The sequence below is a fragment of the Oryza glaberrima genome, chromosome 4 (assembly GCF_000147395.1).
Source record: "Oryza glaberrima chromosome 4, OglaRS2, whole genome shotgun sequence".
Taxonomy (NCBI): Eukaryota; Viridiplantae; Streptophyta; class Magnoliopsida; order Poales; family Poaceae; genus Oryza; species Oryza glaberrima.
Genome location: NC_068329.1, coordinates 26,108,989 through 26,230,884, shown reverse-complemented (window position 1 = coordinate 26,230,884; position 121,896 = coordinate 26,108,989). Strand labels below are relative to the sequence as shown.

Here is a 121,896-nt window from a genome sequence, read left to right as displayed (position 1 = left end):
GTATATGTTGACCTGTTTTTTCCAAGACACAAGATGTGTTTTTTTTTTGAGAAACTTGGGGTGATAGGGGTGTGCCGCAGTGGGAGAAGGAATTGCTAGATCACAACTTTCTTTTATGTTAGTAAAGATATTTTCCAGCTGTACTCCAATATTTTTCTGCTAATATTTTTATTCCTATATTTTGTTTCAATGGACCATGGTATATATTTACACGTTTTTTTTAAAAAAAGGTGCATGATGTGTTGCGTGTTTGGGATTTTTTTGGAAGCCGTCATTTTTTCCGGAGAAACTTGGGTGGTTTCGCGATCTTTGTTTCCTTGTGCCGCGCGCGCGGCGTGCCCAGGTGGCCCGCGTTCTTTGAACCTGATCAAGGAGTTCGTGATGGGCGACCACGCGCGGCTCATGTCCTTCTTGTGGTTCGCCATGGAGCTTGCCATGTCATCGCCGCTTTTCGCGAAGCTCTCCGCGCTCTTCTCCTCCGATGCCGCGTGCCTCGAGGGCCTGGAGCGCGTCCGTGGGCGTGGCCACGAGCGGCTCCGTGTCGTGGCGTATAGGCTCGGCGGCTTGCGGTACAGCTGGGCGCCACGGTTCCGCCTCGCCGTGCTGCTCCTCCTACGGGACAAGTTTCCCGAGCTGGTTGGCGCCATCGAGGTGGTTGATCCCACCGTGGCCCCAGTGGAGCGCCGGGCCATGGAGGAGCTGGGCTGCATTGTCACCACATCTCCTGCGCTATGCCTGGTGGTAGAAGAACCAACTCTGATCTTTATGCCATACGCGGACCGTGTCTTCTTTGAGAATTTGCTCATCTTGAACTGGAGCCCGGACAAGCTCGGGAAGATCGTTGTGCTCGGGCACAGTTTCAGCACCATGGTGAAGATGCTTGAGCTCAGCATTTCAAAGCAAGAGAAGTGTGGTGTCAATGAGCAGAGGGAGAAGGTGAAGAGGGTACTGGCAAAAAGCTATGTTCAGGAATTAGAGCTTTGTGCAGAGATATCTGGCTTATTCGATAACCCTCTCTTGGGAGATGAGTATCCTTATGAATTGAACCAGTACGACTACAATAATTCACCAGAGCAGTGTACATGCATGCACTGCGTTGCGCGTATGGAAAGCGGTGCTTTGATTTGTGCTCTTCCCAGCACCTTTTCAATTCATTTCTTTCACCTCGATGCTGAAATCGATATGGAATATTTGATACCAGGTTCTTTTGCAGCTCATTTCCTTTTTTTTCAAAGCTTAAGAGAGAGAGAGTGTGTGTGTGTGTGTGGGTGGGTGGGTGGGTGTGTGTGCGCGCGCGCGCGCGCGCGCCAATATGGATTGTGGCATTATGGTCTTCTGATTTGTTGCCTCTTTCTTCGATGCAGGTAATTGCGCTACAAGGGTCGGGAGCAATGTCAATGTCCAAATGGGCTATGATGCTCAGTTAGAAGGGTAAGACTACATACTGCCAAACGAATCATTTGGATTAGTTTTCCATGCTTATTTGTTTGCCTAGTTCTATGAATTTTAAGCTAAATGAAAGTATAATTTGGTTTCAAAAATAAAAGAAAGGATGATGCAAACAAGATATGTTTGCTAAAAGAAAGGGTTTCTTGTGCAAAAGGGGTTCTCTGTTTGAGTGAGATTTGCTTTGTACTATTGCTGCAGTGCAGGTTATTGTTTTGCTTCGGCGATTAACTCAAATTTGTCCTGAACAGAGAAATAAAAACAACATATTTTTGTAAAACATGTTTGTTGTTTTACTGCAGTCATTAACTTTAACAATTGGTTTGTTGCGATATGTCACATGTGAAGCATATGCCTTAATTTTTGTGGTATATTTTTGTTGTTCACTATTGATGACTTCAAAACTAACTAGCTGGGTGGCCCGCGTAATTGCGCGGCTAGCACCCAAACAAAATCATATATTTTTTATGATGTTACTTAAAATTTATAAAATAGATATCTCATTGTCTTAAGACTTTGAAAGACTAAACCTTATCATCCTCGTGTTTCTAATTATATAGTTTTTAAAAGTCACACCAGTTGCTACCCCTTATGTCATCTTCTTCTTTATTTACTTGCTCGATCTACCACTATTTCTATTCATTCTTCTTGGAACCTTTAAAAATTGGATTTTATAGTTTTTAGAGTTTATTGTCACGTTGTGTTTCATTTTTATAATTTCTAGATGTCCCGTCAAACGTTGCCATTATACTCCTCTACGGCCCGTCCACTGTCTCTTTTCTTTATTGTCATTGAGATTTTAAAAATCGAACATAATTATCGTTTGGGTTCATTTTTACTTTCTAGAAGTCCCGCCAAACCGTCAGCGGCTTTGTCATTGTACTCCTCGGCGGCTCACCCACTGGCTCCCTTCTTTATTGTCATTGAGATTTTAAAATTTAACATGATTATCATTGTTTTTTTTACTTTCTAGAAGTTCCGAACCTTTAAAAATTAGACTTGTAGTTTCATTTTTTATAATTTTTAGAAGTCCCATCAAACGATGCCACTATGCCCCTCTACAGCCCGTCCGCCGCCGACTCTTTATTGTCATTGTGATTCTAAAAATCGAACATAACTATGGTTGGAATTCATTTTTTTATTTTCTAGAAGTCCCGTCAACCGTTGGTGGCTCTGCAACTATACTGTTATACACCCCGCCTACTGCTTTTATTGTCATTGAGATTTTAAAAATCGAATATGATTATCAATGAGGTTTGTTTTTTTATTTTATAGAAGTCCTGGCAACCGCCTTACTCATTTGCTTCACAGCTTGCCTGACGTCCCTCCTTTTAATCGTCATTTAGGATTCTATTTGGTGTTTTATTAACAATTTTTGTATGGCGTATTAATACCGTTTTGTGTTCTTTTAATGCTTTTATTTTTTATTTTCAATTTCAGTTGTTTTAAAATTGTATTCCTACTTTAACTCTCTTTTTATTTTTCTATTTTTAGATATTATTTTATTTTTTATTCTAAATTTTAATTAATCTCGTATTGGGTTCTTATATGGATTTTTCTTTCAATATTGCTTATTTTTAATTCCGAATTTCAGCTAATTTTAAATTGTATTCCTACTTGAACTCTTCTTTTATTTTCTTTTGCTAATTTCGGATTTATTTATTTTTTTCTGATGTTTAATTAATCTCGTATTGGGTTCTTATATGGACTCTTCTTTTAATATTCCTTATTTTTAATTCCGAATTTTAGCTATTCTTAAATTGTATTCCTACTTGGACTCTCATTTCCTTTTCTAATTTTGGATTTTATTTTATTTTTATTTCGAATTTTGATTAATCTCGTATTGGGTCCTTATATGGAAACTTCTTTCAATATTGCTTATTTTTAATTCCGAATTTCAGCTATTTTTAAATTGTATTTCTACCTGGACTCTCTTTTCCTTTTCTAATTTTGGATTTTATTTTATTTTTATTTTTATTTTTGATTAATATCGTATTGGGTTCTTATATGGAAACTTATTTCAATATTGCTTATTTTTAATTCCGAATTTCAGCATTTTTTAAATTGTACTCCTACTTGAACTCTTCTTTTCTTTTTTTTTTCTTTTTCTCTGATTAATGTGGGAATTTTTAGCCCCCACAGCGAACGTGGTGCCTTCTTTTCGAGCTGTCTTAATAATATAATAGATTCCTTTCCAAATGAATCAATTCACCAGGTGGCATTTAAATCCTAGTGATGCATACATTGAGGACAGACACTTATATGAAGCTGAAAGCATAGTTAAAGAAATGCGTGAAACTATTTCTGATGTTAGGAATTCTACGCTATCACAAAGTTTGTTGATCACATGAAGAAAGATCAGAGCATTTGTTCTCACATCTCAAGCATGTTGGGAGCTCATGAATGCATTCAATTGGTTGTTTATGGCATTGGGAGCTTTGAATTTGATGTGAAGTCCCAATATCAGATTGCTTTTGCTCTACTACTAAAGGAAGACAATATATTCCCAATTAGTGATATCGAAATCTATGATCCATCACTATCTCCTGCTGATGTGAAAGCATGCTTCGACTTGGATCTACGGGTGCTCTTGGTTAATGAACAATGCCAAAGAAGTGTTGACAAGCCGACAATTTTCTTTGTTCCAGGACTGGCATTTGTTGGAAACCTCATTGAGTCAAATTTCTCTCCTGAGCAATTAAACAATATTATTCTAATTTCCTATGGGGTCAAGAATATCGGGGATAGAATTTCTGCCGAACTTGAAAATGGGAACATGGATTTACCAGTTTGAAGGGTTCCCCAGAATTGGAAAGAGAGAGGTTTATTTGGGCAAGCATAAATTATATTAATGAAGTCATTGTGATGGAAAATTTTAATGCCCACTTCTGGGGAGTCTCTGATATGAGATTTGAATTCCTTGATGTTGTTGCTGATGTGGACATGAACTCAAATTTGCCAAGTATGTGTTTTGCTTCCGAACATCTTCGATTTATACCAATTTACCTCTTTTTTTTTTGTTTTCATTACTCTTGTTTGATGGTGGAGCTGACTTTGCAAGGCTGACTCTTAAGGAAAAGTTTTTCCTTAACTTCAAATTGGAGCTGGAATATAATTCTTTCTTTGCTTTTGAGTACGCCTTCTTGAGACTTATGGGCAATATCTTGTTACTTAGTAGCATTCATTGTCTAGTGTTGTTACATGCTGAATCATGTACTGTTATTGTCTCTGTATTTTCAGCCATGTGTCTTATTTTCGTATGTGCTTGGAAGAAAGAATGTCGCGTCCATTTCAAGACGATCAAGACGATTGCAAGGATGGTAAACCTCAAGACTGGGCACATGAATTCCTGCACCGAATCCCAGCAATGCATCGGAAGATTTGGTCCCCTCCTCCCAAAGGTTGGATCAAGTTCAATTTCCATGGCATTGGTGGTTCCAAAGATCGTTCTGCTGGCATGGGTGGTGTATTTCACAATGAGGATGGTGTGCTCTCCTTCTTTATTGGTTCATTAGGTAACGTGGATCAAACCGTGGCTAGTATTGGAGCAATTGAACTTGGGCTAAAGGTCATGCTTGAGTACCATGAACCAGTTAAAAAGCTGATCGTTGAGGGGGACGATCTCACGGTGATACGTTGGTTCAACAGAGTCTCTCACCCGCCTGCAAGAGCGCATGATTCATTCCTACGTAGTTACTTGCACTTGACTTCGATGTCATTGCCATGTGAGGGGGCTGCCGTGCCTGCTGAGATATCCAAAGACCCTGACCATGAGAATGGTAGTTCTTCACATGATGCATCACCTACTAAGCCACCGAATGACGGTAACATCGAGAATGGTAAAGATAGAGAATCATAGTTCTTTACAATATTCTTTATCTGCTATTAAGCTCTCTGAAGTCTGTAACAGTAGGAATGGTTCTTTGCAGATGCTTCACCTGCTAAGCAATTTGAAAGGGAGTACATAGCTTGGCGGGTCGATGAAGAGGCTAATCAGGTCGCAATTGGATTGGCACGTCTAGGCAGTATGCTACCTGACCATCAGAATCGGGTAAAGGTACACAGCTCAACCCAGTGTGACTGTGAAATCCAAAGAGAAATGAGGAATGGCAGGCTACCAGACATCACAGTTGGTGAGAACCTCTCCATTTTGCCGATCCATTATGTAGCCACAAGTCCACAAGTGCTATTTTTGTGCATTATTAACGATCACCATATGCTACAGGTTTGCCTGTTGAGGAGCCAAGCTAATAAGGAGTGGAGGGCCTTGTCGTGTGGAACCAGCACTCTGATGCTAAAACAGTTTTGCCTGTGTCTGGCATTCCATATATTCTCAAATCTGAATGTATGTTTGAATGGTCCGATGAAAAATTTAAATTATGTGTTCTTTGGGGAAATTTTTATGTGCCTTTTGATAGTTCATTTGCAGATTCAATTGTAGTTTTTGGTATATCTTTTTTAAAAAAAAAAATCTTTCTACCAGGCCAGCTGAAGAATTGGCTGACCAAATTGTATTAAGAGTTGAAGAATTTACAGTATGGGAACATTACAATATCGAAATGAAAATGTGAAGACCCAGCGTTCAGGCGAAAAACCTGAACTCCGGAGGAGAAAATCAGCCTGTACGGTTATCTCAAAACAACTCGGCCTCCTTCCAAACAACAATCTCAAAATAGCTTCGAAAAGTTGCACTACCGTTCGTGATCATTGATCGAAAATCGAGCATTGTGTTCCTTTCACACCAACCAGCCTTTATACAAAGATAATTTGTTCTACGTATGCCTCTAGCTCGTCCGAAAACACAGTCTTGTGCTCAGTCACCAACCTGCTAGCTTTTAGGCTCCAGTTCGCTCTCGCCTGGCAGCAGAAAGCACACAATTGTCCATCCTTCGAGCATCCTCCACACTCGATTGGACGGACACGCTACAAACAGGTGATGGCACTCTTCCTGCATTGCTCGGCATTCCTGAAATTAGTGTGAAAAATGTAAACATATATAGCGGTCGGAAACACATCGTTTATACAAAAATGATTATCGGTCGATCTGGAATTTCCATATTTTATTAGTTTAACTATTTAGTGGCAAATGCAGTATGGTGCTAGAAGAAATTAAAAATAGCTAAATATAATATGTGGTTAAAAGTGAAAATGATTAGAAACTATACTATTTTTACATAAACGATACTCGGTGAGTCAAGAATTTCGCTAGCGTTTTTATCCCCAAGTAGGCGAAATGCTGCAGCTGAAGTTGTACCATGTGCCAGCAGTCAGCATCATATTATATCCAAGTTAATGAGGGGGTGTTTGGGAACTAGGGACTAAATTTAGTCCCTCTTATAAAAGTATAAGTCCCTATGATAAGTCCCTATGATAGGGACTTAATGTGAGAGGGACTAAAGTTTAGCCCCACTTTAGTCCCTCCAACCAAACACCACCTGAATATCTCCAAAAATAAAACTCCCATAAGAAAATCATTACTCTCGCTCCGACCAAAAATATTTAAATATTTGGTGCTTGGAACAAAGTTCGATCCAACTTTTAAAATTTTGATTATCAATTTTTTTATAGATATTTAGTTTAAAAACAAAATAAATAATATATTTGGATTTGCCTAAAAAAATACTACCATAATACCATAAACTTAATATTAAAATGTACTTTTTACGGTAAAGAGACAGCTTTATTGATAACTGAACGAAGGGATTAGATTCCTGATTCAACCAATTCAAAATCCGTGCAAGCACACATAGGGTCTGTTTGGTTGGTGCCCTGAGTAACCTGCCTGAGATTTTTATGTGCCTGAGAGCTACCTGAGAAACCAATGAATTTAGCCTGGTCAGGCAGCCTGAAGCATAGTCTGTTTGGTTGCTGAAATGTGCCTGACGAATACTCATCGGTTAAACTTATTGTAATTATTGTAGCATATACTGTTAATTAGGTACTAATTAAATGGACAGATAATAACCATCAAATTAATTGCATCTCTTGTTAAAGAAAATGTTAACATAAATTAGTGAGATAATCCCAGGTCCTAAGATGGACAAATGCAAGCACATTTGCCATGCTGATTTGATTAGTGGTTAAACACGTTGACTAGATACTCGCCTGGAGCTCAGGCCACCAAAATCGATGGCCTGACTCAGGCTAATGAAGCAGCCGGAGAGGTCAGGTCAGGCAAGCATTTGATTTCTCAGGTCTTCAACCAAACAATGCTCAGGCTAGGCTCAGGCTAGCTGTCAGGTCAGGCATATGAGTTCAAGGTAGCAACCAAACAGGCCCATAATCTCCCCTCCTAGCAAGATCTTGAATTCGTCGTCGTTTGATTAAGAGTATGTACTACCCTCTTAGCTTCTTTTCCTATTTTGTGCACTTGCACTCTTTGAAAGCATTGCATCGCACCTTTCGTTTCATGGACCGTCGTTGCCCCAGCCGATCTCGAGGGATTCTTGTTCTCGAGGGATTCTTGTTCGATTAGGACGCAACAACTTCAGCATTGTCAGTTTTCAAGATTAGCGGCGTATCATATGAATCCATCCCATTGCCACCCGAAGTCAAAATTTACAAACACATTCTAATATAAAATTGATTTTTGGAACTATAAAAGCATGAGCAAATCTTTATCTAAACATCAAATATTTAAAAGGGAGCACTACATTTAAGTATTTAACGGCACCCTATCTGTAACTTGGTGATGGACTAATAAGCACAACCATAATAATAAGGGTATCAATCAGATCATAATTTTCTTTTTCGTTTTATCTTCAACTACCGCTCATCTCATTTAATGATAAACACCAAAGTTATTTCCCCCCAACTTTATTCTCTGCTACACAAATAAAAATGAGATGAGCGTGGATCAAAGGCAGTACTCGCTTGCCATAATCGCGTGATTCGAGACATGCTTTCAGCGTTCAGCCTCCAAGCAAATCAAATCTGTGTGATTCATACACAAATCCTTTTTCCCTTTTCCTTTTTGCCGCAAGGAAGCAACAAAATATCTCTGACACACTCTGAAATTGTGACAGACTTGACAGTCGATGGAACTGAAAACGCAACCCCCGTGCCAAGACCATTTTCTTCCCACAGTCCACTGCGCGAGACGGGAGAGACGGCCGCGACACAAAGGAAGCCCAGGAGAGACGCAGACGCCCGCCCACAAAGCCCACTTTGCCCATGGCAACTTCCGCTTCACCGCCTCCTCCTCCTCCTCCTCGCAGTAGTAGTAACCGCCTCATCGCCTCCTCCTCCTCTTCGCTGCATACTGCATACTACTGATCAGCTCTTCCGTTCTCGCGGCTCCAGATCTCTGCAGGGTGACGGGGGAGATGGCGGAGACGGAAGAACCTGGCCAAGATCGACGAGTACTCCCTCCTGCTCCACATGGTGAGGGTTTTACCTTCTCCTCTCCAACTTTTTTGATTTGCTGCGGCTTCTTTCTCTTCACGCGGCGGTCCCGTGGCCAGGCCTGATCATGGAGGAGTTCGTGATGGGCGACCACGCGCGGCTCTTGTCCTTCCTGCGGCTCGCCACGGAGCTCGCCGTGACGTCGCCGCTCTTCGCGAAGCTCTCCGCGTGCCTCTCCTCCGACGCCGCGTGCCTCGACGGCCTGGCGCGCGTCCGCGGCCGCGGCCGCGGATGCGAGCGGCTCCGCGTCGTGGCGTACAGGCTCGGCGGCATGCGGTACAGCTGGGCGCCGCGGTTCCGCCTCGCCGTGCTGCTCCTCCTGCGGGACAAGTTCCCCGAGCTGGTCGGCGCCGTCGAGGTGGTGGATCCCACCGTGGCCCCGGTGGAGCGCCGGGCCATGGAGGAGCTGGGCTGCGTTGTCACCGCGTCGCCTGCGCTCTGCCTTGTGGTCGAACAGCCAACTCTGATCTTCATGCCCTACGCGGATCGCGTCTTCTTTGAGAATTTGCTCACCTTGAACTGGACCCCAGATCAGCTCGGCAAGATCGTCGTTCTCGGGCACAGTTTCAGTGCCATGGTGAAGATGCTTGAGCTCAGCATTTCGAAGCAAGAGAAGTGTGGTGTCACTGAGCAGAGGGAGAAGGTGAGGAGGGTACTGGCAATTCAGAGCTATGTTCAGGAATTAGAGCTTTGTGCTGAGATATCTGGTTTGTTCGATAACCCTCTCTTGGGAGATGAGTATCCTGATGAATTGAACCGGTCTGTCTACAATCATTCATCAGAGAAGTGTATATGCATGCACTGCATTGCGCATATTGAGAGGGCTGCCATGATTTATGCTCTTCCCAGCATCTTTTCAGTTCATTTCTTTCAGTTTGATCCTGAAGTTGATATTGAACACTTGATACCAGGTTCTTTTGCAGCCCATTTCCCTTTTTGTAAAAGCTTAACGTGGTGCCTACATGGACTATGTTGTCTGATGACTTGTTGCTGCTTTGTTTGATGCAGATAATTGTGCTACAAAGGTCTGGAGTTATGTCAATGTCCAAATGAATTGTGATGCTCAGTTAGAAGGGTAAGACTGCATACTGACAAAACAATTAATTTGGACCAGTTTCCCATGATTATTTGCTTGCTGAATTCTGTGAATTTTAAGTAAACAAAATGATGCTTTGGTTTAAAGAAATATTTAATGAAGGATAACTCAAGCAAAGATGATTACACCATTTTAGGCAGCTTTCTTGCGTGTACCCTAAAAAAAGGGTTTCTTATGTAAAATGGGCTATTTTACCGTTAAGTGAGATTTGCATTAATTATAGTATTGCTACAATGCATGTTCTTCTTTTACTTCAGTGATTAACTCAAGTTTGTCCTGAACAGAGAAATAAAAATGACTTGGCAGATTGCTGCAGCCTGCAGCACCTGTTTGTTGTTTTATCAATCATCGACTATGTTTCTAGGCCATCTGTTTTATGATTTTTCACGTGCGCTAATAATTTTGTGGGATGTATTTTGTCGTTCGCTATGTTGACTTCACAAATTAATTCCTTTTCTAAATGAATTAATCGACCAGGTGGCATTTAAATCCTAGTGATGCATACATTGAGGACAAGCACTTACAGGAAGCTAAAAGCATAGTTAAAGAAATGCATGAAACTATTTCTGATGTTAGGAGTTCTGCACTGTACACAAAGTTTATTGATCATGTGAAGAAAGATGAGAGCGTTTCTTCTCACATTTCAAGCATGTTGGGAGCTCATGAATGCATCCAATTGGTTATTTATGGCCTTGGGAGCTTTGAATTTGATGTGAAGTCTCAATATCAGCTTGCCTTCGCTCTTCTTCTAAAGGCAGATAATATATTCCCAATTGGTGACATTGAAATATATGATCCAGCACTCTCTCCTGCTGATGTCAAAGCATGCTTCGACTTGGGTCTATGAGTGCTTTTGGTGAATGAGCAATGCCAAAGAAGTGTTGACAAGCCTACACTTTTCTTTGTTCCAGGATTGAAATTCGTTGGAAATCTCATTGAGTCAAATTTCACTGCTAAGCAATTAAATAAGATCATTCTAGTTTCCTATGGGTTCAAGAATAGTGGGAAAAGTATTTCTGCTGCACTTGAAAACAGGAGCTGTGGATTTACTGGTATCAAGGGTTCCTTAGCTTTGGAAAGAGACAGGTTTCTTTGGGCAAGTATTAATTATATTGATGAAGTAATTGTTTTGGAAAACTTTGATGAGGAATTCTGGGGAGTCTCTGAACTGAGGGTTGAGTTTCTTGATGTTGCCGCTGATGTGGACATGAACTCAAATGTGCCAAGTATGTGTGTTTTTCTTCTGAACTCATTTTTTTTTTCGGTACTCTTGTTTGATGGTGGAGCTAACTTTGCAGGGTTGTCTCTTAAGGAAAAGTTTTTCCTTAACTTTGAATTGGAACTGGAATATAATTCCTTCTTTGCTTTTGAGTAAGACCTCTTGAGACTTAAGGGCAATATCTTGCTACTTAACATTCGTCATTTGATTAGTGTTTGTACATGCTGAATCAAAATTTAGGTCAATAAGACTAATTATGTAATGTTCTTGTGTTTGTGTTTTCAGTCATGTGTCTTATTTCCATATGCACCTGAAAGAAAGAATGTTGCGTCCATTTAAACAAGATCAAGGCGACTGCAAGGATGATGAACCTCAATTCTGGGGACAGGAGTTCCGGCACCGAATCCCAGCAATCCATCGGAATACTTGGTCCCCTCCACCCAAGGGTTGGATCAAGCTCAACTTCCATGGCACTGGCTGCTCCAAAAATCGTTCTGCTGGCATGGGTGGTGTATTCCACAATGATGAAGGTGCACTCTCCTACTTCATCGGTTCCTTAGGTAACGTGGATCAGACTGTGGCTAGTATTCAAGCACTTGAACATGGGCTAGAAATCATGCTTGAGCATCATGAACCAGTTAAAAAGCTGATCGTTGAGGGGGACGATCTCACGGTGATATGTTGGTGCAACAAAATCTCTTGCCCACCTGCAAGAGCTCATGATTCATTCTTACATAGCTACTGGTACATGGATTTGATGCCGTGTGAGGGGGCTGGTGTGCTTGCTGGGTCATCCAAAGAGACTAACAATGAGACTGATAGTTCTTCACAAGACGCATCACCTGTTAAGCCACTCAATGACTGTAGCAGTGAGAATGATAAAGATGAGTATGACGGTTCTTTGCAGGATGCATCACCTAGTGAACCACCGAATGACAGTAACTGCGAGAGTGGTAAATATGAGAACAGTGACTCTCTACAAGATGCTTCACCCGCTGAGCTATCTGAAGTCTGTTACAATGGAAATGGTTCTTTACAGGATGCTTCGCCTGCTGAGCTATCTGAAGTCAGTAACAATGGAAATGGTTCTTTACAAGATGCTTCGTCTTCTGAGCTATCTGAAGTCTGTAACAATGGAAATGGTCAGGATGAGGACGGATGTTCTTCATCTTCTGAGTTTGTGATCCCTCCTGGATGGGCTCAAAGGGAGTACATAGCTTGGCGGGTCGAAGAGGAGGCAAATCAGACCGCAATTGGTTTGGCGCGTCTAGGCGCTGCGCTACCTGACCATGGGATAATGGTACACCTCTCAACCAAGTGTGACTGTGAACATGGAAGAGAAATGAAGAAAGGCAGACCAGACATCACATGGTGAGAAGCTCTTCATATAGTTGATTCATTCTGTAGCCACAATTGCTTTTCTTTTCTACAGTATTAACGATCACCATATGTTACAGGTTTGATCATTAGAGAGGGCCGTTGTTTGAGGAGCAAAGCTTGGGCTAACAGAGAGTGGAGAGCCTTTCTCATGTGGAACCAGTCGCTGATGCAAGAAGTGGTGGCGCAATCCTTTTGTAATATTTTGCAGATTATAGTATGTCTATGTTAGCATGTTACCTGCCATGGATTCATAACGATGAGAAAGAACCAATGATGCTAATACAACAGATCCAGGATTGACATCTGTTTTTTTTTTTTAGTCACCTATGCGTGAGTATCTCCTTGTGTATTTGCAGCTTGTGTGACTTGTTAATATAAACATGCTACAACATCTTGGTTTTTTATTTCAGAAGAACAGTGGGTTTAAACTTTTTACTCCTTTGCTAGTAGAAAGTGGCTTTGATTCTGCGCGGACTAGCTGCAGCCTGCAGGTTATAACCCTGACGTCACGCTATGTTGAGCTCCCAATGGGCCTAACATAACGGCATAGTGGGCCGTTAACGGGCCTCGTACCTGTACGGCCGAAACGGATCGGAGTAGGAAACCAAAGGAAACAGTACACCCAAGGTCCCTCAACTTGTCATCGAGTTACAAAATAATCCTTGAACTGCAGAACCATATATATGATGTCTTTAATTTACAGAACCCTTCCCTTCTCTTTAGGTCCCTAGGCAGTCCCGGTTTCGTCGGACGTAGCGGCTGAGTCAACGTGAGACCCACGCGGACCCATATGTCAGTATGCCACGTCATCACCCTCTATCCTTCCCCTCCTCTCCCTTTCTCTCTCTCTTCTCTGTCTTCTCGCAGGCCGGCCGGCGGGTACGGAGGAAGCCGGTGGGGCGAAGCGGGAGAGGAAGAGAGCGACGGCGGCCGGCGACGACGCGGGAGAGTCCACAGTCGCCGTACAGCGAGGGGGCGGGGCGGCGGGAGAAGGCGAGGTGGGGGTGACCGCGACGCAGAGAACGAGGCGAGCTCGGAGGTGCGGAAGGAACGCCAGTAGACGGCTCGGGCACCGGCGATGCTCGCGACCAGATGAATGGGATGGTGCCGCGGCCAGCTGTGGGCGCTGCGGCCGACGGCGGTGCGCACCGCTCTCCGTCGGGGCCGACGGCGCAGCGCGGCATTGGGGCGCCGTGGCCAACGGCGGTAGCGCGCGGCTCTCCGTTGGGGCCGACGGCGCGGAGCGGCATGGGGGCCGCCCTCAGGCATGACGCCGCCCCGGATCCAGCCGTCGGCGGCGGCAAATGTGGCGAGGGACAGCAGCAAGAAGATGGATGAGATGGGAAAGAGAAAGAGGGACGACGCCGCCCTGGATCCAGCCTTCTCCGCTCGCCGCCGCCTCGCTGGCTACGTGCGCCGCCGCTCCGCCTCATCGTCGCCCCACTTCGCCCGCCGCCGCCGCCGCCGCCCCGCTCCATCCCACCAGCTCCGTGCGCCGGCGCTCCACTGCTCGGCTGCTCCCATGGGAAGATGAAGAGGGACGGCGCCGCCCTGGATCCAGCCTTCTTCGCCCGCCGCCACCTCGCCGGCTGCGCGCGCCGCCGCTCCGCCTCGCCGTCGCCCCGCTCCATCTCGCCAGCTCAGTGCGTCGCCGCTCCACTTGCTCGGCTGCTCCCATGGGAGAGAGCCGATAGATACAGAGAAGAGAGGGAAGGGGAAGAAGAGGCTAACACGTGGGGCCCACGTGGGTCCCAAGTTAAGTCAGTTGTCACGTCGGATAAAACCAGAGCGAAAACCACCGATGGACCTAGTTTGTACTGATTTTGTAAGATGGGGGACCTAGTTTGTACTGATTTTGTAAGATGGGGATGTGTTGTATCTGGTTTCGTGGTTCAAGGACGATTTTGTAACTGGATGCCAAGTTGAGGGACCTTCGGTGTACTTTTTCCGAAACCAAAACCAAACCTCCAAATTTTCTCAAAAAAAAAAAGAAAAGGAAAAAGACAAACAACCTCCGGGCTTATGCCCTCGCCCCTAGCCATGCCAAACACGGCGGCCCTCGCCGGCGTGCGCGGAACACGAACCTGAGGCCCTGAGCTCTAGCGCGGCGCCACGCGCGTCTGCGTGGTGTTTCGCACTCCCATCTCCGAAATCCGCAGCTGCGCACGGCCTTGCGCGCGGTTGCAGGCCGCCGCCCGCCGCTACCACCCTGCTTGACCAGATGCAAGCTCCATCTTCCCAGTGTTCAAATCCGTAAGCACTGCTCACCAAATCTCAGTATCAAGTCTCAAGCATTCGTTAAAATCAGTGTGCATTCGTAGACCCAGAAGTCTGGGATTACCAGTCTGTGCTGGTCAGGGGACGCGAAACAGCTGTTCGACGGAATGCCTCAACCAGCAGGATGTTTTCTTATCTGGGAATCACAAGCTAAGGTAGTGCCATTTTTCTGTAAATTAATCATTTACGCTGTTTTGCTATTCATAGGTTTTACATGCAACATTTAGAAAATTTTACTTGGACTACGAAGCAATTCCCTGCCCCTTGCTGAGTTGCTGTGGCGCGGATACTTCAGGTGTGTCGTGGGGAATATAGCCATGTAGAATGTAGTATGTCTTCAGGAAAATTAGTAGCTACCCATCCTGTGCATTGCCGTTGAAGACTTGAAGTGCTGCGATTGTTGTGAGTACTCTTTGGTTAGCTTAGAGAATGTAGAGTCCTCTCTCTGGAGCAGTTTGGTGGGGGCGTCGTATTCTAAAATACTACCTGCATAGAGATATCAGATTTAAAGAGTGACGTAGCTGTGCAACATGATATTCTGAGGTTGTTTTAGTATTGTAGTGGTATACCTACCTTCACCAAGAACAAGAATAAGGTCACTATCAATAACAGTGTTCATCCTATGGGCAATTGCAAGCACTGTGCAATCTTTGAATTCTTGACGAATTATCTCTTGAATAATCCGGTCTGTAGCAGAGTCAACTGAAGCAGTTGCCTCATCAAGGACTAGTATCTTGCTCTTCCTCAGGAGAATTCTGCCTAAACAAAATAGTTGTCGCTGTCCCATGCTCCAGTTGTCCCCATTTTCAATTACTGCGAATGGAATATCAATTCATAGTAGCATAAGTATTTCAGAAAAACTACATATTAACATGTTCTTTTCCTAAAGGACTCATTGCAGTTTTTTTGTCTTCCTTCAAAAGTTTAATGCTGAGCAGTACCTATTTCATCCAGCTTTTTCTCAGTCGAGCGCACCACATTGCCAAGCTGACACTTGTCTACTACCTGACATGGGTAGTTCATTACTTCAGAATGAAAACTACTGTTGATCTACCCTAAAATTACTTCTAGTTTGTATGCTTGCTTTTGAGGTCTTATTCATTTACTGGTGGATAGGGGTTGCAATCTGTACCATCTTCACTTCATATTGTTGTCGTCTATTCACGCTTACCCATTTTTTTTGCTTTATATGATTTTTGCTGTTTATGGAACCATTGTCTATGCAAATAGAAAAGCTTTGTCATATATTCTAGTTAGGATGTAACATGTAAGTTTTCTGCACTTACCTCCCATATCCTACTATCTGGGTACTCGTTCATGGGATCAAGATTTCCTCTGATTGTACCATCGAACATCACCGGATCCTGTGGGAGAATACATATTCTCGATCTCAGATCATGAAGTCCAATTTTGCAGATGTCGATGCTGTCAATCTTGATGGTCCCTTCTCTTGGCTCAACAATCCGAAAAAGTACTTGTACTAAGGTTGACTTCCCACTACCTGTGCGTCCAACAATACCTACTGTTTTCTCAGCTGGAATCACACAAGTTATGTTTTTTAATACTGAAGGGAGATGTTCTGCATATCTGACCTGTATGATTAAATGGGCAATATCATTACTGGGCCAACTAAAGGGTGTACACCTCTGATACTTAGTATGAAATAAAATTATTATGATCTTCTTTCTAATCATTTAGAACCATACCTCTAAGTTGCTTATGCTTATCATGCCAAACTCTGGCCATGCCATTGGTGGCTTGCTACCCTCGGTTATGGTTGGGGCTTCACTTGGAAGCTTTGTGTACTGTAATATTCTTTCAACTGATATCATGTTTGCTTCTGCACGACTTATATTCCGGGTGGCTTCTGATAATTGTGTATTCAAATTCCATGCATACATCACTACCAGCCCACCAATGCCTGTTTTGCAGCAAGAGAACATCAACCCTTATACCAGAAAAAAGATATTTATCCTTCAAGTTTGAATGACGGTAGAACAGCATGAGTTTACGTTCAATTAAATTCATGGGTCCGAACAAGTCAAAACTTACTTGGATTAACAAAACCTTGTGGAAGACGCACAAGCAAAACCAACGAGAACCCAAAGACAAAGTTGCATAACAAATTCATTCTGAAAGAGAGCCATTCTACTGCAGCCATCAAGTGAAACCATGGTCTTGAATGATTGTCAAGTAGACTCAGATTTGATCTGTAGAACCGGTCTTCTTGGCGAAATGCTCGAATTATTGCAGCTCCATAGAAAGTTTCCCCAAAATGATGAAGAATTGGAGCCTTTTGAATTCCTGATAGGCGAGCTAATTCTGTTGCTGTTAGACTGTAATATCTCTGCAGGATATTATGGGAGATATGATTCATTCTCAATAGGCATATTGTGTGTACTGATACTTTTTTGAATCGGACTAAGTTACAGTTAACTCTTACCTGATACCTGATGCAAATCAATATTGATGGAATAAAAATAATGAGAACTGGCCAGGAAACATATGATATGATTAGTATTGTTCCTAGAAACTGCATCACTGAAAATGTGCTCTCACTTAATGTTGACGCTGTCTCCAAATCTAGCACACTTTGATCAATAGAAGCCTACATGAACAATGCAAAAATCATGTATTAGCAACTCAGGTAAAACGACATGCACATTACACTTTCCTGTGTAATGCAGTATATGTTTACTTATTTTACATAGAATTTCTTTAGGATTTATTTTACATAGTTTACACTTCTGAGACAGGAGAATGGACTGACCCTGTTTAAGATTCGCCCTGTAGGTGTCGAGTCAAAGAAAGACATAGGAGCATGAAAGATGCAATGCATCATGCTCTTGAGCAATTTTTCTGATGTGAGGAGGCCGGTTACAGCTACAAGAACTGCTCGAATCAAGATACACAAGGCGCTGCCAACTGATATAAATACATATACCATGAACTGGGTGGATTCCATTTTTGATTTGCTTCCAGTTCGTGGATGGCAAGCTGATGCCATCCAATAGTTGCTTCCCACTTCAAATATCTGAAAGAAACATTGTGCTGCAATTATCATAGGAATGAAAAGACCACCTCGAGCAGCTGTGAGGTATGACCAATACACTTGCTTGCTAATGTATCCATTCTCTCTTTCTTCACCCTGCAGCAATTTCCCTTCTTCAGTGTTATCTCTAAATACTTCTTGTCTGCAATTTATCATATTTGTGTTTTGCCATTTGCTGCTGATTTCCTTTTCTGCATCGGACTCATTGATGCTTGGTACCTTTTCTGATTCTGCATGATGCTTTGACAAATATATGCTTGTGCCTTTTGCGTTACAAACTTGTTTGACGGCACAAAAGTGAGCCCCAAAGATAACTCCAAAAGCCATGTTCTGTTGGAGTTCTTGAAATTTCCCTGCTTGTGCTATCCTTCCATTTTGCATCACCTGCAATATTGCTTCAACCAGTCAAGTTAAACATACTAGTTTCTTTTCTGGAATCCTTATGAGTTATTGAGAGGTAGTAGTATCTCCTAGTGTGGATCATGAGAACTGATAGGTGTAGCTACTGAAAGTTATACAAAACTAACACTAGGAGATACCTCTACACCTCAAGCCTGCAAAGGGCTGTAAATTCTCTAAAAGGATTCCCATATGCACAGCATGTTTTTAGCAGGCATCATTATTTATCCTAATGTTCAGTACAATCATGTCTTTAGTTTTTTTTTCGGGGGCTTACCATAATAAGGTCTGCATCAACTAGAAATTCAACTTGGTGCGTGACGTATAACACAGTTTTATCCCTTAGGACCCCCATCAGGCATTTCTGCAAAAAATGTATAGAGCCAATGTTAATGGTTATGTAACAGGGCTTCTCCTTGCCAGTAAAAATATAGATATGAGCAATTTATTTTAGCGAGAGAAATAAATATCAATAATAATATGGACAAGATTATTGAATAATCACAAGATCTCAAATATACGATGCCCATTGTTTGTCCTAGAGAACATGATGACTTCTTTTAACTATGGAAAATTTGAAACCATCAAAGCATTATATTTTTGTGACCCTGGTGTTATTTTCTTTTGTTGGCTCTTAAGGGGAAAAGGACCTTGTATAGATGCCTCCCAGTTTGAGGGTCTACAGCACTGAAAGGATCATCAAGCAGGTAGACATCAGCATCCTTGTAAACTGCTCTTGCTATTTGAATCCGTTGCTTTTGTCCCCCACTCATAGTCGTTCCCCGTTCTCCTATATCTGTCATATCACCATCCGAGAAAACTCCGATGTCTTTAACCAAGGCACATGCTTCAATTGTCCGCTCATACCTATCAGTTTCAAATGGGCTCCCAAAGAGAATGTTTTCTCTAATAGTCCCAGAAAGTATCCATGACGACTGTGGAACATATGCTTTGGTTCCAAAGACCTTAACCGTTCCTTGCACTTTTGGCATCTCTCCAAGTACACATGACAACAGGCTAGATTTTCCACTCCCAACAGCTCCACATACTGCCACTTTCATCCCTTTGTGTATCTTTACATGTATATCTTGAAGTGTTGGGATTTTTGCATCAGTTTTCCAACTGAATGCTCCCTGATCAATCTCTGCAGAAAATTCATTTTCGTCTATTGCTACTTCCTCAATTGCATCAGATCTTATTTCTTCTTCTTGGAGATATGACACTATTCTGTCAGCTGAGACCTTCCCCTGTGCAAAGGCAGTAAGCAATTCTGGTAGACTAAAGATAGGCTCCTTCAGTATATTCACAGTTGCTAGTGTGGACAACACTCTTCCAGCTGTTAGAGGGATTCCCATCAGAATGCATGAAGCAAATGTCATGATTGATATGACAGCAGGTGCTCCCCAGAACATAAATGCTAGTAGTGCTTTTAGTCTTAGAAATTCCCACAACCACAAATGTTCTCCTTTCCTCAAATATTCCAATTTCCTAAGGTATTGGATATCCCAAGCTTGAAGTTTTAAGATCTTCATGCTTCTTATAACTTCAGATGTCATGTCCATTCTGTCATCTTTTGCTTTCATAATTCTTGCGTGCAATCTTTTCTGGATTCTTGTAAAAGGAATATTGCAAAGCATTATTATGGCTGTTGTTGCTATTCCAGCTAAAGAACCCAGACCAAGATTTTTCCAAAGAATATAAGTTGCTAGTGTAATCTGTATAGGCATCATGAAGACCATGTTCACATACCATGCAACATTAACAATCCTCTCGATGTCAACACTCACATAGTTAATTATCTCCCCTGAGGTATGTTTCTGCCTTGACTGGCTTGATAAATAAAGGACCTTTTGGTATACCTGAGACATCAGAGATGTTCTTAGGCGCAAATAAACCTGTAGACTTCCAAAGAACCATTGTCTGTAAGCAAGAGTTTCTATAGCCTTCGCACCTACAAATACAAGAACAAGAGAGTAGCCTCTTTCAAATCCATTATCTCCACTTAGATAGCCCACGAAGTCCTTGATTAAGTATGCCCCCACAAAGGAGGCAACTACACTTAGGACTCCAAAGGTTGCATTGAGTGCCGCCTTCTTCCAAATGAGAAGGAAGGCTGCTTTACAAATCGATGAAACTGTCAGAGGAAAATTCCCTTTCACAATGATATTACTGAATATTCTGGAGATGTGTTGGGCACTTTCCTCCTTACCAACATCTGGTATGTCATCCTCATTCAAAGGCTTATTGGCACCTTTAGCAAGAAGACCATTCATCCAAGAGAAAGTGAAATGTTGTGAAATAGTTGCCTCTCCATAAGAAGATTTCCTCCTGTTTTTCACATTTTCTTCTTTTGAAGCATCTGGAAATGGTTCTTGTGTGCCGCAGGTGAATTGGATCCCTGTTTTGCAATGAACAAACGTGTATTTGTACAAAAGGAGAATTAAAAAAATCTGATATTTCTTCTGGTTCAAATGATAATTGACACAAGTGTGCCATTTTGCAAAAACCATACCTTTAATTTCATTTTATGGTACGTATGCCAAGTAAAACTTGTGAACCACACTATTTAGTTGCTTAGTCATAAAGAACTCAAGTATTCTTTTTTTGAGGAAAAGCCTTAGAAGAGGACAGGGAGAGCCTGTTTTCATTAAAGAAGAAGAGACTTGGCCCAGTTTTTGAGGGGAAACCAGGCCCAAAAACCTCAGAACTCAAGTATTCTATTATATGAAACTTAATAAACTGCGTCAAAGCTGTGGTCTTCTTTTCTGTTGTTGCACATCGCAAGTTTAAGCCTGAAATATGTTATTTTTCCATGTTGCCCATTTCTCAATAATGGAAGCTTTATTAAAACTCAATCAAATACAACAAGATGATACATTCTAATTGAGCCCACTCCCGACCTCTGCAAGAAATGCACACAGCCACAAAACATGACCTATCTAGACCCCCATTGCCTTCTTCATGCTCTTAATTTCTGTAACATACTGTTCACCTGTCTGGCTATCTGGGATTTTTCAAGGTGTACACCTACGGTCATTTTGATGGAAGGTGAAGGGGAATTACCTCAACTGAACAGAGGATGCTGGTTATACAGAACTACTAACATCGTAAGAACATTCTGTGATTCTGATGCAGACATACAGTACAGTTTTAATCTAATCAAGGAGGACGCCATATGTGGGACACCGCAGCGAAGTGTAAGGAGTCCTAGAACATCTACCTTAGGAGTTAAGAGAATCTATGAGATTGTATGTATAAACATCAGGTTTCTGCAAATACTCTTATCTAAATTCCTAATGCCTGTATTGCAAGTACATACTTTCAGTTCGCATTAAAGTGTGATAGTATGTATGCACCTTTGTTCTCAGGTAGCTTGGCAAAATGGCAGGTCAGACGGATCAAGCTGCTCCCAGGTATTGTGTTCTATATATCATTTTCTTCTTGTGATAATGTTGTATTGAAATGCTCCATCAAGGAGCGCCTTTATAATTCCTACGTGTAGGTTAATCTTATGCAGTATTATTGATTCTATTGTGTCCCAACAAATACTATCTATTCAACTTGCTGGTTCTACCGTATCTTTGTGGGGACATAGTGAAATGGTTGTGATCTGCTCCGGAAGGTAGGAATTCCTTCCAAAGTATTTATAAATGACTAGGAATAATTATTTGAAAAACTTCTACTTCAGTAGAAAGCACACGATAAAGCAAGATTCCATTCACATGAGCATGACAAAAATTAGCATGAATCTTACCTGATTGATTTGCAGTTTCTTTGTACACCATGTTGAAGCCGTTGGCTTCAGCTACTGTTTCGACTAGAGATTGTCCTTAGCTGCTGAACAGTAACATTTGTGTAAATCAGCTTACAACTTAGCACGGGGGACTGCCTTGCTAGTAGTTTCCATTAGGTTATATACTTAGATGTCGTACTTGGATTAGTACAGTCATTAAGTGCTTAAGTGCGTGTAAAGTATGTGCCCTCTAATGCTCGATTACTTGGCTAACTTTTCTGGCTCGACGCGTGTAAAGACAGTATCGTATGATTCGGATCCAACCTTGAGGCTCAGATCAATGACAGATCGGCACCGGTGTACCAATCTGAATCTGTGTTGTGGTGGATGATCAAACGATCAAGTATAAATATTCCGTTATCTAATGTGATAGCTCTGCTTTCATTCGCTACATGCAACCTTTTCTTCATAACAAGTTTTTGTAAACTTATAAAGCTATAACATATGTCTACATAAACTAGTTCATGGTTAAAAAAATCTACGCTACAGTGGTATTTACAACTCTGTTTACATGGTCACTCACTTCAGGTCGACATGAAAAAGATCGATTTATCAAGCCGGTTAAAATAATTGCCTACCATAGTACTTAAATAACTCAAACTATCGAAGTTCAAAGATAATGGTGTCTTAGTTCGCTCGCACGATAGGTAGGCCCCAAGTTGATTTGTGAGAATTGATAGGCATGTGTGCGCACCTAGAGTAGTGGAATGGCATGGAAGAATCCGGACACATACTTGTTTGGTGCCGGAACAAGTTTTAGTTTAGGCAATTTGTAAAAGGTTAGTAAAAAAAAGTTCATCAATCCAGTCTACGAACGTGGTTGCATACAAGTGTGATAAACACTGGTGGAGAAAGGGGCTTTACTCCCGGTTCGTAACCCCCTTAATCCCGGTTTTCAAACCGGGACTACCACTATCTTTAGTCCCGGGTGAAAAAACCGGGAGTAAAAATACATCTTTAGTCCCGGTTGGTGTTACCAACTGGGATTAAAGATAGAACCTTTTTAGTCTCGGTTGATAGAGCTAGCCTAGCTAGCTAGATCCGGTTGCCCTATTATTATTTTCTTTTCTTCATTGTGTTTTTAATATATTGATTTTACTCTATCCCCATCCCAAAATCCCAAATAAATTATCCCCAATCCTCAAATCCCCAAATCGGCCATATTCAAATAGATCACAAAATCTTAAAATAAAATTACATCACAACTTCTACAAAATTCATCACAAATACATCACATATTCACGGACATCACACACAAATCAAATACACAGATCCGAATCACAAATTCTTAAAAAAAAAAAGAAAAGCCGCGCCGCCCGCTGCGAGGCCCTGCGGTCCGCCGCCGCGCCGCAGCGCCGCCCACCGCCGCGAGGCCGCCCAGGCCTCCGCCCGCCGCCGCGCCGCCGCGAGGCCGCCGGCCGCCCGATGGGTTGATGGGGAGGGAAGGAGAGGAGTTAGAGGAGAAGTTAGAGAGGAGGAAGAGGAAGGGATGATAGGGGAGGGAAGAAGAGGAGTTAGAGGAGAGGAGGAAGAGGAGGAAAAGGAAGAGATGGGATGAAGAGATAAGGTCAGTGGAGGAAGAGGTGAAGAGATAAGGCTGCCCGTCTCCTCCCCCTCGATCTCGCAGATGGCAGATGCCTTGTACTCTCCGCCACGATCTTTTGTTCCGGTTGGTATTACCAACTGGGACTAAAAATAGATCTTTAGTCCCGGTTGGTAACCGGGACTAAAGATATTAGGCATCTTTTTTCCCGGTTGGTGTTACCAACCGAGACTAAAAATAGATCTTTAGTCCCGGTTGTTAATACCAACCGGAACTAAAGATTAAAAAGCAACTCTAAACTTTTGAACCGGGACTAAAGATAATCTTTAATTCCGGTTTTTATTGCAACCAGGACTATTGTGTATTTTGGCTAACCGAGCAAAGATGGTTTCTCCATAAGTGAAAGTTACTCTCAAAACTAATTCAATAACATGTGGTGAGCAATGTTTGTTATCATAAAGTGATAAACCATTGCCGTGACAATGACCACACTCGTGACAGTAAGCAGGGAAATTCTGTAGGGTGGCTTCCCAAAATAAATCAAACAATTATTCCCTCTATACTAAAACATAAGGATTTCTAGAACAGTGTTTGTATTGTTTGTGATATTTAAACACACATTGTATTGTTTGCACTCACAAATACACTGTAAAGTATAAATTTACTAGCTTAAAAGGTAATAGGATTAGTTTCGTATGGAACGCACCGTTTGAAAAAAGTGCTAAAGAAACCGAGGTAAACTCTATACCTTAATGAGAAAAGAACAGGGCGGGCCTACCATTTGTAATTTTTGTCCATAGTTCTTCGTATATTTTATATTATGAGACGTTTTGAATTATTTTTAAAATTAATATTCTCTGAGTTTTACTAAATTTGTAAAAAAAAAAAGCAACATCTATAATACAAGGCTTCATTAAATTCAATGTTGGATACTTTGTCGGTTTCATAACGTAAGTCATTCTAACATTTCCCACATTCATATATATGTATATATGTCTAGATTTATTAACATCTATATAAATGTGAGAAATGCTAAAAAGTCTTACATTATAAAATGGAGGGAGTATATTTTAATAATATATTTGTTTTATCTTTAAAATGTTACTTTTTTATATAAATTTAGTTAAAACGTCTTAAAAAAGAGAGGGTAGCAAACTATACCTGGTTACCATGCGGGAGTCGTACGGCCTCATCTTTTCGTTTATGCTTATACTTATTAGTTAAAATTTAAATTTTCAACCTTAAATTTGGAGTTGAATTTAGGGTTTTTTAAGCCTTTGCTTTCAGATCACTAAGAACACGTATATAAAGATTTTATTCACATATTATTTTCTGTTTGTAAATATACAGTTTCGTTTATTTCGCGAATAAGCGAAACGATGGGGCCAGTATACTCGTATCATTCGTTGTTAAGGGAACTAGCTGTTGTTGCACCGTAGCGCCGTAGCGGCCGGCTGCTGCAGAAAACCAAGCCCCAACTTTTTCTGAATGGCAACCACATCTAGCATTACTACCGAGCGAAGCTGAATCAACAACAACAAAAAAACACACACACACACACAGACACCACTACCACATATACGCGCGTATCGTCCTCGTTGACGCTTTTGTAGAAATCAGAATCGGCCGACATGATCGCGACTTTTTCCTGCGCTGTATGGTGTGTGAGTGTGAGCCACATTGGCTAATAAAAAAACGAGATTTGAATTGAGAAATGTCCCTCCAACATTTTTTAAAAAGAAATTACGATTTGAAGGAAGATGTTTCCCTCCAAGTATTTTTTAAGAGAAAGTTGTTAATGTGTTAAGAATTGAACATGAAATCTTGAAGTTAAAACTACACCCATTGCAACTGCATTATTAACAATGTGAGCTACATTGCTAATAAGAAACTGTTATACTCCTAAAACACTGTTTTGGCAATAAGCTAAGCCAACCACACACAATGAACCATACCACAGTTACCACAGTTAAGTTAACGTGACAAAGGCCATGTTCGGAACTATAAATTCTCACTTTTACTCGCATGTTTCGCTATGCACATGTTTTTCGAACCGTAAACGATATGTTTTATAATAAAATAAAAGTTATTTTAAAGAATCATATTAATATTTTCTTTAAAAGAAAAACTAAAACTTTATTAATTACATTATGAGTTAATGGGCTACCTCGTTTTTCGTGCGAGCATAAGCTTCTTTCGCAAACACAGCCACGAAGTTATACAAATTTTGACAATTTGATCCTTTGTAAAAACTAATTATACAAATGAACCGTAGCCAAAACTTATTTTAAAAATGACCCTTTTGTTCAGCGTCAAATCCCATGGCGCTGAAGTTAGACATCTCAGCGCCAAATAGCACGGCGCTGAATGCACATTGGCGCGCCGACTCAGACTCCCATCCACGGTGGCACGACATTCAACTCCAGTTGACGTGGCGCTGAGGTGTCTAAGTTCAGCGCCATACAAAAGGGTCTTTTTTTTAAATAAGTTTTGGCCATGGTTCATTTGTATAATTAGTTTTTGTAAGAGCAAGTTTAATAGTATAGCCAACTACTAATTCCAAATCATTTATAGCAATGTAATAGATAATTCATACAATACTTGCTTACTATATATACTATTAATATCTGATCCCACCTGTCATACACACGTTACGTCTTGGAGTCCGTGCTACAGCTGGTTACAGATCTGTAGCCTGTTGCTCTTCTCTCTCTTCCTTTATCTCTTTAAAATATGTTTATAGTTGGCTTATAGCCTGCTATTGTACCTACTCTAAAGGGTCAAATTGCCAAAATTTGTGCACAAAGTTAAGCACTGAACCAACCACTGGCTCACTTGGCACGCCAGTTTTTTTTAAGAGAGAAAATTGTCAGATAGGCAATGTGGTGCAAGCGGTTAGATCAACGATGGACGATCCCGATTAGCCCGCCTCGCGGTTCATCCGGAGAATCCCAATATTCTGACCGCCACCGTGTCCCTCTACCCGCCGTCACCCCTGCTTCGCCGCCGGCGAGCGAACCCCGCCGCTCCCCTTCCGAATCCCGGGCCGACATTGCAAGCCGGTGGGCACCGCCAGTTCGCCACCGCCATCTGGCTTCTGCCCTGACCCTCCCGCTCGGATCAGCGCGTGTTACCGCGGCGCCGGATGAACCGCGAACGCCGCCTGCCTGCTCGACGGAATGCCTGAGTGGAGTGAGGCACGCTGGCGCGTAAGTCCCCTCGCTGAAAATCTCGCTCCGTTGTATTACCTTTATTTGTTTTTCAAGCAATTACATTTGGACTATGAGTAGCTTCGCTGCATTGCATGAGTTGGGGGAAAGTTTTCCCCCACTTCAGCTTGAGCTCATACTTACAGTACTCTACATAAATTGTGTTTCTTTTCTTTACTTGGGGATCATCCTGAACCTAAGAGCTAGCCAACATCAACGGTAGGCCCCTTAGTTGGTGTATATTTCTGTGGGTTTTGTGCGTTCTTTGTCATTTGGGATCGTGTGGAGTGCGGCCCCTTTCTACCCAAGTGTGTTGTTGTAGTGCGCTTGGTTGGCTTCATGCTGTTCTCCTCGCTTTTCAAATTGTAGTGTGCCGCACTGCTAAAAGCCCTTTGATCTCCGTGAATACTCCTTTATGAGCCTAGAGAATTCAGAGTTCTCGTTCTCCAGTAATTTCAATGGTGTGTCGTACTCTATGATTCTTCCTGCTCATCAGATAAGAGCGCACAATTTAGTGGCATGTAAAAAACTGGCATGTGTTTGTCAAGGGTGTGGCTTACCTTCACTGAAGACAAGAATGAGATCACTGTCAATAACTGTGTGAATTCTATGTGCTATTGTCAGCACGGTGCAATCCCTGAATTCATCGCGGATTGTTTCTTGGATAATTGCATCTGTAGAGGAGTCCACTGAAGCAGTTGCCTCATCAAGGATGAGAACATTACTTCGTTTTAGCAGAACCCTCCCAAGGCAAAACAACTGTCTCTGCCCAACGCTCCAATTTTCCCCATTTTCGACAACTGCAGACCAAATCTTATTTGATCATTTCATAACTTGTGGTAGGATTTCTAATCTGATCCCTACTTTTCTCAAATTTTACCACTGAACCCAAAAAGGATACATTACCTGTTGAATCCAGCTTCTTCGGGCTCTGTCGAACTATATCACCAAGCTGGCATTTATCCAATATCTGGCCAGCAGGAGATTAAACAAGATAGCTAATCAAATAATAGAATAATTGTATTCTGATAAAAAAATTAATAGAAGAATTAAGTTTCGTTTTCTATTTGACACAGTTACTACTCACTATACATCACATTCTTACAGTCTACTATATCCATATTGATTTCATAGCAGATACCCATTATCCATACATAGCAAGGTGTTATTTAACATGGATTATGATTTATAAGCAATAATAGCTATGATATGGCTAATGATATGTAGAGCAAAGCTCTCTACTTCATATGATGAAAAACATTTTATTTATCATGAAAGTGTGCATAGTTGGTTAATTACCTCCCATATACGTTGATCAGAGTACTCATTCACTGGATCCAGATTCCCTCTCACTGTGCCTTCAAACATTGTAGGATCCTGTGGAATGATGCTAAGTCTGCCTCGTAAATCATGTAACCCTATTCTGCAAATGTCAATATTGTCTATCTCAATTGTTCCCTCCCTTGGTTCAACAATCCGAAAAAGTGCTTGAATCAAAGTTGACTTTCCGCTTCCAGTCCGTCCTACAATCCCCACCTTTTTCCTTCCTGGAATTGTACATGATATGTTTCTCAGAACAGATGGGAGATGCTCTGCATATCGAACCTGTAAAATAGTAAAAGTGAAGACGGCATTTGGATGGCTTCATTTGAGCAAAGACTACTAATTTAAGAAAATTTATAAATAAACTTTCCTTTTATTGTAATATTGATTTCTTTCATTATACAGAAATAGAAGTAAATTGTCACTTTTATCATTTCTGTTTCCGATTCAAGACACTCTTTTTCTCTTATGCAAACATTTAAAAGTGAAACCATGACAAGCCTACTTCAGAGATTTTTGTATGCGTTCTTGTTCTCCTCTTCAATAGAATATTATCAGGAAATAAAGCACCTTCCTAAGATATGTTTTCCTTTTGAAAATTTTTCCCGAGTAGTAATTTTCATTTAGGCATTTATTGTTCTTTTTCAAACTTATATTGTTTTCTGGTGAACTCATCCTGATGATAAAATTTATTTTATTTCTGCTAAATAAAATTATATTTGCATTATAAACTTTCTTGTCTAGATTCACAGCTCATAGCACCATTGCACTTACCTCCAAGCATCTTATATTGATATTTCCATCAAGTGGCCAGTTGTTTGGGGGGCGGCGATAATCAACTACTAGAGGAGCCTCACTAGGGATCCTTGAGTACTGCAAAATTCTTTCAACTGATATCATTTTGTTCTCTGTGTTGCAGATGTTCCAAATAATAGATGCCAACTGTGAGTTGAGGTTCAATGCATAGGTCACCGCAAGTCCAGCAATGCCTGCATGTACAATATATAAGTTTGAAAACAGCCAACATAGAGTGACTTAATGCTTCCATAATCACCAAGAGCCTAAGTGCTTCTTAGAGCTTACTTGGATTTATAAAACCTTCAGGAAGGCTCACTAGCAGGGTCAAAGAGAAAGCAAAGACAAAGTTGGATAACATGTTTAGCCTGAAAGAAAGCCATTCCATTGAAGAAATGTTATGGAACCATGGCCGGGAGTGATTGTCGACAAGTCCAAGGTTTGATTTTCTGAAACGATCTTTTTGTCCATATGCTCTTATACTTGATGCTCCTGTAAGCGATTCTGCAAAATGGTGTAGGATGGGAGCCCTTTGGATTTGTGATAAACGAGCCAATTCTCTTGCTGTTGGTATGTAGTATCGCTGCACATTACATAGAGTATGTGGTTTCAGTATTTTGTGAATGAACGCTATAATTTATGGAGAAAAGGTGTACCTATAGCTTCTTGGAACTCATCGTGGTGCACAGAGTGACTTTTGCACATGGTGCTATGGTAGTACAAAAGGCTAGTAATAAAGTTTTTTTTTCTTGTTGGGAGTTCATACCTGACACATGAAACAGACCACCGTTACTGGAACGAAGATGGCAAAAACTGGCCAGGCAACCTGGGACATAACACCAATGGTCCCCAGAATTTGTATGACTGAAAATACGCACCAACCAAGCTTGTTTGCTATTTCCAGATCTAGAACACTTTGGTCATTGGAGGCCTGTTAAAGCATAAATACACACCTATTAGTTTAGGGGTGGAGAGAGTACGTGATGCAGTATAAAATGGTTTACAAACTAAGTCAGTCTTAACCCTGTTCAGAATTCTTCCAGTAGGCGTGGAGTCAAAGAAGGACATTGGGGCTCGCATGATGCAGTGGAGCATGTTCTTGAAGAACTTTTCTGATGTTAGTAGCCCAATTAGTGAAACAAGCATGGACCGAGCGAAGACACACAAGGCACTTCCAATTGACAATGCTATGTATACGGCAAACATGAGCCCTAATCCGACAGTTGGCCTGGTTGCTGATGTTGGAGGAGATGCCCATGCCATCCAATAGTTGCTTGCTACCTGAAATATTTGGAAGAAGGACTGTGCTGCGATTGTGACTGGCACTAAGGCACCTCCATAAACTGCCCTCAGGTATGCCCAGTAAACCTTCTTGCCAATACCTCCCTTTTCTCGCTCTTCATCTTGTGTTAACCTCCCTTTCTCATTGATGTCCTGTGATACATCATGTGCAGACTCTTGCTTTGTTATACCCTGAATTTGATCATCTGTTTCATTTTCTGCTTCAAACTCATCATCAGTATCTGCTGGTTTACTGTTCTCAGTGGATGTCACTCTGCTAGAACTTTCGGCATTTATGACAGACTCAAGAGCCTGGCTGTGGGCTCCCACTATGGCTTCAAATCCTATGTTCTGTTGAAGAAGCTCATCAAATTTCCCTTTCTGAACAATGTTCCCATCCTGCATCACCTATTTTTTGCATCGACGTGTTATTATTTAACAACACTAACCTTTTGACATGATTATCTACCAAAAAGTATTTTAGATACATACCAGTATAAGGTCAGCGGTAGGAAGAAATTCAACTTGGTGGGTCACATACAGTATTGTTTTGTCTTTAAGAATTCCCATCAGGCAATCCTGCCAAGGCAATTTGTTTCATTTGCTTAGAGTCTAACGATTATTGGTCTAAAAGTAACGAAATAGGTTTTGCCCTTTTTTTTATTAACGTTATGCCATGAAGAATGGAGTTAATGCCACGAAGAATGGAGTTAAGACATAACCTTCATACTTGAGCATTTATTGAAAGTTTTAAACTAACAGAACAAACCTTGAAAAGTTGGCTTCCAGTATGAGCATCCACTGCACTGAAAGGATCATCAAAAAGGTATATGTCTGCATCTTCATATACTGACCTTGCTATCTGAATTCGTTGTTTCTGTCCACCACTCATGTTAATTCCTCTTTCACCAATCTCCGTCAAATCACCATTTGCAAACAACTCAAGATCTTTAGTCAGCGCACAAGCTTGTATTATCTTGTCATACTTTTCTTTGTCATATGGATTTCCAAACAGAATGTTGTCCCTGATGTTCCCAGACAGGATCCAGGCGCTTTGAGGAACATATGCTTTGCTCCCACTGACCCTCACAGTCCCAGCTAGCTTTGGCATCTCCCCAAGTATGGATGATAATAGACTTGATTTTCCAGATCCGACCATTCCACAGATTGCTACTTTCATCCCTCTTTTTACTTTTAGTTCTACGTCTTTCAGAGTTGGAGATGTTGTCTCGAGTTCCCAGCTGAATATTCCATAATCAATCTCAATATCATATTCTGTGTCATTCCTGGGTATTTCAATAACTGCATCATATTTCAATTCTTCTTCCTGGAGGTATTTGGCCACCCTATCACCTGAAACTTTTCCTTGAGCAAACACTGAAAGCAAGTCGGGAAGAGTGAAGATTGGATCTTGTAGCATCCGGAATGTAGCAAGAGCAGACAAAACAGTACCAGCAGTCAAAGGAATTCCCATCAATATGCATGCGCCAAATGTTATGGAGGATATGAATGCAGGTGCCCCCCAAAATATGAATGTTGTTACAGCGGACAACCTCACAGATCTCCACAGCCAATTGTACTCCTCGTTTCGTAAAGCTTCTAGCTTCTGAAGGTACTGCATATCCCATGCTTGAAGTTTGAGTATCTTCATGCTTCTAAGAACTTCTGTCGTTGACTTCATTCTACCATCTTTAGCTGCCATGATCTTGGCCTGCAACCTTTTCTGCATTCTGGTCAGTGGAATATTGCAAGCCATTATTGCCAGTGTTGCTGCTAAACCAGCCCAGGCTCCAACCCCTAGATTTTGATGGAGAACATAGACAGCAAGAGAAAGCTGTATGGGTAACATCCAAATATAGTTGGTGTACCATATAACATCAGTTATCCTTTGTACATCTACACTCATGTAGTTAATGATCTCTCCACTTGTGTGTTTCTGCCTTGAACTGCAGGATAGGCGGAGTCCCTTTTGATAGATATGTGATATCAAAGCCGCCCGCAGCCGCATCCCGAGCTGTCGAGCCCCGAAAATCCATTGTCTCTGAGCAACTGTTTCCACAACTTTGGCACTGAGAAAAGCAACAGCCAGAAGGTAACCTCTTTTGAGTCCATACTGCCTCTCTCCCCCTAGGTACTTCACCAAGTCATTGATCAGGGATGGTCCAACATAGGATGCACTTGCACTTAAGACTGCAAATCCTGCATTCATTATAGCTTTTCTTCTAATAAATAGGAACATTGCTGTGTAAATTGATTTAGTATTTAGACCATGCCTGTTCTCAACATCATCTATGATTTTTTTGAATGAATCAGAAAGGAACTCAGCGGAGTCCTTCCCATAGACATCTGGCACATCATTCTTATCTAGAGGTTTCTTGTATCCAATAGCAAACACAGGGTTCATCCAGGAGAATGTGACAAGTTGTAGAAGATTTGCTTTTCCATATGGGCATGGCCTTTTGATTTCTGTCTGCTGTCCTGTAGATGGACTCAATAGTGGCTCTGTTATGCTGTTATCTACAAGGGTGATTCCTGTTTTTCCCCTGGCGGAAATTACAAATAGAAGAGTGCAGATAACAAGCATGAACAGGTTAATCCATTTTTCAGGTCCTAAATATTCATGATCGAGTAAAATGGACCTGAGATCAAATACCACACTGGTAATTGATTGCAGAAAGCTAAATATCCACCATGCTCGAATTATAAGCGGAAGCTTTGCGGATTTCGTCTTCTGAAAACTGAACGCTACTAGTGATAATATTATCCAGGATAGCACCTGCACACTTTCACCTAGAACAAATGCTGGATATTTGCAGTCACTTATGCTTCCTTGTAACAACAAAACTACTATCTTCAGAGTATGACTTGCTAAGTTAAGCAGGCAACAAACTTTGCTTGCTTGATATGTTATACCCAGCTTTTTGTCTGTGTTCTTCTGTTCCTGATATGAATGCTTGCTTTCAGCAGTTGATGTCTTAAATCTCTGCCTGCACCACCTTATTTTCTTATACAGAAACTGAACCAAGATACTCATGATGAATATCAGGTGTATCAGTGCAAAAGCGTCCATCCAGAAGCAAGGTGAGTACATTTCTTGCCATTCTTGCAAATGTTGCAATTTAGTGGAATCTGTAATGTTGCAATGTAAATTTATGTGTTAAGAACTAACAGGAGAATAGATTTGTTCAAGAGTCATTTTTCATATACCCTTTTATCAAAAGCTTTTACTACAATGAACCAACACAAAGTATTATTGTTGGCTTCCAGCTAAAGATACAACTTCTCCTAGGAATCCAGTGTACTGAAAAGAATATTCCATTTCCCTAATGACACCATAATATTTCTTTTAATCCATTCAAATGTTTTGCAACCATAAATCCATGATATCTAGTAATGTTATGTAAGAGACTGTAATATCTAATAATGTTCTGGATCGTTTCCTATAGTTATATGGATTTTTCTTTTACCAAAGTAGTTATATGGATATGAGAACAGAAAGTTAATCACTGATTGCCATGCTGAGTTTTCCTTAAGGAACATGTGTATGGCCACAAGCAAATGTATACAGCTGTTCTCATAGTAAACATGTAACTTCTGCGTGTTATCCCACCTATCAACATGAATACGTTTAACAGAACCACGACTGTTATGAACTGCAACCACGTATTGGTCCTTGCTGTTTCCTGTCTGCTAATGGTTACAGATGCTTGGATTGTTCATTTGTTCACATTCTTCTTATCCATGTGAAGAATGTATGAACTCACCCAACATGAGAACCCCAAACTTATCATGAACCTTTCGTTTTTTCCAGTTCCCCTAATTTCTTTTGCAAACATTTTGCAGAGGCAGGAAAAAAGAACAAGAAGGGAAAAAGGAGAAACAAAGATAATAGCAAAGAAAACCCATGCAGTGCAATCAAACTCATGGATGTCTCGGCGGGGAGGAATCAGACGTATGCATGAACCAATCTCTGCATGCAGATGCAGGGTATGATTAAACCTTACTTGAAGAATCACGGAGCAATCCCCAGCGGAGAAACGCCTGCTGCGCCGTCTCGGGAATCCTCGCGAGAACATGCAAGTGCAGGCTCGCTCCTTCCATGGCGCAATGCGAATGAGACAGGGGAGGAGGAGAGAGGGAGGGAGAGATGGGCAGTGGCCGTGAACTGGTGATGGTGATATAGAAGGTGGGGAGGCCTGAGTCCGCGCTAGATGGTTACGGGTTTTGGCGTATCACGGTACACGGTGACAGAGATCCAAAAATACGGTTTTCACCCCGGTAAGGCCTGGTTCAGTTAATCCCTACGAGATAGGGATTGGAGAGGATTTATTCCACACCTATTGTGGTGTGGAATTATTCTCTCTCAATCCTCTCTAATCCTTTTTAATCCCCACACCACCGTAGAATAGGGGCTCGTTCGATGGGAAATTGAAGTGATATGCATCATATAGTGCATATTTGGCTCTACATTAACTATTTTTCTACAATTATAATGTAACTATGAAAGTGCATATGCACACATTACTGATCGATCAGTCACCTTTCTTTATGCGGTTACAAGAAAAACGTGCACGCTCAAAAAACCAACCATGCACACCATTTATCCACATCTGTGATTATAAGTGCACCAATACATTGGTTGTGTACATTGGCTTTGGATCTAATGGTTGGGTTTTAATCAATTTTCTGAAAAAATCATCGGTATGTGCTGAACAGTCAGATAGACCTGATAAATTAAATAATCCGCAAATTTTTAAGTGCTTACTCGCATGTAGTATAATTATAGACATCATGCATCCTCAACTTCACCATTGCATCTTAGGAAAGGAAGTATATAATGGGAATCAATGCGCTTAGTTCAGAATTGCACCTCCGTTACTAATGGACGCGGACTAGTGGAGTATTCTATCGGAAGAAGTATCAAATCAGGTGTATTGCCCTCTGCTGAACTCAAGGGCAAACTTATAAGTTATAATTCTCCTTTAACTCAAAGAGACACAGCTTTGTGGTCAGAGTATTGGAAATGGTTTGAAAAGTTTTTTTTTCACGAACGCAAAAAAAATTGTATGTCAATATATTAGAGGAATAGAGTTTTTTTACACAACGCAAAAAAATGTTTTAAAAGTGGCACGTGTAATCATCTGCCACGGGTGCAGAACGACTTTAAGCATGCAGACAAGAGCAAAAAAAAGCATGCAGACAATACCAAAGACAGCATGAAAGAAACCAGCTTCAATTGAACACCCAAACATACTATAGTTTCCACAATATATTCTCCATCAATCCATCATCATTTCACCGGTATTTTTTATCCGTCATCGATCGATCGGTCGATTGCATCAACACGCACAAAAGGCAACACAGCAGCTCGAGAATCCGGGCACGTAAGCTAACTATTAACACAACATAAAGGGCTCCACACGTGTTGCCAAAGTTGCCACGAAATGATGCTCAGTTTTTTTATAAAAAAAAATAACCATCTCCGTTGGTGCGATGCGTACGGCTGAAAAGGTTTGCAGCAGAATAAATATACCGATCGACCAAATACAATCTAAGCACATGATATTCACCCAACACGAACAGATTAAAAATTGACAGCACATAATTTCTCAGCAACTGCCCGTCAGCTCAGATAACCTTAGTTTACTGCCGGATCAGATAGCCGTGAGGACAGTGTCAGAATCCATTACGAGGCACCATTTGATTTAGATTAGAAAAACAGACTTACCAAATACTACGTTCGTCCTAAAAAAATAAGGGAAAATTGTAACATGCCATTATAATTTTATAAAATTTAAGATATGCCATCTTGACCCACATGTCATTGACTCATGTGGGTCCTACATGTCATTGAGATACCGATGGCATATCTCAAACTTTGAAAAATTATAATGGCATAGTTCCAAATTACCCAAAAAATAAATCTAATATTGGATGTGTAATAATTTGGAAAACGTAACAGCTCCACACCCTCCGTCCCCCCCCCCCCCAACACACACACGGGGGGCGAAACCCTAGCAGCGTCGCCGCCTTTCCTCTCCCCCTCCCCCACCTCGCCGCCGCCGGAGCTCACCGCCGGAAAGCTGGCAGGCGAGCCATAATGGCGGCGGCGGGGCCTCCTTCATGGCGGCGACCCCTCTCAGCGCGGGAGAGGCGGCGAACGGCGGCGACCGATCCCGGCGAGGAGACGGCGGATCCAGCGTCACCTTCGCCGGATTTGGCCATCCCTTGGCCAGATCCGGCCGGAGTGGGTGCTGGTGGCGGAGGAGGCCGCGGAGCGGCGACACCGGCGCGACGAGGCGGTGGCGACGGCTACGGTGCGGCAACGCGACGGCGACGACTTGCACGGCAGCCGGCGGTGGCCGCCGCGACGGTGAGATGCGCACGGGCGGCGGTGCTCGCACCGCTGGGGGCGAGCGACGGCTGCAGCGCCGCCGGCCCTGGTGGCAGCAGGCCGAGCGACTGCGGCGCGAGGCTCGCGGACGGCGACGACTGGCAGCGCGGCTGGTGATGGGCAACGGCGGCGGTGCCAGTGGCAGCCGCGGCTGCGGCCTGAGGCAGCAGCGGCAACGCCTGTCGGTGCAGAGGCAGAGGCCTCAAAGCTCGTCGCATCGGCGGCGTCAGCGGCTGCTGTGGCACGGTGGTGCGTTCGGCAGCAGCGGCTGCGGTGGCGGTGACCACGGTCGCCGGAGGTATGACGGCCTCGGACGACTAGCTAAGGACATGGCAGACGGCTACATCGGACCGGCGCGGCATCGTTTGGAGGAGGGGTCGAAGACCGGCTTGGCACAGAGTGGCGCAGCCGATGACAGCGGAGGCCGGATCAGCGCGAGAGGCGCGGCCAATGAAGAGAGGCCTGATTGGCGCGAGAGGCGCGTCCGGTGGAGGAGGCCGGCTTGGTGCGAAAGGCGCGGCCGGCGGTGGAGGAGGCGACCTCGGTGCGAGGAGGAGCTGCCGGTGGGTGTGGCGCGGTCTTCGGCGCACGAAGACTGGCCGGCGGGGGACACCGGTGCAGGGGTCCCGCATGTCGGCATAGCTGGAGAGGTGGTGGAGCATCGGTGCGTCAGCCAAGGATTCGCAGGTGGTGATCGGCAGGTGAAAATCTAGTCCGGCCTTGGCCGGGCCAACAACGATGGTTCATTCCCCCTCCTGAGGGCGTTGTCGTGATGTCTCACCCTTCAAGGGCGGTTGCCGGACGAAAGCCTAGTCTCGGCTTCTTTAAACCCCGACGGACGGCGGCGGCGGTTTTTTCCGTCGCTTCTCTTCTTGAAGACGTCATTTTTGGCATCCCTTAAAGGGCGATCTTGTCTGTGTTCCTTTGTTGGTCTAGCGGCGGTCGGTCACGTTTAGCGGCGGTCAGTCACGCTTAGCGGTGGCCGGTCCGGTGCTAGCCTTCTCCCGGGTTGTGTGTTGGCGCTGTCGGTGTGCGGGTGGTGGTATATTTTTTTTCTTTTTTCCTGGTTACGACCCTACAGAGTTGTAATCTTGTAATTTTTTCATGCTCTATCAATAGAACTTCGCACCGTTAAAAAAAATTTGGAAAACCGTATTTCTCCAGCGTAAAGTAATAATTATATTAACAATCATTTGAATAATGAAAAAGGGAACAGGCCACTGATGCGAGATGGCGATGCCGCAGCCTAAAGTCGTCGTGCCGATTGCTGTAGCTGGCCGGAATGGTCCGCGTGAACAGCAGCGCGAGGAGATGGCTCAGCCTCAGAGGCTGGGAGCCGGAGCTGCATAGTGCTACAGCGAAAGGCAGCAGGGGAGGCACGACGAAATGGGTATGAGAAAAGCACCGTGACAGCGTCCCTTTCTCCGGCGCGGATACCTACGTGAGCGAAAGTGCACATAGGGTTGGGGTCGGATTGAAGCACGCGGGAGCGGGACAGCGGCAAGCCTGCAACTGCAACTGCAACTGCAACTGTATCAGAAATTCGTCGTATCAGTCCATCAGAATCAGACCGATCTCCTCGTGAGCTGAGCTGCTGCCACGCGCCATTTTTACTGCCATCTCGTTCATCATCGATCCTGTCAAAATTACGGCTCAAATCTCCGTTGATACAACATGGTTTGGAGTTTGGACTGTAAATTCGTGCCGATTCGGAAGCAATCAAAGAGAGATAGAGAGGGGATGGGTGGTGAGGTGATGTCACTGCTTAGTTCCTGCTTCTTGTCCGTACCCATCCGCCGCTCTGGGAGGCCGCGAGAATTCATTCGCTCACCGCCTCACGATACGGACCCCCGATCGCGACGCATATTCCAATTTATCTCAAAATACACATATTCCCATTTCTCTCATACATTCGTTCGCGCGAGTGTGGGCTCCGCACCGGTCCACCAACAACGTGCTACTCCTACCTGCAACCATTGCACTACAAGTCTACCACCTCCCTTTTAAAATAATTATCGCTATAATTATCGCTATTAATTAAGTGATGTAGTATATTTTAGGATGTAACGAGTACAATACTACTAGTAGTAACATCCTAACAGGGCAACACAATGATTAATTAACTCATCACCTGCAGTTAATTAATTAGTGAGCCGCTAGCCCTGACTCACTTTTCGGCATGTATCAACGCTGGCGATGGCCGCAATATTCTCGACGCCGACCGCTCGGACCATCACATATACGGCCTGGCCATGATCTCTGCAGCGCGACACGCAAGCAGTCTCAGTGCACACATGCAACCCTATCATGCATCCGGTGCACAGTGCAAGCCGTTGGATGTCTGTCGATTCAGTTCGTACGTACACCGGCCCGTGTGCTACATAATGCATGCATATGCACGTAGTGTGATGTATGCAAGCTGTAGGTGGGTACATGTGTCGTGGTTTCTTTCGTACCGACCCATGGCCGAGTCTGTACGGCCATTAATTGCACTTGGAATTTTCTAGTAAAACGAGTCAATCTTGATTAATTAGCCATGTGCTTACCTTCTACTCCCTCCGTCCTGAAAAAAAAGGAATCTAGTACTGAATATGATATATTCTAGAACAATGAATCTGGACAGATGTATATCCAGTTTGTAGTATGTATCACATCCAGTACTATATTGATTTTTTATGGGACGGGGGAGTACTCAATTCTAAAACAAGTTAATCATTGATATATCCTAATAATATAAATCTGGATAAAAGAAAATATCATTATACATACATGATATGATTTTATTCTAAAATAATTTAACTTATATATAGATCACATTATATTTTAGGTATTATATTTTAGGTTAAGTTATTTTAGTACGAATGAAGTAGTTCTAGAATTGGTGGCTAAAACACATCAGCTCCATGCATGGCCAGTTGGCCACAGAAAACATGGTAATAAGTGCAGGGTGTGCAGTACACGAAATGAAACCGGAGCAGATAGCAAAATCGATCGTCCACACCTCTTTAATCACTTTAGCTGCTTTAATTTGGTTATAGTGGATGAATATGCATGCATGCGGGCGTGTGCAGCAGCAGCAGTAGTAGGTGCTTGATTGACAGTTTGAGAATGAGATCCACACTCTAATTAGCTCTGAAGCTGACAGCGGACCCCATGCTTCCTGCTTTCCCTGACAGCCGTCTTCTGCAATTATCGGAGTCGGGGTACTCCCTCCGTCAAAAAATAGACAAAACTTGATTTTCGTGTCCAACGTTTGACCGTTCGTCTTATTTAAAAAAATTATAAAAAAAATTAAAAAGATAAGTCACGTATAAAGTATTAATCATGTTTTATCATCTAACAACAATGAAAATACTAATTATAAAAAAATTTCATATAAGACGGACAGTCAAACGTTGGTATGGAAACCCACGGTTTGCCTTTTTTTTAGACGGAGGGATTAGCTACCTATATAGTCATGCTGATGCTTGTCATCGATCAGAGTTTAGTGGCCACATAAGGTGTGCACTCTGGGAAGCCAAAGAGAAGAGAGCAGTACATGCATCGCCATCTCTTATACTACTTCCGTCCCATAATATAAGAGATTTTGAGTTTTTATTTATACTCTTTGATCACTCGTTTTATTTAAAAAATTTTAGAATTATTATTTTTTTTGACTTTCTTTATTATCCAAAGTATTTTAAGCACAACTTTTCGTTTTTTATATTTGCACAAATTTTTTGAATATGACGAGTGGTCAAACAGTGCAAGCAAAAACTCAAAATCCCTTATATTATACGACGGAGGGAGTACTAATTTCTAACCCTGATTTGGGTGTTACTTTCCACTTGGCAATTCAGCCAACTGGCGTACATTATACTGTGTCTTGTCATCTGTCACTCTCCTATCTCAAACCAGAAATCACTTTGCCGTGCATGCAAAGGCAGAGCAACTCCATGTGCAGATTCAGTAAATCGGTAGTAACATTAGTCATCATGTATGATTTAGCTTTTCGAACATATTGATCTGATGTGCATGTCATGTAAATACAGTCATCAAGACAAATACGACGTCCTCGTCTTTTAATAAAGGAAATAAACCTCATGTAAGAGAGTCAAGTTAGTCATCTTCTTCATTTAAACCATCAAAGAAACATCAGAGCAACTTCCGCACATTTCTTAGATAATGAAAAACAAATAAACTTCGCTCTCTCTCTCATACAAGTACAGCCACCCTTGTATTAGCCATGTCTTGGCAGCTACTCAATCGACTACAATCTGCAGGTTGCTAGTACACAAGAAGAAGGACAAGAATTACAAAATTAAGACAAATGGATGGGTCAAGACAAAATTAAGACGGCCAAGTACGTCCCCATCTTAATAGATGAAATCTATCTCATGTAAAAGCGTCAAGTCAATAGTCCTTTTTTTCCCTAACATATTGTCAAAACACCAAAGGAATTGAAGTTCCACACGAACACTAGCCCATCCATGTAGATTCCTTGGCAGCCACGCTCAACAAATTTATACTATGCAAAGAAAGGGAGGGAAAAAATTAATTAAGACAAATGGATGTGTCAAAAGTTAGCTGAATTCGTGCGGCGCAAGAGAGCAGATGACCAAACAATGCTAGTCAACTCAAGTCATGCAGCTCCCTTGTTATAATTAATTAATCATCGTATTCGTATATATATAGATATACTGAACTAATCTGTCGTTGTTGTTGTGTGGTTGTCATGCATATACTGTCATGCAGCCCAACGTTTAGTGCGATCCGACGCAGGCAAGCACGTTGGCTACTTTACACCATAAAAAGGCAGTTTTTTTTAAAGAGGACAATAAAAGGCAGTTAAGCACTGAGCCAGTCATTACACACAACGCTAATCTTCGTCCTTTCTCTTGTCCTGATCTGCAAGGAAGAGTATATACAGTTCTGTGCTAGCTACCACTCATCAGCCTAAGTGATCGAGAGATGTGGATCGATTTGATCCAACATTAGTGCTGTGTTTAGGCCTTAGGTGCAGAATCATAATGACGGATTGCGAAAGTTAGCACCGAGTAAGCAGCAGAGTCGTTTTTAGCTGGTGGTGGCTGGCGCCGCCGCCGCCGCGCGCGCCGGTACGGTCTTCTTCCCCGGCACCGGTGCGGTGATGGGTTGGTGCCTTGGCGGAATCCAACTCTGCACTGCAGTCTGCTCTGCACTCTGGTCGACGCGTGCAGAGGACAGGACGGAAGGCCCAACAAGTGAGCAGGTAGGTCTCGACAATGTGTTTGGGCCTTTAGAAGTCATGGGCCCAAGCGATCAAGTTGCGGGAAGGGAAAGAAGTCCATTTCCAGTCCCTCTATAGTTCAAAATGACAAAACTACAACTTTAATGAGAAAACTATCAGTTTGCTGCAACATTAGCGGCATGTTTCAGTTTGCTGCAACAATAGCATGAAAAATTATCACAAAACTGCAACTTTTATGTTATATGCTGCTACAGTACATATGTCGTGGAGGGCCGCCCTGCATGCCGGCGTGCTTAGGAAAACGGAGAAAAGAAAAAGGAAGGGCGAAGAAGAAGAAAAGGCACTGACATGTGGACCCCACCACGCCGCATCAGCGAAAATCGCCTTTAATAATACTGTCTGGGAGTCATTTTGTACCTGTTTTAATTGTCGAAAATGCTGTTCGTCAGTCGACCGACGGGGGAGCAAAAAATCGGACACTCCCCCCGCGGTCCGTCTCTCACGCACATGCATGTATATTCTGGGTCCCACCATGATCTTTATTCCCACCTACCATGTGTCTCCATCACATACTTCATTGCAACAAATCACTCACAAATTTTAGAAACCCTCTATTAAGGGAATTCATTTCATTCTTTGTTCCACCAAAAATGTTTCAACTAATGTATTCACAATGTTTCACTATGTATAGTCTAATGTTGCAGTGAACCAAAATATTCTTTTGCAACTAATCACCTATATATTTTAGAAAACCCTCTATCAGGCCCGGCCCTGAGGGGGTCGAGCAGCCATGGGCCCCCACCTACCCCCGACCCTCACACCCCCCCCCCTGCGGCCGGTAGAGCAGCACGAGCGCGATGGCCGGCGCATGACGAGCGCGATTGGCGGCGTTTGCGATTCCTAGAACATGAAAATCGGACGAGGCCGCTGAATCCTTCGAGACGGTGCCGGAATACAACGAGTAGCAGCAACGCACCTCGCCGATGTCAGCAGCTACCAGCAGGTTCTCGTGCGATTGCTCAACGGCGCGAGGCAGCAACCTCCGCGGCGCCGCAGGCCCAGGACCTGCAGGCCCTCTCTCCGCCTCACCAAGTCACTGCCTCCGTCTCCGATGCATATCACATCCGTACGTACAGAAATTTTCAGGTTCGCAACATTTTTTTAGCATACCATGAATTCATGATACTATCTCATCTTTAGGATTGTGGGGGTATTATGCCATTATACTCTCACGCAGGAACTCTCCTCCGTTTCTGTCTATTTGATTCCTCTATGGCCGCATTCAGTTGATTGACTGATACCGCCATCCGCCGCTGCTCGGGTGCTCTGCTCATGTGTACTGCACTACTCCTGTCTGTCTCATATGGCAAATGTACATTGATGTTAGCACTGGCCACTAATCGGTAAGATCTAGATTCGTTTCAATTAATATGTTGCTTTTCTAGCTTTGTAATTTGTATGAGTTTAGCCATTAGTATATTAATTTTCTCAATCATCAATTTGTTCTTTTATCACACCTTCTAGAAAGTTTAAATGGTTTGCCATTTTATACATTGAGTAAATGATTTAGATGTGATTGACATTCATACCATCTTTAGTAACTATGCATTTCAAACAAATTTTAAGCTGATATATATGAAGTTTTCAATATGGATATTGATTTTGGAATGAAGTATTTATATATTTGGTACATATATATTGATTATTATTTAGATGTTTATATCAGGGGCCCCTGTTTTTAATTTTGTCCCGGGCCACCAAAACCTCAGGACCAGCCCTGCCCTCTATTAAGGGAATTCGTTTCATTTTTTTGTTTCACTAAAAATATTTCATCGAGTGTACTTATAATGTTTCACTATGTATGGATCAAATGTTGCAGTGAACTGAAACATTATTTCGCTATTTGCTGAAACATTGTTTTTATATAAGGTGAAACAACGTCTGATTTAAACGATTGAAACATTTCCGATTTACTTAGTGAAACAATTCCGATATATCTGGTGGAACATCGTGCAACATTTAAAAATAATTCAATAATAAGCTAAAAAAAATTCGTTGGAATATATCCATGTGTGGTCCTGTTTTGAAGATTTAATTGCAACAAATTTAATGGTGCAATCGGATCATGATTTAGATAAATAATTTAAGAGAAAAATAGTTTAAAGTGTTTTTGCACACATGCGTGGCGCTAACGTTTTTCCCCCACCCACGATCGGGCGCCCGATTTGTAGGGGATCCTTTTATTGTTGGAGTTGGAGGGTGGTTATACTTGGTTTGAAGGTTACGAATTAGACTTTTTCCTTGCCGGAAGCAAAGTGCGGGCCAACACTGAGAAGAATTCGAAATGTGAGACAGGCCCAAAAACTATGGATATGGGCCTTGAGAAGAATTCGACATGTCAGATATTTGGGCCTTTAGCCAAGATGGGCTTTAACTTTCCAATTTCGGCTCGGAGCTTGGGATTGAAGATGAACAGAGATGGGATTAGGTAAGCATGAAAAAAAAATATTTATTAATGTACTGAAGATACAAGTTGGATGATTCATTCTGATATATCAATATATCATGCATTACAGTGGTGAGATATCAGAACCGACAACACAAGTTTGATGCTTCACTTTTCTGCACTCTGTACACACTTAATACAGTGAATATATTAATTACAGGAAGCTGTCCCAGCTAGAAGACCTTTTCTTGATCAATTACAAAGCGAGTGCTAAGCTAGGACTCGTCAGACTGATGGCTTGCGACTCAGTCAGACGATGCTTTCTGGATTCTGATCTTGAAGCACCAATACCGCTGCTGAGAAGAGCATTTACTGGAATCGGAGCAGCTCTACGTCTTCTTCTCAAACGACGATCCGATCCTGCCCGGCGCAGCCGCCGGCCTCTTGGCGTCCCTGCTGCTCGAGCTCGAAGCGGAGTGATCGGAAGCAGCAGGGGAAGAAGACGGATCATCGTCGGCGCGCTTCCTCTTGAGCTGATCATGGCGGCCAGGCGAGCGAAGCAGCTGCCGCAGCACGTAGGACGGCAGGTCCTTCCGGCGGACGTGCGCCACCGCGACCTCCATGCCGGGCCTCCAGTAGTCGTACATGTACACCTCCTCCTTGAACCCCTCTGTTGTCGCGCGGAGGTCGAACAGCTGATGCTGCTGCTGCTGCGGCTGCGCCGGTGGCTTGGACAAGCCCACGAAGAAGGACGACGTGCGCCGCCGCCGCCGGGGCTCGTTGTGGGGCTCGGCGGCGTACGGCTGCGGGTGCAGGTGGCAGAGCAGCATCCCGGACGTGTCCGCCTCCACCCTGGCCGACAGCAGCCTCAGCCGCGACTCCACCCAGCCCTTCCACTCGCGGAGGTCGTCCTCCTCCCCGCCGGTCACCGTCACGTCCACCTGGAGGTAGCTCTTGTACGCGCCGAAGAAGTTGAACGGCTGGAACAGCTTGTCCCACCCGCCGCCGCCGCTGCAGGCCTTGACGATCTCCTGGCAGACGGCGTCGCCGACGGCGAGCTGCTCGGTGATGACGCGCAGGGTGGCGTGCGAGACGTTGTAGCCGGAGTTCATGCACGGGTACGCCGGCGTCACGATGGGCATGAGGTGTATCTTGTCCCGCGGATTCCGGCGGGGGTCCCAGACCGGGAGGCTGAGGCCGAGCTCGCCGTCGTCGTGCTCGATGGCGCGCAGCATCACCGGGCTGGGCCACTTCCACCGCGCGAAGACGCGGAAGAAGCGCGGGAGCAGCATGCTGGGGGAGGCGTTGGGGTAGAGCAGGCACACGCGCGCCACGAGGATGGCCCAGCCGACGCCGCCGAGGAAGCCCGCGACGTTGGAGTAGACGCCCCGCGCCTTGGCCCAGTGCTTCACGCACCGCAGCGTGGTGCGGAACGCGGCGGCGTCCGGGACCAGCCGCAGGATCTCGTCGGCCACGCGGACGCCGTTGAGGCTGCGCGCGGTGGCGAGGTCGAGGCCGCGGAGCACCGACCGGCCGCTGAGGTCCAGGTCGCCGGGCACCACGGGGAGGCACACGCCGGCGTACACGAGGTCCACCTGCACGCCGTGGAACCTCATCTTGATCACGGGAACGTGCGCGCCGGGCACGGGCTGGAGCTCGGCGACGGCCGCCGTCTCCGCCAGCGCGGCGGCGAGCGCGCCGAAGAAGTCGCGGTCGCGGTCGACGTAGGACGGGCCGACGACGAGCGCGTCGATGTCGGAGCCGCGGCCGTGGACGCCGAGGCGGTAGGAGCCGAAAGGGAGCACCAGGGCGGTGGCCCGGTCGGCCATGCCGTCGGGGTACCCGCGCTGCCGCGTGAGGCGCTTCACCCAGCGGTCGACGACGCCGCGGAGGCCGCGGAGCACCTCCTCCCGGGCCGCCGTCTCCTCGGCGCTCTCGTACAGGCCCTCCTCGCGGAGGAGCCTCTCCAGCCGCGCCGTGCTCTCCAGGTCGGCCGGCGTCGGGCCGACGAGCGAGATGGGCTCCGCGACGCCCCGCGACTGTGGCGACTGGGAAGCCATTCTCTCGTGCTCAGATCGGCGGCGCGCCGGCGCGGTGGCGAATCGGGTGGCGTGGTGCAAAAAGCGAGGGAAAAGTTCAGGAGAGGGATGCGAGAAATGGACCAAATGGGAGCTTGACTTGAAGCCTGCCTCCCTATATACTAAGCGGAAGGCAATAGCTCGAATCCTAGTCGGATTCGGGAAGTCAACAGCGGAAAATGACAGGTCGAATCCTAGTCGGATTCGCATGGAAAAAAAAGCTCGTACGGAAACGCGAAAAGCTCGCATATTTTGCCATTGTGGTCATTTGGATTAGAGGTAAACAAACTGAAGCAAAAGTACAAATTAGTTCATCACTAAACAAGAAAAAGAAATGACTAAGACATCAGCATCTCGTGACTTTGCAGCAATAATGCATTCAATTTGTAGGTTTGACACACAATCATCCAAATCACATATAAATATCTATTTTTAATATTACACCGTTAACTTTTTAAAATACGTTTGATCATTCTTCTTATTAAATTTTTTTTATAATTATCATTTATTTTAGTGTGACTTGATTTATCATTATATGTTCTATAAACATGACTTACTTTTTATATGTTTATACAAAAATTTTAAATAAGACAAATGATCAAATGTTTGTCAAAAGATTAATAGCCGTATATTAGAAAACAAAGATACTATAAGATGTCCACGGATATAAGATGGTCTTGAGTCTCTCATCAGGGCAACTGCAATGATCATATTATTACCTTTTTGTTTTTACATAACTAGTGGCATACTGCCATCCGGACCGAGGTTTTCAGTCCTTGCAATTGTAATTAGAGATATTGTTTCCAAAATTTACATGCTTGGCCAACATATGTCAATAATTTACACGTACCAAGTGAACACCCTAATGCCTTCACTAATTTACTACGCAGGCTGACAGTAACCATCGCCTGTGCTGTTAACACTACCAAGTAACACGATCAAACTTGGCTATGGTCAATTGGCCACTACACTCCAAAGCAAAAGCAAAATATACAACATATATACGGCTTTAGCCTAAAAACTTGCAAAACTTTATCTATGACACGACCTATTGTACATTCAATCGAGAGCTTGTTAGCTCTCGAATTGACTGTACATCCTTATTTGTCAGATCTAACTGACCGCCACGCTCAGCTACCTTCTCAATCATAAGTCTCAACAATGGGATCGTTGAAAGAGTTGCAGCGGATCCCACCATGATGAGCTTCTTCTGCAAAAATAATCACTAAAACTTAAGTTGAAATAAAAAAAGGGTAGAAATGGGAGCCTATTAACGCAGAGTAATATTTTGCGTTATCAAGGCAGTTGTCATTGACAGAGTTTGCACATTTGTGTTTCAAATGAAAATGACAAGCATCTAAGTTAGATCAAACATGGCATGAGTACATCAGCATGTCTTCTTTTTGCAACTATTCAACAAAATTATGTGTTGATAATCATGAAAGACCAAAACAATTTAATTATAAAAGAACGTGGTTTTGAGAAATGGTTGAAATGGGAAAAATTCATTCGATGTACTTTACCTTTGCACGTGTCAAGACAACGTTGATCCTGTGCCAATCACCAAGCAAAGAAGAACCACTAGCCCTTGAATTCCCATTGGACCGTACAAAAGATACTATAATGCATTCTTTATCCCTCCCCTGAAAAGAGTTTCTGTTAGAGCTGCAAGTTACAGAGAAACCACAAAACTAAGGAACCACAAGAAGCAAAACATGGTTGCTCCCAAAGCCTGGACAGTTTTTCACTAGTGATGAGGATAACAGAATAACCATAATGAATTACTAAGAAACAGTGCAAATTCAAAGGCACTGATTCTTCTATCTTTTTAAATGATTTAAATAACTTTTTACTTATGATCTGAATGACTGCTTTAAAGATGCATGCATGGAGCCATAGATGATTTGAGATGTAAATGTTCACTAGAACCATGTATCAAAGACCAAAATCACTCAAATCATTGAAACAATCTTGAAGTGTTCAGATCATTGAAACACGTGATAATGATAATGAAGACTGAGAAAAAACAAATGCTCTTCATTTATCTAATAAAAAGATGAAGGGAACTTTTATCACCTGGTACTTGTCAATTGTATGAACCTCAACTGAAGCGTCTACATGTTGCTGAATGAGATTTGCTTGGGCATTATATGGAGTTATTATACCAACCCCATCTTGAGCTACACCTCTCTTTAGCAATTCATTGGTGATCTACAAAAAGGATGCGATCAAATTTTGAGGATGAAAGGGAAGTGATGATATTTTGATTTTTATATAATTAGGCTCAATATATGTAGGTAAAAAAAGGATGCACAACACTAAGCCTCAGCACAAGTTTGTGGACCAGAGCAGTTTAAATCAAGCGATATTTTCCTAGCTTAAAAGATATAAGATAATTAGATATTGCTAATTATTTAGCATGGCACAACAAAAGGGCAGAAGCAGTCAGCAAGACAGCAGCACTATGAAGCAGATGAACTTTTTAAGTACAGGATTTTAACTAGTAGCTAAAGTTTACTGCTTGCTTGCTATATTGTCCACACCAGACATAGATCAGGGCATACCCATGAAACAATTAATGCTTCTGTAGGATTGTTCACAGTTCTATGTTCCTTGGCCTCAAAAGCTGGTACTTCATCTGCATGATTTGCCCACATGATTAGCATTGAAAGGCAAATCAAAAGGACAGACTAATCAAACTAATCAATAACCTGTGTTCGCAAAGACGACAGCCCTATCAGGGTTCAAGATCTGCAATTTGAAGTCAATGAAAAATTAAAACTGCTCCTGGAAGATAAAGCGCATGGCAGTAGAAAAACACCTGACATAACAAAAAAATGTATCTAGTAACAGAGTACTTATACATTAAGAAATAGGCCGCAGCGCTACCTCTTTCAGCTTCAAGCGAACAGGACCTCTGCCAGAAAGCTTGAGTTTGGCATTTGCAATTTCCAACGAACCACAGGATAACCTATTGCCGTAAATCAATGAATTTGAGAGCTCCATAATGCCAGATGACATTCGGTACTACAAATTGGCAGTTGCACATTGTGAGTTTTAGTGAAACAAGGGGTCTTCAACTCAACAGAAAATAAGTGGAAGTGGAAATACTAGATAAGTAAGCATAAGTGTGATATTCAAATAGAGATACCTGGCATCGCAATGCTGAAATTGCTTGAGGGTGTGCTTCTGACAACCTCCAAAATAAACTGACACCCATACCATTCTCTCGAGCTTCAGAACTCTGTGATTTGTTTGAAAGAAGTAATAAAAAAAAGGGAAAGGTTGGTATAAAAAGCATTAAGATAATGAGTGTACAAGCAAAGCAGTGAAAACCTGAACAAGTGGAGGAAGCTGATAATGATCTCCTACTAGAACAAACTTTGTTGCAAGCATCAAAGGTCCCAGAGATACCTAGTGAGTAAAATATTACAATGTGAGAAATTATAAATGGTATAGGATGCAAGACTCTTTAGAAAACAATTTTACAGATCATTCTGGTTTAGCAGCTTTGACCAACTAATGTAGTCTTGAAGTTAAATGAGGACCATCGTGTGGATTTTTGTGGTTTCCTTCAAGACTTGTACCAAGCATTCCTAGTTTGGAGCCTACCGGTAATGTGATCTGGCCTGCCTCATCCATGATACATGTGTCGAACTTCTTATGTGCTAGTAAAGGGTGATAAATTCCCAAACAAGTGACTCCAACAACTTGCACTTGCTCCATTCTAGCTTTGACGGCATCTACTGATTGTATATCTGTTGCTGTTCAAAAAAATAAATAATCAAACACACATTCTTCATTTTAAAAGCACAAGTAGAATAATGAGAAATTCTAACTTGACAAGCAGTGGCCTTTGACATCAGGATGTACAGCTTCATGCCTTCCAATTCGAAGAAAATCTACACCCTATATAAATGGCATTAGAGCATGTTCATATTTTGATGATTTGATTTGTTGCGCTACAATGCTCAAGCCAAACGTTGCTCATTGGAACAATGCGATAGGGGAAAAAAGTTTGTTCATTTGAATAGTACAGTGAGACAGGGAGTTATGACTGAATTTATGAAAGGAAGTATTGCGAACACAAACCTCAGCCTTCAACTTCATAAGCAAATTATCTATAGCTGAATTGGTATATGAGGTTAGCAAAATAGATTCCCCTCTCATCAATAATGACTTCACGGCATGCACCATCGTATATGTTTTGCCTGTTCCAGGCATTCCTAGGATAAGCGCATAATCTTTTGCTGCCAGAATCTGAAAGCAACATAGTGTACGCTTTACATAGTGACATTGAATTTTCAGAAGAAAAAAAATAATGAACTAAAGACCAAAGATTTACTTTATGCAGCGATCTCTGTTGGTCATTGTTCAAATTTGGCAATGATTGTATATATGATAGTGCCGGATCTTGACTTAGGAGTCCTCCACTATCAAATCTGGGAGCCTATCAACATCCAAATAAGGAAATTACAGACAACAAAAACAGTATGGAGAAACATAGCACGAATAGGCTAGTGGACGAACAGACCTCGAGGTCAACAATCAACTTCCTTAGGTGAGAGTTTTGTGGATTCTCAGCAAATAGTTGGACAAGGTTGAGTCTGGCAACAGTTCAAATACAAACTTTATTTAGGAAGAAGGAACTTTTCTAAATTACTAATTCAGAACCTTCAACAAAAAAAATAAAACAAGGGCCAACCTCATGGTAGCAAATGAAGAAACAGACTCATCCTTATCTATACGCCAAACTTCACATTGGAGATCTCCTTGCTCTAACAAGGAATTACTTCCTGGAAGTCTCAGACGTCGTGGCAATGAAACCTACAAAAATTCCAGTTGAAATATTAATAATCAACCTAATAAATTGAAATGGATGCCTAAGCAGGTTCGCAAGGTCAGGTAATACCGTTATATGGGCACGGCTGAGGTCCCTTATGTATCCATTTGCAACAGCTATTCGCCCAGATTTTGTGCTAAGCACCTAATGAAAAGTAGAAGAAAACATGACACACTTCATTATGGAGAAAAATAAACCAGCATGCATCACTATAATAGCTAAGTATCCATGAAGCAAAGGGGTGTGAGCTACTATATGTGTAATAACGCATAAAAAAATGACCCCTTTGTGGCCATAGGCCTACAGCACTAAAGTAAACATCACAAAACAGGAGGATAAAAACAAAGTAATATAACGCTACAATACTCCAAAGTGTTAGCTGGCTGTTGCTGATTGATCGGTTAGCAGTAGCTGCAGAAGTTTTCAACTGGTATTATATTTGCCATTTAACCTCCTTATATGCACTGAGCATATTCTATGAACCTATAGTTCTACTTCCTTACCAACATTAAGCACATAACAGTTCAAACGGAAAGAACCCTACACTCCAAACAAAATGAGATGGAGCCATACATTACAAATTTGCAATATGGTGTGCCAAATATATGCAATAAAAATATCAATGTTGCTGGGAACTTGAAATAGCTAACATAGTAATGTTGCTGAATATTGAATACAGAAAGTGTACAAGGTTTACCACAGAATCACCGCATTTGAGGCTAAAATCTACACTTTCAACATGTTCTCCTGGCTGATCAGCTGTCTCAGGCTGCAACTTCTGGCGCAGAAAAGTATATATGTATCTTTTGCTTTTTCCAGATGAATCTATTGAATGTCCATTTGTAACATCAAGGACAAAATAAGATGGGGAAGAATGCCTGCTCCCAGTATTTGAATGATGTGGCTGGAAAATTTCCTTCTTCTTGACCTGAATTTTGCATGAGATGAGATCAAGAGAGTACAAATCAAATACACGGCACGTGAGAAAAGCTAAAGATACCTGAGAAACTCTAGCTTCAAGATCGATCAATCTGTCCCAGTGTTTAAGAAAGGTATGATGTGCAACTGTCAAGTGATTCACGAGATTATCAAATAAATCACCAAGCCCACTAGTTGCAGCATTGCCTCCATGCGCCTGTTGCATCAGAATATAAGTATGGCTTTTCACATGTATATATTATGTAATTGAACAAATTTGTACCAACAGGACTGTATCAAAAAACACATTTATATTAAAAAGACGAGTTATTGAACCTTGTGGTATATGGTGCATGAAACCAGGTGTCGACATCCATTACATGTAGATGGACTCTGAAAGAAAGATTTTGTTTGAGTTCTAACAAATGAATTACTTATGTACAAGTTTTTAGTTCCACCTGTATCATCGGGGGAAAACTCTGTGAAATCGATGCCTTCAGGATCTCAGTGGCAAGCTCGTTCCGACGCATTATTAATCCAATTAAATCAGACCTCTTGACTTTGATGCCCTTCAGAAATTAACAAGAAATGGATAAGGATGGGTACAGAATTTATGTTGAGTGTCGTTTTAGAAGATTACCAATGTTTGGTCTGTGTGAAGATAATACAGAAGACCCAAGTCAATATCCTTGTTCAAGTATCTGAAGACATGGAAAAGCATGGTAAGGAATATATATATATGGAAAGCCTGCAGTGGAAGAAATAGATAGATCATACCTCTCCGTCATCAATAGCGTGTACAATATCACTTGGGCAGTGTGTTCCACAGCTGTCTGGAAATATATAAACCATTGTGAAGGGCAATAGAGAAGTAACTGGATCTATTCTGAAGGACTAAATTGTTGTTTTTTCAGACATGGTTAGGTAAAGAGGAGACACTAGAGTGCTACACAGTATGTGAAACACCACAAAAATAACACAATATTCTTTTCAGAAATGGACATAAAGTAAAGATAACACTAATAGTCACAATCACATTTCAAAAAAGGTATCAAAATATATATTTGGATGCCGCTACATGTGACATGTATTAATTATCAAAACTACTGAAGGGTGTTGACCTTGTGAAAGTAGAATGGAACTGAGGCTCCGGATTATTGATTAATTATTATTTTGTAATGAACTATGATTGGGTTTTTTTAAGGTACGATTAGTTGTTGTAGGACATTATTATTGATTGGTTGTTGCCACAGAATGGACATGACTAGGTGGTTGACAGGTTTCTAGTCAATTGTAACTAAAGCTTAAAGTTTTGGATAAAATAGAGCAGGGAATCTAATTCAAGTAAGCAACCAGTAATTACATTATGGAAAACAGACAGAAAACAACAGTTCTGGCCTGTGCAATATAAAACTCAATGAACTCGTCAGGTTTTGATTAAAAAATTGAGAGCATGACTACTTGTAAGAATTAATATGGATTATGGAATCAGCACAATCTTTCAAGAAGCCTGGTTGTTGCAATACTTCACTAATTTATTACATAAATAGTTTCCAGAACCCCGGTGACAAAAATATCTCATGCCAGAAAAAGATATAATATATCTTCAAGTGGATCCACTATCCAGGAGCATATGCTTACCTGACCACTAGTTCCTTTACCAGTTTTGAACTCCAGAGGCATTACTCTGTCGTATGAACTACCATTGCATGAAACCCTTGATCTAATAGAAGCATCAATAATCCCTTTCAAACCATATCTTGGAGCCCAGGCCATCTCCTCAATATCCATTACCTAAGGTGAAATTCATTTCAATAAAGCCATTAAGAATGAGGTGTGCAAGTCAACACTCAAGTACTGAAGGACATGGGGAGAGTGAAAGTTCTGTGTTGGCCTAATTTTGATGGCTGAGAATCACAAGGACTACAGGAGTTTACCATCATGAAACGAACTTGCTTGATATTACATATAAGTTACGTAATATGAAAAGGTCATATTCCAAAGTTTTGCAAGCTCAAGATGTTGCCTACCTCCACAACTCCAACAGTCTTTTGTCCTTCAATTTGACCAAAATTTACATTGTTACATTTTGATACCTGGATGTGCCGACGATGATTAGCGCAGAACATGTAACAGTATCTTCTTTAAACAAGTAAAGGACAAGACATGCAATATATCCACCGGTGAACTTTGCAGGCAAGTTAGTCCAGGATTGATAAAGGAAAGACTAGATCAAAACTTTCTCTTAAAAAATTATACTCCGTAATAGAAATGGCATATATTAGCAATTAAAAACAAAATGGCTCAATCGAGTGATTAATCATTGCCTAGAACCTCTGAAAAGAAATAGAAGAGTGCCATATGGGTATAACAACAGGTTCCAATTCAACAAAAATAAGTGGAGTATTCATGACCATGGTGCAACTCTATGGACTTCGAAAATTCTTGTGGTCATTTAAGGAGCCCCAACAGTGAATATAAAAAACTGCTGTGCAAGTCATCTACTCCACCTTCATAAAGCACTTGTACCAATTCAATATTTTGGGGACTGCTTCAATCAGCGTTTTAAGCGTGTTGCTTTCACTGGCTGCATAGAAAAATGTCAGAACCAGTAAGATATGCACATGGCTGGGGATATAAGATAGTTTGTGTAATGTTATAAATATCAATAAAGAAGCTGAGCTACAGTACAGTACTGTAATCAAACATGGCAATATACCAATATGACTTGAGTAAATGAGGATGTATGAGAACAACCACAATGTATGTTGATATTTCAGAACAAACACAACAGATTTGCAGAACTTTTGGAATGACATTCCATGTTCCTTGTATAAACATATAAAAATAATAGGAAGGATATAGCACAGAAAATTGGATCAAATTAGTCAAAACAACATTCAAAAATTAAATATAAAGTTTCACAAAAAATTTAGTAGCACATGATAATTTACTGATAACTATAGCCTTACTGAATCGGTGCTCTAAGAATAGAGTAAGAAAAACATTATTGGTCAGGGCACTCAGTATAACATAATAAGTCATGAACAGTCCATGTCATAGTGTCATACTTTTGTGTAGTGTGTTTTTTTATGGATTAAAAATGTTGTCACGAATCTTACCTCCACATGCATATAAACTCTCAATATTTTTCAAAAGAACTTCTTTGGCTTGCTGCTCTAAGAATTGCGTTGAAGGAACATCTTCAAGTAGCCCTGCCTGAGGCACAAGAGGAAAGAAACAAAGTGAGGCACACACAACTGTTACATGAAGATAAAGTGCATGATGTATTAACCAGAGCTGCCAATTTTTCTTGCACCAACGAACCTGGAATACTTGATGCAGCAGAGTACCAATCAAAGCACTTGTTGAATATTCATTGCTTTTTAGTCTGTCATCGAGAACAGACCTTCTTGGACAATGAAAACTAGAAGCAACCTAAAATAAGCTATATATCAAAATATGATGACAAGATAAGATGAATGTATTTTTACAAACAGTTCTTATAAAATAATATTTGAGGATATCATAGCAGCTTGTTCATATTGATCTGGGATATTGACTACAAAGGTTATAATAAAGAGATGGGGGGAGGCTAATACTAACCCGTGTTCCAGATATGAGTAATTCTGGATGCACTATAACAAGATTTTTGTCATGATCAATAATACATATTCCTTGGTCAGTGAATTCTCCAATGACACTTACTGTGTCGCCTGGGCTAATAAGGCTATGGAACCTGTAGTGGTTTGAAATATATAGGCAATAGATTGATGAAGGTTCATATGTATATAGAAAATAAAAATGGAATCATGTCAATAGTTGCATATAGGAACTCACCACTCATCACACAAATGGACTGCATGCTCTTTCCCACCGTGCTCATTCAGCAAACGTAAAACCTGTCAAAACAGTTAGCAACTTTGCAAAATAACAAAAATTTAATTGCAAACTAGCTCATCCAGATAGGTAAAGAGGATATATACCTTAACAGGATAGCGATCACATGGTAAGTTATCACCTTTGTGCTTTTCTGACACCTGAAAAGTAATTAAACACATAAATCTCTATTGTACTAGAAGTCTAGAGCAGCTCCAACTTCGATAGAAACCAACCCATGGAGGTAAAGAAAGCAAACCTCCAACACCAAAAAGCTATCGAAGGGCGGGGCATCAAGGGACTTCTGGGAGGGTACATTTTGATCGCTGTCAGCAATAGGAGAACAACTAATGTTTTTCGGATCACCATTTATGAGCTGCTCTCTATTCTCACCATCAGCAGGTAATTCTTCTTCCATGATTGCATCTTCCACTTGATCTAAAAGATCAAGTAGTGCCTGGTAAAAAGAAATGGCATAGTTTTGTCGATCAATTCTTTGGCAACTTAGTTCTTACATGTAATAATATCATGAAACCAATGGCACCCAGGACATTTAGTGTTATCTTAGTTCACCTTTTTGTGCTCCCCTGCCCCCAACTGCTCAGGTCCTCCATCAGAAACCACACCCCCATTAAGCTGCTGCTTCATGCACAAAACCATTACTCCATCAACACGATTTGGAACTACATTAGCTAGCATTCACACAACAATTCATCGTATAACTGTATGTACCTCACTGCACCTATAGGACAGTGATGGAGGAGTCCGAAATGGGCTTTGGGTGTCCTCCACACCGTCACAGCCACCTGGACCAGTTCCACACATATCCAAATTGCGTGCTGAAGCAGTACATCTTGACATGCCCAGCAGTGATGAATGCCATTTCTTTGTAGACTCGACCGAGGAATGCTTCTAGAATACAATTACATATCGAATAGCAAACCAGAAAGCCACAAAAAACGATTAATTTCATCACACAAGAAAGTGTTGTGTCTCCACCGGCTCCAATGCACATACATACGTGCATTGCACGCCGGTATATACCTCGCAAGAACATAAAGAAACTCCAGTATATACCTCATTGTTTGAGCACGGATGAAGCGCCATACCAGTCATCTGCCTTGAAGTGACCATGCGCAGGCGATCATTCACCGGCGAGATCTTCCAAGTCACAACCTCCCCACCCCCATCGTCCTGGCTCTGCTTAATCAGCTGGACCGCACCAAACAAGAAACCACCAAACCTAAGAGTCGATCCAAACGCCAACTAATGCATTCCAAATCGGACCAAGCGCAAGACCAATACTTACCATCCCAGGAGAAAACCTGACCCGCTTCGGCGCCAGAGTCTTGGTGACCTCCGGCGACACCTCCGACGGCTCCTCCTCGATGAGCGGCGGCGGCGCGGGAGGCTGCGAGGGGCCGTCGGCCTTCTGGCGCTTGGCGTTCTGGGAGGAGGCCTGGGACTGGCGCTCGAAGAAGTGGAGAATGCCGAACTTGGCTGGCTGCGACGGCTGCGAGGCCGGCGGCTTCTTCGAAGCTGCCCCCGCCGCCGCCCCCGTCCGCTTCCGTGGAGCCATGGCTGTGTTGAGGACTAGGGTTTTCTTCTTTCCGGTCGCTAGGCGGTTCGATACGGCGGAGGCGGCGGACGGCGGCGGAATGGGGGATCGGGTTGGGAAGGGAAGGTGGTGGGAAGGCGAGGAGGAGAGGAGAGGAGCCGAGAAGGGGGAAGGGGAATGGCCGAAAGGGAGGGGAATTGGGCGGGGTTGGAAATTGGAGTTCCCGCGCGGTAGAGATTTCGGCGGGGTAGACTGCGACGTGGGCCCGTGACGGCCCGGTGAAAACTAGGCCTGAAAGGAGAAAGCATTTGTCCAGAAGTGAGATTTGGCCCATAAAATATTGGGCCCCCCTTACACGGTTCTAAAAGCCCATGTACGACGGCAAAGTTTCTTTCGTTCCCTCATGGAACTTGTGCAAATCTCATGACCATTTTTTGCGTTCCTCTGATCAAGTGGTGTACAAGAAAGTCTCCTGCGTACGGCGCACTCCTCCTGTGATTCTTCTTCAACTCATCAACCATCATCCAGGTTCTGATTCGATAATTTGTCACCTATTTAGATTAGAGATCTAATGATGATTGACTACCACGCGCATTTGTTCCCATGTATCACCTGATCTAAAAATTGGTGGTAAAAATCATCAAATTTGCCGGCCCGCCCAAGTACAAAAATGGCCAATCGTTCACCGGCGCACGAGGATTGACAGCCACGCCAAAAAGCGCGGCGCGCGAGGAGTGACAGCACGCGGACCCGACAGCCCTGTCGGGGCGAGAGCCTCCCAACTCGCGCCACGACGAGTCGTCGTCAGTCAGTCCTCCCCCTTCGACTTCGACCACAGACGATGGATCAACGCTCGCCACCTTCTCCGAGACACCGCGCGTCCGTACTCCCATGTCGATTCCAGGCGAAACACCAAAGACGATCGTGTCGCTCGTCGATCGCCATTGCCCAAGAACACACGCCTCATCACCTCATCGCCTCGTCGTCGGGTCCTGCGCGAGTTTTCTCTGCCGGTGGTTGGGGCGATCGATGGAAGAGTAATAAAGAGGATACATCCAATCGGTATGGTTCGTCTTGGTGAAAGATGGTTCAGGCAACCCAGCACGGGAAAAAACGCCGTAATTTACTTCTCTTCTCGATCACTCCGTCACGGCCGCCACCGCGACCACTTTTTCCCGTCGAGAAAATGTTGCCACCTTTTGTTGGTTCGCCGTGGTGGCTGACAGGGATCCGGGTGAAGCCGCTGCTGCACACGCCGCCGCGAGCGGAAAAGGCTCCGGGAGAACCAACCCCGAGTGGCACGTGGGGAGGCTGCCTGCCGCGCGGCGAAGCTTCGGTCACGGACTCGCGGCTCGTTTTCGCGCTCGCGCGCCTGGTCAATGGGTTGGCAAGTGGCAATTGCGACGCACGCAGGTTTGGATCTTGGCTCTGGCCTCTGGCTGCTGCGATCCCAGTCCAAGCGATGTCTCGTGACGGTCACGATGGAGGCGCACACACGCGGCCACGCGGGCATCTAAAGTGCTAAACCCACCTTATACAAAGCTGCATTCGAACAATGTTGAACAAATTCAATTCAAAATGTGGCGCTAAAATTGGAACGATGTGACGGAAAAATTGAAAGTTTGTGTGTAGAAAAGTTTGATGTAGACTGTGTTTAGTTGACGTCAAAATTAGAAGTTTAGTTGAAATTGAAACAATAAGATGGAAAAGTTGGAAGTTTACGTGAGTAGGAAAGTTTGATGCGATGAAAAAAGTTGAAAGTTTGAAGAAAAAAATTGTGATCTAAACATGATGGTAGTGAAAAAGTTAGAAGTTTGAAGAAGAAAAAATTTTGTAACTAAACTCGGCCTATTTTTCAATATTTCTTATATGAAATTTTTGTCCTACTAGTGTGCAACCGTGCATCTATTCCTAGAGTAGGGTAGAGGAACACACTTCCATAAAAAGCCACGCAAGCGAGGGAACAGAGAGATGCGAACCGATCGAACAAACGAAAACTACGAAAAGGTGAAAAGCGGCGCCTCTATATACAGAGGAGAGACCGCGTCGTCCTCCTCTTCCTTCCTTCCTTCCTCCCTCCCCTCTGCTGCTGTGCTTGATAATGGAGAAGGCAAAGAGAAGAGGGCAATGAAGTGCAGGAGGCACCCGTACGAGGGCGGGGTTGGCGTGTGCGCGCCGTGCCTCCGCGACCGCCTGCTCGCGCTCGCCGCCGCGCAGAACGAGGCCTCCTCATTGCCGCCGCCGCCGGAGCCGGTGCCGGTTTTCCCGAGGTCGGTGTCGCCGTACGTGTGCCGCCGGAAGTCCGACGCCTCCGGGGCGAGGAGGCGCACGCCGAGCCTCCTCTTTTTCCGGACGCCGCAGGTGGGGCCGGCCTACGGCGGCGGCGGCGGCGGCGGAGGCGGCGCAGGTGGATTCGAGGAAGGGGACATAGAATTCGAGATCCGGCGCCGCAGCAGCAAGTTCTCCGTGCTCGCCGCGCTCTTCGGAGCCCATCGGCAACACGGGTCGGAGGAAAAGCGCAGTAGCAAGGAGCGGAAGCACCGTTCTTGGCTCGCGGCGATCATGGCACCCTGGGGCCCCCGGAAGAAGGATCCGGCCGTCGCGTCGCCGCCGCGGCACTCTTGCCACGTGATCAGCAACCGCGGGCTCTCGCCGGCGATGAGGTACGCCGACGAAGGCGGCGAGGAGGGGAGCTCGCCGGCGGAGTCGCCATGGCGACCTTCGCCGATGCGGAAAACCCCCTGCCGGCGCAGACCGGGAGGCGCGACTGGGGCCGGCGGCGTCTCGGGCTTCGCCGTCTGCATCAGCCCGCTCGTTCGTCCCAGCCCGGCGCGGCACCACCGAGGGGGAGGCCACCCGCCGGACGCCGCCGCCTTCTCCGGCGAGCTGGGGCCGTCACCGCTCCACCGCCTCTCCTCCGGCTCCTCGCTCCCCCACTGCCGGTCATGGAAGCTCGCCGACGGCGGCCGCTTCCGGTGATCCTATCCTTTATTAATTTTTTTTCCCGCGCTCCGACATTATTTATCCCTTTTGGGAGGCTTTTCTTTTTTCCTTTTTACCTTTACGTGTAAACTGGAAAAGAAGAATTCATCCTGGCCAACCACGAGCTGGCAAGCTGTCCCACTGACATGTAGGCACCGACGTTTGTCAAAGGTTACTGTTTGTCAGTTGAACATGTTGCAAGCCACTGTAAAAAAAAAGCTTCTTGCATTATCTATGTACAGGATTACTCCTAGCTTTTAAATTATTTTCAAGATATTATTTCTTTCTTGTGTTTGAGATTCCCGAGCCAATAGATTTAGTTGTGTGTCTGGCATGGAGGGAATGAAGCCATGTGAGCGGAATTGAATGTGAGCGTTATGAATTGAAGATCTGAACTCTGAGAACTAAGTACTCCTACTTACTCCCTCCGTCCCAAAAAAAAAACAAACATTGGTTTTTCATATCCAATTTTGACTATTTGTCTTATATAAAAACTTTTTATAATTCGTATTTTTATTGTTGTTAGATGATAAAACATGATTAATATTTTATGCGTGACTTATCTTTTTAATTTTTTTCATAATTTTTTTAAATAAGACGGACGGTCAAATGTTGGGCACGTTTTTTGAACGAAAGGAGTACTTCAGTAGTGCTGAACTGCTAATGTCAACTTGGAGTAACTCTGTACTCATGCATCCATGAAGTCATGAACCCTCCACGATCTGATGTCTGATGAGTGGGCACTGTGGATGGATCGTGGCTGATGGTTGTAGAATCAACTTTATGATAAGGTCATAAGGATAATTTATCTATTTTACCATCTAGTCAGAGACCTTGTCCCCTTTTTTCTCTTTTTCTGAAGGCAGAGGTTGACATGATCAAGAAATTCAAGATCTCTTCCTGTTGTTTCTTCATTGCTTTTGCCGGTACACTGCGCACCAAGCGATTGTTTCCATTTTCGTCCGGGAAACTATAATTGTGGTATGGCTCTTCCAGTCGAGCACTGTTTCACCACACGACGACAGTTGCCGGATTCAGTACACAGTCCGTTGGCAACATTTACTAGTTCGTTGACGTTATCGCGTTGCATGTAATGTACAGGATGAGGTACTCGAACAGGTATGAAGTTTTGGTCAACAAATCCAGCAAATCTTCAGACTGGTCCTCCAACAGACGTAGGTTGGCTCTCCCGTTCTCCCAGCTGCAGGTTTTCGTAACTTCTGAAACTGCATATCCTCCACTGCCACCTTGATCTGAAATTCTGAATCTACATCGGTGACAGTTCTTTTGATCTCGTTTGATGGCTGTTGCCATCACCTCTCAGTCTCAGGCTCTCACCGGGGCGCCACTAAGGTCAACCGGCTTCATCATTCTCATCGATGCATTTAAAAAGTCAAACTCGATACATTAACGGCTGCAGATTTGGCGAATAAACTTGCTGATGAAAAGCTCGCAATCATGGGGCATGCTTAGCTAGAAACCACCATCGACATGGGCAGTTGAGTTGGGAGGTGATTGCCTCGACAGAGATTGGCCGGGGTTTGTTGCGTGCGAGCTCGCTTTCTCATCATCTCGGATGGACTCCCATCATGGCAGGTGCTCTCGCTCTGGTCGAGAAAGGTCGCTACCTTTCCGGTTAATCAGAGGTTAGCTCCGCTAGTGCGGTGGTGGTGGCCGTGGCCGTCGTCGTTGTCGTCCTGCCAAAAGCTTGCGATTTCACCGAATCGCGGTGAGCTGTGATGCGCGCGCGCGGGCGTGTGATGGGTGGATGCACGAACCTCTGCTCGCCTTGTGATCGATCGTGCGCTCTGCCTGCCGGTTGCTGCATCTCTTGAGAAAAAAGAAGCAGCATGATATCACTATGGAAAAGGCGTATTTTTTGTTCGATTTTCGCAGTAATCCCAGAGCTTTTCTACACTCCGCTGGGTATTACTATATGTTTATTAAGGACAGGAGTATATGAAAAGTGGATTTTGATTTTTTTTAGATAATGGAATAAATAAATATCTCGGCCTTTACTCAAAAGAGCTACAGCCAATTATTACATAGAAGCCAATTATATGAAAAGTGGATTTTGATGAGGAACATAAAGCTTTAATGCTGACTGTCTGACGGCCGTTGGTTTGCTAGTACACATTGCTTCGCTGTATGAACTCCGAAGCCACATGCCATTGTCAACCGGGTCAAGTACGCGTATTATTGGCTTTGGGGGAGTGAACACTAGGTTAGTCCAGTACCCGAGTTCTTGTTACAGTATTGATGAGGCCAACAGAAAACTCCTACTCGTTGACGGTATCGAATGAACTAATGCCCATCCGAGGGAGACGATTGCCAGTGCAGTACTGATTTGTTTCGGTTAGCTGCAATAACTCTTTTCAGTGAAAGCTTGACAAGAAACTGCATAAGTTCTGAATTCTTATATTAGATTATGACAACAATTTGCAAGCAGGGACAAGTGACAACAGTGGCTTGGTTGCTTTTTCAATTCAGCACAGCAAGCAACAGGATCAACCTTCCCAATCTTGTTCTTTTTCCGCGTCAGAACTCAAAAGTCTCAGAATAAGCAACGACCAGCCGAAGATTTTCTAAACCACGCCATTTTCAGCACAGCAAGTGGTATTGGGCCAATTAATTAGGCATTCTGAATCCATCTGCAGTCCATATAAGATTATGCATGTGACCAAGGAGTTGCGTGTCAGCTTCAGTTGAGGCCTTTGTGGATCAAAATCATCTTGCTCTATAGTCTAGACCAAACATTTTTCCCTTTTCTTTTTGGTAATTTGGAACCATGACATTATAATTTTGTAAAGTTTGAGATATGTCATCGGTATCTCAATGACACGTAGAACCCACATGAGTCAATGGCATGTGGGTCAGGATGGCATATCTCAAAATTTTTAAAATTATAATGGCATGGTTCAAATTTTCCCTTTTCTTTTATGCCTGTCACACACGTACAACAGAGGCCTGGCTGAGTGGTAGGTCGAATTATACCGTTGAGGTCCTTAATTTCTGACTATACATTTCTCAGTTGAGGCCATTAATTTCTGACCATACATTCCTGTCGGATTACTTTAGTTTTGTTGCATGAATTTGACAAAACTTCAACTTACACGGGAAAACTTGGAGCGATCAATAATTGGAAAATTCCTCGCGAAAAAAGAGAGAGAAGAGAAGGTGTAGCAATGATACGCTTCTTTGCTAGAGGTCAAACTGAGCAAACAAATACTCCATCCGTCCCGAAATATAAGAATCTAAAACCGATGGGACATAGTATTAGAAAATATCCCATCCGATTTTAAATTATTATATTTTGGTTTATATCCTATCCAGTTTTAAGTTATTATAATTTGAGACGGAGGGAGTATAAAGCAAAATTGCAAACGGAGTTGTCAATGGCGTGACAAGTGGTTGGACCTTCTGTGAAACAACCCAGAATCAGCCCATTACATAATTGGGCCGTGGTGAGACACACACAAACAGGACCAGTAAAGTGTTCGGGCCCTAGCTGCACCTTTACCATGGTTGGATAAAGGAAAAAGTACACCGAAGGTCCCTCAACTTGTCAACGGGATACAAAACCGTTCTCGAACCGCAAAACCAGATATATAGGATCCCTTAACTATATAAAACCGGTCACAATAGGTCCCTTGGCGGTTTCGATCCCGGTTTTATCCTACGTGTCTAATGAGTCAGTGTGGGACCCACGTGGGCCCCACATGTCAGCCTGTCCAGTCAGCCTCTATTTCTTTCCCCTCTTCTCTCCCTTTCCCTTCTCTCTCTCGCTCTTCTCTCTGGTGGCTCTGGGTAGCCCGGCGCCGCCGGCCGACAGGTGGGGAGGAGATCGACGGTGCGAGGTGGGAGAGGAGGTCCAGCGGCCGGCGACGTGGCAGCGGAGACGACGCGGGAGCAGGGGAGCAAGGCGGCAGCGGCGGCGAGATGTCCACGGTGAGGTACTGGAGGCGGAGCTCCGTCGGGGCGGGGAGCGGGTCCACGGCGGCGGACGGCAGGCACGGGATCGCATCGCGGCCCCACGCTGGCGCCAGCACTGGCGTCGCCCGCCCGCGCGCGATCTCCTCCACCGCCGTCATGAAATGCAACGCGCCGAGGGCCGAGGGCCGATGCGCCGGCGGCGACGCCACCGATGGCTGTCGTCGGGCGGTCCGAGAGAGGCGACAGAGGAAGGAGAGATCGAGGATGACGGTGCCATTTCGGCGGGCGTGGCGCAGCAGTCGGTGTGCTACCACGGCGACAAGCAGTGGACAGTGTCGGTGTCGTGGGGGTTCGCATGGTGCATGGCGCATGCATGCGATAATGGCGCAGCTGCTCACACCCGTAATAGCTCATCCAGTGATAAGGTTGTTAGGATTAGTTTCTTATCTCCAAATTTGTTCTATCTCCTTATCACTTGTAACTGAACATTGTAAGCCACGGTAGAGGCTGTTTCTACCACTATTTAACAGAGATGCGACCCGAGGCAAAGGGTTCAACGCTTCAAATTTTATCACATGGTATCAGAGCCTTTTCCACCTCGGTAGATTGCATCTATCTTCCACCACTCATGGCGTCGTCGTCTTCCTCAGGCGCGGCAGCTAAACCTCGCTCAGGGCCATTCCGTTACAGATGAACTCGGAAAGGCAATCATGCACTGTGGAAAGCGCAAGTTAGCGCTGCAGTGCGCGGAGCCCGTCTCCAGGGCTACCTCACCGGCGCTGTGAAAGCTCTAGACGCCGAGATTTCAGTCACCGTCGATGGGAAGACTGTGACAAAGCCGAACCCGACATTCGAAGATTGGGAAGCCAATGATCAACTTGTTCTTGGCTATCTCCTGTCATCTCTTTCGAGGGATGTTCTGATTCAAGTCGCCATGTGCAAGACGGCGGCTGAAGCTTGGCAAGCCATCGAGGAACTCTACTCCAGCCGCACCCGTGCAAGATCGGTGAATACCAGGCTCGCCCTCACCAACACGAAGAAGGGAACAATGAAGGTCGCTGAATACGTTGCCAAGATGCGAGCTCTTGGTGATGAGATGGCTGCCGCCGGTCGTCCTCTTGATGAAGAGGATATGGTGCAGTACATCATCGCAGGGTTAGATGAAGACTTCAGCCCGATCGTCTCTGCTCTCTGCACCAAGTCCGATCCCATCACGGTTGGGGAGCTGTACTCTCAACTCCTCAACTTTGAAACTCTCCTTGATCTCTACCGCAACACCGGTCAGGGAGGGGCTGCTTTCGTCGCTAATCGCGGCGGCGGCGGCGGCGGGCGCGGCAACAACAACGGCGCCCACAACAACTTCAACAGCGGCAGCGGCAGGGGAGCGACGCGCGGACGCGGTGGTGGCCAAGCACGCGGTGGCCAGGGGCGCGGCACAGGAGGCCAAGACAGGCGCCCCACCTGCTAGGTCTGCTTCAAGCGCGGGCATACCGCAACAGACTGCTGGTATCGCTTCGACGAGGACTACGTCGCGGATGAAAAGCTTGCCGCTGCTGCTACTAACTCATATGGTATAGATACAAATTGGTATATTGATACAGGTGCTACAGATCATATTACCGGTGAGCTAGAGAAACTTACCACCAAGGAAAAGTACAACGGCGGCGAGCAGATTCACACGGCTAGCGGAGCAGGTATGGATATTAGTCACATTGGTCATACTATTGTGCATACCCCTAGTCGTAACATTCATCTAAATAATGTTCTTTATGTTCCTCAAGCTAAGAAAAATCTTATATCTGCTAGTCAGTTAGCCGCTGATAATTCTGCTTTTCTTGAACTTCACTCGAAATTCTTTTCCATAAAGGATCTGGTAACGAAGGACATTCTGCTTGAAGGGAAATGTAGGCATGGTCTCTACCCGATCCCTAACTCCTTTGGCCGATCAACCAGCAAACAAGCCCTTGGCGCTGTCAAGCTATCCCTGTCCAGGTGGCATAGCCGTCTAGGACATCTGTCTCTTCCTATTGTTAAGAAAGTTATTAGCAAAAATAATCTCCTATGCTTAGTTGAGTCAGTCGATCAGTTTGTGTGTAATGCTTGCCAAGAAGCAAAGAGTCATCAGTTACCTTATGTTAGATCTACTAGTGTGTCTCAATTTCCCCTTGAACTTGTTTTTTCTGATGTTTGGGGCCCTGCCCCAGAGTCTGTTGGGAGAAATAAATATTATGTGAATTTTATTGATGATTTTAGTGAGTTTACCTGGATATACTTGCTAAAATATAAGTCTCAGGTCTTTGAGAAGTTTAAAGAATTTCAGGTTCTAGTTGAACGAATGTTTGATAGAAAGATTATTGCCATACAGACTGATTGGGGGGGGGGGGGGAGAGTATCAAAAACTTAATTCCTTTTTTTTGCAAAAATAGGAATTGATCATCATGTGTCATGTCCTCACAATCATCAACTGAATGGGTCAGCTGAGAGAAAACACTGGCATATTGTTGAAGTGGGTCTCTCTCTTTTATCTTATGCATCAATGTCTCTTAAATTTTGGGATGAAGCCTTTGTTGCAGCCACTTATCTCATCAATCGTGTGCCTAGTAGAATCATCCAAAATTCTACACCTCTAGAAAAATTGTTTAAACAAAAACCTGACTACTCATCCTTGAGAGTGTTTGGTTGTGCTTGTTGGCCTCATCTTCGTCCTTACAATACACATAAACTCCAATTCCGTTCCAAACAGTGCGTGTTCCTGGATTTTAGTACTCACCACAAAGGATTTAAATGTCTTGATGTGTCATCAGGCCGTGTCTACATCTTAAGAGATGTTGTCTTTGATGAAAATATATTTCCCTTTTCTACTCTTCACTCAAATGCAGGAGCAAGACTTAGGTCTGAAATTCTTCTATTGCCTTCCTCCATGGCAAATTATAATACGACTAGTCCAGGGGGCACACATGTAGTTACACCAGTGGCTAATATTCCATTACCTAGTAATAATTTAATTGTGTCTGATGCTGATGATGTTGTTTCGGGAGAAAATGGTACAACACATGAGCAGGAAATGGAGAATACCGTGCATGGGGACGTGCATGGCAACATCGTGCATGGGGAGGCGGCACTGGAATCGACGCTACAGGACAGCAGCACTGTGCCTAACCAGGACGCTGACAGCAGTGGAGCAGCCTCTGCTGCAGCCTCTGGCGCTGGAGGGGACAGTGTCAGTCTGGGAGATGCCGAAGCAAATGGCGCAGCAGCAAGTGGCGAAGCTAGCAGTGCAGATTCCCAGCCGGTGCAGCCTGATGTGACAGCTACAGCAGCCCCTCACCGAGACCACACACTCGCCTGCTGAGTGGTATTAGAAAAGAAAAGGTATATACTCATCGAACTGTTAAATATGGTTGTTTTACTTCTAATGGTGAACCACAAAATGATAGAGGCCACAAAATAATAGAGTGGCTCTAGGAGATAAAAACTGGATAGCTGCAATGCAAGCTGAGTATGATGCTTTGATAAAAAATGATACATGGCACCTAGTTCCGTACGAGAAAGGACAAAATATTATTGGGTGTAAATGGGTATATAAGATTAAAAGGAAGGCAGATGGAACACTTGACATATACAAAGCTAGACTTGTAGCAAAGGGCTTTAAACAAAGATATGGTATTGACTATGAGGATACCTTTAGTTCTGTTGTTAAAGCTGCTACTATTAGAATCATCCTGTCTATTGCTATTTCTAGAGGTTGGAGTCTTAGACACCTAGATGTTCAAAATGTCTTTCTTCATGGATTCTTACAAGAAGAAGTCTATATGCAACAACCTCCTGGTTTTGAGTCATCCTCTAAACCTAATTATGTATGTAAATTGGATAAAGCATTGTATGGTTTAAAACAAGCACCAAGGACATGGTATTCCAGGCTGAGTAAGAAACTTGTTGAACTTGGTTTTGAAGCTTCAAAGGCCGATACTTCATTATTCTTTCTTAACAAAGGAGGGATAATTATATTTGTATTGGTTTATGTTGATGATATAATTGTAGCTAGTTCTACAGAGAAGGCAACTACAGCACTTCTGAAGGATTTAAACAAGGAGTTTGCACTTAAGGATTTGGGTGACCTGCATTACTTCCTTGGAATTGAGGTAACTAAAGTTTCCAATGGTATTATTTTGACTCAAGAGAAGTATGCTAATGATTTATTAAAAAGAGTTAATATGTCAAACTGCAAGCCAGTTAGTACTCCTCTCTCTGTCAGTGAAAAATTAACTTTATATGAAGGATCACCCTTGGGACCTAACGATGCAACACAATATAGAAGTATAGTTGGTGCTTTACAATACTTGACCTTGACTAGACCTGACATAGCTTATTCAGTAAATAAAGTTTGTCAGTTTCTTCATGCTCCTACTACCAGTCATTGGACAGCAGTAAAAAGAATTCTCAGATACTTGAATCAGTGCACAAGTCTAGGACTTAATATACATAAGAGTGCGTCTACTCTTGTTCATGGATATTCTGATGCAGACTGGGCAGGTAGTATAGATGACAGAAAATCAACAGGAGGATTTGCTATATTTGTGGGGTCTAATCTTGTGTCCTGGAGTGCTAGGAAACAATCCACTGTGTCAAGGTCGAGCACTGAGGCAGAATATAAGGCTGTGGCGAATACTACAGCTGAGTTAACGTGGTTACAAACCTTGTTAAGAGAATTGGGAATTGAGTCTCCTAAAGCTGTCAAGATTTGGTGTGATAACTTAGGAGCCAAATATTTATCAGCTAATCCTGTGTTTCATGCAAGGACAAAGCATATAGAGGTTGATTATCATTTTGTAAGAGAACGAGTATCACATAAGCTTTTAGAGATTGATTTTGTTCCTTTAGGAGATCAAGTTGCTAATGGGTTTACAAAGTCACTGTCAGTTTGCCTTCTTGAAAATTTCAAACACAATCTTAACCTAACAAGGTTATGATTGAGAGGGGCTGTGAAACAACCTAACTCTATCCTGTGCGTGGTGCATGGCGCATGTAAGCGATAATGGCGCAGCTGCTCACACCCGTAATAGCTCATCCAGTGATAAGGTTGTTAGGATTAGTTTCTTATCTCCAAATCTGTTCTATCTCCTTATCGCTTGTAACTGAACATTGTAAGCCACGGTAGAGGCTGTTTCTACCACTATTTAACAGAGATGCGGCCCGAGGCAAAGGGTTCAACGCTTCACATTTTATCACAGCCGCAACACCACCGTCACTGTGTATGAGCGCCGCCGCGTCGTGCCAGCCAAGTGCGGCTGGCGCATCCGTGACCCTGCCGCTCTGCTCGACCGCGTCATCGTCCTCAAGAAGCCCGACCCCGACCTCTGGAAAAGGGTAATCAAACACACACCGTAGTTAAAAGACTGAATTGATTTGTACGTACAACAAAAAACCCTTGATTTTTTGTAATGTTGCTCTTAAACCGGCGCGCGTGCAGTCTCCAAGGAGGAATTGCTGCAGGGTGATGTCGTCACCCAAGCAAGGGAAGGACCGGAAGATGACCATCTATGTTGGCGTCTGCAGGGCGGGAGGCGCGCGCCGCCGCCGCCGCCTGCACGCCCGCACCGTTCCCGCCTCACTACCGCCTTCCTGGGCCCATATTCGGCCACCGAGGAGCTTCGCTGGGCCGCTGCCGGGGTCTCCGTCCTCGACCTCGCCCGCGCGGCGACGCCCTCCCCTTCTCCCATGTCGCTGTCGACGCCGACGCCAACGCCCTCCCTTCTCCCCTCCCCCGTCGCGGCCCCCGCTGCTGCCAGCCGTCGCCGTGGACGCGCTACCCCCGCCTCGCCGCGGCGCTGTGGAGGCGCTACCGCCGCAGCTGCCGACGCGCTGACGCGCTACCGCCTGGGTGTGTGACTGTGTGTAGAAGAGAGGAAGAGATGAGGAAGGGGGAGGCTGACGTGGATTGACTGACATGTGGGGCCTACGTGGGTCCCACGCTGACTCAGCCGCCACATCGGACAAAACCAGGGTCAAAACCACCGAGGGACCTAAAGCGAACTGTTTTGTTAGTTGAGGGACGTCCGGTATCTGTTTTTGCAATTGGGGGACGATTTTGTATCTCGATGACAAGTTGAGGGACCTTGGGTGTACTTTTTCCTTGGATAAATTTGGATACTCCGCAGCGGCCAATTCATGTATTTCCAAGGTAAATAAGTTCATATGAGATCCCTTAATTGTCGACGAATCCTATTTTCGTCCTTCAACTGGAAAACCAGATACAACATGTTCCTAAACTATCAAAACCAGTGGATATAGGTCCCATGGCAGTTTGGATGGTGGTTTTAGCTGACATAACATCTACGTGACTAATTTGACTCGGTCTTCATTTGACGTAGCATATGAAGCGAAATTTAACAATTTTAAAAATAAAATAAAATATATGGGACCACGTGTTAGTCAAATAATAAGATTAAAAAATAGTGGGCCCATATGTCAGTGGGCCCTACTTCCTCCACCTTAGCCCCTCTATTCTCTATCTCACCCCTTCTCCTTCCACTCTCTCCACGACTTCACCGACAACTCCGCAAAGACGTTGACCGAGCTGCCGGCCATCTCGATGAGCCTGACGTCGTGCGCTAACAGCCGCTCGCCAGTTGCCACCTCGACGATCTCTAGTCCCTCCACTTGCTTTGGCTACTGCCACTGAGGCGAGAACGGTGACGAAGATGAGGCATTGCTTGTCGAGTTCTTGCTTGGCATCGGTGTTGCCGGTATCTGGTCCGGCAACAAGCGTGTCATGAACCTTTGACGGTGTCGTGTGCCGGTTGCGGTTGCGGCTACGTCGGCCTCGCTCGCGACCAGGGCACCGGAGAAAGATCCCGCACAGCTGCGATCTTCGAGGAAGAGGAGCAGCTTCATCTACCCACCATGGCCAGGGTGCGGGAGGCCGTGCAACGTGCTATTCCACCCTCACCGGCCTCCCCGCCTCGTCCCCCTCTACGTGCACTCGCCAGCAGATACTCGCGGGCTTAGTGACGGTGGGCAATGCGCGAAGAGCCCGGGCCGGTGATGCTCCTCCCTCCCTGCCCCTGCTCACCGGCCTCCGCCGATTCCGCCTCTGTCGTGCCTCTACTCCTATTCGCTGGCGTGCTGGTGCTCGTGGTGACCACCTCTAGGGAAGAAGGGGAAGAGGTGAGAAGGAGAAGGGAAGGAGATAGTGAAGAGAGAGGATGAGGTGGATGAAGTGGGGTCTACTGACACGTGGGTCTCGCTGTTTTTAATCTTATTATTCTGACTGACATGTGGGCCTATATATTTTATTTTAATTTTTAAATTGTTAACTTTTGCTTCATATGCCACGTCAAATGAAGATCAAGTCAAATTAGCCATGTACATGTCACATCAGCTAAAATTAGCCATGTGATCTACATTGCACCGGTTTTAACAGTTGAAGGAAAAATATTTTGGTTGAAATATGAAAATCAGATTCGTTGACAAATTAAAGAACCTCGAGTGAACTTATTCCTTTCCAAGGGGCCCTACAGATGATGGATACACGGTTTAAAATCTAAACAGTATCTCAAAACACAAGCCGATGGGCCTACATGTCCTCTGTGTATTGGGCCTCAGGCGAAAAGTAGACGTGAGCTACTTTCGGTTTGTTGGGCCGTGAGAAAACGCGGGCCCCTCACGCGGGCGAGTCCGGATCGCTGCCGGCGCGCGCGGCGCAAACGCGGCACTCCGCCGCCGCTCTCCCCTTCCCGGCGCCGGCCGCGCGCCGGCCGCGCGCCGGCCGTCGATGTACTGCTGGTACGCGTACGAGAGGAAACCCCAGACGGCCATGAGCATGGATACGGCCTTGATCCCGGTCATCCTGTCCCCGAACAGCGCGACGGCGAACACCGGCACCAGCGGCAGCGACAGCGTGCCCGTCACGTTGGCGAACAGCGACGACACCCTCACGATCAGCCGCAGCGAGCCCACCGCCATCACCTGCCACGACACCGCCGTCCCGACCAGCGTCGCCACGTACCTCGCCCTCCCGTCCTTGAACGCCGCCATCTCCGCCGGTATCGTCCTCCAGTCCCCCGACGCGAGCAGCCCCACCGCCGACACCGTCGACGCCACCACGTTGGTCCACAGCTGCGCGCGCAGCACCCACCGGAGCGTCCGCGTCCGGACCACCTTCTCGAAGGTGGCCTCGAACAGCGACAGGATGAGCGCGAACACGGCGGAGGCGGCGAGCGTCAGGGCGAACCCGGCGGGGTACTTGCCCCTCGGCACGCTGCTGGCGGTCTCGTCGGAGGAGGCCCCGATGCCGAGCAGCGCCGCCGAGAAGGTGAGCACGACGACGGAGTTGGCGATCAGCACCGTGAACCGCTGCGCGTTGATGAGCCTGGAGGTGACGGAGTTGAAGCCGAGCTGCGTCGCGGCCACGAGCGAGAAGGTGGACACCGGCAGGTACTGCAGCGCGTACGAGTACATCAGGTTGTCGAAGCCGATGATGATCCCGAGGCCGACGTAGATGGGCGCCATCTTTGCCGCCGCCGGCCTGGGCTCGTCGGCGGCGGGCGCCGGCGTGAAGAGGAGAAGGATGGCGAGCAGCGGCGAGCCGGCGGACTGCGTGAGCGTGGCCATCCACTTGCTGTTGCCGCCGGAGTTGTAGTACAGGCGGCCGAGGAGGGTGGCCACGGTCTGGCCGCAGAGCACCATGAACATGTCCGCCGCCACCGACAGCCACCACCGGACGCCGCCTCTCGGTGACCCACCACGCACGGCGGCGGCTTTTGGTGCAGAGCCGTCCTCGCCATGGTCAGACTCTTGTTCTGGCATAAGTTTGCAAACAGAAGACATGGCTGTTTAGTGTCACCGTCATCAGTAAGCTTACTTCTCAAACACAAAATGTAAGCAACGGAAAAGATCAACTTTATCATTTCTCATCTGATAGTTCTCCATTTTTTGAAAGAATATTTGTAAAAAAAAAGGTACAAATATCACAAGGAACTGGAGTGACGATCTAGTTTTAAGGGATCGTGGATAAAATAAGGGAAATTTAGGGGGAAACAAAACAAAAGGTTACATGTAAAATAAGAAAACGGTTTTGCTAAAAAAATACGACATCATATACTATTTGATTTCAGCCACTTTTTTCAATGTAATTGCTACCTCTCTGAATCTCATATGTCTCCTCTTTTAAGTTGATTTTTATATACTACTTTTAAATAGCGTGTGTACTGCGAAAAAAATACCTTATAAGTTTCAAAGTAAATACTTCCGCCATCCTAAGTTGATCATCATATATATTTATACACCAAGACCAATAATAATTTAAATCGCATCAATCAAGACAACATGCACACATTCTTCCACAATGTATATATCGATTAAAACAGTATGCCAATTACGCCCTAGTATGCACACATTATCTCATGTTGTATTAATCGTATTCCGATGAAATTCGTGTCCATGCAGTTATATAATGGTCAATTTGGGAAGTAGAGAATATGTCATTTACGTATATAAAAAATATTCCTCTGTGTGTTTTTTTGTCTTTTTGTTTTTCTTTGCAAAATACAACGCGATGGGGCCTGTGGACCATGCCTTATGTGTTGTTGCTAAGCCTGCTTACGTCTACTCTGGTCTTACTTGTGTTGAATTCAATGACACTAGTCACACTACTATATGATGAAGATAAGACTAAGAGTGCCCTCAAAAAAAAAAATAATAAGAGGGCCCATGCATGGAGAAGTGATGTTTCCCACTTTCTCTATATATTTTTTATTTATTCCTCTAATGGTTGCTACTAGTATTTCTCTATTTGGAAACTGAAAAACTATTTTCTATTTCTATTGAGCACTCCTTGTACGCGGTTACCTCGCCCAAGTTTGAAGAAACTCCTAAAATAAATCCCAACAAGAAGAAGAACAAGAGCGATGATCCCAACAGCTCTGTCTTGCTGGCTCAGGACGGCTGCCAGCGAGCCAGAGCAAGAACAAACTAGGCTGGACATTTCAGACGCACATACCATCTAGATTACCATGCGCCATAACTCGATCCTAGGAAACAGCTCCTAAGCTGGACATTTCAGACGCACATACCGTCTTTCTCGTCCATTTCACTCGCAAAACTCCAAACTTCATTAGAGCGGAAGCAGAAAACCACACCAACTAAACATCGAGAAAACGAGGGCAATTTGCAAAACCGAGAGCCGTTTAAAAGTTTTAAACCATTGTCACGAGATTAAGCACCAGAAAGGAAGGGTTACACGAGAGGAGACTAAAGATGGTGAGGAGCAGTGGAGGCACCTCTGATTTGGAGCTGAATTTCTTGAGCGTGCGCCATATTGATAGAGGGTGTCTGCTACAGCTTCTACTTCACGTCTTCATTAGCCTTCCTAACGCAGAATGGACTCATGGCTCCCTATTGGCATATATAACGACTCGACCTAATTGTTTAATGTAGCAAAGCGACATCTACTACCAGAACGGTTGGATGATTCTCGTTCTATGCCAAAATATTGCAACTTATATCATTTAAAATTTATCACAAAATATATTAACTTCTTCTCTTTAAACAATCATAATATTCTCATTTAATTTTTGTATCTATTTTTCCAATCAATAATAACATTCCCTATTTAAATTTACCTATTATTTTTTTAAATAGTTATTAAAAATTTTAAAAACTCTTATATTTTAAAATGAAGGGAGGGGCACGTTTTCTCTTCCGTGGGTCATGGCCCATGGACCCTGTCCCCGAAAGAGGACAAAATCCGGGACTATATGGTAATTTAATGGTGATTTAGGATATACATGTTTGAATAATCATGGCTCACGTTTTACTCGGTCGCAGTCACTCAGACCCATCATGCATCATTTGATCCTTTTTCGCTGTCTACTACCTCTGTCTAAAAAAAAGATAAACCCTGGTTTCCGACCGTCCATCTTATTTGAACAAACTATAAAAGAAATTAAAAAGACAAGTCGCGCATAAAATATTAATCATGTTTTATCATCTAGCAACAATGAAAATATGAATTATAAAATAATTTCATATAAGACGGACAATTAAAGTTAGACACGAAAACCTAGGGTTTTCTTTTTTTTTTTTTAGGGAGGGAGTATGATTGAGGCGAATTCTTGCATAGGACCCGGGAAGGCCGGGATGCAAGAAAAACTAGGCACTTGGTGATGCAGCAGTGCAGCACAGAGTATGCTACTCGTAGTATTCTTCTGTGCTGCATCACTCGATTAATTATCAGTTCTGGTAACATGTTTTTCTACTCACATAACCAGCCATGTGCAGTGCAGCAGTGCTGACGGTCCATGCCGGGACATGGAGGACCGTCTGAGATAGATACACCGGAGCATCATTTTTTTTAGATAATGGAATATAATATGCCGGTATTTGCTCAAAAAGAGCTACAGCCAATTATTATAAAGTTCTACTCCAGAAGAGAGTGTAGTTGAAAACAAGTTGAACACATCAAACAAAAAAATAGAGGACCCAAACTAAGAAAAGCAAAACAAAAAGTGGAGCTAGAAGGCCTCGTCAAAGCCTAGGACTAGGACTGAAGTTCGAAGCCAATGCATAGACCCTTGACAATCCTTGCACGAAGAGGTTTCTCCAAAGCGGTGCCCCCAAGGAGGACGCGACGTGGATCGCCACCACCGCTCGTTTGGAAGGAAGCAAGGTTTTCACCCGGAGAATATGGTTAGGAAAGGAGATGGGTAATCTAAAACGACGCCTCCAAGCAGGGGAACGGCGACGGGCGTCGCCGTCGTCAGCTGGCCAAACGGCTCGGCAAGGCTTTCGCCCGCGATTCCCTGTCCAAACCCACACCACCAATCCGCACAAGAAGGATCTTCGTTGGTCAACAACATTGTCCCTTCAGAAATTCGGCCAAGGCCACCGCCCACAGTTCTCGATGACGCGCCCGCACCCGGACTCCTCCTTCCCTGCCTCCACATGCCGCTGCCGACGATGACACACCGTCAGCCCTGAATGATGGCCTTGCACCACCGTCGACAGCCACCACCGCCAGCGCCACAGCCACCACCATCGCCAGCCGCCACCGCCACCGCCACCCCCGTCCAGCCGCCACCGTCAGCCACCACCGTCCAGCTGCCACCGTCAGCCACCACCGTCCAGTCGCCACCGTCAGCCGCCACCGTCGCCAGCCGCCAGCCGTCTAGACCGGCCGGGGTGGCGTAGACCTGAAGGTGCAGCGCGCAGTGCGGGTCGCCGGCGCCATGGAGGAAGGCGTCACGGGCATGGCGTACAATTGATGGGCGCCGCGCCCTCCTCATGGCGGCGAGGTTCTTGACGAGGGCTGGCGTCGCGGCACACGCCGTAGTCCGCCGCCTTCGTCGCCGCCACATCCGCCACCATCGCCACCGCTAGCCACCCCCCTGCCAGGTCCGTGGAGCAGCACCGTCATCGACCGAGCCCGTCGCCGGTCACCCCGGCCAAGCGGGGCGACCGGATCTGGCGCCTGCCCGTCGCCGGAGCCGCGGACCTTTGCCTCCCCCCCCACCTTCACACGGGCGCCTCCCGCGCCGCTGCCGCGGCCGCCACCTCCGTGCACTCCGCCGCCGACCCGCGCGTCCCAGCCCAGATCCAGCCAATGGGCCAGATCCAAACCCAACGGCGCCGGATTTGGCCGTCATCGCCGGGGCCGCGCTCTCGCTCTCTGGTGTCGTCGGTGCCCCAACCGGCTGACCGGGAGTGAGGGAGAAGGGAGCCCCGCCATCGCCGTCTTCGCAGCCGCCCGGCTTTGCCGGCGGCTGTTCGGGCGGCGGCGAGGTGGGGGAGAGGAGGAGAGTGAGGAGGCGACGGCGAGGTTTCGCCGCCCGCGTCGCCCTGGAGCAGGGCGACCAGGCGTCCTTGGAAATATTCGTGACCGGAGCAGCATCGTATTGGGACATTGAACGAAGGCTGTGTTTGGATCCAAACTCCAGTCCTTTCCATCACATTAACCTGTCATACACACACAACTTTTCAGTCACATCATCTTCAATTTCAACCAAAATCCAAATTTTGCGCTGAAATAAACACAGCCGAACTCAACAAGTAAGAAATCGACAACGAGTACGAGAGCAGACGACGGATCGCCCGCATAACTTTGAGCCGTGCCCCGGGGCTGCAGATAGATATTTCCCCCAACCATGAAACAGACGTTCTTCCAATTTGCATAATGATGTCGATAAAGACTACTGTACCAGTGTGACATTTCTACGTCAGGTTCATGATACCTGTAGCGATCAGATACGAAAAAGAGGCAGTTTGACAAGTTCATCTCCCCCCTGTTGCAGCTAGTAGGACGGACCAAGTTACCATACACGCCATCTTACATGAGATTCAGTGAAGATCCAAAAGTAAAGCTAGTAGCAGTACAGTTTTTGCCTGTCAGTATCGTTTGCACGCCGAGCACGAGCAGTGCTGCTGCTGGCACCAATCGTAATCGGTCGCATTCGCGTTAGGCGGAATATTACACTGAGGCCGTGTTTTGGCTGTGTGTTTAGTTCACACTGAAGTTTGGAAGTTTAGTTGAAGTTGGTACGATGTGATAAAAAAGTTGTGTGCATGAAATATTCGATGTGATGGAAAGTTGAAAGTTTGGAAAAAAACTTTAGAACTAAGCAGGGCCAATTTGTTGCGACATTTTTCTTCAAACTTCAAACTTTTCCATCACATCAAAACTTTCCTACACACAAACTTTCAACTTTTCCGTCACATCGTTCTAATTTCAACCAAACTTTTAATTTCAGCGTGAACTAAACACACCCTGAGATCTGGGTTTATCTCTTGGCTTAAGGAAGCAAAATTCTGGGTATATTCGACCAATCCTATGGACCATGGACGTTTTGATTGCTAATGTCAAGTCGGCAACATCAGTCGTTCAAATCTAGACAGATTTCCCGCTGTAATCCCTTAAGATTTCATCTGTCGTCACACGGTGAAACTAAAGAAAAACAGTCTTTACCTGAGATGACCCTCTACTGTCAGAAAGTATTGACAACTACAGTGTCGTTTCAGAAACTGATGAAGACGGGGATCTTCCTCGATGCTGTAATGTTTTTGAGCAAAAAGCGATTATCGAGTTCCTGTTATTCTGCAGTTACTCTGATTGACCCCGTTATTCCAGGGAAGATAAGACCAGTATTCCAAATTTCCAATTGATTCCGTGAAAAAAAAAGAGATCAAGTACAGTAAAATTCACTCTGGGTATCACTATCAGGCGTATCAGGCTTCAGAGTTTTGCTTCTGAAGTTTGTGTGACGTCAGCTGACCCAGCTGTGTTCTTGCTCTTGGCGTCATCGAGGTAGTGCTGGTAAACGTAGGACAAGAATCCCCAGATGCCAATGAGCATGGCTATCACTTTGGCACCGTCCATCCGGTCGCCGAGGAAGATCACCGCCATGATCGGCGACAGCGGCATCCCCACCGTGCTGATCACGTTCGTGAACAGCGACGACACCGTCGCGACGAGCCCCACCATGCCCATCGTGGCGAGCTGCCACGAGATGGCCGTCCACGCCAGCGTCATCCCGTAGGCCACCTCGCCCTTCTTGTACCCGTCCATCTCCGCCGTCAGGGAGCTCCACTCGCCGGAGATGAACAGCCCGGCCACCGACACGCACGACGCGGCGGCGTTGCTCCAGAGCTGCAGCTCCAGCACGGCGTGTGCCGCGTTGCTCCTGAGCACCGTGTCGAACGTGAGCTGCATCAGGGACAGGATCAGGGCGAACGCCGCCGACGCCGACAGCGCCAGGACGAACCCCAGCGCGAACTTGCCCTCCGGGACGCTGCTGTTGGTCTCCTCCGAGGAGTGGCTCACGCCGACGAGCGCGGCGGAGAAGGTGAGCAGCACGACGGAGTTGAGCACGAGCGCGGTGAACCTCTCCTTGTTGAGGAAGTAGGAGAAGACGGCGTTGAAGCAGAGCTGGGTGGCGCAGACGAGGGAGTACGTCGACAGCGGCAGGTAGAGGAGCGCGTAGGAGTACATCAGGTTGTCGCCGGCGAGGAGGACGCCAAGGCCGGCGTAGATGGCAGCGATCTTGAGCAGCGGCGGACGTGCCACCGGGGAGGCCTCTGGCCGCCGGAAGTAGAGCAGCAGTGGGACGGCGAGCGGCGCGCCGCAGGACTGCACCACCGTCGCCAGCCACAAGCTGCCGCCGCCCTGGTCGTAGTAAATCCGGCCGAGGAGCGTGGCCACGCTCTGCCCGCCGAGGACGAACACGATGTTGGCAAGGACCACCGCCCACCACCGCAGCCGCTGGCTGGACACAGGCGGCAGCGGCGCCGCCGCCGCCGCCGCCGCCGCCGCAGTTCCATCTGCTCGAGACGTGCTCTTGTCAGACTCTGCTACCACGTCTTCTTGGCCTCGGACACCTGCACATACGAATCATCCGTCTCATCAGTATAAAAACTGGACTAGTTTCGATCGATCTCACATCACATCTCAATTCGAAACTGTGATCGATTTGGCAGTTCATGACCGAGAGAGACCTGTAATCTGCAGCTGAATTTCAGTAGCATCGCTCATTGTGAGGTTCAGAAAAAGGATAAACAACAAGATGGGCCTAGTGCTCGTCATCCACTCGTCCAGCAGCAGCGGAAGGCTGAAACTTGCCAACTTGGAGTCGTCATCAATCAATGAAACGATAAAAAGATAAAAGGGTTGATAGGGCATGCGCAAGGGGCTAATTTTGCCGTCAAACGTTTCAAAACTACTCCGGCGAGTCAATGTTTATGTCCTGCCTCTTGGAAAATTCAATGCGTGCGATGCCAAAATTTCCAAGTGAGGACAACGTCGATCGCTGCATCCAGACGGAATCAATCTTATCTCCAATATGACAAAAGAGTACAAAGATTGCCAATTATTGTTCTTCACCCAAGATTCTGCGGAAGTGTCAGATTCAGATGTAGTTTAATCAGATACTAATTGTTTTCCACAACTGAAATAGAAGTAGTACCAAATTATTCGTGTCCATCAGCCACCAGGATCAACCTGACATAAGACAGGACGAAGCAAATAAAGAGTTCTTTACTAGTCTAGTACTACTATTTCTATTCTTTCGTGATATACAATTATGCGTCATACCCTTACACAAACGCACATGAAGAAAAGAACAAGAAAACTACTAGTAATCCAGCAAAATTGTACATCTGAACACGTTGGCAACACAAAAAAACAAAGTACGTACTAGTTTTTATCTGACGAACAACCTGCAACATAACATAAGTAACGAACATCTAGTACCTCGCAGCCAACAAAACTAGCTAAGATTATTGGCGGAGAGCAATCAATCTCTACCACGATAATATCACTGTGGCCACCTAATCTGATCACCCCTGCGCACTATCACCCGATGAAGCCTTCTTCGCTTTCTTGCCATCTAGATAGTGCTGAATCAGATACGAAATAAATCCCCAAATTGCAATCAGCATGGCCACGATCTTCACCCCGTTCATCCTGTCGTGGAACACCACCACCGCGAAGAACGGGATGACCGGCAGTGACACCGTGCTGATCACGTTGGAGAAGAGCGCCGACACCTCGAAGATGAGGCCGAGCACCCCGATGTTGGCCACCTGCCACGACACGGCCGCCCACAGCAGCGTCATCAGGTAGGAGAACTGCCCTGACCTGAACGCGTTCATCTCCCCCCTCAGCGACCTCCACTCGCCGCTCGCGAACAGCCCGACCACCGACGCGGCCGTCGCCACGAGCGCCGTGTAGATCTGCATGTTAAGGACGGCTGAGAAGGTGTGCTTCTTGATGATGGTCTCGAAGGTGAGCTGCATCAGCGCGAGGATCAGCGAGTAGGTGCACGACGCCCCCAGCGTCAGCACGAAACCGAGCAGATACTTCCCTCCCGAGACGCCGGTGACCCCCTGAGACTCCTTGCTGACTCCGATGAGCGAAGCGGACATGGTGAGCAGCACGACGGAGTTGAATATCAGAGGAGTGACCTTCTGGGAGTTGAGCACGTATGAGAAGACGACATTGAACGCGAGCTGGCTGGCACAGATGAGCGAGTAGGTCGAAGCGGGGAGGTACTTGAGGCCACCAGTGTACATCATGTCGTCGGCGGCGATGATGAGGCCCAGGACGATGTATATCACGGCGAGCTTGGCCATGGGAGTGTTGGTGCAGGAGGACGGTGACTTCGAGGGGAAGAAGAAGAGGGTGAAGAACAGTATCGGGAAGCCGGCCGTCCGCACGAACGCCGATATCCACTTGCTGCGGCCGCCTTGGGTGTAGTAGTATCTGCCCAGCAGTGTCGCCGATGTCTGACCGGCGATGAGGAAGAAGACGTCCACTGCCACCATCGCCCACCATCGAAATGGCTTGCCTGCTGGTGTTTCCGGAGCTGCTGCAGCTTCAGCCTTGGATGGAGCTGTGATTTGCAATGAAGATGGTAGAAAGTTAGTACCAAACGTAACAGGTAAAATTTTTTTAATGATGCTTTACATTTCATCAGTGGGTGAAAGTTTCTGAACACGATGCAATAGAGGTCCATGTAAGAGCAACAGAGTTTAAGTGTAACAAATCGTACTCACAAAGGCTAAAAACAGATCATCCCTAAAAATTTCCCCAATGTACCAACGGAATGATCAATTCGCACGAGTGTTCACGGATAATCCAGCACAGGTGCTTCCCAGGTGCACAGCACGATTGGAACGCAAAAGCATAGCCCGCTTCTCATGTTTTTTTTTTCACCCTAACCCTTCATGCAATAAGATGAAATGGAAACATAACAGCGACCAGAGCGGACCAGACTGAGACTGACCTGGGATCGGTATCTGGACCTCGGCGTTGTTCGCGGCACCGCTACTGTTGTTGCCGCCGGCGTTACTGTCCGCCATTTTTTTATTCGAGGAACTGCCACCCTGTGAGATCCAGGACAGGAGGAGGAGGAAGACGAGGAGGAGGAGGAGGCGAGAGGAGCGCAGGGTGTGGTGGCAAAGGAGAATTGCGGGGGCTCATGTTTCGCGGTGGAGAGAACAAGAGGGCATGCATGGGGGCTGGGCATGCAGAGGTGTTGGAGAGGGAGGGGCCGGAGACCAGCGGGAGAAGAAGAACCGGTCCGCCCGTTCGTTTCACCGCCGCGGCCGCGCTCGTGTCGTCGTCGCGCGCTTCGGGGAGTTTTTCCTTTTCCGCTTTGCAGCGGTATGCAGATGCAGAGTTTTGCGGGTTTCCACGGTTTCCGGGTTAAAGCGCGATACACGACGAGCGTTTACGTGCCGCAGCGGGGCCTTCCGCGCGCACCGCGATAGCGGAAAGTTGTACTTCAAGCGGCCGATACAGAAGAGAAGGTTTTGTGCACGTTGACGTCGTCCACATTTGTCTCGTCTTACTGTGCATGGGCCGAATCTTTAGCTTTCCACGACGGGTGGGCCAAAATCCACTTTTCAGTATGACCTGGGCCATAGGCTGACAATACTTGGTAGGAAAAAAAAGTCTATTTTACTATTCCATTAACCAATGAAATAGTTCGGAAAATAAAATGGTTTTTTTTTTCCTTTGGTGGTTTGGTGCATAGTTTTGGTCACACTAAGATGCCTAAATTTCGGTCGTTTCTGATGGCCAATATCACTTCATGATTCGTGCTGCCATACTAGAGATACCATCTCTCCTCGCAAAGCTTGGATAAAACCCTTGCGCCACTGCCCACCCATCCTCACCCACTTGCCCCCCTTTGCATGGCTTGCGCTATCTAGATGCTAACCAGCTCAACTCAATCGTCCTCCTCCCTTTCACCCCCTTTCTCTCCCTTCGCTTCTCCTCTCTAAGCCTAAGCGGCGGCCAGGCGCCCTTGCCGCCCTTGCCTTGCCCTTTTTTTTTTTTTGTCTTCAGCGGCCCCTAGCATTGGAGATGCTACCATTGCCTCTATCTCCTAACTACTCTAGATCCCATGTCCATACCATCAATCTCATGGCTATGATGCCAACACCACCTCGTCGCACGTCATATATGTCACCACAGGTTTACCATCTCCCTGCTCCTTAGTCATTTCTCTAAGCTCGAAAAACTGCATCTTTCCCTCACCTTAATTCTTCTCCCACCCGTATCCTAATCCAAATATCCATCATCGTCAACACCGAAAAAGTGGAAGAGCTTGCTGTTGTTGTCGCTAAGTACTACGGGCATCTAACTACAAACCCAAAGATATAGCATTGGACTAATGGTGAGGTAGATAGAGTAGAGAAGAGTGAAGAGAGAAAGTACCACCTCTCATGGAAGAAACAACTCCTACATAAACTTCAATAAAAATGTGGAAATACATATTACCTCTTACTATTATATGGTATGCATGAAATTAGCTATAAAACTTGCTCCAAGTATTCAACAAATCTTCATCCCTTATCCCTCTCCCCCGGGAACGAAAAGGATTTGGATTCCTTTTTTTTTTTGGGGAGATTTGGATTCCTTTTGGGAATTTAGCCCAATTCGTGCATACAGGTCGGCCCAGGTAAGGCAAGCAGAAAGCCCAACAAATTGCATCACCAAAGCTCGCGCCGCCGCTGGCTCGGAGCCTCGGACGCCGTCACGCCGTGATCCGTGGAGACGTGCATGACGTTTACAGGGCGAGGTAGCTGCCAATCTCCGTTGGAACGGCCCAGCAGATTGTTGTTTTTTAAGCAAAGATGCCGGCCGATTATATCTTAGCTGAAATGCAATAATTTCTTCACAAGATATGCCGTAAATTAAGTGTGCGTTCCACTGGGGAAAAAACAACAATCGTACGTGCATCTCATGGCTAATGGCCGGATCGGTCTCAGAATAGGTGCACAAGGAATACAACCAGTTTCTTCCAAAAATGGAAAATTATATGACAACGGAATTAGTGAGAAAATGTAATTTTGTCCTGTGATTTTCCAGAGTAATTAATTTATTACGCAAAGGATTTATAGGATTACAGACGCTGTAACTCTTATGACGTCATCCTAGCTCGGCGGCGATAAGGCCGATGTGACACCGAGAGCGATGGCCGACTCTTTGCTGAACTCCTCGTCCTCGGCGACCAGCGGCGAGGCCAGGCCGAGCTCGCGGAACCCGTCCTCGCACGTGTCGGGGGTGTCCAGCGCGGCGCTGAGCACGGTCACCGCGTCCCGCAGGCCGTCGGCGCTGCGCGACGCGATGCCCTTGGCCGCCTCGTCGAGGCTGTCCACGGCGGAGTCGTACACCTCCCCGCACGCGCTCAGGCAATCTTTCCTCCTCTTGTCGCGCTCCATGTCCTGCAGGTCCGCGATGCGCTTGGCGGTGCCCCTGGCCGTCGCCGCGCTGATCTTCACGGCGATGGCGGCGAGGCCGTACCTGTCCGCGGTGGCGCTGCCCTCGTCGGACTGGAAGAACCTGACGCAGTAGGCGTAGCCGATGTCCGCGTGGCTAGCCGCGAACGACGTGCAGGCGTCGTCCACGAGGGAGGCTCTGGACGTCGTGGAGGAGGTGAGCAGGAGGAGCAAGGAGAAGACGATGAGAGGAGAGAACGATCGCACAAGCTTCATGGTCGTCATGGCTTTTCTTGTCCTGGTGCTGCTTGGTTACTTGTTTGGTGTGTTTTTTCGTGGTAGAACCAACAACTTTATACTAGCAGGTATCGTCATCTTAATCTCTGAACAATAAAAGAGGATCCAGCTGTTGATTGCACTGGAATCATTACGAGATATTACACCATTCATTCATTCATTCATTCATTCATTCAAGAGGATTTCCTGGATGACGCCTGCTGAAACGTTGGCGGGTGTCTCGCAGTCTCTTCACGCCTGCCGCGAGTCTCGGGATCCAGGAACCAGGATCGCTCTTCTTCAGAAATTAGGATCAGCCACCTGCTGACAGGGTCCCTGTTCCTTTCGAGCCAAATCTAATCTCTATAGTTTCATGTCATGACGAAATGTTTAGACACCACATGTCGAACTGCCAGAGTCTTAATCGGGGGAAGTTCCAAAAGGTCCCTTTACAAATTCATGGTCGAAATTCGAAAATCTCTTATTACGAAACAGAGTCTGCTTAATAATCGTGAAATAAGAGAATAACTGATAGTTGCCACCTGGGCCTTAAATTCCGTTGTCCGGATGTTTGCAGTTTGGCGAGGTGAATTTGGCGTGGGCAGTGGGCTGGAAGGCCCGTAACAGATATGATGTAGACACACAAATCTTGCAAACGCCAACAGTGGTGATAAATACTATCTCAAGAGAAGGATACGTTTATTTTTAGTTCCTTCCGTTTCTAGTAAAATAAGTTAATTTTGGAGTACTCATTGCATTGAAGTTTGTGAAAGTATTTGTTTGATATATGCATTGGAAGTGGATAAAATAAGAAATAATTGCATTGATATTTAATAAATTAGAGTTATTTTAGTCTATCTCAAGTGCAAAGTATTTTAGTCTTCTTAGTTTGATAAAATAGTTTGTATTTTAGTCCACTTTTTAGTTTGTATTTGTATTAATCTATCTCAAAAATAGACTTATTTTGGTGTAGAGGTAGCATATCACTATATTTCAATTACTTGTTGGCTGTTATACTTTGCATCGAAAGTACTACTAACATTGTTGACGCTTTTTTTTTTTTTTTGCCAAACACACTCAACTGACGATTTACGGTATAATTAACGGAGTAGTTAAAATCAATAGATCAAATTAGCTAGCGGAGCATATTTTAAGATTAATCCACTTTTATCAAATCACACAATTTATTAATTTATAAGCAAATTAGCAAAGATAACTATTCTACTTATGCGGCGATGAATGACTATTTTCTAAACAAAGTAGCAAAGGGTGACTTCATCTTTTTTTTTTTCAAAAGCATAACCGGTTTTCAACGCAAAACTCGGCCATAAAAATGAAATAGAAAATAAACAAAGATAATAGTAACAGGAAAACAATAGATTGATAATTGCCATGTTTATTCATCTACATTGTTTGGTTTACAAAATCTGAGAGTAAAAACACACATTCACTGATCACTCGGTGGTGATATCGCCTCTATCAATGCGAGAGCAATGGACGCACTCTGTCTAAACTCGGCGTACTCCGCAACCAGCGGCAGGGTCTCCTTGTTCCCACGGAACCTGCCCTCGCAACCATCCGCGACATACCGCGCGACGTCGGGCGTTGGCGGCGACGCCGCCGCATGCTGCGCGCCGCCGTCCACCAGGGCGGCGGCTTTCGCCTCGTTGCCGAGAACGGCCAGCATGTAGGCGTACAGGTCGGAGCTTATGCGGAGGCACTCCTGCATCTTCTCCTCCTTGTGCGAGGATCGCAGGGCGGCGATGCGCTTGGCGGTGCCCTCGGCGGCCGCCTCGGTGATCCTCACGGCGATGGCGGCGAGGCCGTGCGTGTCGGCGGTGGCGCTCTCCTTGCTGGCCTGGAAGAACCTGACGCAGTAGGGGTAGTCGATGGCCGTGTGGTTACCGGCGAGCGACTTGCAGGTTTCCTCCAAGATGGAGGCGTCGGATGTGGAGGCGGCGAGTAGGAGGAGCAGGGTGAAGACGAGAGGAGAGAGTGCCCTCAGAAAAGCCATGGTGTTCTTTGCTTCAGTCCTCACCTTTGTTTGCTGTGCTCGATTGTTTGGTGTGTGTTTTGTGATCTAGCCAAGGAGTGCATGAATATATAGATGGTGTGGGTAGGAGTGTGTGTGCACACTATTGGCTTCACCACAATAAATGAAGTACGTGTATATATGTTTTGCCTAATTTAATGTTTCTAAATCTCTTTACAGAAAAAAAAGACAATAAATACATAAACATGGATATGTCATTATCGGATTCCCAAACATTAATGGGAGTGGAAGCTACAAAATTTGGGATTAGACTGATGCATAAATCCCTATGCCTGTATTTTTCACCTTTTCAGTATAGGTCTTTGATTTATTTTTGTACCCTCGAAAAGAGAAATTAGGCATGTACAATTAAAAATACAACGATACATAGGGTGCTTTATAAAACTCCTTTTGAAAAATATAATTGAAAATACAACGATACATGATATGCTTGAAATACATTAAATGAAGAAAATTATGGATCCAACCATTTTTTATTCCAAAAATGGTAACTAACAAATGGAAGCTCAAATATTTATTTTTATTTTAATATATATTTTAAATTACAGGAATACATTTTTCGCTTCTGTAAATTTTTTTAAAAAATACTCCTTCACCGTGGGAGTGTTTTTTTAGGGATTTGCTTTAAAAACAGCCCTTCTAGAGGGCAGATCTGATGACGTGGCATTAGGCATGGGACATTTGCGTATAGCCCCTTATCACACTCCTAGAGAATAATCTTAAATATCCCGCCCACCTAGAGAACAAAAGTAGTCTATGCAAATTTCTCATGACCGTTATTTTTCTCGCAAGCATATATAGGCCTTAATTTCACTGTCTTTGGGTTGGGTGGCATATAAAAGTCGCCTCTAAGGAGCATGGGAAAGGCATGTACGCAAAATTCAACCACCATAATCTCCATCAGAACCGCCTTTTGAGAGGCAGTTTATGAAAAAAAAACTCTCCCATAGGGTGAAAGGAGTATGATGTTTGTAAATTTGTAAAAGAAAATTATATTTATGTATTTTTTGTTTAAAAAATAATAACAAAAAGCTCAGATCACCATATGGGCTACCGCCAGCACCTGAGCGATTTAGCCCACTCAGATGGGCCGTTTTCTATGGGCTTAGACTACCGTGATCCCCATGAGCGTTTAGCGGATAAGGCCCACGAGTATTATCGGGCTCTCGGCCTCGGCCGCGACCGCTGCAATCTGGCCACGCTGATGGGCCGTTGCCCATGTAGAGCGCGTATGGTTGGGTACTCGGGCTCTGTTTGGAATAAGTCCACTTTGGCTCCCTTAAAAAGTAACCTGAATCTAATCCGTGACCCTCAACCGCAAAACCGGATAGAACGACTCCCTAAAATATTGAAACCGGTGCAATTTGACTTCCTTAACGGTTTTGGATGGTGGTTTCGCTGACGTGGTGCTTACGTGGCAGTGTTGATCTACTCTGGTCTTGATGTGCGCTTAGGTGGCATTTAATTAAAAACATATATGTGGGACCCATTTGTCATAAAAAAAAGTAGGGCCCACTGACATGTCATCCTCTCTCTTTCTTCTTCCTCCCCCACTTTCTCCCTTCTCTCTTTCTCTCCCCTTCCACCGTCCGCGGGGAGCACAGCTGGAGCGGCGGCGGGGCAGGGGCCGAAGTGCTGGCGGCCAGCGGGAGCTGAAGCGGCGGCGGGTTGGAGCTAACGCGGGTGAAGGCGGAGGAGAAGGAGGCGGCGACAGGAGGGGCTTGAGTGGCTGCGGCGGTGGAAACCACCCCACGCCATAGACCTCCAACAAGGCGGCTGCGGCTGCGGCTGCCTCTGACTAGCGCGCTGGATTATTCCTAGCCTCCGTCAGCTCCAGCCCACTTCCACCGCCGCTCCAGCTAGCTCCCGTGTCAGCTCCTGCCGGCCGTCACCACTCCGGCTCCCGACGGCAGGAAGGAGCCTCGACGACGGGAACAGGTCAGCGACGCCGAACCTAGTCGCCTTCTTCTACGCCTCGCCCAGCGTCTCCAGGAACTCCTCATGCCACCGGAAGCCGCACTCCCCCATGATGGCGCGCAACGTCAAGTCGGTCAGCGTCCCGGTGATTTGCCTGCTCACGTTCAGTGCCGACAGCGGCGGCGATGGCGCCAACGAGCACACCCGCCAAAGAGTATCCCCACCGTGGTGCCGATGGAGTCCCTCACTGTACGCCCAGCCATAGAGGTCGAAGCCCCTGGGCCAGGCGCCAGGAGGAGGCCGAGCTCCATCCTCGCCTTTGGCCATGATGGTCTGCATGTAGCGATGCCTGCCTTGGGACGAAGGCGAGGCATATCATCACCTTCTCGACATGATTTTTGATGAGCAGGAAGTAATCGAGCTATACAGCTATACACATCCTCTTGCTTGCTCGCCTTCTCCTATGCTGCTACATTGGTGTGTTTGTTGTACTGCTGCTCGACTCTGCCGAGGCTGACCCGTGGAGCATTGTGGGGGTTGGCCGGATTGCTGGGCTGGGTTCATGGACTGCATTCTCGGAGACCGCCGCCATCACGCATGCGGATACGCCGAGGTCGAGGTCGATGGCGATGGGGAAGCTGGCGCCCCGCTCGCTGCTGCCGCGTCAGCCATCGCTGCCGCCGCCACTCCGCTCCCACTTGCCGTCGCCACCCTTGCCTGCAGATTACGCTACGAGAGAGAAGGTGAAGAGAAAGGGGGGAGATAAAGAGAGAGAACGGGGAGAGAGGGAGGGGGAAGGAGAGAGTGAATGACATATAGGGCCACATGTCAGTGGGGCTCACAATATTTTTTGTGTGAATCACATGTGGGTCCATAGATTTTTTTAATTCTAATGCCACGTAAGCGCCACGTGGGACGAAAACTAGGTCAACATCGCCACGTCAGCGCCACATAAGCAAAAACCACCTTCCAAAACCACCAAGGGAGTCAAATTGCACTGGTTTCAATAGTTTAGGGAGTCGTTCTATCCGGTTTTACGGTTGAGGGTCACATATTAGATTCGGGTTACTTTTAAGGGAGTCAAAGTGGACTTATTCCCCTTTGTTTCTAGACCAAAAAAGGCCGGTAGGCATTGTTTACCTTCAAAGCCCAGAGGACATTCCATGTGGTCAGCAAAGCAGGATATAGTAGGTTGTTCAACAATTCCAACACTGCCTTTTTATGTTGAGACCATCTCCAAAAATAATTATCTCCACGAGCCATATCTATAACTAATATAAATATTCGGATTTTTCTGGTCGTCACCTCATCCATACAGTGATTTTTCGTCCCCCCTCAAAAAACCCAGTCGGAATTCCATCATCACACAAATAGAATCCCACATTGAGCACACCTTCTCTCCAATCTCAAATCATCACAATCCAAATCTAAATCAAACACAAAATCCCAGTCCAAATCTAAATCGGAATCATTAGAAAACATCATATTAACACGAGATGACTAGGAGAGGGAGGGGTGAGCCGGACCGGAGGCTGCAGCGCGCTGCTCCTCGCCACCTCGTCATCGGCCACGGACCCACCCGCCGACACCGCCGACACCGCCACCGCCGCCGGATCAGGGGTAGGAGGGAGGCGAGAGGAGAGGAGGGAGCCGCCGCCGGCCCGCGACCGCCGCCACCTCCGGATCTGCCGAGAGAGTGGTGCAGTGGCCACCGCCCGACGAGGAGAGAAGGAGCCGGCGGTGGGGAGAGGGCGCCACCATCGCCGCGCCGCCACAGCCGCCCGCTGCGAGGGAGTGTGTCGTCGCCGCCGCTGCCGCTGTCATCGCCGCTGCTCGGTGGGGAAGGCCGCCGGCAGTGGGGAGGGGGGCAAAAGGCGTCGCCGGTTGGGGAGGAGCGCGGAGAGGTGCGCCGGTGGGGGTGTGGCGTGGCCGCCAGCGGGGAGAGAGGCGGCCTGCGTGGAGGGGAGGAAGGGGAAGAATGAAATTAGTGTTAGGGTTTATTTGGGTTGGGGGTTTTGATAGATTAGGAGCCGATCTGAGCCGTCCCGTGTCGGGCCGGCCTCCATCATCGGGCCGCATCAGTGATGGGCCGCACGTAGGTCGGCCGGCCCAACAAAATCTAATTAAGATTTCCAATTAAATAATTGTTAAATGATGTTTGTATTATTAAAATTAGCAATTAAGCTCTGAAAATTCCAATAAAATTTCAAAGAGCGAAACTAATCATGGAGAATTTAATAAAATTAAATTTAACCATATCATTTTATTTCTCACACTTACTTTACTTGTATTTAATTGTATACATACCTACTTAAAGATACCAAATATTTCAGTGAATTTATATTTTAATTAATTGCATATTCTTCTCATCTGTACGCTTCCCGTTGCAATGCAAAGGCACTTTTGCTAAACCAAACAATATTTTTGGTCAATATACACGCTCCGTAATCACCCGGTGTAACGCACAGACACTTTTGTTAGTAAATGTATATAACAATAAAGTCATGGACCTCTCCACGAGCCGAACTGATCGAGCCATGCAGTATGTAGTATGTACGGGAACACCGGCGAATATAAATGTGACTTCGCACTGTACGTACGGCTGTACCTGTACCGAAACGTTGTCTGCACTTCTCGTTTCGACAGCACCGGTAGTCCGGTACTCACACCGTACGTCAGTAAATTGCATCCGTACCAAAGTTGCGCATGCGCATTTCGCTACGTAACGTACCTAGCTAATACGGCACCGCTAAGCAAAAAGCATCAGCAATTCAGCATGCAGGATGCAGCTAATGACGACAAGATCTGATGGTAAAACTATTCGATCGCTCGAGATGCAATCGTTGCACCAAAACCAAATCGTATCTACGGATCGAAGGGCAGGCAGGTCGTCGGATCTGTGCGTCGTTGCGTGAAGGCAGCAACGCTTGTGTCGTGGTTTTGACCACCAGGAGACCTGTGCTCTCGTCATGCATGGGCGATAGAGTTGGTGACCCGAATCACATCAGCGAGCTAGATAGAGTAGCTAGCTGCTGCTGCAGGCGATTTGACACATTGACTGCCGTCAACACAGCGACTCGGCGTGTGCACGAGAAACGGGTGAAACCGATCAAATTTGGGCCTTTTCTGCCGCTTAATTTATACTCGGCCGCTCGCACTCGGGCTGCCCGTGCAGTGCACTGGCATTGCCACCAAAGCAACAAGCAGCTCACATGGAAATAAGCAGCATCAGCGAACTAGCTGGATTATACATGGATGCACCGGAACTCTGAAATTGGATTTCACGTTTCATAGCTACCGCCACGCATGGCATGCCAAGGCACTCTTTCCCATTTCACCAGGCGCCTCCATGGTGGTGCTCTGACTGACACGTTGTGACACACATGATGAAGTCACACAAAGTACACAACAACAACTACTACTACATCTCTGGGAAAATAAACAAGATGCATCAAACTCGTCCACGGAAAAGAACAATATTTTGCATGCATGATTCCTTCCTACCCTGGCTGCTAATTATGCTCTCCTCGGTTTCCAAAATCCGAACTCCGAGGATAACTATGTGCAAAGAGAGGCCTGCAAACTGCTTACGCCTACCAGTTTGTACCCGATCGAGTCAACACAGAAGCATCCAAAACATTGGATTCACCATTCACCTGAGTACCTGACGAAGGCTATCTATCTGAAGATGACAATTTGACACGAAAGCCTTCCTGTGCCTTTTTATGGTAATTACGTTTATACCCCTGCGATCCACCGGTACAGCACCATGAACGCCGTCTCCTCCTCCTCCGTCCCCGGCGGCGACATCCTCACCGCCTCCGCGTCCCACAGCCATGGCTCCTCCTGGCTGTGGCTATGGTGGCTCTGGTAGCTCTGGCTCCACCGGGAGCTCCACCGCCCGGAGAAGGACGACAGGGATGACGCGGAGGTGGCCAGCCGTTCCACGTACTCCCGCAGCCAGCCGCGCGTCGCGCCCGCCGCTTCGGCCACCGCCTCGCCGGGAGGCGGTGGAGACTGCTCGGCTGCTGGCTTGTCTTCCTTGACTGCGGCGGCGCTCCTGGTTGTCATGGGCGCGGCGCGGGAGACGACGGCCTCGACCTCCTCGTCGATGTGGTAGTCGAACGTGCCGAGCGAGTAGGTGGGGCGGGCGTTGCCGCCGGTGGCCGTCGACGCGCTGCGGTTGCTGACGCTGCCCATCTCGACGCGGAAGCTCCTGGAACGGTCCCTGCTCCTCGGCTCCGGCGGCGGCGGCTGCTCGGCGGCGAGGATGGCGGAGATCGAGGGGTGCGGGAGCGTGACGGTGGCGCGGCAGAGCGGGCAGGACGGGGTGGTGCGGAGCCACGCGTCGACGCAGGCGGCGTGGAACGCGTGGCGGCACGCCGGGAGCAGCCGCAGCTCGGCGTCCAGCGTGAACGGCGACAGGCAGACGGCGCAGTCCGGTGAGCTCTTGGGGAGCGCCGCCAGCGACGACGCCATCGTGAACAGCGGCAGCGACTCGATCAGCCGCTGCTTCTCGTCGCCCACCACCTCCTTCTTCCCCTCACAAACCCCATTACGCCGCACCGGAGAAGCGTCCGCCGCCTCGACGTTGTGCACCTCACGGCGCGTCCGTGGGAGCGGCGGCGGCGGCGGCGGCGGCGGCGGCGACGACCTGGACAGAAGTCTGAGAAGTAGGTGGATCGAGACCGACGCTAGTAGAACGAAGGCAAGAAGAGCAGCGATGATGAGGAGAGACGGGAGGAAGGACGAGGCGGCGTCGGAGGATCCGGTGACGGGATCGGCAGACGGCGGCGACGGAGACGAGAGAGTGGACGCCATGGCGAGGCTTAGCCTTAGCTTGAGAATGGTTTAACTTAACCCGCCCGAGAATGAGACCTCTCGCGCCTTTTATCCCCGGGTTTCTTTGGAGTGCGCGGTGGTGGTGGTGCGGAAGCCGAGGCCGGAAGTAAATAGTGGCGGGTTTGCACTCTCCTGATGGAGAGATCCCAGAAATGGTGGAGGTCAGCCTTGGAAACCAATCCACGTCTCGGTTTCTACTTTTCTACCTCTGCCTGCCCTTTGCAACCTGAAATTCTGCTACTACTGCTACGTGGAAAATTTCGCATAGCAGTTGAGCAGACAGCAGCTCAACTGTTTGCAATTCGATAGTTTGTTGCACAATAGCACAATGTTGTACACTGGTTAGTGAACTTAAGTACGTGCAAAGAATCAAATCCGCAGTAAAAATACTGCATTACAGCAGCAACAGTGATTCTGTTTGCAGAGCAGATTAGCATGAAACCTGAACATGCTAGTAAACTCTGCATCCCAGCACGTACCCCTGTACCGCAGTGTTCATGCTGTACCTTTCACCAAACTGTAAAACCAATTAAAAGCCGTTGGATCAAGGGGTGAAGTACCAGGGTAACGTAAAGCAGCGCAAACCCGTTGTTGTACAAAAATGCTGTAATGCAATGCGGCACCAAATATTAATTTGCGTGTCCGGTGTTTATCAACTCTATGATGAGACACGTATCGGACCGTGGGTCCCTTGCTTCGCTAGATGCACCTATGACGTGCAATCAGCATGGGAATTTGAGAAACTAATCCAAGAGGGAAACAAACATACTTCGATGTCCTAACTCAGCAAGTGTTAACATCATGATAAATCAACGTGTATGTTGCTGATAATGATCTGTAGAAACATGGCTACATCTCCGATTATTCAGGTCAATCTCTTAATCCCACCAGGCGTCAGTGCTGAGGGTATGAGTACAGAGTACTGATGTTTGTACTGCTAACTAGTAAATAAATATCAGTACTAGTTGTCACTTGTTGAGCATCACAGGTAATGACAGGCTATTAGCAGGAGTATTTTAGAAGGAAACTAATTAAACAGTTTCAGAGCTACTTGTGACTGCTACTACCCTGTTTTTTCTGTCAGTGAGAGCAGGATCAATGGATCATCCAGGCATGCATGGAGTATTGGAGTACGCAGCCGACTAGAGTGAAGTGTTGGCACCGATCCTGGCAAGTGGCGAGGCCCCTTTTGTTAGTGCAAAAGATCAATCAAGCCCGTGCTTTTTAACCCAAAGCAAAGGAAGCAAGCAGTGTTGCTTGCCTTGCACACTTAGCATGCGGATTTTCTCAATGGGTTATATTTCTATCGCCATGGCCACCCACACAGTCTGGGTGCCATGTCTGGAGAAGGGATCGAAGACTTTGGTTTGTTTTGGCACCGTGGCGATGAATTCTCCATTTCTCCTGCCTCTGTGTCGTGCTGCCTCATGGCATTCAGTGCCCCTCCCCCAAATTATGATGAGCATGAGCTGCCTGCATTTTTCTTTCCCTTCGTTCACTTTACTCTTTCTGATCTTACTAGAGTTGTCCTGACATGATGATGTTGAGCCTTACACTTTCCAATGGAGTAGCTCTCCTACTTTGAGGATGGCACTACCAAAATCCAAAAAGGCATAACTTGAACGGTCCTCCTTTCATACAGTATTCAAGACTACTGCCATAGAGTTTCAGTTACACCAAAATTACATCGAGACCATACCGAAACCATTGCTTGAGGTTGCCTAATTTTCACTGAAACGGGATTGCTTCGTACGGTAAAAGAGCGTCACATGGAACTTGATTGCTTGACGGGCCATGGAAATAAAAAAGACTTCTCTGCCATGGAGTACCGATGATTAGTCAATTCAGAAACACTACTGAACAGAGCTAGAGCTAGTACTAAGCACTATGCCCTATTCAGGAAAATCCAGCCAATGTACGTGTACTAATATTGATTACCCAGGATGATCACAATGCGATCTCGGTGATGGTGCCGTAAGTGACCTAATTCGCCTGTGACATCACAGGCAAATGCTGTCACCATGCAGGAGGTTTCTTGCTTGGATACACACGGAAAATTTTGCCCCGGGCTTTTGCATTTCGGTTGGTCCACCAGGAATTGTGGCAAGTGCCAACTTTGTGAGGCATGCTGAACCGAAACCAGCCAAATTTGTTAGCATCCTGTTGGTTGGTCGCCCATACAAGCGAAAGGCAAACCACAACCTAATCCAAACATCTGGCTCACACCTTATTGACGTGCCGTTGAGACAGAAGGAAAGTTACGCTACACAGAAATGGAGATGAAATTGCAAGAGCATGTTACATTTTTGGGCTCATTAATATACTTCTTTCAGGACGGCCCAATTTTAGTTATACAGACCTCGGAGGGAAAAAAAACAGAGGGATAAAAATTAGGACAGGAGTGGATCATTCATCATTGACAACTGAGACCCATTTTTTCCTCTTTCTTTCTAATTGTAATGTCATGCCAGCGTTTCGTACCAAAAAAAAAAGTAATATCATGCCAGCGTCATGTCAAATAAAATTATTCCCGGCAAAAAAAATAAAATAATCATTAAAATCGCTTGGGGAGACAAATTAAATAAAGATAATCCAAGAAATGCCATTACCAAGCATTCAAGTACCAGAAATGATATCGACAAGTGTGAGTTTCAAGAAGTGCCATCGTACAAACGAGTTTGTCCCAAAAATACCATCGCCGTTAAGGTTTCGTCCATTTTGCGCCATTAAATATACTGTTCATCCTATAGAACTTAACGGCGCGGAATGGACAGAATTCTAACATCGATGGCATTTTTGGTATAGAGTTGTTTGTACAATGACATTTCTTGGAACTCACACTTGTCGATGGTATTTTTGGGATTTGGACGCTTGTCAATGGTATTTCTTGGATTATCTCAATTAAATAAGTTTTGGTAGTTGAGAGATGTGCGATAACTGATATTGCGGTTGAGGGAAATATTTGAGCTCATGCTATAGTTAAGGGAGGTAATATATAGTTCTCTCCTTGAAAAATTGCCAAAGCATGTGATGTTTTTGGGCCCATTTATAATTCTTTCATGTTAACCCAATTATAGCTATACATACCCTATAATATTATCAAAACAAAAGGCTTAAAAAATTGGCCTGTTTATTTTTGGACCGGGTCATAAAGGGCGGAGCCTTTTGTTGGGCCAAGAAGCCCATCAGCCGGTTTCTCCGCCGCGGCCTTCCTCTGCCTCCTGCGGACAGCCCACGCGACGAGGAAGGTAACCAACACCGCAAGGAAGCAACCGGCGGCCACACCGCCGACGGCGGCGCAGACGACGCTCTTCTTCCTGGACTCCGATCTGCTTCCGTCCACCGTGCTGATTACCTGCTTCAGCGGGATCGGCGGGTTTGGCCCGGCAAGGCTGTGGGTTCCGTACTTGTGGAGCTTGAACACCTCGAGGCCGTTGAGTATGGCGTCGAAGTACTCCGGCCTGGAGCTGAGGTCCGGGTGCAGCGCCACCCGCAGATCCATCTGGCCGGAGCCCGCCGTGACGACGAGGTAATCCGTGTACACCGCCCTCCCGATCCCTCCGCTCCACACTATCACGTCCATCTGAGACTGCGCCGTCTGGTTATTGATGTAGATGAAGAATGATCTCTGGTTCACCTTCGTTATCGGGTACTGGATCTCGCAGAAGTGGAACCTGAGGAGGTAGTAGAAGCCGGCGTCGACGGGGAGGATCCAGGTGAGGTTGTAGTTGAGGTTGATCTGCGCGTTCGGGCCCATCGACCTCGCCGTCGCGTACACGCCCTCCGGCGCGGCGTACTTCGGCACCGACGGCGGGTTGTACCGGACGCTGACGTTGCTGTCCTTCGCGAAGGTCACACCGAAGGCCGCGCCGAAGATGTAGGGCGCGTCGTTGTCCCACGTGCGGTAGAAGCCGCCGGCGTCGTCCCGTGGGGTGATGGCCTCGCCGCCGACGTTGAGGCGGTACATCGTCTGGAACGCCGTGTCGGCGCGGAGGGGCATCGGGTTCGGGCACCCGCCGTTGGCGAAGGCGGGCACCGGCGTCGTGAACATGTCCGGCGTGGGCACGACCTCGATGCCGTTGACGAACGCGTAGTGGTGGGACCCGTGGCCGGGGGCGCCACGCGGCGAGGGGGCGAAGGTGACGTTGAGGCTCGTGGCGCCGGAGCTGACGTTCAGCGAGAACTCGCGGACGATGTACGCGTAGCCGACCGCGAGCGCGGTCTGCGACGCGTTGAAGTCGCGGAGGAGCGTGATGCCGCCCGCGGTGACGCCGAACAGCGCGTCCGCGGCGGCGGCGGCGGCGCCGAGGTTGCCGTAGGCGGACGGGTAGAAGTAGAGACGGAGGAACACGCGGCCGGGCTTGACGGGGAAGGAGTAGGTGTAGCTGGAGCTGAACACGCGCGCCGTCATGTACGGCACGGGGGAAGGCAGCGAGGGGTCCTGGTACGTCGCGTCGGCCGCGACGCCGGTCACCGACGGCGCGAACGTGGACACGGCGTCACCGTCCCACGCCCGGCCGTCCCCGTCGGTGGCGGAGGCAGACGCGCCGCAGCTCAGGCGAATTTGTCCGGGGACGGTGGTCTCTGCTTCGCCGCTGCCGCTATCCGCCGCGGCAAGCGACACGATGGCCAGCAGTAAGAAGAGCCATCGGAACAGAGTCGATCCTGCCATGGGCGGGACGAGTAGATGCTGTTCTTGCTGGATTGGGTTATTGGGTAGGCCGGCGTAAAGCTCAAATCGGCGCGCGCAGCGGAAGATCGAGCGTGGTAGTTCCTTCGTTCTTGCTGGTTGGGTGAGTGCGTGAAAACTTTTTGTAGTGGTGAGCTGATGAGATCGCGCGGGGGGAACAAGAACGGCTGTGGTGCACCGAGTTTCCCACCCTGGCGCCCATGCGGCTATGCCGTGTGCTTCGGGTTACTCATTCGGCGGAGACGCGGATTCGGCCCTGCAGTACACGCAGAACGATTTGGCACGTGCCGTTCGGCCCAGGATAGATTTTTGGCCTTTGGGGCGTTTGCTAGGAGTACTACTGATTTAAGGACAAAAATAAACAGGTGAAACGAACCACTTCGGTTCTCTTTAATAGTATTTGATTGATTGAATCTTTTCTAAACCTAGTGGGATGTTCACTCTTGTCCCCTGAAGAACAAGTAAATTTAATTATGAAAGGAAAATCAAGGTAAGTGAAGTGCATGCACTATATATATCTGAACTTGTTTTTTTTATATTTTTCGCTATTTAAATCTAATTTAAAATATATTTAGCTTGAAGAGAAGGAACACTGCCCTTCAGTTTCAATTGGACTTTGGGATCTCTCATGGTCAGTAGTTGTAATAGTACGAATGGTCGCAGTTTATTGGGAGGTTCCACGCGAGATAAGTTTACGTGACAGTCCCTCGCCGCTTCTGTCCCAAAAGAAAATTTTCACTGATGCTAAATGTGTCCACTCCTATTTTGACATTCCAGCAAGAAACTTACTGTATTACTCCCTCCGTTTCACAATGTAAGACTTTATAGTATTGCCCACATTCATTTAAATGTTAATGAATCCAGTTACAAACACCAGCATAAGAAAAAACTGGTGGCTTATTGTACTTTGTACTCCCTTCGTCCCAAAATAAGTGCAGTTTTAGCACTATTCATATTCAACGTTTGACCGTTCGTCTTATTTGAAAAAAGATTATGATTAATATTTTTATTGTTATTAGATGATAAAACATGAATAGTACTTTATGTATGACTATTTTTTTTAATATTTTTTATAAATTTTTCAAATAAGACGGATGGTCAAAGCGCTAAACACGGATATATATGGCTGCACTTATTTTAGGATAAAGGTAGTACATGATTTGTCTTACTGGATCCAAGCTGCCAAGCTGATGCTAATTTTTTTCCACGGCGTGTCTGCACCTGTACCTGTGCAGGCAGTAATCCTGCGTCCATTTCCACAGACCAATAGGATCACCAACTCGCAGCAGCCGAAAAAAAATATATGCTAAAATAGTCGCCGACTCCTCCGCGGAACACACCAACGATCATACTCACCGTGTCAATTAGGAGTAGTTGTGAAAATAACTTATGGATAACAAGTAGCCTCCAGTAGCTAAGAGGTATACAGTTCATCACCAGCGGAACATCATTGACCGAGTCTCCGATGCTGACTGCTCAATTTCTTTCTTGGTAGTTCGATGCTGACTTATCTTAGTCTTCTGTAGCTGGTTCAAAGAATGTGCTTTCGTAGCTACTAATAATTCTGTATTTAGGTGGTGTGTGAAGGTCGTGAAGATGAACATGAAGATATTTTCATGTAAAACGAGATGATAATAACGTATGATTAATTGAGTTTTAATTATTACAAACTTGAAAAATGGATTAATTGAGTTTTAACGTATGATCTTGTGTTCTATATAGAAAGTTTTCGCACGAAACACATCGTTTATCAGTTTGAAAAGCGTACCACAAATATCCAAAAGTTTATCCAACTTTTGTTGGAGAAAATAACAGCGCCTTAAACAAATTTTCAAGTGAAACTATTTTAGCGATAGCGACGAGTTTTTGTTTCAAGGAATATTTTGTTTTGTGTTACCTAGGCTGCTGTTTGGCTTGTAAAGTTTAGGTTTTTAGGTATTTCATCCGTTTCATATTATAACACATTTTAACTTTTCTCCTAATCAACTTTTATTTTAAATTTGACTATAGTTTATAAAAAAAGCGAGTACAATATCAAATTAGTCGCATTAAATCAAACGATGAATATATTTTAATACTATATTTGTTTGTTGAAAATGTTGCTATATTTTCATTAAAGCTTGGTCAAGTTAAAAAACAACCAAAGCATCTGATAATACCAAGCTGAGATAGAACTTACTGTGATCATTCTTTATTTATCTATGTCAAAGTCAGGCAATACTTTTATTTGCTTGGGTTGTGGGAACCTAAGATAATGGAGGGCAAACAAAATATTGAGTTTATCTCTTAAAAAAGAGGATTGGATCTATTAACTCAATCTATTAGAAGCCAGAAAGGAAAGGCGGATGCACGTGAGAGGATAGGGCAGCGCCATCGGCTAGAGAAGGAGAGGGTGTATGTCATCTTGACCCAATTAGAATGTGGATTGTGTAGCTCGTGAAAGTTGTGTGCACATATTTAGTACCACATTTCTCCTGAGTTAAGCCTTTTACATGAAGAAAGGACGGAAGTGTACATGGAATGGTACATGTAAGTGGGCCTGTCCATCGAATGGGCTGGGTTGTGCGGTTTTGGAGGGTGGGCTATTACAAATGGTATTACAGCCCATGAGAGTTGTGAGGACATGTTTAGTACCACATTGCTGGTTTTGTATTAGTGTAACCAACTTATAAGGTGTTCTGGATGGTGGGTCATTACATATGGTATCATAGCCCATGAGAGTTGTGTGCGCATGTTTAGTACCGCATTGGTAGTTTAGCAATAATGTAAACAACTTATAAAATCTTATCCATCCAATCATATCATATTAACCCTTTTAATGAAAGAAGAATGAAAGTGCAAGTAAAGTGATATGTGTAAATAAGCCCGCTTGTCGGATGGGTTTGGGTTGCGTGGTTCTGGAGGGCGAGCGGTTACGAGCAAGCAACTTATAAGGGCTTCTACCTCCAACTGCATCAACACTTCAACCATATCAAGTTAACCATATTACACGAAACGTGGACGAAAGTGTAAGGGCCTGTTTGGTTGATACCCTGAGTACCATGCCTGAGAAAATTGCATGCCTGGCAGGCATAGAAGAAGCTGATGAAGATGGCCTGGTCAGGCAGCCTGACATTTTACTTGTTTGGTTGTGTACCTTTGCCTAAGAGGAAGAAACATGATTAGGATCTGGATGAGAACTGCTAAGTCAGGTACTAATTATAATTAGAAGGAGGGAAAAAGAAGGGATAAAAGAGGCAAAATTGCATCGTTCCTCCAAATAAATCAATGTAGTACCCAGCTTTTGATAAACAAATCACTTGTATACATCATGAAGGGAAAACAGAACGGGAAAACACAAGAAAAAAAAATCCCTAAATCCACGCATCTAGCAAAACCTGCAACAATTTCTTTCAGCTGGTTGCCAATTGATTCAATCAAACAAACCATGAAAGCCTTCAGTGTCTTGCACGGTATCAGATCTGGAATGGCTGCAGTGCCTGCTTCCTTCCCGTGCTTCACGCGAACGGCGGATACAACAAAGCGAAGCAGCAGGATGCAGAGGGATCCGGCGAGTCAGCCTCTTCCTCGGTGAATCCAGCAAGGATGGAGGTGGCTGATTCACATGACGGCGATGGAGACAACAACTACAGCAGCTCCGCGTGACGATGGCGGCGGCGGCGGGGGCACGCGTGTGGCTATTGAAATCCTATCGTTCTCTCCAGATAGAAGAAGAAGATTACGGTGGTAAGTGGATTCGCCTGGCTCAGGCTAACGACGTGCGGGAGGACATCAGGCCAGGCGTGGAATCTTGAGTCCCAGGGAGACAACCAAACTAACCTCACGTTATACTCAGGCTAGTATCAGGTCAGGCAATTTCTTCCCAGGGTAGCAACCAAACAGGCCCTAAGTGTGGTGGTCTATGCTAATGGGACTGCCTGTTGGATAGCGAAAGTGTAAGTGTGGTGGTCTGTGCTAATGGGCCTGCCCGTTGGATGGGCTAGATTGTGCGGTTCTGGAGGGTGGGAAATTACAGGGCGGCGGGCGGATGACGCTGAGGAATTGGGCGTCGGTGCACCGTCGCTTCGCTGATTTTACTGTGGGGAAAAAAGATAAAGTAGCAATGATGCGAGCTAGTATTGGATACGAATCAGATTCGGTTACTATTTAAGGGAGTCAAAGTGAACTTATTTCTTTCGTTAACTAGTTGGGTGCCCGTGCTTTGCAACGGGAAAAAATATGCATTAATTTCAAATCACCGGGTAAAATGATGTTATATAAGCATTAAGTATAATTTGATTGCAACAGAAAACCTTGATATAACAAAAACAATAACTATGTCCATCTTTTATATTTTTTTTCATACATTACCAACGAGAACAACAAAAGTTTCAGCAAGACAACTTTATATTGACATTGTAAGTTGCTGCAAAGAAGTTTCTGAAAAAAAAATCTGCCTTACTTTGTTTCTTGTACAGCTTGATCTGGTTTGACAGAAGAAAAATACAAAATGTAAAAAGCAATGGATTTTGTGAGAAACTGAACATCATTTGATTACATTGAATATTGGACCATCACCGATATTCAGGATTCATAATCATGCGTCATCCATTCTTCCATAGCTCGCATCCCTGCAACTCACAGCGCCGAATTGAGATCACCTGCAGTGGCCATGGCCACTGCAACTTAAGCAGTCGCATAGGCATCGTTGGATTGAAAAGTAGCAGACAAGATTTTCCTACGCACTATTTGGCAAACACTGTAGCTGGATGTCTCCTGTAGCGAGCACTGTAGCATTTACTGTTTAGAGCTGACGTGTCACAGATTACAACCGTTGATCGTTTTGATCCAACGGTGAAAAATAATTCCAACTGCATAAGTTGCAGTCTCTAGTATAACTGCACTGGATCTTTATTCCACAGCGCCAGCCCATTCGAGCAAACTGTGTGGCTCGCCGTGCAGACCGCATCATGCACATACCTTGCCGCCTGTTCCTCGTGAGCTTGTTGCGCCTAGCAGTGGACCGCCTCACGTGCCGCCGGCCCTCCCTTACTGAGCCAGTTGTTGATAACTGTAGCAAATGCTGTGAGCTGATGCTAAGCACAAGTATAATAGGATGAAATCCACTCTCTTTCGTTAGCCCCTACCATAGTAAAAGAGAGCAACGATATCACATCTCATATAAATTGATTATAAACTATTAAAATATGCTAAACTTTGGTGACAATCTCCAGATAATCCATACCCTAGTCTTCAGAAATATAAAGAACTAACACTCACTCCTTAGACGCAATACAACAAATAAGTTGAATGCAAAACATGAAGCTATTCAACTTACACTCAATGCTACTGCTGAACGCCTAGCTGAGCACTTTGTCTCTTACACTGTTCAGTGCCACCAGGATATGCTCGAAACAGATCTATATTATTGTTTAGGATAATAAAGTTGGATAGTCATGCCATCTATGAAGTTCAAGGCAGCGTATGGATCAAGAAAACCTTGACCTTCTAAGTTCTAAACCTTCACAAGTTAATGGCGCAAAAAAAAAGGAACTATAACTATATGTGAAAGAAGATAAATGTCAGAAGAATAATATATCCTCTTTCCTTGGGATTGAAAGATATATTACATCCAAATAAAGTCACCAAAATACTATTGTGCATGCATTTGTTTATCCACATCTCATATGCTTTCTTGCTCTGGCATGAAAAGAATGAGAAAAGGTTTGACAAACTGAAACTTGCACCCAAAAAAAAAATGGATTCAACAATTGGCATAACATGGTAATTCCTGAGCAGTATGCTTCATGAAATCAAATTGAATACAAAAGTATTTTATGCAATAGAAGATCTGTATCAAATCTGGAGCTGAGTTCTTTATTAGGTACAGAGGACATCACCTCAAGCCACAGTCCGCTTGGCTGCTCCTTGATCAATACTGTGGCTATGGCTTAAGAAGTGCCAAAGGCATGTAGTGCCCTAAATCCATCTAATGCTCAGCTGCTCGGTCTCTCAACTGATTTGCCTAGCTTTCCTGCACTTCTACAACTCCAAAATGTGGACACAATCAGAAAAATCATGTATTTGTTTTAGACAACCTGACACTGTAAATAACCAATATTTGATAGAAATTTAACACAAAACTTGATAAATCTGGAAATTGCAAAGTATCAGCTTGATAATATCATGCATAAGCATGCAAAATCATAATAAACGTGGCATTGTCAAATAGAATGTACACTTGCAGGGACCATGGAATTGACTGCTAAAAAAGGACTTTCATGTATAGACATTGCTCGAAATGAACGGTACAGTATATGTGCAGATTGTGTACTGCTGACTTTTGCTCGACTAAGATTTGACGACTTTGCAAGTAGTAACTTGAAATAAATTTATCTGACATTTCATAACGCAAGAAAAAGGCACGTGCATCTATGTCTGACAATCATTTCATTAAGGCAATCTTGGAAATTATGCTTAGAATATTTTGTAAAAAAGTTGGCTGCATTAAAGCATTACCATTCTAATGTTAAGGACAAAAAATGATATACATATTGTCAAACTGAATGAAGTGATTGGCTAGAAAAAGAAGAGCATTAATACAAACCACCCAAATGTTTGGCCCTGGTATTATATCCTATACAATGTTAGTACTGCAAAACCTCTTTTCTACAGCTCCATAATCAATAAAAGAAAAATAATCTAACAGGGTCACCAATCAATGATGTCGTAAGTCACCTGTTTTTACATTTCGTGAGGATTCATTTGAACCTTGAACAGTGAAGGACGCACACCTTTCTGTGGGACACTTCTTGAATCGGCCATAGTACCCCCGGAAGGAAAATTAGAATTCGTATGAATTTGAAAATTCTATGCAGGTTTACCCAGCTATCTTTCTGAATTATTAGACCAGGCACTGAAAAATGAATAGACAAAAAGGAAATGAAATCAAACAAGATGGCTGCAGTCTCTTATAAATAAAAGAGGAAACATTTTGAGCAGAAATCGAGTAAACATTAAGATACACAGCCATAGGGCCTCTTGATTCCGCAGCTGTCTGTAGGAGGCTAGGAGCCAACACACAAGAAAATAAAAAGAAAGGGAAAATAGTGATGCTACCTTGGAGATGGAGGTTGGGAGAGATTGGCTGAGAGGAAGCCAGACCTGTGTTGTCTGCGAGCGGGAGAAGACTTAATCAGCATCTTCAGTCCACGGTAAGTGCTGCTAGCTTAATGGATCACCAAAAAACAGCTTTATTAACCATCAGAAAGGTTTAAAACAAAATCTTTTTACTCCATCTACCAAAAGCAGAGGATGGTGGAAACAACAAAATCTTTTTACTCCATCTAGCTTTGATGGCTAAATCTCGCACTTGAGAGCAACAAGTGATTTGTTGTAATAACCAGGACAATACATACTATATTGGTTAATAAAATCCAAAATGGAGTCTGTTTGGCAATGGAAAACAAGCAGTCATGTTTACAACACTTTCATTTTCTCATAATATTTTTTTTGAAGGAAATTTTCTGATAATTTAGAAACATACAAGACTTCATGACATTTTCTGATAATCTAGAAACATTTTCTGATAATCCCAAATTGGTCAATCTAAAAGATTAACACAGACAGTATATAGTGAAGAAGAATTGCAGATCATCAACCATATCATGTATTTGTATTTGTAGTTCTAGATACAACATACTGAAACACTGAATAAGTACAAACTTCTTCCTTAGCCTGAAGGGAATCAAAGCAAAAAAAAAAAAAATCCAAAACATGAATCCCTAACCATCACAAGATAAATCAGTTATTCCATACCCAAAATCATAGGTGGTGTAGCAGAGGCGGACATCGACAGGACCAAGATCATAGGTGACGGGACCAATTGGAGAGCCCCTCCAGACTCCTGGCGTCGACGCCGGGTGGGACGGCTGATCGCGAAGGAGACGGGCAAGACACGATGACGGAGGTGGCCAGGGCGCTTCGATGACCGGCAGCGTGGCCGTGGAGGCATCCATCCATCCGTTCCGGGGGCGATCGGGCAAAAGGTGGGGAGACGTGCATCAAGGTGCGTCAATGGGAGGGAGTGGTGTGTGGGAAGGGGAGGGGGTTCCAGGGAGGGGATCTGCTATGGAGGTGGAGCGACGACGAGGGATCGACAGTGGGCGGCAGAGGATGGGCACCTGGGGATGTGGCGGCGTCGCGGGACGGAGGTCGTGGCGCTTGGCGAGGCGGCGCTAGTGTGGCGTGCGTTGGTCGTGATGGAGGTGCAAGAGGGCGAGGGGATTGGGGATGGAGGCGAGGAGGGACTGGCCGACGTCCGATCCCGATCGATGGTGAGGAGACGCGACGATGACGGCGGCGGCGACGGCAATGCAAGAGGGAAAGGGAGGAGAGGAGATAGGGCGACGAGAGGGATGATGGGTTGCGGGGGCGCGGTGCTGCGTGATGCGGAGCGACGCGGGCTAACGGAGGAGCAGCGTCGGCGGGTTCGCGAGCGCGATCTGCCTTGTGGGGAGAAAAGCGAGTCGAGGGGGAGGAGCGTGAGGGGATCCCTCAGGGAGGGGATGCATCGCAGGCGGAGGGGAGGAGCGCGTGCGATGGGATCCCTCAGCACCGTCTGATCTCCCGATCCCATGATCCATATTCCGCGTGTCTGTCAGGTTGGAGGAGCCGCCACCACTACAGATTTTTTTAAGTAGTAAAAAAAAGATGTTACTAGACCTTCTTCCATTGGAAGTTAACGGGATCTGTCTGTTGGGCCTTGTTATATCCTCACACAAAGATATCCTTCCACCCGGAGATAGACAAGTGTTATCCTCACACATACGACCCACTTCTTGTCAAAACGTCCAATGTGGAGATAGACAAGTGTTATTACATGGGAATAAGTTCACCGGAGGTCCCTCAACTTAATAACGAGATTTTTTGAGGTCTCTTAACCACAAAACCAGAAATGTCTACCCCTAAACTTACTCAAACCGTTCACCGGAGGTCCCTCGGCAGTATTTTTGCCCGGTTTTGCTGACGTGGCATCCTAGTCAGCAAAAAAAATAAAAAGGTACGTGGGGCCCACATGTCAGCTGCACATATTTTTTCTTCTCTTTTCTTCTCCTTCTCTTCTCTTTTCTCTTCTCACATCTCTCTTCTCCTTCAGGCTGGCAGCGGGCGCAGCCGCGATGGCCGAGCGCAACAGCAGAGCGGTGGTGGGCTGTGGGCGGAGCGGACGGCGGGCGAGCCCGACAGTGGCGCGGAGGCAGCGGAGCGCGGCGGCGGAGCGGAGGCTACAGGCGGAGCAGCCGCGCGCCGTGGCCGCCGTCGTCGTCGGCTCTCCACCATCGTTGTCGCCGTGGGCGAGGCTACACGGCGCGGCCGTTCGGCGGCATCGGCCAGGCGTCGCAGTGGCCGTGCATAGGTGGCTCAAAGTGCCGGCTGACGATGCACCCCAGTCGCTCACGCTCCTCCTGTGCCGCGGCAGCGGCAGTGGTGGCGGCGGCAGCGTCGCCGGCCTGATCCCATGGTCTTCCTGGACGCCTAGCTCGCGCAGCTGCAGCAGGAGCGTGTCCACGCTCGGCGTGCCATCGGCGTCGTGGACGGTGGTCGGCGCAGGCGCGGTGAACCTCGTCATCTTCGCCGACCTCACGGTAGCACTTGACGTCGTAGCTCATACGCATATACGCCGGGTACAGACAGCTGCATGTACATGCGTCTTCGTATGAGCATATACATGCATGCATGGAGACGACCAGCTATAGCCTAGCTAGCTTCTTGTTGGTTTGCCGCTCGATAACATGCAGACGTATATATTAGCCAAGCATGTGTATATGGCTGAGCACACTCACATGTATATATGCCATTACGTGCAGCGGAGGAGCGCGGATGCGGGGGGTGCAGCGGAAGGCGAGCGCGGCGGAGGAGCGGCGGTGGGCAAAGCAGCGGAGGGCGAGCTAGGCGAAACGGAAGACAGTGGATGAGACGAGGAGCTCCCCCGTGCTCGGCCGCCACCACCGCCGTGCCCCCGCGGGTGGCCGACGATGCTAGGAGAGGCACCACCGGTGGGAGAAGGGGAAGAGGTAGAGGAAGCGATTGTTTCTTGGTCGCCGGCCGCCTCCCCCTCCCTCCCAAACTCGCTGGTCGCCGCGCTCGCTCGCCGCCGCTCGCCGCCGCGCTCGCGCTCCGCTACTCTGTCCGCGGCCTGCTTGCGCTCCACTGCTCGGCCCGCCGCCACGCTCGCGCCTTCCGCTGCTCTGTTGCCGCGCTCGCCCTCCGCTGCGCCGCCCGCATCCGTGCTCGCCGCTCCGCCTGCTGTCTCCGCTCCGCCGCCGGACGGCCGCGCCGCGTAGCCTCGCCCACGGCGACGACGACGGTGGAGAGCCGACGACGACGGCGACCACGGTGCGCGGCTGCTCCGCCCGCAGCCTGAAGGAGAAGAGGAGAGAAGGAGAAGAAAAGAGGAGAAAAAAGATGTGAAGCTGACATGTGGGCCTCACGTGTTTTTTTATTTTTTTTGCTGACTAGGATGCCACGTCAGCAAAACCGGGCAAAAAATACTGCCGAGGGACCTCCGGTGAATGGTTTTAGTGAGTTTAGGGGTACACATTTCTGGTTTTGTGGTTGAGGGACCTCAAAAAAATCTCGCTGTTAAGTTGAGGGACCTCCGGTGAACTTATTCCTGTTACAGGTGTTACGCAAACAGCCCAACCCACCCGAAAGAAGCAGCCCACATCAACCTATTTTTGATGGGTCTATGTGGGTTGGTCGTGTTAGCCTCAGGCCCGGCTGTTTTGTGTTACAAAGCGGAAGCTAAGCTTCGCTCGTTGAACCAGGCGACTCCAGCTAGCAACAACAGATTTGCTGGTAGTAGGACTGTAGGAGTACAGTGTTCCCATGTCTGCTCGTGAAGCCATCCAGCTGTGTGCCACGTCAAGATGAGTCTATGGCACGATGGATCCAACGCGCTGTTTCGTCGTTTCCGCGCGGTGGAGCCCACCTGCCCAATGGCTGCACCACTGGGCCATTGCCACGGAAAAGCCACTACTCGTACAAAAAAAAAAAGAGGTCCCGTCTCCGCCACGCTGGTGGCTCTGGACTCTGGTATTCCCCAGCCGGTGGGCCGTCTCGCGTACCGGTTTTCCAGAACCACCCACGGTTTCCCCCCCCCCCTTCCCCCACTCTCCTCCACTTTCCGCCTCCGCACCACGTCACCCCCCGCCGCTGCTTTGTCGCCTACCTCTCCCCCGCATGGTTATATACCCCGCCCCTGTCCCCTTCACGGTTACCTCCTCACTTCACTCTCTTCTCCGAAGCACAAACAAAAAAAGGTTGCAAAGCCAAGAAAAGCTTGGGAGATTCTCGATGGCACGGTCCCTCGCATGCGCCGCCTTCTTCTTCGACGCCGAGCCGGTCGGCGAGACCGGGCGGCACGCGCTGGACGCCTGCGCGCTCTGCACCAAGCCGCTGCGCCGCGATAGCGACATCTTCATGTACAGAGGGGACACCCCCTTCTGCAGCGAGGAGTGCCGCTACGAGCAGATGCACCTCGACGCCGCCTGCGCGAGGCAGGCCGCGAGCGCCAGGCGGAAGCAGCAGCAGCAGGGGCAGCGGAGCAGGCACGAGACCGCGCCGGCGGCGCCCGTGTCCCGGAAGGCGGGGGTGTCCGTGGCGAGCTGTTGATGAGCTGCATACCTTAGGTAGACGAGCGTGAGCTTGCAAGATGTGATGAAGGAGTTGTTCTTGCTCATGTCTGGCCGGCCGCTGTGCCGATGGATGGATCTGGTCGGAGTCGCAGCAGAGAAAGGACGGATCTGAGGAAGGACTCCGAGATTCACCAGGCACCATGGTTTAATTTAGGCCATGTGTGCTTCTCTTTTTTTTCCCCTTTTGGTTGGCTCCTTTTGTGTGTATGAGGAGCTGATCTGAGTTGGTGTGAAGAGCAATTCCGCTGTAAATACTCGAGGCATTCCGAGAAGTTCTATTGAGCCATAATTTTTTGAGCAGAATCATATTTGTGTCTACTCTTTTAGGAGTATGAAACACCCGTGACTTTTCATAATTTGAGCCCTCATAAAAAATCTGTCAAACGCTGCAAGCTCTCAAAGCAAGTCTGTTATTCGAGCAAGTCTGTTTATTCGTCTGCTGCTTTGAAGCTGTACACTTTAAACTGTTCTTTTAGTGAACGAGCGGTAAAACTGTTTTCTCCTTCAGTCTGGCGTTGTTTCCATGAACTGGTAGTAAACGAGAACACTACTGAAGTAGTAGTACTGATCATGTGTGCCAAGAAAGTGGGAAATCAGCTGATTTGATGCTAATTGTTGTTTTTTTAAGTAGAAAACGCCACGTAAACTGCTGCTTAAGAAAATTGGATTATCAGTGGGCGAGGTAACAACCACTTAGACAACTAAAGAAAAGACCAAAGTGGAGGAAATGATAGGGGCTCCAACGTCAGATCCATTGAACGTTTCAACTCCTCTGCTCACACCCTACTCATCACCGAGTCACGCTGCTGAGTCCCAAATAAAGCGATGCGTCACGGCTTTGGCTGGACCTACTGTAGTAGGACCGAACATGTGTCCGATTGCTACCAGGCAGAGCGTGACTCGGTGCGGATGCAGCAGCACGTAACGACGCCGCCCACGCCCATCAGATGCAGCACCACTTTTTATTATGTGATCCCCACTCATCGCCCAACATCTGTGACCCAGAGGCGAATACTTCCAATCGACAAACTGGAGGGACCTGTCCTGCTACCGCGACGTAGAAACATTTCTCACCACGCATGCTGCTTAATCTGTGTGAGGATAGCACAAATTATGCTGGTTGTACCTCACTAATGAGGATTTTAGTAGTACGGGCGTATCTCCATCACGAGATTTACCTCGCAAACCCCGATGATTACGTGCAATGCTTCAGTGCTAAGCCTAGTGCACTTAAACTAAACAGCGCGCGGATCTCGAGAAAAGCTGCCTCCCAGGACGAAGCCTGCCTGCCTGACCGGCCGGCAACGCCATGGATGCCACCCATCTCTCCCGTTTTCCCGGGCCGAGGGCAGCAGCCGTAAACTACCAATGGAATCTCGTGGCGTGCCAACCGCGAGTCTGCGAGGTGCTTCCCCCACTGACCACTTCTACCGCTGAAAAAAACGTGCTCGGTTGCCGAGGCGAAACCTGGCGAGATCTAACGGCTAATGAAACAGCAAATATAATCATCTGCCTAAGGGGCTGTTTGGTTTCCAGGGACTTATTCTAAGTCCCTCTCATATCGGATGTTTAGACACTAATTTAGAGTATTAAACATTCATTAATTACAAAACCCATTCCATAAGTTTGGACTAATTCACGAGACGAATTTTTTAGTCTAATTATGACATGATTTTGACAATGTGATGCTACAGTAAACTTTTGATAATTATAGATTAATTAAGCTTAAAAAATTCGTCTCGCGGATTAGCTCTTATTTATGAAATTAGTTTTTTTATTAGTCTATGTTTAATACTCTAAATTAGCGTCAAACATCCGATGTGACATGTGCTAAAAAATTTTAACCCCATCTAAACACCCCTAAGTATATGCTTCTCTCCAAAGGTTTCACTATTAAAAATCACCGATGCTGCACGGTTCGCTTGCAAAGAAGGGGAATTAGTACGTAGAATACGTGCCAACTTGCGGAGCATCCAACTTGCTGTTCACACGGTGCTACCTGGCGTGCATGCACGCGCCACACTCGCCCAAGATTCCCATGGAGCACACAATTAAAAAAAAGGAGAAAAAGAAAAGAGAAGGCCCTGAATTTCCTTTTTTTTCTTGAAAGCTCACGTCGATGCTCACTACTACTAGGTGCTAGGTGGGGCAAACCAGGCAGTGGGGGAAGGGAAGCAATTGCCCTGGATTATTAGAGCAAATAGTAGACTATAAGTCAGCTACAAACATATTTTAAGCAGATAAATGAGGAGACAGAAGGGCAGCGGGCTATAAATTTATAGCTAGCTATAGCACGGACTTCAAGACGCAGCATGTGTATGACAAGTGAGACCGGATATTAATAGTGTAGTATGTAACTATTGTATAAATGAGCTATTAGATTGGTTATAGATGAATTGGAGCCAGTAGTGGGCTATAGTATTAAACTTGCTCTTAGCGTGACAAACCATGTGCGGGTGCCTGCCCGATATGTTGGCAAAAAGGCTGGCGCGCTAATTATCAACCCTAAGGCACATGATTAGTTTATAAGCCGCTGTTTAGAGGGCCGTGTAATGATGTAGATTTGATGCTGATGCACACGATTCCGACTAAGAGAGCCGCGCCAAGTGCTTTCCGATTGATTATTGACGCGAATATATTGTTGCACCTCGCTTTTGCTGCAGAAAGCGTAGCAAGCCGCAAGCATTATGTCCACTTGCTGATAGAGCAGTGAGTAATGGCCTAGCCCACGGTTTTTGGGCGGTACTGAGTACTGACTCCACGTCCCTGTAACAACAACAGGGACGTCTTTGGTGCGGTTCCCCCCCCCCCCCCCCCCCCCCCCCCTTCCAGATTCCTGTCGTTCTCGTCCGCCACGTACTTGACGCTGCCCATCAAGGCAGCCAAGCCGAACCCAACCCAACCACTACACGGCACCGTGGTCCAGGCCCGAATTGAAAAAAAAGTGAGACAAGACGAACCGCCACCATCCCGCCTCCGGTTGGCGCGCGAACCCGCCTCCCCGACCCGTGTGCCGTCTCGCCCGCAGCTCGGCGCGGAACCACGGTTTTCTCCCCTCCCACCCGCCCGTGCGCGACGCGACGCACCACCGAGCTGCGCATATAATCCCCGCACTCCCACTCGTTCGAGCTCCACCAACAACTCATCGCCTCGCTTCTTCTTCCCACTAGCCAAAAGCACAAACCACCGAGAAAACGCTTCTCAGATAAACATCATCACCATGGCGGCGTCTCTTGCCTGCGCTTTCTTCTTCGACGCCGAGCCGGTGGGCGAGCAGGGCAGGCACGCGCTGGACGCCTGCGCGCTCTGCACCAAGCAGCTCACGAGGGACAGCGACATCTTCATGTACAAGGGGGACACGCCCTTCTGCAGCGAGGAGTGCCGCTACGAGCAGATGCAACTCGACGCGGTGTACGCGAGGTCGGCCGGACGGAGGCAGCAGCAGCAGTACTCCGGGAGGGCGGATTCGCGGCGCGGGCACCGGGAGACCAGGAAGGTGTCCGTGGCGAGCTAATCAAGCTGCGTCGATAATATAATGATCAGCTGAGAAGAATTGGCGTTGAATCCAGACGAGATTTCAAGAGCTAAGCCACGCATCAACATGCGGCGACGAAGGAGATTGATTTCTCCAAGGCCGCGATGCCCGACGGCGCCGGAGAAGAGTCTGAGGAAGTTCATCGGCAAGATGAGATCTTTGCCATGTGGGTCGCTCGGGTCGACCTTGTCTTGGCTCTCAGATTGGCGCCCTTTTGCGGGTCGTGTCGCGTTTGTGCGCCAGCGTGCGCGTTAGAGCCTGAGTGTATCATCACTTTGTAAATCCAAAGCAGTTGGGAAGGCTTTAAAGTTTCCAAGTTCCTACAATGCAATTTTTTTTAGCAGAATCACGAGTTCAAGTAACATATGATCGCGATTTCACCGTACTCTAATGCAATTAGGGTATGTCCCTTATGAATCAATTTGCTGTAGAAAATCCCCAATAGATCAGATGGCCATGGGAATCATCAGAGTTGTGATGAGAAAACATAGCTGCCCCAACGGAGCCGTTCCTAAGATTTTTTTTTTTTCAATCCCCAGTTACAGTTTCAACTATTTACGAGAACAATCAATCTCGCCTGTGCGTGTACAGGTCGAGACTAATTTACGAGAAAATTAGGTTCACCTCGCAAGGAATTACTGTAGCAAAAATATCCGTTCTCCAGTTTCTGTTGCCTAGCTTTCACCGAAAGCAAGAGAAAACTCCAGGGACACAGCGATTCAGGCAGCGCGACACGTCGCGGACGGATGCATGAACCCAACATGTGTCAGACCGCTGAAGCGGGGGCCGTGACAGCGCATGCACGGGCACCGTCCATGCCCCCCTCGCCGCCGCCCCTGCCCGTGGCAGCGACAATTCAAACCATCTCCTTTATGCAGCCATTCGATGCATTCCACTCATACAATACAATTTCCTGCCAATGTGCCATCCTGTTAGAGCATGTACAATAGCAGTTTATAAGTCAGCTATAAACATATTTTAAAAAGATAAAGAAAAAGAGAAGAGCAGCGGACTACAGATCTATAGCTATAGCCAGCTGTAGCACGGACTTCAAGACGTAATGTGTGTATGATATATGGGATCAGATATTAATAGTATAGTAAGCAACTATTGTATTAATTAGCTATAGATGATTTGGAGTTAGCAGTGGGCTATGCTATTAAACTTGCTCTTAGAGCAGGTACAATAGCAGGCTATAAGCCGGCTATAACCATATATCAAGAAGAAAAGAGAAGAGAGAGAAGAAAGCGGACTACAGATTTATAGCCGGCTGCAACACGGACTCCAGGATATTATGTGTGTATGAGAGGTGGGACCGGGTATTAATGGTGTAGTATATTTTTATAATTAACTATTGTATAAATAGGCTATTAGATTGGCTATAAATGTTTTGGAGCCAGCAGTAGTTAGCTATACTATTGACCTTGCTCTTAGGCCTCTCGAGGTGAATAACGCCAGAATCCGCTTTGCGCTTCTCCGTGAAGTTGCAGGTTAAAAAAAAAGCCGTGCACCAATCTCGACAATGGTCGCTGCCTGCTTCCCGGAAAGAGGCCTCGCCGGCAACGCGAGACCCCATTGGCTCCCGTACGTTTCTCTGTGCAACAAATTAAAAGCAGGCGTGCAATTGCGCAAAGAGGCGTACTACTAGTATTTCTCGAGCCACTCGAGTGTGGGGAGCTAGCTAGCCGGTGTTTCTCCCACAAGCCAAAACAAAAGCTCCACCCGCGGTTTTCCCAAGGCGCAACCTGGCACGCTCTCGACTAAACAAAACCCGCTCAGCTTCGAGCGCAAGGCTGTGTGTGTGAGTCGTGTGACCCATCGTGCGTTGATGCATACGTGTACGGTTGTTTTGCTTGCGTCTCGCCCGGAATCTGCAGATGCGTCAAGCGTCTCCGCATCACTAGGTGTGTGCTTCTGTACATGGCGTGCAGCACCAACATCTGCCATGATTCCCGTCGTTTGGAGGAGGAGCTTAGCTCCACGATTGGCCTATTCTGGAATCTGGACACACTGTTGCAGTGTGCGTGCCTAACCATGTGGTGCTGCCGTCTGATTCGTGGGCAAAAGGCTGGCCATCTAGGTGCCCTCCTCAATTTTAGGTTTTGGTGTCCAATATTTAACCGTCAGTTTTATATGATTTTTTTATGATTAGTATTTTTATATTGTTAGATGATAAAACATTAATAATACTTTATACATGACTTATATTTTTAAATTTTTTCGTAACTTTTTTAAATAAGACGAATGGTCAAATGTTAGGCACGAAAACTCAGGAATTGAGTTTTTTTTAAGGACAGAGGGAGTAAGCATTATGATTTGGGAGTGTAGGACGGTTGCCTACTTAGTTTAAGGCTTTTAAGCAAAAGTTTAGAGGCTGCCTAATCGTACGTGTAGATTCGAGCACATGACTCCATCACCAAACGCATGGATAGTTAATTCGTGGTCTTCTATACTCCTCTCCTTTGCTGGGCAAACAGCAGCAAGGGCTCCTGTTTGTCCAAGTAAATTAAGCAGAGGGGATTAGTTGGTGTGCAAGTAAAGAAAGGAATTGGTAGAAGCTTGATTACTCATGTTGGCTAAGCAGCTGGTACACGTGTGCCGGCTTAGATCTAGCATGCATGTGCACGAGTCTGAGTCAGCAATGAGTATGATGTACGACGAGTCATGAGTAGGACTAGCCAGTGAGAGCCTCCCGCCTAAGTAGCTGGAGACAATGTGCTTATGAAACGATGAGCTGTTGTTGTTTGGTTCATGCTGGTTAATCATACAGCGAAAAGTCAATGCCACCAGACATGTGGGCCCTGTTAGTGGTTTTAGTGGCAACGGCCCGCATGTCAGTCTAAAGGGTGAGTATGAAGATGAGCGTTGGCTGAACTGATTAGCCTCACGAAAAAAATTGATTAGCATATAATTAATTAAGTCGTACTCCCTCCATCCCATAATATATAGCATGGTCAAACTTGTCACAGTCTTCAAAATTAATCTCTGACATATAATTTTTCATATACTATAAGGATTATTGCAACAAAATTATAACTATCTTAAAGTAAATTTAAATGTCAATCCAATGATATTAATTTTAGTAAATAAAATTTAATTTATATTATTATAATTATTGGTCAAATGTTTTTAAAGTTGAATATTGAAATGTGTGCACACCTTATATTATGGGATAGAGGGAGTACTATCTTTTAAAATATTAAAATAGATTAATATGATTTTTATATATCTAATTTTAAAAAATTGTACCAATTAGCAAGTCGGAAAACATGCTTACGAAAAGTGAGGACACATCTAATTCAAATCACCCTTGCCAAATGTGCCCTAGCATTAGCTAATAATTTTCTCAAATGTTGATTCATTCATAGTCATCATTTAGAGGCGAGTAGTTATTTTTCTTTCAAAAGAACAACATCGGGTTCTTCTACAGGTATAGATTAATGAAATCCACGTTTGTGCCCACTCAACTTTCTAGCCTCTTCTTCCCCCATGCTCTTCATCGCGTCCTCTCCGCTTCCCTACCTCCTCTTCCTCTTTCGTTCCCTCCGGGCCAATAGCCACCGTGTGCCTCTGGTTTTCAGTGAGCTCACCCATCGCTGTACGTGGCCTTCCACCACCGCCGATCACACCTCGCCACCCTAAGGCAATCGAGGGGCCACCTCAGTAGTGGACAGCACCGGGTGGAGCTGAGGGGCGGGAGGCAAAGTCTGCTTGACGAAGATCCTAGGCGAGGAGATGGGAGGTAGCCATCACGGCAGCACACCTCTTTGTGCAGTGGGGCGGTGTAACGGTGCACCACATTGACCTATACTATGTGATATCTATAGGTAACGACTGATACCTAGAGGTATCAGGTTTGGTACGAGGTACTATGCTAGGTCTGGTACCTTGGTGGTGGTGATCGTACCATCCATCCGGTAACCTCGAGCACAAGGCAAGGGGACGAACTTAGTGCATCGGCATTTGTGGCTGTAGAGGGGACATCAATCATATACTAGCGGTGGTGGGACAACGCTCGTGTCCAACTCGAATGAATGGAAGGGGTGCACACCGCCGAGGGCGACGACGCAAGTGCTTGGATCCTTGGTCTTGCCTACAGGCAGGGTTGGAGCACCGCTGGTTTGTTCCTTTTGTGCATTTGAGCTCGGGCTTGTGGAAATGGTTATCATGCGAGAGTATGGGTATTATATTTATTAACTATGTCATTCGGATTGCATTCAGTGGTCTAGCAATCCTCATTTTCTTTTTAAGTACATCAAGGCACAAACATTTAGCTCGGATTTTTACCCACACTACCACATATCTACATACAGTTGGAAAAGTTTGAGGCACCAATAGTCTACCCATCATACACGTACTTCTACATTTGTGTACTAAAATTTTTGGACACCGCTGCAATGTGTCTGTTTTTATTTTGAGAAACGCTGCAGTGTGTTAGTTTATCTTCTATCTACAAGACATCCTCGACATATTAAAACATTAGTAGTTATTATTTGGGATTTCTTCTTCACATAAATAAATGTGTAGTTAAAATTAAATATTGTACGGGAGTTGAATTAGTTTGTCCAGAGAACAAAATATTGACCTGTTTTCTCCGTTTGGTTGATGCTAACTTGAGTAGCTAACACCGCATCAAGTTTATGTTGGGTAGTTGAGAAACTGAATCCATTGTTTGCGGTAGATTTTTTTTTAAGATAAAAGAAAATCTTGTCAGTTGTCATAAGAAATTAGCTAGAGATGCTACGTTTTCTTTCCTTCTTCTTGACTATCAGAAAACTGTTCCCGCAGTGTCCGATCGACTTTTTTTTTTACAGGAATCTTTATTGGCGACAATTGGATGATACCCTTGAGTATTTTACTTGATTTTTTAAAGAGAAGATATAGTTAAGTAAGGCCACAGTTTCCGTAGGCACATACATCTAGCATAGATTGAGTCACTAATATACTGTGGAAATTTTCTGTAACTGATGTTCGTACGAAAGGTTCTTCTAAATATTCTTTTTTGGGAGGGAGAATATAGAGGTTCTTTTGTGCGGAATTTAAGAATCTTTATTGGTCACTGGTGACTCAGCCAGAACTGTTTGTTATTGTTTTTCTTTGAGAAGAAGAATCTAGCATATATAAGCCATCGCAATAATTTTGCTGTTGAATAATCAAGGCAGTACTTCACCATTCAGTCATCTAGTAGGCTTGGTCAAGTGTGACTGCATGTACAAAGAATTGTTTTCATCATATCATAGTCCAATCTTTTGACAAAAGGACGCAGCTTCGTTCAACATCCTGAACATTGTTCTATGAATTCTTTCACTGAAAATGAAACCACGAATATTGCTCTCTGCATGCATTCTAGCCTCCTCTGCCACTTGCGACTAGGTGACTAGAAGGTTTCAAAGAAGTCCAGTAATTAAGTGACTAAAAATCAACTGTGCCAGGTTAAGTTATGGGATCAGTTCGTCCCCAAATCATCCATATAAAACTTAACCTGGCAGTTCATCTCGGACAGCACGGGGTCGGCATGTTGAAAATTCAGAGCCGTCCATGCTTGAGAGGGGAGGGGCCCAGATACACAACTGCATGTCGACATGCTGCATTTCTGCGCGTTCAGGAGCGCCCTTTTCACTGTTTGTGAATCTAGCGATTTTCAGGCTTCCGTCGCGCGCGACAGCATCACACGTCGTAAAAGCACCAGCAATCGGCAGAAAACAAACTGTGGAAAAAAAGGAAAAAAAAAAGGCAAGATCTGAAGGCGACGTACGCCCACGATACAGCTAGCGTTATACTGCGTGCGGTGGCCACTGGCTTCCGCCGGTGACACTGACGTGCAAGTCGAAACAAAACACGTATCCATCAAGCTCGTCGATGAAACCAGCAGCGACTAATTAATATTCAGATGTCGCTTTTGATTAAAAAAGGGAGAAATTTCTGGGAGCAGAAAAAAATCCTACAATTTTTAGTGTAGGAATAAATTAAAGGCTCTCGTTTTATATATTTCGTGTGTGAGGAGTGAAGCACAAAAAACTGGCCAATCAATAGCACTAAAAAATCCATCAATTATTGACATCATTAACATGGAGACCTACTCCAACTTAATAAAGGTGGTTGATGACTTGGAGTTGCCTCTGATTTCTGTATAAAAATTATCAGTGGTGAGACCGGTTCGTACTGTTTGTAAGAGCTTGATGGAGAGAGATTCTTTTTTATTATGAAAGGTGTCATCCAATGTATTGGGTGTCAAAGAAAGCGACCTTGACAAGGCCATACCGTATGTATGATGTATAAGCAATCAATAAGTTTTTTTTTAAAAAAAGGAACTTTACATGGAAGTCCATGTAATATATATATATATATATATATATATATATATATATATATATATATATATATATATATATATATATATATATATATATATGTATGTATTCCAATCTGTCTTCAACTTTCTTGTATTTATATTTAAGTCCTTGATTTTAAGCTTTACACTAACAAAGTTTCATCTTGTTTATCAAAGATATAGCCTTTTAACAATCCTAATAGTTTCATGTGGTATGAGGTATGGTATAGTAAATTAACAATAAATTAAGAGCCTGACTAGAATGTATTTCTATAGCTATGGCTTATGTAGCCAAAGATGCGTGATCGATCAACTAAAAATAATTTCGAGGGCAATACTTTCATACTTCTACTCTTAGACTCCTAGATTGATTCTAAAATTAAGTTCTAAAAGGAGTTGGAATAGCTTCAACCATTGGAGGGAAGAAGAATGAGCACATGACTGATGGGGGTTGAAATTGGAAACATTTTTTTAACATATTCATAGCAAAACTTTTGTAGAAATAGTCCCCTCAAAACAGCAAAAATAACAATACAACTTTTATATCGTGACTCCATTTTTACTTTGTGTCACATAAGCTACCACGCAAGATGCTTCACACATACGCTAGTTTTCCACATATTTGTCGTAAGTTGCATATATGTCATAAATTATGTGCCACAATGCTATAAGCGTTGTTCTTATTATCGTTTACTTGTTAGTTTATTAACCATAGTCAAAATTAATTTAAATTTTTAAACTTAATTTTAGAGTTAGTTTTGAGGTTTATCATCGTAGCTTATTTTTCAATACCATAAATTATTTATGGTTTCGTTGTATATTTTTCCACAACCTATCAGACCTAGAGCAAACGACGACAATTTGGAGAGATAGAAATTGTAAAAACAGCACTCACCAGGATCCATATGCAATATAAAACTTTTAGTAGTGGGGGACTAGTGGAAACACTGCAATATACATGTCATTTTTTCAGTTTCTATACTTGAACAAATGTGTCACGTTACTCCAAGTAGCTCGTAGAACCTCTTTTAAAAAAAAAGTACGGAGTAGTTCGTAGATTTCAGGTTATATAAGCAACCAAAAACAATTGATCTTTTTGGCTACTACTCCTACTTGCATAGTTGCCCTTCAGTGCCTATCCCCCGCCACACTCATCAGTCTCACATTCTCTCATGCGAATCATGCACCAATACCTTTATCGCCCTAGTTGCATGGCACGCTTAAAAAAGAGGCCATCAACACAGCACACGGTACATCAAAAACGACAAGATAGAAAAGCAAAAAAAGAAAAGAAAAGGCGACGCAAAGTAGGGGCCAGGCCCTCCAATTGGCCGGTTTCTTTCGAGTAAATTAACCTCCGAGATCGCAATTTGCCGGGTCCCCCACCTTCCTCCCTTCAGGTTGAGCAGAATTGTCGTCAAATCAAGCAGCTGCACCACCGGCTGCGCTGCTGTTTGGTTTTTGGTTTTGGGTGGTGAGATGAGATCCCAAGCCTGATAGCGATCAAATGCGTAAGGCGAATGCGGCCACCAAAAAACCAGGAGCCAACCACCGGCCAGCCACTAGGGCGATCTACTTGCAGGCAGCTCAGCTCAGCTCAGAAGAACCTGAATTGTTCAGTCCGTCCAATCGGACGTGACATGTTGTGAACAAGAAACTGCGTGATTTGGTGAGAAAAAAAATACGTGCACCTATCAGACGGTTGGTTTGATAATTCGAGTCATGAGACGGACACCGGCTTGCTTGATGAGATGAACAGTGGTACGGGAAGTAGAACAATAGTGCGGCCGGGCCCGGACCACTAGGCTGATTCATCGCGGCAGCAACGGCACTCAACGATGACAGCCTTGCGGCCGTGCAACTTGTTGGTCACCTGACCTGACGCCTTCTAGAGAAAGCGAGT

The 121,896-nt window shown here is 45.7% G+C and overlaps 15 protein-coding genes, 3 long non-coding RNA genes, 1 other non-coding gene and 1 pseudogene across 31 annotated transcripts; 8 read left to right on the top strand and 12 right to left on the bottom strand.

Moving 5' to 3' along the window:
• Positions 1-4,657: 4,657 nt before the first annotated feature.
• LOC127770139 (uncharacterized) lies at positions 4,658-5,697 on the top strand. Its single transcript, XM_052295805.1, has 3 exons — positions 4,658-5,285; positions 5,376-5,579; positions 5,672-5,697. Exons 1-3 carry the CDS (start codon positions 4,658-4,660, stop codon positions 5,695-5,697), a joined length of 858 nt encoding a protein of 285 aa, XP_052151765.1.
• Positions 5,698-9,152: 3,455 nt separating this feature from the next.
• Positions 9,153-13,039, top strand: LOC127770474 (uncharacterized). Of its 3 annotated transcripts, none has more exons than XM_052296209.1 (6): positions 9,153-9,761; positions 9,859-9,925; positions 10,424-11,172; positions 11,259-11,317; positions 11,451-12,536; positions 12,623-13,039. In XM_052296209.1, exons 3-6 carry the CDS (start codon positions 11,164-11,166, stop codon positions 12,633-12,635), a joined length of 1,167 nt encoding a protein of 388 aa, XP_052152169.1. In that variant the 5' UTR covers positions 9,153-9,761; positions 9,859-9,925; positions 10,424-11,163; the 3' UTR covers positions 12,636-13,039. The 3 variants fall into 3 exon arrangements, with proteins under 3 accessions (XP_052152169.1, XP_052152168.1, XP_052152167.1); XM_052296208.1 differs by having other exon boundaries at positions 11,245-11,317; XM_052296207.1 differs by having other exon boundaries at positions 10,424-11,317.
• A 1,947-nt stretch (positions 13,040-14,986) lies between these two features.
• Positions 14,987-22,136, bottom strand: LOC127770473 (putative ABC transporter C family member 15). 3 transcript variants are annotated; one of them, XM_052296205.1, is made up of 11 exons: positions 22,028-22,135; positions 18,924-20,671; positions 18,551-18,637; positions 17,593-18,258; positions 17,266-17,430; positions 16,875-17,169; positions 16,529-16,743; positions 16,109-16,414; positions 15,764-15,827; positions 15,396-15,635; positions 14,987-15,308 (listed from the first exon to the last, which is right to left on the bottom strand). In XM_052296205.1, the coding sequence occupies exons 1-11, from the start codon at positions 22,056-22,058 to the stop codon at positions 15,169-15,171; spliced, it is 3,957 nt and encodes a 1,318-aa protein (XP_052152165.1). In that variant the 5' UTR covers positions 22,059-22,135; the 3' UTR covers positions 14,987-15,168. The 3 variants fall into 3 exon arrangements, with proteins under 3 accessions (XP_052152165.1, XP_052152164.1, XP_052152166.1); XM_052296204.1 differs by lacking the exon at positions 22,028-22,135 and having other exon boundaries at positions 18,924-20,783; XM_052296206.1 differs by lacking the exons at positions 14,987-15,308; positions 15,764-15,827 and having other exon boundaries at positions 15,533-15,635; positions 22,028-22,136.
• Positions 17,783-23,195, top strand: LOC127770475 (uncharacterized). Its single transcript, XR_008016978.1, has 3 exons — positions 17,783-17,919; positions 21,409-21,538; positions 21,642-23,195. It is a non-coding gene; the product is annotated as an uncharacterized LOC127770475 (long non-coding RNA).
• A 3,624-nt stretch (positions 23,196-26,819) lies between these two features.
• On the bottom strand, positions 26,820-34,344 carry LOC127770402 (putative ABC transporter C family member 15). Its single transcript, XM_052296107.1, has 11 exons — positions 34,222-34,344; positions 30,987-33,346; positions 30,710-30,796; positions 29,960-30,625; positions 29,703-29,867; positions 29,225-29,519; positions 28,916-29,130; positions 28,118-28,423; positions 27,725-27,788; positions 27,379-27,618; positions 26,820-27,303 (listed from the first exon to the last, which is right to left on the bottom strand). Exons 1-11 carry the CDS (start codon positions 34,316-34,318, stop codon positions 27,200-27,202), a joined length of 4,599 nt encoding a protein of 1,532 aa, XP_052152067.1. The 5' UTR covers positions 34,319-34,344; the 3' UTR covers positions 26,820-27,199.
• On the top strand, positions 31,681-34,223 carry LOC127770403 (uncharacterized). The gene is made up of 5 exons (XR_008016951.1): positions 31,681-31,829; positions 31,913-32,053; positions 32,170-32,309; positions 33,231-33,298; positions 34,061-34,223. It is a non-coding gene; the product is annotated as an uncharacterized LOC127770403 (long non-coding RNA).
• Positions 34,345-44,404: 10,060 nt separating the features above from the next.
• Positions 44,405-46,637, bottom strand: LOC127771964 (nuclear poly(A) polymerase 2-like). Its single transcript, XM_052297927.1, has one exon. The coding sequence runs from the start codon at positions 46,591-46,593 to the stop codon at positions 44,656-44,658; it is 1,938 nt and encodes a 645-aa protein (XP_052153887.1). The 5' UTR covers positions 46,594-46,637; the 3' UTR covers positions 44,405-44,655.
• A 343-nt stretch (positions 46,638-46,980) lies between these two features.
• LOC127772156 (DNA replication ATP-dependent helicase/nuclease JHS1) lies at positions 46,981-57,709 on the bottom strand. 4 transcript variants are annotated; one of them, XM_052298146.1, is made up of 34 exons: positions 57,294-57,709; positions 57,062-57,196; positions 56,717-56,893; positions 56,558-56,626; positions 56,244-56,441; positions 56,092-56,145; positions 55,946-56,007; positions 55,712-55,844; positions 55,433-55,543; positions 55,228-55,324; positions 54,616-54,692; positions 54,136-54,201; positions 53,747-53,899; positions 52,883-52,938; positions 52,746-52,806; positions 52,564-52,674; positions 52,442-52,498; positions 52,188-52,322; positions 51,885-52,115; positions 51,257-51,331; positions 51,050-51,171; positions 50,879-50,951; positions 50,690-50,794; positions 50,437-50,604; positions 50,184-50,253; positions 49,957-50,108; positions 49,681-49,758; positions 49,496-49,588; positions 49,234-49,371; positions 49,056-49,095; positions 48,909-48,982; positions 48,421-48,555; positions 47,868-47,987; positions 46,981-47,554 (listed from the first exon to the last, which is right to left on the bottom strand). In XM_052298146.1, exons 1-34 carry the CDS (start codon positions 57,561-57,563, stop codon positions 47,393-47,395), a joined length of 3,858 nt encoding a protein of 1,285 aa, XP_052154106.1. In that variant the 5' UTR covers positions 57,564-57,709; the 3' UTR covers positions 46,981-47,392. The 4 variants fall into 4 exon arrangements, with proteins under 4 accessions (XP_052154106.1, XP_052154104.1, XP_052154107.1 ...); XM_052298144.1 differs by having other exon boundaries at positions 46,982-47,554; positions 56,717-56,896; XM_052298147.1 differs by having other exon boundaries at positions 46,982-47,554; positions 56,558-56,620; positions 56,717-56,896.
• Positions 57,710-59,532: 1,823 nt separating this feature from the next.
• LOC127771426 (uncharacterized) lies at positions 59,533-60,789 on the top strand. Its single transcript, XM_052297339.1, has one exon. It carries the CDS (start codon positions 59,670-59,672, stop codon positions 60,519-60,521), a length of 852 nt encoding a protein of 283 aa, XP_052153299.1. The 5' UTR covers positions 59,533-59,669; the 3' UTR covers positions 60,522-60,789.
• Positions 60,790-65,571: 4,782 nt separating this feature from the next.
• On the top strand, positions 65,572-65,710 carry LOC127772430 (small nucleolar RNA Z247). Its single transcript, XR_008017417.1, has one exon. It is a non-coding gene; the product is annotated as a small nucleolar RNA Z247 (small nucleolar RNA).
• Positions 65,711-71,923: 6,213 nt separating this feature from the next.
• On the bottom strand, positions 71,924-74,847 carry LOC127769767 (probable purine permease 11; annotated as a pseudogene).
• Positions 74,848-78,594: 3,747 nt separating this feature from the next.
• On the bottom strand, positions 78,595-80,184 carry LOC127769984 (probable purine permease 11). The gene is made up of 2 exons (XM_052295646.1): positions 79,944-80,184; positions 78,595-79,826 (listed from the first exon to the last, which is right to left on the bottom strand). The coding sequence occupies exons 1-2, from the start codon at positions 80,125-80,127 to the stop codon at positions 78,685-78,687; spliced, it is 1,326 nt and encodes a 441-aa protein (XP_052151606.1). The 5' UTR covers positions 80,128-80,184; the 3' UTR covers positions 78,595-78,684.
• Positions 80,185-80,395: 211 nt separating this feature from the next.
• LOC127770057 (probable purine permease 11) lies at positions 80,396-82,624 on the bottom strand. The gene is made up of 2 exons (XM_052295721.1): positions 82,232-82,624; positions 80,396-81,838 (listed from the first exon to the last, which is right to left on the bottom strand). The coding sequence occupies exons 1-2, from the start codon at positions 82,305-82,307 to the stop codon at positions 80,784-80,786; spliced, it is 1,131 nt and encodes a 376-aa protein (XP_052151681.1). The 5' UTR covers positions 82,308-82,624; the 3' UTR covers positions 80,396-80,783.
• Positions 82,625-84,319: 1,695 nt separating this feature from the next.
• On the bottom strand, positions 84,320-84,975 carry LOC127772200 (putative invertase inhibitor). The gene has a single exon (XM_052298206.1). The coding sequence runs from the start codon at positions 84,957-84,959 to the stop codon at positions 84,390-84,392; it is 570 nt and encodes a 189-aa protein (XP_052154166.1). The 5' UTR covers positions 84,960-84,975; the 3' UTR covers positions 84,320-84,389.
• A 1,377-nt stretch (positions 84,976-86,352) lies between these two features.
• LOC127769433 (putative invertase inhibitor) lies at positions 86,353-86,993 on the bottom strand. The gene has a single exon (XM_052295016.1). It carries the CDS (start codon positions 86,962-86,964, stop codon positions 86,398-86,400), a length of 567 nt encoding a protein of 188 aa, XP_052150976.1. The 5' UTR covers positions 86,965-86,993; the 3' UTR covers positions 86,353-86,397.
• A 5,329-nt stretch (positions 86,994-92,322) lies between these two features.
• Positions 92,323-94,009, bottom strand: LOC127769961 (E3 ubiquitin-protein ligase ATL4-like). The gene has a single exon (XM_052295619.1). The coding sequence runs from the start codon at positions 93,739-93,741 to the stop codon at positions 92,659-92,661; it is 1,083 nt and encodes a 360-aa protein (XP_052151579.1). The 5' UTR covers positions 93,742-94,009; the 3' UTR covers positions 92,323-92,658.
• A 2,702-nt stretch (positions 94,010-96,711) lies between these two features.
• On the bottom strand, positions 96,712-98,644 carry LOC127769690 (receptor-like protein kinase FERONIA). Its single transcript, XM_052295307.1, has one exon. The coding sequence runs from the start codon at positions 98,432-98,434 to the stop codon at positions 96,893-96,895; it is 1,542 nt and encodes a 513-aa protein (XP_052151267.1). The 5' UTR covers positions 98,435-98,644; the 3' UTR covers positions 96,712-96,892.
• A 4,547-nt stretch (positions 98,645-103,191) lies between these two features.
• Positions 103,192-107,044, bottom strand: LOC127772005 (uncharacterized). 6 transcript variants are annotated; one of them, XR_008017257.1, is made up of 5 exons: positions 106,250-107,044; positions 105,551-105,659; positions 105,170-105,347; positions 103,770-104,473; positions 103,192-103,574 (listed from the first exon to the last, which is right to left on the bottom strand). It is a non-coding gene; the product is annotated as an uncharacterized LOC127772005 (long non-coding RNA). The 6 variants fall into 6 exon arrangements; XR_008017253.1 differs by having other exon boundaries at positions 104,332-104,473; positions 106,250-107,040; XR_008017252.1 differs by having other exon boundaries at positions 103,192-104,473; positions 106,250-107,042.
• Positions 107,045-109,714: 2,670 nt separating this feature from the next.
• Positions 109,715-110,430, top strand: LOC127769829 (FCS-Like Zinc finger 1-like). The gene has a single exon (XM_052295485.1). The coding sequence runs from the start codon at positions 109,787-109,789 to the stop codon at positions 110,102-110,104; it is 318 nt and encodes a 105-aa protein (XP_052151445.1). The 5' UTR covers positions 109,715-109,786; the 3' UTR covers positions 110,105-110,430.
• Positions 110,431-113,245: 2,815 nt separating this feature from the next.
• On the top strand, positions 113,246-114,008 carry LOC127769867 (FCS-Like Zinc finger 2-like). Its single transcript, XM_052295528.1, has one exon. The coding sequence runs from the start codon at positions 113,348-113,350 to the stop codon at positions 113,639-113,641; it is 294 nt and encodes a 97-aa protein (XP_052151488.1). The 5' UTR covers positions 113,246-113,347; the 3' UTR covers positions 113,642-114,008.
• The last annotated feature ends 7,888 nt before the right edge of the window (positions 114,009-121,896 follow it).

Coding starts and splice junctions, on each gene's coding strand:
- LOC127770139 (XM_052295805.1), top strand. CDS start 4,658: ATGTACTGTTATTGTCTCTGTATTTTCAGCCATGTGTCTTATTTTCGT. Junction 5,286..5,375: donor TGACGGTAACATCGAGAATG/GTAAAGATAGAG, acceptor GGTTCTTTGCAG/ATGCTTCACCTGCTAAGCAA. Junction 5,580..5,671: donor GCTACCAGACATCACAGTTG/GTGAGAACCTCT, acceptor CATATGCTACAG/GTTTGCCTGTTGAGGAGCCA.
- LOC127770474 (XM_052296207.1), top strand. CDS start 11,154: ATGAACTCAAATGTGCCAAGTATGTGTGTTTTTCTTCTGAACTCATTT. Junction 11,318..11,450: donor AATTCCTTCTTTGCTTTTGA/GTAAGACCTCTT, acceptor TTGTGTTTTCAG/TCATGTGTCTTATTTCCATA.
- LOC127770473 (XM_052296204.1), bottom strand. CDS start 20,783: ATGGTTTTTGCAAAATGGCACACTTGTGTCAATTATCATTTGAACCAG. Junction 17,170..17,265: donor TGATTTGCATCAGGTATCAG/GTAAGAGTTAAC, acceptor AATATCCTGCAG/AGATATTACAGTCTAACAGC. Junction 15,636..15,763: donor GAAAAAGCTGGATGAAATAG/GTACTGCTCAGC, acceptor TTCCATTCGCAG/TAATTGAAAATGGGGACAAC.
- LOC127770402 (XM_052296107.1), bottom strand. CDS start 34,318: ATGGAAGGAGCGAGCCTGCACTTGCATGTTCTCGCGAGGATTCCCGAG. Junction 29,520..29,702: donor TGGTCTGTTTCATGTGTCAG/GTATGAACTCCC, acceptor TGTAATGTGCAG/CGATACTACATACCAACAGC. Junction 27,304..27,378: donor CATTCTTGTCTTCAGTGAAG/GTAAGCCACACC, acceptor TCTGATGAGCAG/GAAGAATCATAGAGTACGAC.
- LOC127771964 (XM_052297927.1), bottom strand. CDS start 46,593: ATGCGAGCTTTTCGCGTTTCCGTACGAGCTTTTTTTTCCATGCGAATC.
- LOC127772156 (XM_052298144.1), bottom strand. CDS start 57,563: ATGGCTCCACGGAAGCGGACGGGGGCGGCGGCGGGGGCAGCTTCGAAG. Junction 49,759..49,956: donor CAGGCCAGATCACATTACCG/GTAGGCTCCAAA, acceptor TTTACTCACTAG/GTATCTCTGGGACCTTTGAT. Junction 48,983..49,055: donor TGTCGTCTTTGCGAACACAG/GTTATTGATTAG, acceptor CAAATCATGCAG/ATGAAGTACCAGCTTTTGAG.
- LOC127771426 (XM_052297339.1), top strand. CDS start 59,670: ATGAAGTGCAGGAGGCACCCGTACGAGGGCGGGGTTGGCGTGTGCGCG.
- LOC127769984 (XM_052295646.1), bottom strand. CDS start 80,127: ATGCCCTATCAACCCTTTTATCTTTTTATCGTTTCATTGATTGATGAC. Junction 79,827..79,943: donor AATTCAGCTGCAGATTACAG/GTCTCTCTCGGT, acceptor TCGTATGTGCAG/GTGTCCGAGGCCAAGAAGAC.
- LOC127770057 (XM_052295721.1), bottom strand. CDS start 82,307: ATGGCGGACAGTAACGCCGGCGGCAACAACAGTAGCGGTGCCGCGAAC. Junction 81,839..82,231: donor GGTCCAGATACCGATCCCAG/GTCAGTCTCAGT, acceptor TGCAAATCACAG/CTCCATCCAAGGCTGAAGCT.
- LOC127772200 (XM_052298206.1), bottom strand. CDS start 84,959: ATGACGACCATGAAGCTTGTGCGATCGTTCTCTCCTCTCATCGTCTTC.
- LOC127769433 (XM_052295016.1), bottom strand. CDS start 86,964: ATGGCTTTTCTGAGGGCACTCTCTCCTCTCGTCTTCACCCTGCTCCTC.
- LOC127769961 (XM_052295619.1), bottom strand. CDS start 93,741: ATGGCGTCCACTCTCTCGTCTCCGTCGCCGCCGTCTGCCGATCCCGTC.
- LOC127769690 (XM_052295307.1), bottom strand. CDS start 98,434: ATGGCAGGATCGACTCTGTTCCGATGGCTCTTCTTACTGCTGGCCATC.
- LOC127769829 (XM_052295485.1), top strand. CDS start 109,787: ATGGCACGGTCCCTCGCATGCGCCGCCTTCTTCTTCGACGCCGAGCCG.
- LOC127769867 (XM_052295528.1), top strand. CDS start 113,348: ATGGCGGCGTCTCTTGCCTGCGCTTTCTTCTTCGACGCCGAGCCGGTG.